General features: G+C 38.7%; 5 protein-coding genes across 5 annotated transcripts; 3 read left to right on the top strand and 2 right to left on the bottom strand.

Moving 5' to 3' along the window:
- Window positions 1-8,187: 8,187 nt before the first annotated feature.
- LOC137191075 (folylpolyglutamate synthase, mitochondrial-like) lies at window positions 8,188-24,374 on the bottom strand. Its single transcript, XM_067600894.1, has 15 exons — window positions 24,167-24,374; window positions 23,922-24,050; window positions 22,372-22,425; window positions 22,226-22,290; window positions 19,045-19,159; window positions 17,476-17,553; window positions 17,297-17,358; window positions 17,102-17,204; window positions 14,539-14,616; window positions 13,887-14,043; window positions 12,385-12,477; window positions 11,901-12,048; window positions 10,973-11,048; window positions 10,789-10,852; window positions 8,188-10,493 (listed from the first exon to the last, which is right to left on the bottom strand). Exons 1-15 carry the CDS (start codon window positions 24,212-24,214, stop codon window positions 10,147-10,149), a joined length of 1,617 nt encoding a protein of 538 aa, XP_067456995.1. The 5' UTR covers window positions 24,215-24,374; the 3' UTR covers window positions 8,188-10,146.
- An 18,475-nt stretch (window positions 24,375-42,849) lies between these two features.
- LOC137191067 (Golgi-associated plant pathogenesis-related protein 1-like) lies at window positions 42,850-45,490 on the top strand. Its single transcript, XM_067600884.1, has 6 exons — window positions 42,850-42,906; window positions 43,126-43,152; window positions 43,341-43,550; window positions 43,970-44,047; window positions 44,441-44,590; window positions 45,278-45,490. Exons 2-6 carry the CDS (start codon window positions 43,146-43,148, stop codon window positions 45,280-45,282), a joined length of 450 nt encoding a protein of 149 aa, XP_067456985.1. The 5' UTR covers window positions 42,850-42,906; window positions 43,126-43,145; the 3' UTR covers window positions 45,283-45,490.
- Window positions 45,491-57,801: 12,311 nt separating this feature from the next.
- glipr2 (GLI pathogenesis-related 2) lies at window positions 57,802-92,882 on the top strand. Its single transcript, XM_067575390.1, has 17 exons — window positions 57,802-57,921; window positions 58,141-58,167; window positions 58,356-58,580; window positions 58,992-59,069; window positions 59,461-59,610; window positions 74,163-74,369; window positions 74,589-74,615; window positions 74,804-75,028; window positions 75,444-75,521; window positions 75,915-76,058; window positions 87,755-87,836; window positions 90,408-90,538; window positions 90,758-90,784; window positions 90,973-91,197; window positions 91,609-91,686; window positions 92,078-92,227; window positions 92,668-92,882. The coding sequence occupies exons 1-17, from the start codon at window positions 57,819-57,821 to the stop codon at window positions 92,670-92,672; spliced, it is 1,962 nt and encodes a 653-aa protein (XP_067431491.1). The 5' UTR covers window positions 57,802-57,818; the 3' UTR covers window positions 92,673-92,882.
- Window positions 92,883-103,572: 10,690 nt separating this feature from the next.
- tubb2b (tubulin, beta 2b) lies at window positions 103,573-106,297 on the top strand. The gene is made up of 4 exons (XM_067600862.1): window positions 103,573-103,730; window positions 104,643-104,751; window positions 104,909-105,019; window positions 105,120-106,297. Exons 1-4 carry the CDS (start codon window positions 103,674-103,676, stop codon window positions 106,178-106,180), a joined length of 1,338 nt encoding a protein of 445 aa, XP_067456963.1. The 5' UTR covers window positions 103,573-103,673; the 3' UTR covers window positions 106,181-106,297.
- bcl2l16 (BCL2 like 16) lies at window positions 105,118-109,505 on the bottom strand. The gene is made up of 3 exons (XM_067600875.1): window positions 109,362-109,505; window positions 108,650-109,261; window positions 105,118-107,112 (listed from the first exon to the last, which is right to left on the bottom strand). Exons 2-3 carry the CDS (start codon window positions 109,130-109,132, stop codon window positions 106,984-106,986), a joined length of 612 nt encoding a protein of 203 aa, XP_067456976.1. The 5' UTR covers window positions 109,133-109,261; window positions 109,362-109,505; the 3' UTR covers window positions 105,118-106,983.
- Between the last annotated feature and the right edge of the window lie 31,572 nt (window positions 109,506-141,077).

Here is a 141,077-nt window from a genome sequence, read left to right as displayed (position 1 = left end):
TTTGCACTGTGGACATTTTCACAGAATATATTGTTTGTCTATGGATCAACCCAGTCTCTTAAAAAAATCGGTTTGTATACCACTAAACAGTTTCACTCACATTTTGCTCCTTGAAAAGTTTTCTTGGATTTAATTTTTCATATTTTTTTCAGTTCTTAGTTTCAAATAATTCTCAGGTCAGACATGGAACGTCTGTATCCATCTTAAGAAGTCCTCCAAATCTAATAAAATAATACATTGTTTATAGCACATACAAGTGTTTCCTGATCTGACGTCCCTGTCAGCAGTTATCAGAGGGATGACATATTTTGACTGTCTTTTCCAAAACCATTACAAAGCTGTATAATATGAAGTGATAACACTATGTTTAAGGGTTGGTTATAGCTTTAGGTACAGGAAAAGATCATGATGTGGATTAAAATAAGCACTTTGTTAAAGTCAGGGGACCTTTATTGTCATGGTTACAATAATAACCGTGTGGTTTAAGTTAGGGAAGGCAGTTGGAGGTCAGTTGCTCCTGATGGACAAGAGTCATAATTCCTACAGCTTAAAAGTAAATATATGTTATTTCTGATTCCATCATTTTTTAAGGGGTCAGTCTAACCCATCTTGGTGGACTGGGAAAACATCAGGAACAACGATGGAAATACTGTAAGTCCAGGACATTTATGTTCTTATCCCTCACAAAGACTAGAAGCCTATCTCCATCAAAAACACTTTAAGATTCCAACACCGTGTGTCTTTTTACATATTGTATTTTGCTTTTGTTAGCATCAAAGAGTTTTCTGAGTTTTCTTCACACAAGTGTGCACACCTTGCAGGCCCACTGTGAGGGCAGGACTTTTGAGATGCTTGTGCTCACTGATGCTCACTGACAAGTTTGCTATGGTGCAGCAGATCCCGCAGGAGCTAAGCCTGAAGTCCAGTCCAGGATTATTATGAGTGTGCGTCTTGGATCAATGGATTGTTGCTCCCCAGTCCCCATCAACACCCACCCCCATCTTTAGAGGCAGGGGTGGAGGGAGCTTATCCAGCACCTATCTGGTTGGTGGAGGCCCCTGTGGCGGCTGGACGAATGCCTCACTCACCCCCACTCCCACACACTCCCACCCCAAACCCCAGGCCCCGAGCCCAGCGTCAGGCTTAAATCCAACCTGCTGCGTTCACTACAACAAAAAAGTTTAATTAAACACTCGGAGAGGGAGGAGGGGAGGCGTTAAGGGGCGACAGACCTCCGCACTTCACCGCCTTCAACAAGTGACATGCAAATGTGTAAAGTAGTGAGTCACAGCAGCTCTACAGCTTCACATTCCTCAGTGACTGGCTGCTGCTTTCATTAAAGCCGCCACACAATAGAGAAATAGATGTCAGGCTGACATGGAGTCTCAGCCAGGTCAGCCACACAAAGAGCAGTCCTGAGGATGCTGTCTGTCTGTGTATGAGGGAATATGGAGGTACAAATGTCTTTAATACACACTGTTGTGTTTTTCTCTGAATCTTAGCTAGACTTATTAGTGTATTTAATTATCAGTCTTACACGACACTACATATAGAGCACATGTTGTAAACAGAGGAGGAGGGTTCCAGGCTTCTAAAATCATCACCCACATGATTTGGGAGACTCTCGTGGGACCACTACAACAGCATAACAAAAGTCACATGACTGACATGGGTAGGTCATTTGTTAGCATTGGCTGTGGATTTAAAGATGTTGTTGAAAGCTTTTTTTAATGTTATAATGGATATATTTAGTAGTAATTGTTATTAATGAATATTTCAAAATGAAGTTGTAGTGTAGAAACATGTCCTCTTCATTATCTGATGTTTTTCCACCATGATAATATAATTATAATTTGTAGAACTTTTCAAAATCTGATGACGTTTGCATAAATGTTCAACGAGAGTATATATTTTGGAGGGAAGTTGGTGTGACAAAAGTCTTCTCTGATAATGTTTGTACTGATTTCATTTCAACCACAGTGATACAAAACTAAATATAAAGAATAAAGAAAAGCTGCAAGCTTTACCGTGTTTCTCCTTTGCTGAGGAGATTTTTTTTCACTGATTAACTTTGTACATCAAAAGTAGACAAGCTAGCACCTCCTGACACCTTCAGCTGTGTTTGTCATGTGACGCTGTCAGTCCCTCAAGAATCTTCCCGATTTGTTCAGTGATTCAAAACGATCTGGTGAAATACCGTACCAGTCAAAAGTATAGTGCTGTAATTGACCAGTTATAGCTGATAGTTTTAAGAATGTGGGGGTCATCTTCCTACTAAACTAGCTAGCTACCCATAGCTACATCCTTGTGCCCTTGTGCACAAAACGCACCTGGCTGTACAGGTTGTTGTTAATCGGCTTACAGATATAACAAACCTTTAAGTGCTGCATTTCTTCCATCACAGTGAAAAGTTATCTGCTCCTAGCTAGTTAGAGCAAAACAAAGCAAAATAACTTCCTTTTACAAACAGAAATCAGCTAATTTGACCACAGTGTTAGACCAAACGAATGAGGTGAAATGAAATAGCAGTTCAGTAGGGTATCACGCTAGAGTAGACTGGGTTTCTTATTGTTTCCCTTCCTCTGCAGTCCACAGTCCTAGCTGGCCCCCACTTTATTGTAAGGTTTATGGAAGTGAAAACTGTCCGAGCCCTCTGTGTGGGCAGAGCTGATTTATTGTGGGGAACCTCACACAGACAACACAGCGCCATGCAGAACTATTTGCTTCTACAGAGACACTGAATACATCTGGCAAAGAAAAAAACTTCACTAAAGAAAAAAGAAACACCTCCTTTAATAGTGTCTCATATGATAGAGAAGGTCATCATTATGACCTTAAGTCCTTTTGGAATAATGTGTGTATCTTTATCAACAACCATACTGATGAACATTTTGTGTTATTTTGCAAACATGTACTGTTTGGAATACTAGAAGATAACTCTAAATTGAATTATCTGCTATATACTACAAATCTTTTAATTTTACTGACTAAATTTCATATTCATAAAAGCAAATTTACAGGTAAAAAGCTGAATTTCTTGGTTTTCACAAAGCAGGTCAATCAGTACACTGATTTGATTCGATTTTCCTCCAATCAAAAGGCAATAAAAACTATTGATACTACATGAACCAGAACTCGTCCTACTGCAGAGTTTCTTTGTTTTTTCACTTTTCTCCTGCAAACCGTAAGATGAATATTTTGTATATGATCATTTTGTGGAAGAAAAAAAACTGATTTTATATTCAGTAAAAGTAATTATGACCTTAAGTCTCATATTCATAATGTAGAATGGCATCAGTTATAGAATTTCATAATTATTACAAACTATGAGAACATTTATGAGACAGTAAGTCATAATCTCATTAGGATTTCTCATACCTGGGAGATATAAGGGACAATTATTAGATGCTAGGCCATAAATATTTGTTTATTCATTTATTTGGATCCCCATTAGCTGCAACTGGACCAGATAAACCAGATAAATCCAGTTTCATCCAGGGCACAGACAAAACATCACAGGGGGGTCGTCATCTCTATAAACAAATACTGTCCAGATTAACAAGACAACAAGACAATCTGTCTCTCTTGCAGCTTACCCGTGGAGCCATACGGAGCAGCGATTGGAGGGATCTGCTGCAAGCTAAATGGTGTGTGGGTAAACAAACATGTTACAATACTCAATACAGTCACAAGTAATTATAAACTTCACACCTGAAAAATTACAGCTACTAACAGGCTGCCAACATTCCCTCCTCCTCTGCAGCAGCGCTGTATGGTGATACAGAATGACTTACAGTGAGTGACACGGGGAAATTTACCACATCAGCAACATTAAAAGCATCTAGAAATATGATCTGTTGCATGTAGACTGTAAAGAAGAACTTTTTCAAAGCTCTTTCAACAATCCACAAAGTAGAATCAACAACAAAATCTTTTTGGTGCTTTTGTCTCAGTGCTACTAATCATTTGCATGACATTAAACCCATGTTTGCATCCCTATGACCTGTTCCTAATGGACTATGAATGGAGCTCTTAAGCTTCTGAGAGTTTGCGTCACAGTTTGATGGTTAAAAGTTAATTTATGGAGACTGTTCGAAGAAAAACAGCTGCATCAGTTGTTTCAGTAAATGCCCAAGAACAACATATGTTTACACTCTAGTTTCTTCAAGTATTAACTGTACATTCAAAGCCTAATATTTCTTATTCCTCAGTGCCATAGACCTTCGTTGTTGCATTGCGTGACATGTTCCTTCATCACCATGAACACATACATTGTAGTTTATTTTGATTCAATCCCACACACACCGTCCTGCTGCCACAAATACTCACTAGAGAACCAAATGTGGATTAATTTGCAGCTGAAAATAGTCCCCGACCAATGTATTATCTCCTCCTGTTTGAGAGATGTTTGCTAAAAACTACAGTGATCAGCTGTATTAGAAAATAAAAATAAAACTATATACTTTTGATCTTCAGTAGGAACCTATGGGTTTGGACCTAAGTGCCAAAAACATGAAGTCAGAAAGTATTGATGTAAGGATTGACACATTGTTGGTTTTGGTCTTTTTGTGGAATTTCTTGACATTAAGAGAATAAATCAGACAGTGATACACAGTTTCAGCAGCCAGTGGTGGGACACAATATACACTATGACAATCTGGGGGAAACTGAAGGTAGAAGTTCCTCAAAAATCATTTACAGGTGTAGATTTACTGGTTTAAAGTGTATTTATCATAAATAATTTTAAACTTAAACTGAGGTATGTTTGAATAATAATAATAAAAATGTTCACATTTTGTTAAGCTGCTGTTGTGCTCCTCCGTCTTCCAGTGATACGAAGCAGTTAAATGGGAAACACTGTTGGTGGTATTTTACAAACTGTGGGAAGAGCAGCAGCTGGCAGCTAATGGGCTGCAAATGCTAATTCTGCTATTGAATGGTAATTGGGGTTTATGACAGTCAATCATTGCCCACTGAGGTGAATCTGTTAACACTCTGACCACAACTGTATACTGAAGTCAGAATGTCAGTGCAGTGCTGGTTTAACAAAGACATTTCAACAATAACAGAGATTTTTCAGGAGAGTGAGAGTTTGATAGAGTCTGAATCTGTGTTGTTTTCAGAAAAAATGCCAGCTACCGTTTCCTTCCTCTGAGAGAGGATAGAAAAGGGAAAAGGGTGTTTATAATTTATGGAGCTCCTTATAAAGTTCCAGAAGGGAGATTTGCTGTGGGTACTCTCTCTCTCACTCTGTCACTCTCTCCCCCGCACACACACACATACATTTCCCTCCCTTCCACATCTTAACATCCATTCCTGTCTGGCCCTCCACAACAATGGCACCTCAAAAGAGCCCCAATTGCCTTGTGACCCTTAACTTCACCCCCCTCACTCCCCCCCCCCCCCCCCCCCCCCCACCAACTAACCTCTTTTTTTAAAACTCTGCCAACAAAGAATGCTGCTAGAGTTCAGATGGGGAGGCATTCAAACTCAACATAACAACTGATCCACCATTACTCCTGTCCATGTTCACATGACCACAACAGCTCAAACTGAATTTGTTTGAGTTTGTTTGGATATATTTAATCCCCTGAGGCCTAAACTGGTGTGAGAAATTGAGGTGGGAAAAGTTGTGCTCACCAGTGAATATAATAAATATAAGCAGGAAAAATGATTTTTTTATTTGTTTTTCTAAATAATTGGCTCAGTGTTTTTCATTGGGACTGTTCTCTGGCACTGGGCAGTCACAACAGTGACAGGAATTGTCATAAAAAGTAGAGAGGCAGAGCAGACTTCGCTGTGGGTTGATGACCATGCAAAACAAGCAGAAAAAATCTAATTTCTTCAATTTTGAAACTCCATACTCCAAATTCCTTGTGTTTGTAAGGTTGCAGCATTTTGGATGAACGCACTGGGTGTTTTTCCATTCAGTTTTACATTTGTCAATGAACCTGTGGGCTGCTGGTGGGTGGGTGAGTTTGATTTGGGTCACTTAGCGTGCTCCATGGGTGGTGCATTATATCAGGGATTCATTAAGTTAAGGAACTGTATATGCAATCATTGTTACAGTGAGATATGACTGCACCCCTCACACCCCCTGATGCTCCGCCAGCGCTTACAGCTTTGGCTGCATAGGGAGGATAAATACAAATGGTCCAGTGGTCAAATCTGCACGTATGAGGCAAGGTGAAAATTTGCTTCTCTCTCAGTCTGAACAAACCTTGATACCAGCAAATACTAGAAATGTTTATTACAGAGTAGCATCGGGTTAAAGGTCATGAAATTAAAGAGGCACTCCGCCGATTCTACACATCTCCACTTGGGCCTAGAGACAGAAAATCATCATCAAATAACCTGTGTTACAAATTGAGGGCATGGAGTTTGAAAAATGTGGAGATTTACCAGGTAGGAGGGTTCTAATGAAAAAACCCTATTGAGTTGCATTATGGGAAATCCAGCATTTTTGGAGATCCATACAAGGAGTTAAAAGTCAGGGTATCTCAGTCTCCGCTGCTTTCTGTTTTTTAATCTGTATATTGTCAGTCCCCAAATTTGATGGAGGGGCAACACAAAACCTCTGGAGAGGTCCTTAAAAAGGTTTTACCGGCTTAGGAATCTGGTCAGAACATTTTTTCTGCCTATTTAAGGTGTTCAGTACATGTATGAATGAGTCTTTAACCACAAAATGATTTGAATCAGCAAAGTGATCCATAATTTGCACCTTGACTGCCTGTTAGATTATCAGATACAGTATGAAATGGAATTGTAATTGTGCCTCAATCCTGAGTGCATGATTGGACATCTTAAGCACATAAAATGTATTTTGTGGTGGAATTGTTGTCACACAAATAATATTTAAATTGGAGTGAACAGAAATCTATTCTGTGCTACATAAATGTTTTTGTATGTTTGCTATACTTCACATATATTCAAACTTGGTAGACCAACAGACATAACCATGCATAACCAAAAAAAAAAAAAAAAGCTGTGACTGCATGTAACCATATGAATGTTGCTTATTAGGGGCATGTTACCCAGCAAGGCCTCCCTCTGCAAATATAGGTTAAATGAAAGCAGGAGCCTGACAGTGGAAGCCATGATGAGAGACTGTGATAACTTACAGCACTACAGTTCACCTCCTCCAAGGGGGAATTAGTGGGGATAGTGGGAGTCCCAGTAAGAGGATTCTGGGCAGTTCAAGCATCTTAAAGAACAGCAGCACAAGATACATGACCAAATCCCTGAGGTTTCTCAATCAGGGAGAAATGTTGTCACCTGACAGTGGCTCACCAAAACAAATCTCTGTTGTGACTTCACTAATTACTCCGGCTGTCTCTAATACCTGATTAGCACAATAAAGTGATTTACAGGCCAACTCGGGCCTTTCTCACTAACTGTTGCTCTACTGTACCTGTCTGTTTGAGGGTCTTTGCTCTACCCAGGCTCTTATTAAGATGTCATCCGTGCTTGACTGGAATCTGAAACATACAGTACAATATACTTTCCAATAAAGCAGGCGGATGTATGGCTAAGTCTCCGAGCTCAACATGAGAATGTCTGCGGTTCAGACAAACAGCTGACCTCTTCTCTAATGATATTTTTTCTGTATGGTATAAAGAGATTGTCAGGCCTCAATCTGTTGTGCCGTCCTCTGGCCTCTCGTCTGGGGTAATCTTGATGAGGGACTAATAAGCCAGAGAGACAGCGGCTCCCAGTAGCAGCCCTCCCAGCGGGCCCCACGACCCTCCAAAAACATCCCCCGTTAACCCTTCATCACCCAAACCTGGCCTCAAGGATGTCTGTTCAAATGCTCAAGTAATGAAAGGGATTTGAACAAAGCTGTGAGGGATCAAAGTGAACTTCCTCCAGTAATATTTGGAAGGTAAATATAATAGTAAAACATTGCATTCCAGTTAACTTTTAAGATTGTGTCTGTCTGTCAGCTTAGCTCTGACATTACTACAGGGAATTCACAGCAGGGGAAGGAGGACAGACCAGACAGAGATGTTTTTCTCTTCTGATGCAGAAATGTTACTGTGTTATGAAGCAGAAGCTCTTCGGTTTGTGGTGGTTGTTATGAGGGAAGTGTAGAGATACACCCCTAGTTGTTATATACAGTATCTTTCATAAACAAATGTTGTGTTTAATTGCAACATAGCATAAACGGGAAATTGCATACATTTACAAATTAAAAGTGTGTAATACTTAACCAAAAGAGGCACTTTACTGATTTTACATGCAATGGTCAATTTATTAGAGAACAGTTGTGTTTTATGTATCAAGTCTGATGTCATCAGTCTGATGATGTCATCAGTCAGTCGGTATATGTGAACCATGCCATGAAGTTTTGTACAGACGAGGATGAATCCTACTTTGGTTAACCCCTGACTTTTCTTCTAGCACCACCATAAGGTTCACATTAGAGGTTTCGAGTGAAATGACTCAACAACTATTGTTGGATTGCCTTGAAATTTGGTGCAGGTATTCATGTTCCCTTCAGGATGAATTATAAATACCTAATACTGACTTTTCATCTAGCACCATCATCAGGTCCCAATTTCAATTTGTCACATGGTTTACAACCTTTTTACAATATTGAGGGTGTAAGGATAGAAGTTGTTGCTTTTGTACAGATTGTAAAGCACCTTGAGGCAAATTTGTGATGTTAGGCTTTATAAATCAAATTTGATTTGACATGAAATTCTCATCAGCCACAACAGTCCTGTGTGTCTGGTGTTGATTTGCAACAGTTAACACACTAAACGAAGATGCTAAGAAGATATAAAGTACCTGCTTAACATCATCATGTTGGCATTGTCATTGTGAGCGGGTTAGAATGCTGATGTTAGCAAATAACAATCCAGTTTGAATATCAGATGAAACAACAAGACTGAGCAACAAACGTTCTGGCTCTTTGTTCGGGGCAGGATTAACCTGGTAGGGGCATTTGTGCAAGAGCTGTGGGCACCTAATGACCTCCAGATTCCTTCCTCTCTCCTCGTTAGTTTAACTCAGCTCAACTTTATTTATGTTTCACTTAACACACAACACAGCTAATCCAAAGTGCTTTAAGGCACAGAGAGAAATCTTAAGTAAGAATCAATAAGCATCAAAAGCATCTGTCAAAAAGCAAGTCCTTTAGTTTCCTCCCAACTGAAGAGTTCAACATACCTTCTAGTAAGAATTTAATTGTTCTGTAAATGTCATTTTTTTATGTATTCAATTTCATCATAACTTGCGTGTAAACAGTCACATAAACAAACAGACACAACTTTATAATAGTGACCATTATTTTTGAAATGGAAATAAAACACACATAAAGATACACAGCTCAGCTGAACGGGAAGAATCTGTTGGAAATGTTTGCAAAGAGATTGCAAAAATTTAAAATCACATGTGTAAAGCTTTTGATTGAAAATATTCAAAAACTGTTATGGTTCATTGATGGAATAGTAATACTACGGTTGACATGGATAATAAACTATACATAGCAAATTCACTATGAGAACCATAAACACACATACTTCAAACACATCTTTGGAATTTCTTGTTATTATTATTACTGGCCACCATACAGCCAATACCCATACATCTGATATCAGATAAAATCTTCCAATAATGTTGGGAGATTTTACTTGATCTTCTACCATATAAAATCAAATAAATGTCAGTGACGTCACTATAAAGTCACTATAGCCTCTATAGGAATATTACATCACAATATAGCAATTACAAAGGCAGTAAGAAGATGAAGTATTACTGTTACTATATTGACTATTACACATAACATAGTATATCTGCATAGAGAGATATTGTAGAAATATTATAATAAAGTAACAGTAGCACAATAAGGACACTACAAAACAACTACTGAGAAGAAACAATAAGATCATCTAAAGTTCCCAGAAATATTGTATTGATGCTACTGACATAAAAAAAACATAATTAAATATTAACCATAAAATGTTAAATGTTTAATCAGTAGTTACCATAAACATGCTTGAATTCACAAGATGAATATTGTTTTAGAGTTTAAAAGTTTTACAAAACCAAACGAGGAAAACTATACTCACTATTAGGCTCATAGTGACTATAAAGTTCTCTGATTAAATAGGAATATAACCATGATCAATCATTTCTGGTCTACTATGAGTCGAGTGAAGGTTCCAGGTGTTTCAGTACTCCTCCCACCAGGTACAGGCTGCCAGTCACCAGCACAGAAATGTGACCTGCCTCTCTCAGCCTGTCATCGGACTGAGAAGGATGGATCCTGCAGGAGCTCTTTGATCCAGCAGGGGCTGACAACACCTCTGTTCCCTGACTGATCCACTGGAGGGCACTCAGGATGCAGAGGAACACCAGGCTGTGACTCCTGCAGTTGGTCAGCAGGTGGCGACGTATTGTTTCTGTTGCATTCAGGCTCTGCCAGCAGCTCTGGTTTGCTCTGCAGCGAGCCAACATGTGCTCCACACTCCCGCAGACACTGTGATGAGCTGCAGAAAGCAGCAGCACATGAAGAACAAGAGCACATGTGAAAGTTATTCCTCACACTGAAGCAGCAGAGCATTTTAAAATAAGCTCACCATGTAAACCTCACAAACTTGTTGAAAAGTCAAAGCAATTGGATTTTGGCCTCCATCACTTACATTGAAAGCACATTTAAAGGGGATCTTTTAATAGTCAGTATGAACAGGAGGAATGATTACAGCGAGGAAAATCTCTTTCACTGTTCATATGAGCTTGAACTTGACAAATTGTTCCTTGATACATCAGGCCACCTCATCTCACCTGTATTGTTGGTAGGTTTTTCAGTGTTGTTGGGGCAGAACAGTGCGTAGTCAAACTGGCAGGGCTGCAAGTCACACAGAGTCACATATATTCTGCTTTAAGGATGTATGTCAAAATAACACACATGAAATTATACTGCTTTTGCTCATTTTTACAAAAGCACTGTTGGGTCTGTTCTACTCACCACCAACAGTCTGAGTAGAGAAGCAGAGTCCCTCTCTCCTGTTGCGTTAAAGAGCAGGATTTTAAGCCCAGGGCCCCTGTAAGACACAAGGAGATCCAATGCAGTTCTCTCTTAAACACATGAATGCCCTAAAATATGTCTCCCTCACAGTTTCATTTTCAAATCTTTTACAATATAAATGCCAGTACTAAACCAATATACACTGATGCTGTTATTTTATCTACTGACTCTGGATACAATGGATGGGTGACAAATTATAAGAAAACCCTGAATAAATGAGTGGAGAAACTGTACAACCAATGCAGCTGCTTCTATACGTGATTCAGCTAAGCAACTGACATGGCTGAGGCTGATGGGAATGTCATTCATTTTTGGTCATTAACCAAATGATTGAAAATTTGATCTGATGACGGCACCGTATGGAAAGTGAAGGGATCGCCATCCTTGGGGGAGAAATGACTGTCTGCATTAAATTTAATGGCGATACATCCAATAGTTGCTCAGACATTTGGCTAAATGTATCATTAGGATGCCATGACGGTCTGTACAGCATTTCATGGAAGTTCATCCAATAGTTGTTGAAATATGTCAGTCTGGGCCAAAGGGGAGGACTTAACCAACAGATAGGCAGGCATGCTACTAGCATGGCTAGAAATGGTTATATGAGCAGGTCCAGTTGAGCTCAACAGCTACATGGGGAGGGATGTTACGCTAGAGTTTATAGTAAATGATCGCTCATCACACTGATGAACGCACATTTCAGAGTTCAGTGTTGCAAGAGCTGTGAGAACTGTTGGTATGGATATAGTGGTAGATGCCAGGGGAAAAAACAGCACCTTATGTTTGGCATCATGTGCTCGTGTGTTTACATAATGTATCTCCATCTTAAGGCTGTTCAAGATGGAGATGGTTATTCGTGCTCTCGTACTGAGTCTGGTCTCTCTGCAGTGTCTCCTGTCTGAACCAGGAGACACAGGCCTGCATGCTGGCTGTGGTGTGCGCCCCATCCAGGTAATATGTGACAGAGCCACGCCTCAGTGACTGGTTTCGTCCTAGCCACTCTGTCTCCCGGAGACCTGGAGGCGAGAAAAAGATTGTCAGCAAAGTAATACTCTTAATAACACTTGACATTTCAAGTGTCGAATTAAGACATCAGTCAGGTTTCAATCACTGTTAAAAGTAATTGTGGATAAAAAAAAAAAAGTTGCACATAGAGAGAGTTGGGCATAAACAATATTCCTGCAAGTATTTCATAAATAATGATAATGATGATGTGGGAGAGCGAATCAACTTAATGATATTATGGTGAGGGAAAAAAAAAACTTTTGATCACACCGCTTTGGAGACACTTTGGGAGTAAAATCAGAGAGCAGCAAATCAACAAATGATGAACATATTGTTCTTTAACTTGCCTTGCAGCATGGCTGTGCTGGGCTGAAAAGTGACTGCCTGGGAGTCTGGTCTGCAGGCCGCTTCAGCTAAACTCTGGCCGTAAGAAGTCACATCTGTAAGGTTTCACCACAGTCCACATTGTCTTTAAGAATACACAGGCAATATCTGCACACCAAAGAATGTAGATGTGAAAGAGAACACAGTGAGGTGTTGGCTCACAATTAGATATCAAAGGAAAGAGGGAGCGGCAGCTCAGTAATAACTTTGTAGAATTTGACCTCAGGCTTTTTCAGTAATGGGTTATGAGTTCAGTTGGAATTGATAAATTGTCATTTATAATTGATATTGTGGGTTCTTTTTTTTATATAACAATCATTCATGCCTTTGTGGTACTTTATTTTAAAATTGTGTGTGTATTTTTTACAGGAACAGTAGGACAGTATTTCTTGTGGACATATTATAGCCATCGGATTATAGTGCATATAAATCAATCCAATTGTTCCTTTTATTCAATTTTCAATGTCAAAATTTAGCAAAGGAGAAAATAACGCACAGATATTTCAGCTATGCCTTCCTCAGTGTGCTCCTTCAGTTTCAAGTCCTTCCAACTAAGTTGTACCTCCTAACCAACAAGTGTCAAACTTATTACCAGCAGGTGAACAAAGTCAGACTTGCCTCTCGGGAAACCTTACACGCACCCTTCCCAACAATAAAATTATTTCATTCATATCAATATCTGTTTGTTTGTATAATTAGTATTTAGCTTTGTGAATGTATAGTTGTGTTTTTGGTTCATGGACTTGGATTTAATGTTGGAAAAGGCCCTGTGGAAACGAAATATAAGGAACAAAAGAACTTTGGTTACACACAAACTAGTTCTGTTTTTGTCTCTTTTTATGTCCTCATTCTTTCTATCTGATTCTCTATAAAATACATTTACTTGAAGCCAGGCTATGTAACTTTTAATGAGTAGTGGCAACAGCAGCCTCTGCTGCCTCAAGTGATAATTAGAGGAGGCTGCTGCTTTCAATTTTGCTGATATTGAGCAGTGAAGGTTAGCACATCCACAGATCCACAGAATTTAAAATTAAAGGACTGTAGTGTAGTCAAGGCTGGGTGATCGTTCAACATTATCGTTTAGCAACCTTAAACTGAATCCTATCTGGATGATATGTACAGGATATATATGGCCTCATCATGTTAGCGTTCTACAAATATCTGTCATCCAAATTGATCATTCTGAACTAGCTTTGACTAAAAGCTGAAACACTGGTGACAAGTCAGTTTCCACCCATTTGACACATCATGATATACTGTTTATCAATATCAGAAAATATCCTTATAATCACAGCTCTCCACTCCTTCCCATGATATGAGACATGATATTTACATTTTCAAACTGACAACTGACAATTATATGTCCAACTTATGTATTTTTTTGTTTGATATGCCCGCCTTATACATTTTGAAGGACATCTTGTTACTTGCATACTGCATTTTAAAAGTGAAACCATACACCTACCTCCTCTCTCTGCAGCCTCATGGTGTTGCAGCCAGCTGTAGCTGAGCTGCAGGGCGAGTGATGCGTTTAACTGCTGGTGTTTCCCTGCCAGTCCCAGACTCACAGGACCAACTGCAGCCTCATACTGATCCAGCTCAGGACAGACCCACAGAGGACACTGACAGGGAATAGAAATTCATGAGTCACAGTCTTTTATTACACAGATCATTCAAAAGAACATCAAATTCATGCTCCAGATAAAGACCCCAGCACAGCTAAGACACAATGGAGATGTTTTTTAGTAATCCAAAGACCAAGCTGGCTGTATTGATGAATGCAATGAATGTTAAAGAATCACTCAGTCCCAGCCTACAGCTACACCAGTACAGCCAAGAAGCCATTAAGGTTTTAGTGGTTGACTTAAAAACTTGAATACTTCTTGGAAACAGAAATACACAAAAACACAACAGAAACATGTCTCTGGTCTTCAGCAGGGGCCTGGTGGTTTTGGTTAATCCAGCCATGCATTCTGTCCCATACTTTTTGGATTGTTTTGTATATTAAAAGATGAAAATGCAGCTTCATGAGATATTTGCATGTCTGCGTTTAATGCTACCAATCAGCTTTGCTTACTTCAGTTACATATTTAGAGTTAGACACTTATCATCCTCACCCCGATCTGTTCAGCTCTGTCCTGCAGGACTCTCAGAGGGCCGGGTTGTTGTCTGACAGTGAACGCTGGGATACCTGGCTGAGGAGGAGAGAGGCAGGCATTAAAGTGTTGTCAAGTTGGTTATGATACTGAAGTGTGGTGTCATTCGAACACGTGTATCTCCAAATTTCTCTCATGACCCCTCATTAATTGTGACCTTCCTCTTGCATCTCTGGACCTAGAAAGTGGCAGTCAGCAGGGCCAAGTGCTGAACTCAGTGATCAAGTGTCTTGAGCTTATGAGGGAAATTGTTGCATGAATATGTATAAAATGATTGTGTGAACTTGTGAAAGATTAAAATGCTTAGTGACAGTCATAGAAATCATGTTTGTGTTTCTAAACATTATGTTCTTGTCTGAAAGAGAAACAAAGAACAAAGAAACACGTCCTGATATGTCTGTTTGGGTATAATCACGCATAGAGTAGTCACAGCAATTCCTAGAGGTTGGTGTGAAACAGATATTGGCCTCACTGTTTGGAGTTCACTCCTCTACAGCAGCTCGTATGTCTGTATGGAGTGTGAATGTGCCATGTTCTGAGCTTTAAAGAAAGTGTGACAATACTAAGAGCCACTCCATATATTCAAACAGAAGCATTAACGACAAAATGTACTTCAATATCAAGTGAAAGCAGTTCTTATGCAGAATGGTTCTTTTAGAGTGTTTATGAGATGTTTTATTAGATGATTACTGATTATTAAATGTAGAGCAGCCTTTTAATATTGTGATTGGCGGAGCTGGAGCTAATATTTCCCTCTGACATGTTGTGGACTCACAATTATAAAGTAGCATAAAATGGAAATACTCAAGTTAAGTTTAAGTACCTCAGATTACTTAATTACTCTTCAGAGCTGACTGTATAAAGTTTCATATTGTCCTTTGAAATACAAACACAGTAGTTTTTTTCTAACAACATTAGAGTCTCAATGGTCAATTCTTTTGCTTCTTTAAAGTCCCCCTGCAGTACAGAATGAGTTATTGTCTACTGTTCCTTCACTTGGTTGTTTGAGCTTCATTGTGCAGAATGATGTTTATTATTAAATCAAGCCAATCATGGTCCACTTACAGTTCATGGAACTTACACAAATGTGATGTGGAAACTTAAAGCCTCCAGTGCACATTCACTAAGAATGGACTTTCCAGTGAAGTAGGAGACATCTTGTGTCCGGCAGTTAAACTTTTGAAATGAACAATATTTGCATATTCGTGGATATAATTATTCACAGCAGTCTTTTTTATAAACAATAAACAATTCTTAAACATGTCTTGAGGGGATAAGAAGTGTAATACCATCTAAATCAGGCTGTGGGCTTCAGTGAGGAGAATGAAAACCTTGGAAGAGATTACACCGAGTCGGAGGAGCTTTAGCCCTGTTGTCTTTGGAGAAACAGCGCCCCCTTTTGTGCTATTATGCATTGTACAGGATTTTCCTCAGCAGTTGCCTCATAATCATACTAGAGAAAGTTCAGGAAGACTATCTTTTGCATGCCAGGTGTCACACTGCTCTGTCATACTCATCTCTCACACCTGCTCACTCTATCTCCTACCTGTCATGCCCGGGGGCGTAGTTTCAGTTTCAGTTGTCACCAGCTGATCACTTCTATCCAATAGCACAGCGACACATATTCATTGTTAGCCTATCATCTAGTTACTGTCTTTTTAAATATCTCTCTCGCTCTCTCTCTCTCTCTCTCTCTCTCTCTCTCTCTATGCATTAGTCTGGCATGCAGCTGTCATGCGTGTCCCTCCACCTCCCCATCTCCGCCCAGTCTCTGCAGGATCATCAGTCCCGTCACTTCATCAGCTATCAGTCTCATCTGAAGTCATCAGCCACCAGTGTCTGCTGGACTCCATGGGAGGCTCTATCTCACGGCTGCTCAGGGATGATGTCCAAAGACTTATGACTTATCATTTTGAGTTGTATAATAAACATCATCTTTTCTCCATTCATTTGTCTCTCCTGATTGAAGTACATTTATTCAAAAACTGTTTCTTCAAGTAAAATTTTACTTGTATTTTACTTGAGTATTTCCATTTGGTGCTACTTTATACTTCCACTCTATTACATTTCAGAGGGAAATATTATACTTTCTACTCCACTACATTTATTTGACAGCTTTAGTTACTTTTCAGATGAAGATTTGACACAATGGATAATATAACAAGCTTTTAAAATACAACACAGGGAACCACTTGACTGAACTAACCAACTGTATATAAAGTAGCTTCACCTCCAGCAGCTACGACCGTAACATGCTGCTCTAACACTGATGCTTCAGTATTAATAGTCTAATATTGTCATATATAATAATATATCAGTCAGAGGGACCAAACCACTACTTTTACTGCAATACTTTAACTACATCAAGCTGATAATACTTATGTACTTTTACTCTAGTAGGATTTTTTTGTGCAGAAGAGAAGATTTCTGTAAGCAGTGGTGGAAACAGAGAGGATGTGTGTCTGTGTAAGGTGAGAAAAGTCATTTTTAATGTTGTTATTTCTCCTAATAAACTGTAACACACCTTGAATATCCCAGCTTTCTGCCAAGCTATCTTCTCCATGGTGTCTCCGAGCAGACTGCAGTGATCAAAACCAAGTGATGTGATCCCGCACACCCATGGCTTCCTGTGGATCCAATATGATGTTATTCTACTGAAGGAAGGATAGAAAACTTTGTGTTTTTTGAAGCCATTTCTACATCACTCAGCTGGTATTACCTGATTATGTTTGTGCAGTCATACTCCCCTCCAATCCCTACTTCAATAACTGCCAAATCCACCTGTGTTCACAAAAGTGCTGCTAAGAACAGTTAAGGCTGGGCGGGTGTGTGGTTGTGTGTGGGTTGGGAGTGAGTTATGTATGGTATGCTGTAGTGGTGTGTTTGTTTGCAGCTCACCCGCTCTCGCAGGAAGACATGAAAGGCCAGCAGAGTCAGGAGCTGGAAATAGAAGGGCATGCTGCCTCCATGGACGTGCTGTGGAATCACGGAAGTCAATTTATTATAATTTTTAAAACTATATTACAATATAAGTGCAGCCGACAGGATTTACATGAGCTTAACAGGACTCAGCATCCTGCCACCTCACCTCTGAATGTTCAGCAAAATCTTTAGCTTGATTAGCAAACATTATCGGAAAAAACGGCTGATTTGAGGAATATAAAAAATGTTCTTGGCATTGAAATTCAAATTTTCAATAATTTTAAATCAAGATAAAATGTATTTACTTTTTACATATTTGAAATGTTGTTGTTTAATGATCAAAATCATCAACAGGTACAGTTAGACCATGATTTAAAACATCCTGTATGTGGCTGATAGGTGTGGATAACAAGATACAAGTAATTGCCTCACCCATCATGTTTTTACATGACACATAATGGAATGCATAGTAAATGATTACATCTTTATCGATAACATTTAGTTCTTGTAAATCAAGAAACAATAAGTTTGTGCTTTATGGGCTTTATCATGAGTAAGGTCTGATCTGGTTCCACTGATATATATATATATATATATGTATATATATGTGTGTGTGTGTGTGTGTGTGTGTGTGTGTTTTCTTTTTTGTCAGAGTTTAGGCCGTCATTGGTATTGGAGTTTGAAGCAGTTTATGATGGAAATTAAGTGAGAGAAATGGCATGCAAACTCAGATGGCACCCCTTAAAAGGAGCGCTCCACCTACAACTCCTCCAACCTAAATGACAATTCATTTCCTCCCAAATGTCCCATAGGAGAATTTTCAGCTCTGCCACATGTGCTTAGGGATTGTAAAATTGAGACAACTAATACTACTTGGTTAATTTTAGGGAAAGATGGTCATCATGGATATAAGAATGTTAACCACCACAGTCTCCTCTACCAGTGGAAGACAGTTTGTATACCTAACCATCCAGCTCAACCTCCTACTTCTCTTTTGCTTCAGTCATCATTCACATGACCACAAGAGTTGTTTGTCTGAAAGATGTGAGACCGTTTAAAGTGTTTGATCAAATTACTGATGCTGTCATTTTTAGCTATGCTAGAGGTATGGCTTTGTGGATGGTAAAGTCAGTCTGTCTGTCAGTCCACTGTGATCCAGACTGTCACAACAGCTACTGAATGGATGGCCATGATGTACAGACATTCATGGTCCCCAGAGGATGAATCCTAAAGACTTTGGTCAATAGTGCAATATTAATTACAGGAGCTTTCTTTTAACTACACTGCAACACCTGGAAATAAGACTTTATCATGAGTTGTCAGGAGTACATAATAACTCAACTCCGAGTGACCACAAATGGATGTATTTGCTCATGTTAAGTAAGCCCAGTATGTCCAAATAAAGTCTGAAATGATGCTCATATTGACTCATATCTTCATGTGTTTTGGTTGACATTAAGACCAGAGAGAAAGACTTTAAACAAATCCATCCTGCTTCCATCTTTTGTTTAAGTTACAGTGACTTGAAACCATGAGTTGATGTACCTTTGTGTCCTCTAACCGCTCATACACCTCCCAAAAGTACTTGGTGAAAAGCTTCTTGCTGATTGGCCATCCATTGATGCGAATTCTCTCTCTGACATGAACCAAGTGTGGAGAACTGAGGGCAGAGAGACTGGGGTTATTTTACCTCTAAAAAAAAAACAGTGTGTGAACTTCCAGGAATGCCAAAAACAGCCTTGACTGTTTTATATTTTATTTTTACATTCATTTTCAAGGTTTTATAAGCACCAAAAGTTGAATGGTCCAATTAAACTCATGTTGAAATAAGATCACCAAGAAAAGTATTTTAAATTTGATGCTAATAAAATTCACTGCGAACCCGTAGAACTGACATCTCCTGAGCCTGATCTAGTCAGTTTAAATACTGATTTTTTGGATAAATTTCTTGATTTGCAAATCATTCAATTTATGTCGATTGAGAATGTAGGTAATTGATCCAAGGAGGGTTGAATTGAGGGCAACTGGACTTGGTTTTAGATACTTGAAGACATTTCACCTCTCATCCAAGAGGTTTCTTCAGGTCTCCCATTGCGGCCAACTTCTACATGGAAGTAGAAAGCAGAGCCCTGAACTCCTTCAGAGGAACAGCACCAAGCCACTGGTTTAGATATGTGGATGACACTGGTCAAAATTAAAACCCAGGAAGTGCAAGCCTTCACAGAACACATTAACTCAGTGGGCAGTAACATCAAATTCACACGAGAGGACATCGGGAACAACAGCTTGGCCTTTTTGGACTGTGCTGTACACACTGAAGAGGACAGGAGCCTCCACTTTGGAGTATACAGGAAACCCACACACACAGACCAATACTTACCATCTCTCACCAGTTATCAGAACCCTGCACCACCAAGCTGATAATGTACCAACAAGTGCCCAGGCCCAAGAGAGGGAGCACAAACACCTGAAGGATGCACTTAAAGCCTGTGGATACTTTAAGTGGACGTTTGTGAAAAACAGACACAAGATCCAGGAGGAACACCAAGACTGCGGGTGGTGAAGAAAAGATTCCATACATGTATGGAGTATCTGAGAAAACTCAGGAGGATTTTCAACATAAACCGCATCCCTGTGTTTTTTAAACCCAGCAACACAAGGCAGAAACTGGTCCACCTGAAAGACTACTCACCCAAACACATGAAAAGCAATCTAGTGTATGCAGTCCAGTGCAGTGAGGAATGCACAGACTTGTATATCGGGAAAACTGAACAACCATTAAACAAATGTATGACTCAACAACTCCTCAGGTCAAGACTCTGCAGTTTACCTGCACCTGAAAGATAAGGGACACTCTTCTGAGGACAACAACGTACATATTTTGGATAGAGAGGACAGAGGGTTTAAAAGAGGAGTGAAGGAGGCCATCTTGGTCAAAGTAGAGAAACCATCTGTCAACAGAGGAGGAGGTCTACAACACCACTTATCCCCCACCTACAATGCTGTCCTTTCATCTCTTCCAAGGAGACTTCACCATTCACATTGGCCTCATGTGACAACTCCAATGACTATCATTTACACGTGGCCTCAGATGACTGTTATTACAAGAGCCAGGAGCACTGCAGACCAAGAGGTATCAATGACTTTGATAACGACCCCAAAGAGGTTAAATACCCTGGACTCCCCACCAGTCAGTTAGAACTGAAGAAGCCCCTTGGATGAGAGGTGAAACACCTTCAAGTATCTACAACCAACTCCATTTGCCCTCTATTCAACCCCGCTTGAATAACCATGACCTGGATGACTGATAATTTTCAGGCATATACAGTGTAGGTAATTGAGTACAACTATCAGAGTCAATCTGTTTGTCAAAGTCGGAAAGACACGTGTAATTAATGACATTAATGATTGCTCGTTTCCATTTAAAGGTCCCATGGAATGCAGCAACCATTAATGTTATTAGTAACACCTGTGCTTGTCCTTCTAGGACATGCCAAAATGTATGTTGTGAAAAAGGTCTTTAAAATGATTCATTTTTAAATTATAAATAACTATCAAAGGTTGTTAAATAATGTTATTTTACTATAATGATGTCTTGTGCATCATTTTATACAGATTTCCCCAAAATTCAATCCAAAATCCGCTGGGATTTATAATAAAGTTCTGTGGGTTTGAACAATGAGGTTAAAGACATACAGCTAATGTGCCACTAAAAAACCCACAGAACAGTAACAGGGTAACAGTCATAAGCATCATTTTCACATCATTTCACACCAATCACAAACTGACTGGTCTTCACCAGTGGTTATCTTGATCATTTAAGGACTTTACAGCAACAGCTCAGCTAACTGTTGCCATAGGACTGTGCAGCAACTCCCTGGACCTGTTTACACGTGTCTCTACTCAAAGCCCCTCCTTAAAGTCGTTAGTCACATTGCTTTTCTCACTTAGAATATATTTTACATATTTTTTATTGTAAATTATTTCTTTCTTATCTTATTTCAGATTACATAATTTTGTGAATATTTTAGGCACCACAACAACAAGGCAAATTCCTTATATGTGATTCTGACAAATGTCATTTTTCCACAGCCAGTTCCTGTCACACACAGGGTCTTTGAAGTTGAAAGACTATGGACATTACTGTTCCTGCCCAAAGCAAACTAGAGATAAACTCTACTATCTCTCAGACGGGTCAAGCTTGTAACAGTATTGTTGGTTAACCATTAATTGGTTGGAGAGCAAAAGTCCAGACTCCAAACTGAAGAGCAAACCTGTCTGCATTTGACTTCCAGTTGCTGTTAGAGGTCATTACCCTCCATCATAAATACATATTATATCATATGATTGTACTGGATTGTAATGTAATCATAAAGGTTTTTATGTACAAAACAAATTTCCCTCTGGAATGATAAAAATATTTTCTATTTCGAGCATTTAATAGACTTCACATTCCAATAACATTCAATGAAGACTTAGGATTAGTGTGAGTTCATGATGATTTCATAATATTTGTTTTGATAATTTTCTATTTTGTATTGCATTGTTATTATATTTCTTGCTAATATTAATATAGATGCTCTTCTGGTATTTGTGAGTCTATACATAAAGAGTATAATTCATGGCATTTCTGCTCAGATACTATAATATTCCTATAACATTTCATTCTTAAAGAATTTCACATTTTTAAAAATCATTGTCAATCACTGTCATTTATTTATAATACCTGTAAAATCCAGTCCGAAAGCCATAATTCCTCAGTATACTCTCAGTGAAAGCACATGTTGATCCCTGGAAAAAACATTTAACATGCATGGTGATGTTTGGATGTTGAACTTTCATACAATAGACGACTTGTTTGACGCTTCATACCTTTCCTTTAGTCCCAGTAACATGGACAATGTTGAGTTTGTTCAGTTCACCCACCTAAAGACATTTAAATAACAGTTAGGAAAGTTACAGGTCCAGTTACAGCAGTGAACATGTTTACACTGAGAAAATGCAAGAAGCATGAGAGGATATTATAAAGCAGTGGTGCAAAGTAACTTTTACAATTACAGTTTACTTGAGGATTTCCATTTCACGCTACTTTATACTTCAATTTCATTACATTTCAGACTGAAATATTGTAACTATTACATTTGCCTATGATCACTTAACTTACTTAACTACCCAGTAGTATATAAAGAGTTCAAATTAGCCCCACCTGGACCAGCTACAACATTCAATTCTGCCTATACAGCCCTGCGTTTATAATGATAACCAAATAATATATTATTTATAATAACATAATACTTTGGAGGGCCATAAAAAAAATAATTACAACAAGAATGTCGACACACTGTTCTCACACAGCTATCGGCTCCTCACAGCTCTGAAAACACCGGAGTAAATTTCCAAACAGGTGTTATTTGGATAAACTAACTACATATTTGAAAATCGAAATGGTTACTTTCTCACCCGAAAAAATACTAAAACTTAATTAAGTGATATATTAACAGTCCTACAGCAAAAATTACAACAGCTTAATCTCCGCCATCACTGCCAGTTGGTGTCTTTGGAACTACTGGTGCGCCAACGTGGGAATGTCAAACCAGACACCAGATTCAAAGACTCTGTATACTGTGAAATACAGAGAGATTTATCGGGCAGTGAAGGGCTTAATCAGTATTGTGTGAATGTTTGGTATCAGACGTTTATTTATATGTGAAAGTCCTGCACTGCAGCACTGTAGCTTTAAGTAAAGGATCTAAATACTTTTTCTAACACTGAATTATCCATCACCTCACTAAGTAAACTGCTTTTGAGTTACTTTTTTTCATTTGTTGATGTCCTATATGAACACACTATTTTCTGCCAGTGTTGCAACAGTTTTGGTTATTTCACATTAAAGATTTTAATGTATTTTTACCCTGAATTTAAGTGGGTGTGGCTCATTTGGCACAAGATGATGTCACAAATTTCTATGCACCAATCAAAGCTTAGCAGCATTTGAATCTAAATGTGAAGAGTTGTCGGGGTTCACAAAGCTCATTGCAGCATTGTCAAACAAATGTGATAAAACCACAAAAGTTTGATTGTTATTTATTTAGTCACAAATATATTATAAAAATTTGAAAATACGTTTTCACGGGCTTTAATGAAAACAAAAGATTGTCTTTTTATTTACATCATTCCTTTCTGATATTCCAAGCGTGCCAGTGAGTGTAATTCCAGACTTAAAATGTGGATTTTATGTTGCACATTGAGGTTTACCTCAATAACAAGATTACCAAGATTCCAACTTTAGAAACCACAGTGATAACAAACACACTGGACATGTGTGTGTCTGTTTTGGTGCAGGAATCAAACTCAATTAGGAAACAATCCCACCCACACTTGGATGATGATGAAACGATTGTTAGTGTGACGTTTGTACATACAGTGATGCCGGTCCGATGGAGGAATCCTTGCATCGCCTGGAGCTGCAGGCCAGGATTGTCTTGACGTTCTTGCAGTCGCTTCAACACTGCAGCATTATTCTGCAGGCTGTTCAGGACACACACAGCTCCCTGAGAACACACAAACACACTGGGTGACACTTTAAGGGACTAAAACGAGTAACAAAAGTAAGCATGAATATACATTAGAAATGCTCAAGTAGCCTCACATGCTTCATAATACTCACTTGAAAAGTTGTAGTCCTTTTCATAACGGCAGTTTGACCCAGTACCATGGTAATAAAGCCTTATCACTAAATAAACAGCCACATTAAACTAGATGGAAGTCAATATAATGAACATTATATGTAATATAGCCAGTAATAAACTCTCTTGGTGGCACTGTGACAGACCGAGCATGAGCGATATCGCTGGTAACTGGTGTGATCAGGTTCCTGCCCTTTTTTTTTCAGCACAGAGCGGTTGTTTGCACAAGATTTCTCCCTCATAAAAGTAAGCTGCCCGGAGCTGTAAAAACATTTCATTGCATATCAACAATGCAATGACACTAAATGCAAGAAAATTCCTGATACAAGCTCACTGGCTTTATAAACTGTCAGAACTGTGTCAATATATTAGCAGATCAGCAGGTTGATCTTTTGAAAAACAACACAGCAGTAGCAATAAGGTGTTAAAATGGATTTCTTGTGTTGTAAAGTATTCAGACATCCTACCTCAAAATCCATCATAAACGACGTTCTGCTGGTCTGCTTATTTAGGTCGAGCTGCCTGGGCACATGTTGCTTTTTAAGTCCTTCTGTCTATTGATTGGTTTACTTACATACAGCTGACTCAGTGCAAATGTATAGAGTTTTGGAGACAATGGCCACCAACATGAACCAAGCTGCATGTCTGTGCACAGATCAGCTTCAATATGTCATAACGAATTGAAGATATTTAATAATTATTTAAATGTAGCACAATATAAAGGGCTTTGTAGTTCAGATTTTAAATGAAAAATTTAATTTAAAAAAACTAAGCATTATTAAAGTAGGTTTTTAATAATTCAATGCCAATTATGGTCTGCTGATTTACAACACTATTAGGATTGTATCTGACGGCAGATATATTTTATCCCATTAGTAAGAGAGTGCTAACAGACTTACAGTTTATTTTAATAGTGATTTGGCTAAAAATGACTCATATGTGAATGGTCTGTGTTGTACTTATCAACACACCATTTCTGTTAGACTGCCACCTGTTTGTGTTTGTGAAGAATTAATCTGTTCTGATCCAACGGGCTAAAGTTGTGGAATTAAAACAGTGTCACATTAAAATGTCATTTCTGGTAGGTTTATTAAACTTAATTGCGGAGGCAGTATGAAATGTAAGGTGATGTTCATGTATTTACACAAGCTATCTACAGTAGATTTTGGGGAAATTATGTAAATGTTTTGATGTAAATTATGAAAGTCACATCATAGAGGGAGGGCCTGCAGTATACACATACAGTATGAGTATCAGCTCCCCCACACCATCTGAAATGCTCAGTATCTTCTGTATTCAAAGTATTGACGTCATCTAATGGTAAAATAGTCAAATGTGAAGAAAACTGGTTGATGATAAAGGGCTGCGAAGATGTGGTCACTCAGCTTCAGCCTCATGTGGACAAAGCTGGCTTTAATAGTTAGTACATTTATTAAATAATAACAATAATCATCATCATAATAATCTCACTAATGCCACATATTGTTTCAGGTTACATACACACAGATGCAGATATTCTTGCAGTAACACAATATATACCTTCATTTTGTTTATTCTACTGTCTGAAGTCCTCATATCATAACATCATAAGATTATTAAACAGTAATTGCATGGCAACTGGAATTAATGGTTTTTCTAAATTGTGTTGAAGTCTTACACCCTAGATAAGATTGTCAGTCAAATACAGTGTGCATATGACTGTACTGGGACAAAATAATGTAAAAACATCTTGGTAAAGGTTTCAACCCTGAAGCAACTTAATCTTTTATTCCCTTCTCCATCATTGTTGCCCAATGCAGCAGCCTATAGCATGAGCTGCTGCTGAACATCTGTTTGGGAGTGGTAAGGATAAAGTTCCTGCTTTACTGTTCATGAAAAACATTTTGGCCCAGTAGCAGCAGAGCCTTTAAAGATGGTAAAGCCTGCCTTTTCAACAGTTTGATATATACCTTAAATACCTTAAATCTTTCATTTTATTCAGTCCCTGTTAGACTTGTTTATGAAAAATGCCAGTATCCACAATATCAATTGTCAGTTTTCATCTGACTGAAAGCAGGATATGAAAAACAGACGCAGCAGTTCCAAATTGAGTTTGAACCAAGCCACTGCCACCTCCTGAAAGAATACAGAGACCTGTGGGATTTCTTGCCGCCTTCATGTACAGTGTGTTCTAGCTATACCATATGTGTCCTTGATGCTATAGAAAAGCTAAAGCACCTCCTAAACATGACAAACAACTACTTAATTATATAGTATATGTAGTAAATAGCAGGGTGTTTTTTACTGGAGTCTGAGAATGCTTTTGAAATTTTAAATGCTTCAGCTGAGAGCTGTGACACTTTAACTGCTAAAAGCTGCACACCAGTAGTTTGTACTAAAGGCATTTTCCTCACTTGTAAATCAGGTGACATCCAAGTCCAACCAGGCATCACCTCCTCCTTTACCTTTTACACCCATTTTTCATGAAAATACTTGGGATTGTAGCCATACTTGATATATGATTTATCAGGTAAGTTATATTTTATGCATCTCAATGGGGAAATTGCATTTGACACATTAAGACAGATGCAAAGTGTCACAATAGAGCACCCAGGAGCAAACTCCAGATTGGGGGCCAGTGCCTTACTCCAGGGCAATGGCAGAGGAATGCCTAATACCCTATTTGCATGTCTGTAGAATGTGGGAGGAAACCAACACTTGAAAAACAAGCCCAGACAGAAATGCATCATGCAAATTTCACACAGAGAGGCCCCAGTCCACGTCCTTCTTGCTATGAAGCAACAATACACTGAGCCACTGTGCTGTTTCAGTTATTTCCTTGCATTAAGTGATGTATAGTTTTAAATAATGGAAGGTATCCAGCCGGTGATCCTATAGCACAAACATGTAACACAGTTTATTTTGATGTACTTGGATTAGCACCTAAAACCTTTGGATCTAATCTATTGCAAGTGCAAAGAGGAGTGGGGAAAGACGGCAAAGACGGCCTGATTATTTCCCAGAGGCATAGACCTCCTGCTGCCTTAAATACTTACTAGAGCCCAACATGTGTATTAATTCATGGCTGAAATTAGTCCCCAACATATAGACCATTTACTCCTGTTTCAATAACCGTTGCTAAAAAAGTGCAGTGCCCAGCAGTTTTAGGAAGTTACTGAGCTTATTATAAAAATAAATTGGGCTTAGGGCTGAGTCCCACAAGCACTGAAAGATGGACTAGCACATTGTTGGTTTGGTCTCATGGTATTTGTGGCAATATAAAAAAAATATAGAATGATTCAGGCTTTATCCTTTAAATAGTGAACTGCTATTTGACAAATACAACAGTCAGTTTGGCTGGATAGAAAAGTATTTGCATAGAAAAAGGTTGCTTTTCACTTTCATTAGTTTGAAGTGTGGTAATTACATCACGTATGTTTGATGATAGCAGCTTCTTTTCTTAACATACAGGCCTTATGATTGCTGCCATCTATAAATCACTACACTATAAATTGGAGCCCCTGGCTGGCAGAAAGGAAAGCTAATGAGCATAATTGCTGAGTGCCTATAAGCTACTTCTGCAATTAAAACATTTATGGGCTACTCATCAACTGTTAGGGTACTCAAAGAATTCTATAAATATGTTTTATATGCTTAATGTATCATTATGTGGCCTTTTCTTCCTGGTTCCTAACGAAATGAAAATAAGGGTCAACCTAACATGTTTTTCATGTAGTTTGAATCTCAACATGTTTACCCGCAGGGGTCCATTCCAGAAACTCTGAGCCTGACCCTGAAACCTGAGTTGATGAACCCTGAGATGGGAAACTGAGTTTTCAACAAACACTGAATATATTCAGAATGAGTTAAGTCCATGGTGAATGAAAAAAGCCATAATCAATGGAGCTGTGATACTATGATTCACCATGGCAACAGATAAATAAAAGGCAGAGCCTCCATTTTAATCCATTGGACGTAGAGATATTAATGCATGTGTGTGCAAGTTAACACAATTAAGTTTTATTCAGTATAGTCCATTTATTCATCATTTACCAGAATTAAATTTCTTTAATGGATGATAGTGGTGGAATCTTACTGTATATTAGGCTATAGCCTACATTACATCTTAAATACTGTATATTTATTCAGATTAAATCTGATGGGTGACAAAACACAGGAGGCGGCAACTGAAGATGAAAAAATTTATTTGAAGATTTAAAATCTGATCCAGTAAAGTGTTTGATGATTTGCACTTGAAGGTGTTAAGGTTAAAATACAGTAAATTTTAAAGTTTTAGACATCTATTTAGATCTTGGCTCAACAGCAGTCAGCAACTACTTCAACAAATGTAGTAAATTTAAATATTGTCACTGAAATACTGTTAAAACACGTTAAGACTATGCACCACGATCCTGCTCACTCAGAAAAATTAACATACAATCTCCAATGTTATAGGAATTATGTTCTATCCAACACGTCCTCGTAATTAAATGTACCATGCACTCCAGAACGACTCATAGGAGCTTTTTCCAATATGCCGCCTCTATCGGCAGTAATCAGCAGGACAACATCATTTGTCTGTGCTTTACAAAACCGTAACAAAATCACTGTTAAAAATAACTATCCTTTGTGGTGTGACAACGCTGTGGTAATTTCTGCCGCTAGAGGTCTCTCAATCAAAACAACAACAAAAGATGGAGTTTGATGTCGCTGGGTCGCTGGGTTCACCCGTTCATTTGTGCTTTGGCGACAGAACATGCGGCAACGATAATCGTGCTTCATCACGAGTGAGCAATACAAACAATAGTTAACAATAGAGTGGCTAGCTAACTAGTTCCTTCCTCACTCTCTGACGTATCATCTGGTTTTTCCCATGTTTCCCTGGAAGGTATAGCAAGTAGAGGGGATAGAGGGGATATGACACCATTGACAGGTGACCAAATTAAATGGACCATTAATTACCTTGACTAAAATTACTGATTTGTCTGGGTTTGAACATTGTTGGAAACATTTGGGATAAAGTAAGTACACAACTCAAAATATGTAACATAGGTTTAGTCATTTTTAGATTTTAATGCAGGAAAGTTACATATGTCTTTAAGGTCTGGTTAGGTTTAGGCACAAAAAACACTTGGTTGGGGTTTGGGTTAAAGTTACTGCTTCCTTAAAATTAGGCAACCTCCATCATCATTGCAACAGTAAACACCACAGTTTTTAAAAAACTGTCCTGACTCATGGTTGGAAACAGGAAGTGAACAGTGGTCTCCTGCAGTTAGGTCCACTTTTTGCCATCTATCTATCTATCTAACCAGCCACCCAAGCCACTGTCACGAGGAGAGCAGAGCAGGTGGACCCAAATGCAAAAGACAGCAGGCAGATGGGATTAAACGCAGAATATTTATTGAAAAAGTCAAAATAAGCTGAGACACAGGAACAAGGCAGACTAAGCAGAACAAATCAAACTGGACTTAAATACAAACTGATAAGATAACTAATCAGACAACAAGGAACAAGTGCCAAGACACAACGGCAGGTTGGGAAGAAGACACAGAAAGCAGGGCAGGGCAAACGAACATGATAAAGGGCAGGTGTGAAGGTGACAGCAAGCTGGAGAAAACATTGAGAGCAGGGCAGGGCTAATGAACTTGAAAAACGGGCTGGGGAGGAGTGCAGGAACACAGACAGACAGGACACTGTCACAGAATTACATAAACTTAAGTACACAACACTACAAGCTAACTAATAATGCGACACAGTCGGAGATACAACTCAAATAACATGAACAACCAAATGGCCAAAAGGACTGGACAACAGAAGTGTAACCTAGAGAACAAAAACACAAGGAGTCCCAACCATGAGTCCATGAGACCTGCCTCCTCTGAATATGGAAATTTGTCACCTTATGTAGATGTCATCTGAACTGCATCACTTGTCTGGGTCATAATTACTAAGGGTGTGTAATGGTATGTGTATTCATCTTGAAATGTCAAGGTTCAGACGTTATGGTATGCAGTCATACAAAGAATACACTCCATAACCCAAACAATCACTGTCAAAATAGTTTGATAATCCACTTAATCTAATGTGCGCAGTAAGTGGACGTGCTAGTTTGAACTACTTTATGTACAGCTAGACCATAAATCAGCATAAAACAGCTGTCAGAAGAAACAGAAAGCTTGTTTTCCTTTTCCACTGCAGCACAACTAAACTGTTTCAGTAATAATTCTGGCCGATGAGCCATTGTTGGATGTTTACATTTCTCAAAATAAAAGTTCAACATGTTATTTTCTTCCTTAATTCATTCTCCTGTGGTACCAAAATCAAGGTTCATACCGAACTGTGAATTTTGTGTACCATTACACCCATAAAAATTACTACAGCCGCTAGATGGCATCTGCCACTCAAACGTAACTATAGGTCATTTTGGTGACTGAATTTACAAGCTATACTGTCATTTTTCTTGAGAGGACTAGTCTGTGTAATCATTGCGACCAATCCCATCATGAGTGACAGAAATAACTATTCATTGATCCTACATGTCTAAAGCTAAGACATGCAGAGGTTTTATTCTGAGCTGAGGGTGAATTCACGCTGTGTAATATTTGAATGGTAACTTTACATAGTCCTTGAGTAATAAAAACTAATATATAACCAGGAGTTTGATTGACACCTTAGCTAATTATTGTGCTTCGATTAGGTTCACAGAGTCAGTTACCACTGTAACTGACTCAGAGTTTAAGTTACCTCTCTTTCTGGAAATGAAAATTTGGAGTTTTCCTCATCTCATGGCTAACAAATTCAGAGTTTTCATTAAACCCATTTTCTGGAATACACCCAAGCCTTTTTAATACACACAAGCCTTTTTAAAATGGAAAGTGGCCTCACACAAGAACATAGACTAGCATACACCTTAAAACATTCAGTCTGGAAATGAGAGTCTTTAATGTGGCAGTAACCTCTGATTTAACTGCATTCTTCATGCTGTACAGGGGCAAACCAAGGCAGTTTGTATTTCTGGACAGTAAAAGGTTTAATTTTGTGAAAGGGGCGTCATTAACTCCAGCGTCTTAGAAGCAAAGTTAGAAGGTGCTAACATACCTACAAAACAAACTCACTACTGTTTTTTTTCTTTGTGCACATGACTTCTTATGCTGGTTATTGGTCAGTTACATTGTATTTAGGACCAAATAGACCATTCACTAGTCTAGAAAATGGTAGACGTGTTGATTTGATTGCAAAGTATTGTATATTTCCAAGGATTGTTGTTAAAACCAAGCAGAATGCAGAATGCAAACCGAGAAGACGTTTACAAAGGCAAGAAATGCAAGCAAAGAGGCTTGGGAGTAATTTTAGTATTATAATATTAGTTATTATAATTTTTTCATGGGCTTAAGTCTGCCACCTCACTGCCCACATTTGGGGGGGGGGGGGGGGGGGGAGGGGGTGTTGAAGTCTACCTATATGTTATAAGTCTACCTATATTTTAAAGTGGTGTCATTTTTTATATGTATACATAACTGGTTTGGACAGGAACTTCTATAAGTTGTTTAATTGATTTACAATGGAAATTGATACATTTTTTAAAAAAAAGTTTGAATGAGCTAACTATACTTCTGACTACAGACTTATAAAGGAAAAGGTTAACACATTTATTGTTTCAGTGGAAAAACATTCATTAATGTTTGTACAAAAAGAAGAAATGCATTTTTGAAGATAAAAAGATTAAAAAAAAAAATTACTTGGCCGTCTGGAAGATCTCCTCCTCTCATCTTGCAACAGCTGGTGGATGATGGCAGCCGTTTCTGCTCCCGACCATTGACTGTAGATAAAGATTTATTATATAGTATATAAATATTTTTATACAGTCAATGATCCCGACAGATGCTGATCGGAAACCATGATGATGAAAAGTTATGACAGTTGCTGTTTCTGCTGGAGAGAGTTAGTCCCGTATTTATACTCTACACATGAAAGAAGGGAACTTCATTCAGCTGTGAGTGTGACTACAAACAGAGTGCACTTGGTGATGAGCCACAACCATAAATGTGTCTGCAGTTTCACTTCTGACAAAGTACATCTACTATCACATTAAAATCATAGGATACACAGTTCAACACCCATACTGTACATAGAGGGGCACAGGGTCAGCAGTGGCACCACACCTAAAGAAGTCATAAAAGCTATGAACTAACTAGTTCTACTCATTTACTGTCACAGAAAGTTTACTAAGCCACATTGAGCTTTGTTTTGGCCACTTGTATTTCAGTCAGTATAAAATTACAGTTCAGCTTGCTCTACAACATCACAAGTCTTGTGCCCTGCATGTGGGAATATGTCTTTTATTTTCTTCAGAGTTGTTTTTCTTGGAAGGGTCTCCATTCCAAGAAAAACAACTCTGTCTCTTTAGAATCAGTTTGCTTTCACTATTGTTCTGCAGCTTTATCTCAAAATCACACTTAACTCTCTGCATAGAGAAATAAGATTAAAAAAATAAACACGTTTCTCTCTTCTTGCACCTGACTTCTTATGCTGGGTATTGTTCACTTACCTGCAGGTGTGTCTCCTGTGGAGGAAAAAATGACATTAGAAATGATTACTATATTATTGTATTAATACTTTGATAATCATTAATCCAGTGTAGAAGTATATTCAACAGATCAATTTTGCCTTTAAAAGAACATGATACACTCTTGACCTTATCTATGAGCTTTTATATGCTGTAACCACATTGTTCTGTTTTAAGTAAGATGTCTTTGTCGAGATGTCTCGCACCTTGTTTGCGTAGATGAAATAAGTGTTAGGAGCATAGACTGTAAAAATTATGTCCGGACATAGTCACTATGACGTCACCCACTGGTTTGTGGACTGCCATTTTGAAGCCTCGAGTTTAGCGATTTGACCGTCGCCATCTTGGGTTTGACCATCACCATCTTTGATTTTTGGAGCCAGAAGTGACCATATTTGGACGAGAGGGTGGAGTTGACCCTAGAGCTAGCTGCTAACTTGGTTAGCATAGAGCATTTACAGTCTATGGTTAACTGTGATAATGCTAATGCCAATTTTCACTTTTGAAAAACAGGCCTAAAACCATTACAACAAAATGTACTTACTGGAAAAACTGATCATCCGACTCCTTAGAGGGTCTTTTATCACAACCAAACACTGAACAAGACTTTTTTAGGCGACCAAAATGTTACAATTAACCTTCATGAACTGAAAACACTGTGAAATAGCAGCAGCTATGCCTATACTCTGTGAATCTGGGGTTATGCATTGGTTACGTTATGTAATCAACATTTTCGCCATGGTAGCGACTTCTCAATCAAAAGTTAGCCGCTTTATCTCTATTTTACTTTAAATGTGGCCATAATTTACAAAATGAACATCATGATGTATTGAAGAAGACTTGAAACTAGCGATTGAACCATAAACTCATTGGCAAAGTGTTTACTGGGGTAATAAATTAAGTGAGAAGCAGGGTCATTTTCTCATAGACTTCCATACGATCAGACATCTGGCCATTAGAGAGAATGCAGGTTTAAGGCACTTCCGAATTGGTTTCACTTTTAAAACCGGGCACTACCATGGATGTATTATAAGAGCGGGATACCGAACCGAAAATGGTGCCAGTTCAGCTCAATAAGAATTGCTCAGCTGGCGCCAAAAAAAGTTTCTAGCTTCCGGTTTTGCTTCCGCATTGTACAGCCCATTAAATATGCGCAGTAGTGTTTCCCCTGCTGGTCTCGCCCACAAGTCCCCGCTCGGCCCGTAGACTTTACATTGTGATGACTTCACAGATTTCTTAAATTGCTTTCTTGGAATTGAATTTTGCCCTTGAACTCCCACAACAACGATGTCCCTGCTGCAGAGTGGAGACCTCGACAATAGTCTCCATTCACTCCCACACAAACCATCAAGAACAGAAAGAAGAGACAAGCAGATCTGTCCAATTAGTAATAAATGTGATTATCTAAGGCTGAAACCACACCAAAGAGCAGCGAAGTGCGTCCTGCAGCGAGCTGCCATGCAATCTCTATGGAAAACCTGCAGCAGCTGTACTTCGCCACGGCCACCACCCTCTGCAACGAAGTGCGGCCAAACTAAGAGTTGGGAATAGTTTAACTTGTTAACTAGTTTAACTCACAGATTTTTAAATCGCTTTTCTCAGCTCGAGGAAAGTTTTACAAATATAAAACCTCCATGGACCAAAAATTCATAATAGAAAGAGTCATAACTGACCTTGTTGCAGTTCGAGGTGTCCTGTCAACAGTTTTACGGACGTCTCTTTTACAATGATGGTCTATGGGGAAAATGCTTTTTGGGTCACAGGGGGATTTTTCACTGCAAAACTGTGAGTGACCACTGGGAAAAATTGGCTGCAAGGCTCAGCGGCGGCGCCCTATCCAGCTCTTATTATACATACATAAGAACTTGGGAAAGAAGAAATATTAAGGTTATCTGAAGTGCATGATACATGGTGACCCCAATTCTAAAGAAGTGATTGTGGGAAAAGGGGAACTAAATGCAAGAACTGAAAGCTGTACGTGACAGGCATAAAACCATATATACAGACAGTGACGTGTGACTGCACAGGAGGTCCTTGTGTTGACGGTTGTGTTGGGAGGAAGCTGAAAGTAAAAGATGTTTGTGCGAACTGTTCAAGGGGAACAGTTGGACTGGGAAAGTTGCCTTTCTCACCTAACTAGAAAAGTTGATATTTCAGCTGCAATGACATTATTATCTGTTTTCATATCTAGAGGCTCCCTGCATGTTCATACTTACGTGGAAGGCACACAAAGATCGGACCACTTGAGTACGTGTCTTTCCTCCACTAATGTGCCTCTGACAGTACAGTTTTATGAGGCTGTAAACTGACAGAAATCTTGTCCAAACAACAGTGAGTACTGAAAAACAACTGGAACCTGACTACCAGTTTCATATAGATATTTCTCCCTCTCAGGCAGTTACTGTATCACAGAGATAGCCCTGTCCAAAAATTGAATTTATCCAGATCAGCAGTTACTCTTGTAAAAAAAACACTTCTGGTACTTTTATTTGCAGTGGATCCATCTGCAAATGTGATACAGTCTGAAGTTTTAATGTTCAATTCTACATTGAATATGAAATTTTCTGGTACAAATACTGCCACATTTTGATACATACAGTATTTTGCATAAAGATAAATATTGGTAAAAAAAAAAATGTCAGCTATGGTCAAAAATATTGGTTTCATTTTATACTGTTCATAATTTATGAGTTTGATTCTAGGGTCCATATGTGACGGACTTCACCATATTTTGTGGTCTGCTGCGGTCACACTATGATCAAACCTTTTTCATAGATAGTATTTTTTTGCTCAACCTCTTTGGTTGTCATCCAACTCAAGGATTCACAAATAGAAATATCTCTTTGTTTGAGGGTTGGGACTGAAATTAGAAACATATGGGTTCAGTGACAAGTCTCAGTTTCCTCTGCAGAAGTTTGAACAAAGCCTAATTGGCACACGACTAGAAAAGACATTTTTTACAGAATGAGGCAAAAGTATTTTTTGGATTCTCTGTGGGGGTGGTGACGACTGGTTGGACACATTTGTTCTCACATGGTGACAGCTGGTGGTCCGCTGGATGGAAACAGATTTTAAGTCTGTATCAGTTGTAAACATAGTGATTATGAATTTTGATCATGTACAGAAGAATATAGAACCTTTGCTGAAAATCTTTTGAAATGTTCAATAAAAAAATGGGCACAAGGTTCAAGTCACACTAAACTTTTTAGGCTCCTTCACTTTCAAATGGACATCCCATTAGTTTTGTCCACTGTACTGTTTTAATGAGTCTCAAAATTTGAACCATCACCCTCTGACTGGAGTAGTGTAACTCTCTGCTATCAGGCCTCAAAAAATTCTACAGCTAATTCAAAACTAAGCAAATAGAATGAAGAAACAAGTTCCCTGGTGACAAAATCTTACTGACTACTTTCACAGCCCTGAGGGATCTTGTAAATGTTGTATGTTACACAACACACTTACACAATACTCCCTCACACCCTCAAATGCTTCTCTAGACACAAAGATGACACTGAGTCTGACTTTTAAGTTAATGCTCCTAGACTTTGGAATGACCTGCCTGAGTAGATTTAGGCAGCAAACTTTGTTCATTAAGTCGTGTTTGTTATGGTTTTATAAGGTGGACCCAAATGAAGACTCAGAGGAAGATGGAGATGATTAAAAGCTTTTATTGCCAGGATGTGGGGAATGGAGGTGGAAGGAGCAGTGGAGAAGCTGGCCAGGGCAGAGGCAGGGGCAGCCTTTATCATTAGGCAAGGTTTCAACTGTCTGGGGCTCCCAACTAAAGGGGCCCCAAACACCTTTAGATTTATTATGATGTTTAGATATGACAAATACTGAATTATGTAACTATTCTAACTCATTGTACCCCAAAATAACTTACAAAAGGCCCCCAAAGCACTTAATAAACTGTATACTTCTACTTCAGAGTAAAACATTGTACCACCACATTTACCTGACAGATAAATGTTACTAGTTATGTTCAAATATAACAAATAATATATGATGCATTATTATTGATTAATCTATCCAGCATTATATTAGAATTAAGAAGTCCACCTTGAATGCAAGTACATTAAAGTACATTGTGCCGATAATGCCTCTCTTTCACTCTTCACTTTTAAGTGAAAATTTGAATGCAGGACTTTTACAATATTTTTACCATGCAGTATTAATAGTTTTACTTTACTAACTTACTTACTGAAAGGTTTTGGTAGTTCTTCTACCATTGCCGATACAAACATTCCCATTTAGAGAGAGGGGACCCCCAAATCACTAAATCCGCCCCTTGGCAGAGGGCTGGAGGATGATGATGAATGAGGGGGAAATGGTGTGGGTTGGCTGCTGGTGGCAGGTGGTAATGGGTTGGACAGCAGGTAGGCAAGTAGGCAGGGTTGTAATCCAGGAGCACTAGAACAAGAGACAGCAATTAATTAAAGTCCAACACCTTGTAACCTTGTCTGAAACGTGTACTACCAGTGTGCCTGAAACAACAATCTGGCGATGAATGGGCAAAGAGGCGGAGTAGATGGGCCTTTTACAAAATAGCCCCTACACCCTCTCCTGACCCACTTCCACTCCATTTACACGTTAATGTGGAGGGTCCACCATATTAAGTGCCAGCCCAAACCAACGTGCAACACCTATTGTGTTCGTCATGGGAGATGCTCCATACAAATGTTAAGTTCCGTGTGACCACCCATACAAACATTTACTCATAAACTGTTCAGACTTACATAGACATTTAATATTGCCACGCAGATGTTAAAAAATGAAAGGTTACATTGCATTTAAGATAAAATATACCGTTCTCTGGTCTAGAAAACAGTAGACATGCTCATTTAATGGCAAAGTATTGTATATTTACAGGGATTGTTGCTAAAACCGCGCAGCTTCAACATAAGAATGCAAAACGAGAAGACATTTACAAAGAAAAGAAATGCAAACCAAGAGGCTTGGGAGTAATTTTAGTATTATAATATTAGTATTTATTTTTTTCCATGGGCTTAGACCTACTGTGGAGTGAATGTAATAAGTCATCACATCTCACTGCCCACACTGGGGGATGTTGAAGTCTACCTATGTTTTAAAGTAGTGTCATTTATATATATATATATATATATATATATATATGCTCAACAGCCCAATTGTTTTGGACAGGAATTTCTATAAGTTGTTTAGATTGTTATCCTTCATATCTCCAGACAAGGATGTTCACAACCTCTGGTTGTTATATCCCAATAAGTGGAATGAGCTAACTATACTTATGACTACAGACTTATAAAGGAAAAGATAAACACATTCATTAATGTTTGTACACAAATGTAATTACCACAGATACATTCTATTAATGCACAACAGGCTTTCAATAATACTTGCAGTGTTACTGTGTATTGTATTGCCATTTGCTTGTGAAATTTGGCAAATGACAATATAACGCAGGGTATTTGATGCACTTGTACAAAAGGATCACTATGCAAGGAGTGTACTGATGTGGTCTATACCTAAGAAATGCATTTTGTGTTTTTGATAATAAAAAGACTAAAAAAAAGTCTTCGCCTTCTGGAAGATGTCCTCTCATCTTGCAACAGCTGGTAGATGATGGCAGCAGTTGCCACCTCAACCATTGACAGTAGATAAAGATTAATTTTAAGTACATAAATATTTATCTACAGTCAACGATCCCGACATATGCTGATCGGAAACTATGGTGAAAAAAAGTTATGGCAGTTGCTGTTTCTCTTGGAATGGAGACTGTACCCGATACACAGTGGTGGAAGAAGTACTCATCCTCCCGAGTCTGGAGGATGGGATGCACCCACAGACGACGGGCAGAGCAGTGCTGTTACCGCCTCAAGTACATCAGGGCAATAGCTAGAGTGATGTTTCTCTCCATGCCGCAAATAATCTCTTATCAAGGAAAAAATATATAATTTTAGCAGGATGACATCTCTTTGGCATCCCATCTCACTTCAGAGAACAGAGCCTATCTGATAGAAAGTCACAAACACACACACACATTGGCCAAAGAGGATGTTTCATTTTTGTGGTTTGCATTTCTGTGGGAAAATTAAAGTGTGTGGATTGATGAATATTAAATGGCATGTGAACCTAGAATGGCTCATTTGCACCAAGTTCAATGCCAAATGTAAATTAGAGAGCTAATGCTCCATTTGACACACTGTCTTTGCCAACAGTAAGACATGCAACAACTTGATGTTGAACTGTCCTTACACAGTACAAGTAATCCAGGAGGTGGAGGCAGTAAAGCCAAAGCAGCCCTGGAGCAGCTCTACTTCAATAAGTATTTTAAGCCATGAAACAGGTGTGTTGAAAGGTCACCCAAATTTAAAAAAAAAACAAAACAAAACATATAGTGTTCTTGTACTTATCTCTATTGGAGTCTAGCCATGCAGTAACGTGCAGTCGATCCAAAACTTCCAAACTGAAACATCACGACAACTATGGAATGATTTCCATGAAATTTTGTACAAACATTAACGGCTCCCAGAGGATCCACCATCTGCTCAAAATTTAAATTTGTCCAATATTTTGGTTTATGACCAAACACCTGCAAAACTAATAACATTCCCATCAGCTTCAGCTCTACATGTGAGTCATAATTAGCAAATGTAAGCATGCTAACACACTAAACTAAGATGATGACCATGGTAAATATTATGATGATGATAATAAACTTTATCTCTATATCCAAATTAATACATAAAATGCAACACAAAGTGTTCAACATTAGAGCAAAGAATCAGTGAAACAAGGATAAATATAATAAAATAAGATCATCTTTATCTGCTTGAGCGTGTGTGAGCATCGTAGCATTCTGACATTAGCATTTAGCTCAAAGTACTGCTATACAGCCTCACAGAGCTGCTAGCATGGCTGTAGACTATCTTGTTTAAATGTAACCATAGTTTTTATTTTAAGTGTCTGCAGGGCTACTACTATTAGAGGTATTGGTGAGAAAATGTGGTTTCTTAATTTCGTTGGAAGTGCTGTGAATTCTGTCAAACTTCAGCAGAAAGTCAGATAGTAACCTGATAGCAACCGGCTTGGTAAACAGAGAGTATCACATTACATTTCCGGGATATTTTCTGTTTGAATGGTTGTGTTATGTAGTCATGCATAAAGCAGATATTCAGAATTAGGCAGACACTGCCATAGACAAAGATCAGCCTCACAGTGTGTGCTGCTCACCAGAGTGTTTAATGCTGATGAACCAGGTTAAAGGCAACGTATGTTAACTCAACCCTGTCTTTGATTTCTCAACTTTATTTCTGAGTGAGTATAGATTTGAAATAATATGCATACCATCATAAAAAAATAGGATTAAAAAAACAGAGACAAATAAGGGAAGGTGGGCTCATGCTAACATGCAAAGGTTTCAAATAATGCTACTGCTTGATCTGCTTGTTTGCTGAATCCTGACACTGAAACCACACCAAAGAGCTGCGAAATAGAGCTCACTGCAAAAATTACATTTTTCTGCGGTTGGGGGGGCGTGTCCTTTCATTTCTGTCATTCTGTGTGCCATAATAATATACTACCTATGTGAACCAAAAAACATTGGCCCTGTTTACACCTGGCGTTAACATGCGCCTCCACATGCATTTGAGTGACCATTTGTGATTGGTTCGCACTTCACCGCTCTATATGCAAATAAACGCAGACATCATTTATGTTTGCAAATACCAAATTCGTTGTTTTTAACCGGCAAGAGGACCGGAGATCCATGTACCCTCCATACAAAGCTGTGTTCAACTTGTGTGTGTATGTGTGTGTGTGTGTGTGAGTTGATGAATGACAGCAAACAACAAATTGTAATCTGCCTTGTCAATTAAGTCAGAAAAGTATTATATAAGTACAGTCAATTTAAGATTTAGAGCTTTACAGACTTGTAGTAATGGCTACAGGGCATGAATTATGAATGATAGACATTAAAGTGGAGAGAGCTTTAATAGACACAAACATGTTGACAGTGAGAGCAGTATTGCGCAATGCCACACACACCACCGGTGGTTCAGACCAATCAGCGTCCTATGAGGATTCTTAGGAATCCAACTGCCTCACAAGATAAGATGGTGATAGACAGTGATAGAGAGTAATTCAGTAATCCAGACGATGACCTCTCAGACGGTTCTGTGTAACAAACCATCTGGTGCGTCAGGTTAAGCCCGAACAATGAACGGCCTGAATAACATCACCATCTACTGCATGAAAGGGCCACGAGGGGATGGTGGGGCCATGTTGGTGAGATGATGAAATGTGATGAAGGGTGACCGGTTTGAATAAGACATCCATGAGTTTTAAGCTCCAAAGAAGAAAGAAGAAACCAACACACTGCACATGGGTTTATAATAATATGAAATAGAGATGTACTGCAGTTACATTTTATCCTCTATGTCAACAGTAGAATTACATAATGCCTTGCAAATCCAAAAAAGACTAAATGTACTTCATTCTCAAGGTTTGATGTTCGTACTTGATCAACGGAAATCTTTGTTTCAACCGAAACTTGTGTGAGAACTGACTTCCTTGTGATCTGAGATAAGTTTGCAAAGTTTCAGTATAAATACTTGGAATGGCAGCCACGCAGCGATAAGACAGTTGTGTGTTGTTGAAATTAGAGACCTGTGATCCACTGAGGAACTTTAAAATTCAATTTGTTGATAATTTTAATATTTGTTCATTTTTTATGTGTTTGTGTGTCTGTAAAATGGACGCTTTATGTGACTGAATTCTTTTTGTAATGTTGTATACACTCACTGTGCACTTTATTAGGAGCATGTGCAATCTAATGCAATCCAATACAACAGCAAGCTTAATACCTCAATAATAAACATAAAGTAGAATTATCACCTTTCTGACAATGACCAAAGCTTCATAAAAGTAGAATTTACAGCAGAGCTGTTGTATTGGATTGCATTAGATAGCACAGGTTTTCTTAATAAAGTCCTCAGTGAGTGTATACAGTATGTCTGTTGTTTTGTAAAGGAGATCTCAATCTTAATGAGACTTCTTGAATAAATAATAACATAACTAAATCATTTCCCAGCAATGTGCACTTGCATATTTGATTTGCCAATGCAGTGTATTGTCGGATGAAGTAAGTAGTGCTGGTCAACTCTGAATTCTTTTCTTTTCTTATTTTATTTTATTATATTCCATAGCGATCTGTGTCAGAGCCCTATTGTGCTAATCCAGAGGTTGCAAATAAATGAATGATGAAGCTCCATTTCCTGATGCAGTGTTACTTCTATTAAAGGGAAGTGTTCCTCACTTGGTGTCAAAACTCCCCTGTAACACAAAACCACAATTATATAACAACTTTACATTTTGTGAGCAAGCTACACCAATGATGTTCTAAACATTCAGAGTGAGAGTTCATTGTAGAGTTGTGGGGTGTGCAACTCATCCTGGTACTATGATTAGTGCAATATTCGTTGGATTTGTGGTAAACATAAGCATGCATTAAGGGCCTTGGAGTGGTTTTGTATAGCCAGCTAATGAGAGTCATGTGCTTTTGAAGTCTTCTGTTTGTCTGTGTTAAATTCAGGCCTCGGCTTGTTAAAGCCACAACCTCTTTTACAATATCTCAACATGCCTTCACTCCTATGTCATCTGTTTATATGTTTTCTTTGGCAAAAGATGTATACATCTATGTAATTGCCTTATTAATCAGTTAAAAGTCACTTAGAGGGTGGTGACCAAGACTGAGCAATACACAATACACCTGGTTATTATCTATGGATTAACACAGTCACGAGCAAATCTTAAATACCAAGAAACCAGAAATACACCTACTAATTATCACCTGCTTGAGTACCTTTCCACTGTCTAAAAACAATATTTTTTATGCACATTCTTTGCTAATGTCTCTGGGGTTTCTGGGGAATCTGTGATAAGAGAGACAAATATGACAAAAAGAATGAAACTGCATTTGCAGAATGTGAGAATATCCTGCAAACAACACTGTGCACTCTGTGAGTTATCTCAAAAAGGATAAGTGGCCAGGTGAAATAATTACAGGCAAGGGCTGGCTGTCTGTCTCCTCCTATATGAAAATGAGGAGGGAGTTAGAGGTCCAACTCATGCATATAAATACAGGCTCCAAGACAGCTAGAGGAATTGTATCTTTGCAGACCTCAGGAAAACACTCAGGTAAGTGCTATCAGATTACTGTAATAACAGGAAGGTATTTGTGTTTACTGCTGGTAGATGGGCCCTCCACATGATGAAATGACTCCTTTCTCACCACTAGACTCTGTCTTGGCACCTGGCTGATACTTTGTGAATTTTTGACTTTTTTGATACTAGATAAAAATCTGTTGGATTGTGTTTTTGTTGATTCTTCTCAACTGTATTCTTACTTCATTTCAGCCTTCATCACCACAAACACAATGGCAGGTTAGTGCACTGTTTATCACACTATAAGAACATAAAGGTATCATCATTATGGTGATTTGTATTATCATATGGCATGATTCATCCTGTCTATATCCACTATCTTTGAATATGCCAGCCTCAGTAATTGCACAGCATATTTCCTCTAAGCACTAAAAGCTCATCCATTGATAATGTCTTTTTCTCTACAGATGCAAGCTTTAAGCAGGAGTTCCTTGAAACCCACAACGCCTACAGGGCAAAGCACGGTGCGCAGCCGTTGACCTATAATAGTGAGCTGAACGCTGCAGCTCAGAAGTGGGCTGATAACCTGCTTCAAATGGGCTCCCTGGGACACAGTAACACGAAGGACGGAGAGAACGTCTATAATATGTGGAGCTCTGCACCCCTTAAACTGACAGGTGGATGATACACACAACCTGACTCTTTTGCATCCTTTCATCAATTCATTCTTTTATTAAACCTCTGCCTAATCACATTCATTCCAAGTTGATTGCTGGTTGATTCATTTGTTCACCTGCTAGCCTTTCAAAATCACAGTGCTTTTTAAAGTGAGACTGTGTAACTTTTGCAAGAATAATATAAATATTCTCCTGATAAAATTGAAAAGTTGAATTACTAAGCAATAAAACACACAACTTCAAATGTCAGCAAACTGGGGGGGTTTGCAGCTACAGCCTAACTTGTTCTGCTATAACCAGTAGCTTATGGTGGCAGCTCTGTTTAAGCTGTAGAACTCAAACTCCCAAGCACCACTTCAAATGTGCATTTTGTGTTCATAATTTGCTATTATGCTTTTTTTCTCTCTTTCACGTTTCAGGAAAAGAAGCTGTTGAGTCATGGTACAATGAGATCAAGGATTACAACTGGGGCAGGCCTGGATTCAGTGGCAGTACTGGTAAAAACCCACCTGATGAGTTTCATATTCATGCCATAAATAGAGACTAAAATATGTAAATGAGTAAAAATGTATCACTTCATATTTATCACTTTAAGAATAAGACATGAGAAAAAGAAAGTTAAGGTACAAATGTGTTGCTCTGCAGTAATTTGTTGGGGACAGATTGATCAAAATCAAAGGTTTATGGTATTAACCTTAATTTTAGAATTACAAAAGTAGCTATACAACATTATGATGGCATGTTTTCCAACAGATGTAAAACATAGGTACAACTCCAAAATGCTTTTGCATTTAAAGCAGAATTAGTAGAAAATGAGTCTTCGTTTGCAAGTTAGAATCACAGCAGCACACTCTGACAATACTGCACTGCTGCTGTGTTTCTTCCTGCAGGTCATTTTACTCAGGTGGTGTGGAAAGAAAGCACTGAACTGGGTGTGGGCCTGGCCACTGATGGCAACAAAGTCTTTGTGGTTGGGCAGTACCGGCCAGCTGGTAACATGAACATGCCGGGATACTTTGAGAAAAACGTCCTCCCACAAGGTAACATATTACCACAGTTTTACATATTTTACTGTCTGTACAGCAGAATAAATGCATGTTTCCAAAGGGAAACAAGAAATACCTGTTTTGTAACTTTGTAAGATGCAGCAAGACCAGTGGTGGAAAGTGACATTTCCTCAAGTACTGTACTTAAGTAGTTTTGAAGTACTTTACTTGATTACTTCCATTTGATGCTACTTTATACTTCTACTCTCCTACATTTATTTGACAGCTTATGGTTACTGGTTACTTTTAATATTAAGATTTTACATACATAACATATGATATATAAAAAATGCTTACATATACAAAATGTCAAATATATTAAATTGTTATAAATGTATAGTTTAAAGAATACTCTCGTCAAATTAAGTATAATTTTAAATGCAGAGGTGCAAAGATGTCTTTTTTATATTATTGTTATGGTTCACTTGAAGTTTTTGTACTGTTCACTGATACTAACCAGTATGAACTAACCAGCTTTGTATACATCTAAATTCATCCTCTGGGTTGCATACAGTGACTTTTCTCTCATGCAGTCGCTTTTCAGTCAGCTGACATATTATTTTATTTTATTAATTGTATTTTATTTTTATCTGGTGCAGGTTTAAGAATATTCACATTTTTCCCGTGCTTCTCATGCTTTTAGCTGTAACATCTCACCTGTATTCACTGAAATTTTTCCAGCATAAAGGTTGTGCAATTTACAGCTGGAAGAGAGGCTGGTGGAGCAGACAACACCTCCAATGAGACAGCTGGAGTGAGCCCAAGAAAAATCTGCACGCTGCTGTAGAAGACCTGGACCATTCCTGCAATCATCAAACCCACATTACTAAATATTCCATGCTGTAAATAAGTTTTTTTTTAAAAACATCAAATAAAATACATTCTATTTCTTAATTGTCCTGATTCCGAATGATTTTAACTGAACTAAGGTGCAACATAAAGCTTGTACATCAACGTGGCATTGGTGTTTCTGTTTCTAAATATTTGAGAAGATCTCAAATTATGCACTACATTTTGTTTATATTTATGCACTAAAGTCCATAAATTCTGTTGAAAAATATAGTAGTTAAAGTTTATGAGCAATCAGTGTTGAGCTACGTTAACATTCACATTTTAATAGACCTACAGACAGATTAAAGGAAAGACCTGAAAACCCAAACTTTACTCATGCATGTATGTCCATTTTATTCTTGTACTCCACTACAATTCAGATGAAGTATTTTACTTTTTACTCCACCACATTCATCTGATAACTTAAATTGCTAGTTACTTTTCAGTTTCAGATGAATAATACAAATGTGATCAACAAATAAATTGAGTTATTATTGTAGTTTAAGATAAAATTGATCCCCAGGAGGAAATTCAGAGTAATTGAAATTAGTCCCACCTTTATAAAGTGCAATATTACAGTGATGTACATATTCATGCATGAATAATTATAATCCAATAAAATAATAATCATTATTCTGAAATGGGCCATTCTGTATAATGAGTAGTTTTATTTGTGGTACTTTAAGTATATTTTGATGTTAATACTTTTGTACTTTTACTCAAGTCAAAATTTAAGTGCACGACTTGTAATATTGCTGTTTTACTGAGATCTGATGTCTTCCAACACAGTCACCAGGGCCAGTATACAACAGTGCATGTATACAGTCACTCAAAGTCAAAAATTAGGTCCTAAACCTGTCAAAATACCTTTGTTCTTATTCTTAGAATTAACAGCAGTCAGTTTACAGTAACCAGCAGGGGCAGCAAATACACACTTTCCATATTTTCCATATTTTTTCAATGTATGATGATCAATCAAATGTTTACATGTTGTAAAGTGTGATTCCACTTGATGTTCACAGTAACTGCATTTAAATGTACCCTAAAAAGTGCAATAATTACTGTATAAATTGCTGAGCTGTGAAATACAAGAATTCGGCTGAGTTTGAAATACAAAGAATAATAAAACATAAAAATTACAAATTAAACAGGTAAATATATAAACTTCTCAGTATAAACTTTTCATGGTTTTCAGGTCAACCCCTGAGTTCTTAAACATGCATCTGATTGACATCTGTCTTTAAATGGTTACTATATCTTCCTTTAATCTTGTATGAATAATATCTCGTATAGCATACACTGATAATGTCAGCATAACTGTTGGGGAAATATCTTTCACAAGCTTCTTGCATGTTTCAGTATATTGAAGCATATGTTGGATACAATGAATAATGGGTACTGTTAATATACGCATACGCATGAAGCTGTGATGCAGCTCTGATAACCTTTGGAGGCTTGCTATTGTCTGATTCAGAGGGAGGTATTGTGGGTAGACATAATTGTAATCCTTATTTAGCAGCACTTAATCAGCACTTAAAATCAACTTTGATCAGAATTAGTTTGGGTTTGGCACGGTGAGATTTTTTGACTCATAAATCAAAGATTAAGACTTATAGCACCATTTCTTTGAAGTTTTATTCATACCAGCCAAAGGTCTGTATTTTTTTTTTTTTTTTTTTTTTTTTTTACCTAAATTTACATTCTGACTCAAATTTCTTTTGATTTAAAGCATTCTTCTTCAGACTACAAAATATTATTCATGAAAAACAATACATCATCTGCAACCAAATGTAGAATTTAGAATACAGCTGTTTAATCTTAATATTTGCAGCTGCTGCTTTCTTGTGAGCTGTTATCCTATCTCACACATTTGCTGGATTGTTACATAAATTTTTCATTCCTCGGGGGCTGCAAACAACAAGAATGAAGCTGGCACTGCTTTTCCTTATAATTACATTCCATTCACCTTCATCATCTGCACTTGACAACATGGTGCAAAATACTCCTCATTATAAGTTTGTTCTGATACTTACTCTATACCAGCAACAGAATTCCCTGTGAAAATGGATAATTTCATACTTCATGTACTGTAAATCATGTAATGTACTGCAGCATCTACATTACCATATTTCAGTGATATACTGTGTGTGTCCACATTAGCGGTCAATGTGAAAGTAATTCCAAAAAGTACAGCCAGGTGGCAGCATAACACAACAGAATGTGCCTCCTCTACACGGTGCATTTTAAAACACAGAGCCTGCACAAAAACTGGATGTCTATGTGTTTGCACAGATTCACTACACAATTAGTTTTTGTTCAATGCTAATTTACCTTTGATGTCTGTAATCTTGCAAGATTTGAAACTGCTTAATTAAAAAAAAATGTGGAAATAACATGAATTGCATAACTTGCTGGAGTAAAGTATGGTGCATAGTAAGGGACTACATTTCCCATCAAGCTTTTTTTTTTTTTTTTTAACGTCACATGAAGATGATCCAAGCAGGTGTACAGTGTGGAGTGACCCAGAAGCTACTTCATTTGCATAAATTTAGTATTCAAAACCATGACATACAATGTAATACACAAAGTAAAGGAAACCAGACGATACGCTTTTTCAGAATATGTTTGATTTCACATTATAGGAACAAATTATGTATTTTATGTTATTAAAGCTAAAACACTGTACTCATATTTAGAATGTGTTTGTAAGCTCTGACATATTACTTACATGCTCACAGTGCATACATGTAATGAAACTGTAGCCCATCATCACTGGAGATGCTGTGCTGGTAATCACACAGGGCAGTGTAGTGAATCAGCAATATGCAAAGCTATCAAAATTATACAGATAAGAATGAATGTATTCTGTGTCTGCCTGGTTTGCCTAATGTTCACTGTCAGGGTATGAGGAACAGGGAGGCATGCTGGGAAAACCTACCCATCACCAAAAGGTCACAGGTTTGATTACGGTAACAGACACATGTTCTGGTAGGATTTAACTGAGGATCATCTCTAGGTATGATCATGCATTGAGAGGACGTTATTCAACCTTGTCATTGGATGATCATATTTGGCTATGATCATCAGTCATCATATTTGCGTGGCCCTTTATTTACTCTGTGTTTGGCTGGTGTACATAGAGCTCCCTCTAGTGGATAGCTTCTCAGAAAAATGGCTTTCATTTCGCAGTTAGCTCCACCTCACTGACATCATTGTCATAAATCCAGACATGGAGGAAACCTGATTGCTTCGTACTTCCTGTATGGTTGATTCTTCCACACTGCAGTTATTTGTAGCTGAATAAAGCCAGAGTTTTTACAATGTGCACAGTTTATAGATAGTTGTTAGTTATTGGATTTTGGATGCATGATCATTTCATCTGCACACACAGTGAAGATTTTATTTCAGTGACATTGGTAAGATATAATAAGCTGTATACATGTGTAAAGGTAGTAAATATACTGTAAGTACTGTAATATTTTACTACAATGACTCAATATTTGAGAAATGAAGCAACATCTACTGTGGCATTGTGTTTAAATTTGGTTTATTTATTAAATTTAAGTCATTTTAAATATATAGCACATTTCATTAGGCATTAAACTGAATGTGCTGTGCATTAAAATGAACACAGCAACAAGTAACATGTACAGAAGAATATAAGTAATAAAATACCAGTAAATGCAACAATAACAAAAGAAAAGAAGGGAGATACAATAGAAAAATATGCGAAAAACCAACCAAAACCCCCCAAGATACTGACAAATCCCACAGAATATTTTTTTCAGTTTTTCATAACCAGCTTCAGATATGAATGCTCTCATTTTTGATGGAAAGTTGCCATAGTTCTGTTTCTGATTTGACTTTCAGAGTCACATCCACATCAGTGATTCCAAGCTTCCTGACTTGATCGCTGTATTTCAGAGACAGACTCAAAGTGTGAATACATTCTGCCTCTGATTTTCTTCTGTTTCTAATTGAGACCACATTTCCCATAAACCCTGTTGCTTCCTGATCCCTCCCCTTTGCTGGCATTTTAATGTGTTTGGGGGAAGTGGTTTCTCAGTCAGCCTCCAGCTGCCAGGATCTCTGCAATGCAGCTCTGTGATCATTAGCGGCTGACTGTCTTTTTGCTGATCACATTTTGGTGATGGATATGATGTGATTTATAGATGCTAACATGCTACATGCAGCAAATTTAAGCTCATCCCTAAAACAGTGTTAAATACAGTCAGTGAGAACCAGAGATGTAGACACAACAGTAGATGCTTAACTAGTCCCCCGCCCCCCACCCCTGGTGCAATGCCCCAACATCATGACACTGGTGTATTTCCTGCAGTTAGGTCCACTTTTTGGCATCTATCTATCTATCTATCTAACCAGCCACCCGACCTGTCAGGTGGACCCAAATGCAAAAGACAGCAGGCAGATGGGATCAAACGCAGAATATTTATTGAAAAAGTCAACAGAAGTTGAGACACAGGAACAAAGCAGACTAAGCAGAACAGATCAAACTGTATTTCAATACAAACTGATAAGATAACAAATCAGACAACAAAGAACAGGTGGCAAGACACAACGGCAGGTTGGAAGAAGACACAGGAAGCAGGGCAGGGCAAACGAACATGATCAAGGGCAGGTGTGAAGGTGACTGTAGTACAAAGTATTTTATGTTTCCAGTGATTGTTGCTAAAACCAATCAGCTTATAAACATAAGAATGCAAACCGAGAAGACGTTTACAAAGAAAAGAAATGCAAGCAAAGAGGCTTGGGAGTAATTTTAGTATTATAATATTGTTTTTTTTCATGGGCTCAAGTCTGCCACCTCACTGCCCACATTGGGGGGGTGTTGAAGTCTACCTATATGTTGTAAGTCTACCTATGTTTTAAAGTGGTGTCATTTTTTATGTGTATACATAATTGGTTTGGACAGGAACTTCTATAAGTTGTTCAATTGATTTACAATGGAAAATTGATACATTTAAAAAAATAAAAAAGTTTAACAGAGACAAGGATGTTCACAACCTCCGGTTGTTATATCCCAATTAGCAGAATGAGCTAACTATACTTATGACTACAGACTTATAACGGAAAAGGTAAACACATTTATTGTTTCAGTGGAAAAACATTCATTACTGTTTGTACAAAAAGAAGAAAGGCATTTTTGATGATAAAAAGATTAAAAAAAAAAAAAAAAAAGAATGACTTGGCCGTCTGGAAGATCTCCTCCTCTCATCTTGCAACAGCTGGTGGATGATGGCAGCCGTTGCTGCTCCCGACCATTGACTGTAGATAAAGAATTATTATGTAGTATATAAATATTTTTATACAGTCAATGATCCCGACAGATGCTGATCAGAAACCATGGTGATGAAAAGTTATGACAGTTGCTGTTTCCGCTGGAGAGAGTGAAGTTCGTCCCGTATTTATACCCTACACATCAAAGAAGGGAACTTCATTCAGCTGTGAGTGTGACTACAAACAGAGTGCACTTGGTGATGAACCACAACCATAACTGTGTCTGCACTTTCACCTCTGACAAAGTACATCTACCATCACAGTAAAATCATAGAATACACAGTTCAACACCCATACTGTACATACAGGGGCACAGGGTCAGCAGTGGCACCACACCTAAAGAAGTCATAAAAGCTATGTCCAAATTTCTCATTTACTGTCACAGAAAGTTTACTAAGCCACATTGAGCTTTGTTTTGGCCACTTGTATTTCAGTCAGTATAAAATTACAGTTCAGCTTGCTCTACAACATCACAAGTCTTGTGCCCTGCATGTGGGAATATGTCTTTTATTTTCTTCAGAGTTGTTTTTCTTGGAAGGGTCTCCATTCCAAGAAAAACAACTCTGTCTCTTTAGAATCAGTTTGCTTTCACTATTGTTCTGCAGCTTTATCTCAAAATCACACTTAACTCTCTGCACTTCATAGAGAAATAAGATTAAAAAAATAAACACGTTTCTCTCTTCTTGCACCTGACTTCTTATGCTGGTTAACTTACCTGCAGGTGTGTCTCCTGTGGAGGAAAAAATGACATTAGAAATGATTACTATATTATTGTATTAATACTTTGATAATCATTAATCCAGTGTAGAAGTATACTCAACAGATCAATTTTGCCTTTAAAAGAACATGATACACTCTTGACCTTATCTATGAGCTTTTATATGCTGTAACCACATTGTTCTGTTTTAAGTAAGATGTCTTTGTCGAGATGTCTCGCACCTTGTTTGTGTAGATGAAATAAGTGTCTGTTAGGAGCGTAGACTGTAAAAATTATGGACATAGTCACCATGACGTCACCCACTGGTTTGTGGACTGCCATTTTGAAGCCTCGAGTTTAGCGATTTGACCGTCGCCATCTTGGGTTTGACCATCACCATCTTTGATTTTTGGAGCCAGAAGTGACCATATTTGGACGAGAGGGTGGAGTTTACCCTAGAGCTAGCTGCTAACTTGGTTAGCACAGAGCATTTACAGTCTATGGTTAACTGTGATAATGCTAATGCCAATTTTCACTTTTGAAAAACAGGCCTAAAACCATTACAACAAAATGTACTTACTGGAAAAACTGAACATCCGACTCCTTGGAGAGTCTTTTATCACAACCAAACACTGAACAAGACTTTTTTAGGCGACCAAAATGTTACAATTAACCTTCATGAACTGAAAACACTGTGAAATAGCAGCAGCTATGCCTATACTCTGTGAATCTGGGGTTATGCATTGGTTACGTTATGTAATCAACATTTTCACCATGGTAGCGACTTCTCAATCAAAGTTAACCACATCTTAAAGCATACACTGCTTTATCTCTATTTTACTTTAAATGTGGCCATAATTTACAAAATGAACATCATGATGTATTGAAGAAGACTTGAAACTAGCAATTGAACCATAAACTCATTAGCAAAGTGTTTACTGGGGTAATAAATTAAGTGAGAAGCAGGGTCATTTTCTCATAGACTTCCATACGATCAGACATCTGGCCATTAGAGAGAATGCAGGTTTAAGGCACTTCCGAATTGGTTTCACTTTTAAAACCAGGCACTACCATGGATGTATTATAAGAGCTGGATACCGAACCGAAAATGGTGCCCGTTCAGCTCAATAAGAATTGCTCGGCTGGCGCCAAAAAAAGTTTCTAGCTTCCGGTTTTGCTTCTGCATTGTACAACAAAAGAATACTGTGTCCCTGGTATTTAGTTGCCTTTCTCACTTAATTAGACAAGTTGATATTTCAGCTGCAATGACATTACTATCTGTTTTCATATCTAGAGGTTCCCTGCACGTTCATACTTACGTGGAAGGCACACAAAGATCGGACCACTTGAGTACGTGTCTTTCCTCCACTAATGTGGAGGAATGTAATCTGTTAACTGACAGAAATCTTGTCCAAATAACAGTGAGTACTGAAAAACAACTGGAACCTGACTATACCAGTTTCATATAGATATTTCTCCCTCTCAGGCAGTTACTGTATCACAGAGATAGCCCTGTGCAAAAATTGAATTTATCCAGATCAGCAGTTACTGTTGTAAAAAAAACACTTCTGGTACTTTTATTTGCAGTGGATCCACAGTACTGCCACATTTTGATATATACAATATTTTGCATATAGATAAATATTGGTAAAATATTGGTTTCATTTTATACTGTTCATAATTTATGAGTTTGATTCTAGGGTCCATATGTGACGGACTTCACCATATTTTGTGGTCTGCTGCGGTCACACTATGATCAAACCTTTTTCATAGATAGTATTTTTTTGCTCAACCTCTTTGGCAAAAACTAGTCATTCAACTCAAGGATTCACAAACAGAAATATCTGTTTGTTTGAGGGCTGGGACTGAAATTAGAAACATATGGGTTCAGTGACAAGTCTCAGTTTCCTCTGCGGAAGTTTGAACAAAGCCTAATTGGCACACGACTAGAAAAGACATTTTTTACAGAATGAGGCAAAAGTATTTTTTGGATTCTCTGTGGGGGTGGTGACGACTGGTTGGACACATTTGTTCTCACATGGTGACAGCAGGTGGTCCGCTGGATGGAAACAGATTTTAAGTCTGTATCAGTTGTAAACATAGTGATTATGAAGTTTGATTATGTACAGAAGAATATAGAACCTTTGCTGAAAATCTTTTGAAATGTTCAATAAAAAAATGGGCTTGTTTTTACTGTGGTTCTATGATCACCCTTTTAAACTTCATTTTGTGTTTTCCTGTTAGTCACATAACCCGATGTCAATAAAAATGCATCCATCATTCCATGATGTATATCAGCCCTTGACCTCCCACAACAACAGTGTCCCTGCTGCACAGTAGAGATTTCGACAGTAGTCTCCATTCACTCTCACACAAACAATCAAGAACAGAAAGACAAGACAAACAGAATTAACACCAACGTCTTAGAAGCAAAGTTAGAAGGTGCTAACACACAGATCTTACAGACCAGATGTTTGTCTGCTATTCAGGTTCATCTTTAAATGTTAATTCCAAACCTATTACAATTCATCACTGTGATTGTGAAGCAACAACAAATATATCGCCTGCAAGATTTAGAGACACCTGGTCCTGTTACTGAATAGGTCACATTCATCTTTTTGAATTCTGTTTTAAATCCAGCACGGTCACATGATCCAGCACCAGATGGGCTGGGGGTTAGTCGGGTTATAGCTTGAATGAAACACATTTTATGTTAGAATATGCTTTATATAAACATAATATTTACAGAAATATTTAAGATGCTAGAACTAAATTTTGAAAAAGGTCCATTCTGCAAGACAGGGCTTCAAAAATAGGTAGAAACCTGGGTGACATGGTAAAGAATGGCCCATTTCAGTTTATATTGTTCTTTTTCACATGTTACCAAAAAAATTGCAATTAATAAAATGACTACAAAGTAGTTGCTGCCTAGTTGGTAATCATTGGTATTCATTATCATCAAGTTCCCTCCGTATTCATTTAATTTCATTCTCACTTAGTGTTTGGTCATGAAGGTACTTGCACAAGGTTCAAGTCACACTTAACTTTTTAGGCCCCTTCACTTTCAAATGGACATCCCATTAGTTTTGTCCACTGTACTGTTTTAATGAGTCTCAAAATTTGAACCATCACCTTCTGACTGGAGTAGTGTAACTCTCTGCTATCAGGCCTCAAAAAATTCTACAGCTAATTCAAAACTGAGCAAATAGAATGAAGAAACAAGTTCCCTGGTAACAAAACAAACAGCTATAGATTTATTATGATGTTTAGATATGACAAATACTGAATAATGTAACTATTCTAACTCATTGTACCCCAAAATAACTTACAAAAGGCCCCCAAAGCACTTAATAAACTGTATACTTCTACTTCAGAGGAAAACATTGTACCACCACATTTACCTGACAGATAAATGTTACTAGTTATGTTCAAATATAACAAATAATATATGATGCATTATTATTGATTAATCTATCCAGCATTATATTAGAATTAAGAAGTCCACCTTGAATGCAAGTACATTTAAGTACATAATGCAGATAATGCCTCTCTTTCACTCTTCACATTTAAGTGAAAATTTGAATGCAGGACTTTTACAATATTTTTACCATGCAGTATTAATAGTTTTACTTTACTAACTTACTTACTGAAAAGTTTTGGTAGTTCTTCTACCATTGCCGATACAAACATTCCCATTTAGAGAGAGGGGACCCCCAGATCACTAAATCCGCCCCTTGGCAGAGGGCTGGAGGATGATGATGAATGAGGGGGAAATGGCGTGGGTTGGCTGCTGGTGGCAGGTGGTAATGGGTTGGACAGCAGGTAGGCAAGTAGGCAGGGTTGTAATCCAGGAGCACTAGAACAAGAGACAGCAATTAATTAAAGTCCAACACCTTGTAACCTTGTCTGAAACGTGTACTACCAGTGTGCCTGAAACAACAATCTGGCGACGAATGAGCAAAGAGGCGGAGTAGATGGGCCTTTTCCAAAGTAGCCCCTACACCCTCTCCCGACCCACCTCCACTCCATTTACACGTTAATGTGGAGGGTCCACCATATTAAGTGCCAGCCCAAACCAACGTGCAACACCTATTGTGTTCGTCACGGGAGACGCTCCGTACAAATGTTAAGTTCTGTACAACCACCCATACAAACATTTACTCATAAACTGCTCAAACTTACATAGACATTTCATATTGCCATGCAGATGTTGAAATGAAAGGTTACATTGCATTTAAGATAAAATATACCATTCTCTGGTCTAGAAAACAGTAGACATGCTCATTTAATGGCAAAGTATTGTATATTTACAGGGATTGTTGCTAAAACCGCGCAGCTTCAACATAAGAATGCAAAACGAGAAGACATTTACAAAGAAAAGAAATGCAAACCAAGAGGCTTGGGAGTAATTTTACTCAACAGCCCAACTGTTTTGGACAGGAATTTCTATAAGTTGTTTAGATTGTTATCCTTCATATCTCCAGACAAGGATGTTCACAACCTCTGGTTGTTATATCCCAATTAGTGGAATGAGCTAACTATACTTATGACTACAGACTTATAAAGGAAAAGATAAACACATTCATTAATGTTTGTACACAAATGTAATTACCACAGATACATTCTATTAATGCACAACAGGCTTTCAATAATACTTGCAGTGTTACTGTGTATTGTATTGCCATTTGCTTGTGAAATTTGGCAAATGACAATATAACGCAGGATATTTGATGCACTTGTACAAAAGGATCACTATGCAAGGAGTGTACTGATGTGGTCTATACCTAAGAAATGCATTTTGTGTTTTTGATAATAAAAAGACTAAAAAAAAATGTCTTCACCTTCTGGAAGATGTCCTCTCATCTTGCAACAGCTGGTAGATGATGGCAGCAGTTGCCACCTCAACCATTGACAGTAGATAAAGATTCATTTTAAGTACATAAATATTTATCTACAGTCAACGATCCCGACATATGCTGATCGGAAACTATGGTGAAAAAAAGTTATGGCAGTTGCTGTTTCTCTTGGAATGGAGACTGTACCCGATACACAGTGGTGGAAGAAGTATTCATCCTCCAGAGTCTGGAGGATGGGATGCACCCACGACGGGCAGAGCAGTGCTGTTACCGCCTCAAGTACATCAGGGCAATAGCTAGAGTGATGTTTCTCTCCATGCCGCAAATAATCTCTTATCAAGGAAAAAAAATATCATTTTAGCAGGATGACATCTCTTTGGCATCCCATCTCACTTCAGAGAACAGAGCCTATCAGATAGAAACTCACAAACACACACACACATTGGCCAAAGAGGATGTTTCATTTTTGTGGTTTGCATTTCTGTGGGAAAATTAAAGTGTGTGGATTGATGAATATTAAATGGCATGTGAACCCAGAATGGCTAATTTGTACCAAGTTCAATGTCAAATGTAAATTAGAGAGCTAATGCTCCATTTGATGAATGACAGCAAACAACAAATTGTAATCTGCCTTGTCAATTAAGTCAGAAAAGTATTATATAAGTACAGTCAATTTAAGATTTAGAGCTTTACAGACTTGTAGTAATGGCTGCAGGGCATGAATTATGAATGATAGACTTTAAAGCAGAGAGAGCTTTAATAGACACAAACATGTTGTCAAATTACTGACAGTGAGAGCAGTATTGCGCAATGCCACACACACCACCGGTGGTTCAGACCAATCAGCGTCCTATGAGGATTCTTAGGAATCCAACTGCCTCACAAGATAAGATGGTGATAGACAGTGATAGAGAGTAATTCAGTAATCCAGACGATGACCTCTCAGACGGTTCTGTGTAACAAACCATCTGGTGCGTCAGGTTAAGCCCGGACAATGAACGGCCTGAATAACATCACCATCTACTGCATGAAAGGGCCACGAGGGGATGGTGGGGCCATGTTGGTGAGATGATGAAATGTGATGAAGGGTGGCTGGTTTGAATAAGACATCCATGAGTTTTAAGCTCCAAAGAAGAAAGAAGAAACCAACACACTGCACATGGGTTTATGATAATATGAAATAGAGATGTACTGCAGTTACATTTTATCCTCTATGTCAACAGTAGAATTACATAATGCCTTGCAAATCCAAAAAAGACTAAATGTACTTCATTCTCAAGGTTTGATGTTCGTACTTGATCAACGGAAATCTTTGTTTCAACCAAAACTTGAGTGAGAACTGACTTTGTTTGTTTGTTGTTGATAATTTTAATATTTGTTCATTTTTAGTGTGTTTGTGTGTCTGTAAAATGGACGCTTTGTGTGTAGAGTGTGAGAATATCCTGCAAACAACACTGTGCACTCTGTGAGTTATCTCAAAAAGGATAAGTGGCCAGGTGAAATAATTACAGGCAAGGGCTGGCTGTCTGTCTCCTCCTATATGAAAATGAGGAGGGAGTTAGAGGTCCAACTCATGCATATAAATACAGGCTCCAAGACAGCTAGAGGAACTGTATCTTTGCAGACCTCAGGAAAACACTCAGGTAAGTGCTATCAGATTACTGTAGTAACAGGAAGGTATTTGTGTTTACTGCTGGTAGATAGGCCCTCCACATGATGAAATGACTCCTTTCTCACCACTAGACTCTGCCTTGGCACCTGGCTGATACTTTGAGAATTTTTGACTTTTTTGATACTAGATAAAAATCTGTTGGATTGTGTTTTTGTTGATTCTTCTCAACTGTATTCTTACTTCATTTCAGCCTTCATCACCACAAACACAATGGCAGGTTAGTGCACTGTTTATCACACTATAAGAACATAAAGGTATCATCATTATGGTGATTTGTATTATCATATGGCATGATTCATCCTGTCTATATCCACTATCTTTGAATATGCCAGCCTCAGTAATTGCACAGCATATTTCCTCTAAGCACTAAAAGCTCATCCATTGATAATGTCTTTTTTTCTACAGATGCAAGCTTTAAGCAGGAGTTCCTGGAAACCCACAACACCTACAGGGCAAAGCACGGTGCGCAGCCGTTGACCTATAATAGTGAGCTGAACGCTGCAGCTCAGAAGTGGGCTGATCACCTGCTTCAAATCGACTCCATGATACACAGCAAGATGGAGGACAGCGAGATGAAGGATGGAGAGAACATCTTTAATATGTCGAGCTCTGCACCCCTTAAACTGACAGGTGGATGATACACACAACCTGACTCTTTTGCATCCTTTCATCAATTCATTCTTTTATTAAACCTCTGCCTAATCACATTCATTCCAAGTTGATTGCTGGTTGATTCATTTGTTCACCTGCTAGCCTTTCAAAATCACAGTGCTTTTTAAAGTGAGACTGTTGCAAGAATAATATAAATATTCTCCTGTTAAAAATGAAAAGTTGAATTACTAAGCAATAAAACACACACCTTTGAATGTCAGCAAACTGGGGGGGTTTGCAGCTACAGCCTAACTTGTTCTGCTATAACCAGTAGCTTATGATGGCAGCTCTGTTTAAGCTGTAGAACTCAAACTCCCAAGCACCACTTCAAATGTGCATTTTGTGTTCATAATTTGATATTATGCTTTTTTTCTCTTTTTCATGTTTCAGGAAAAGAAGCTGTTGAGACATGGTACAATGAGATCAAGGATTACAACTGGAGCAGGCCTGGATTCAGTGGCAGTACTGGTAAAAACCCACCTGATGAGTTTCATATTCATGCCATAAATAGAGATTAAAATATGTAAATGAGTAAAAATGTATCACTTCATATTTATCACTTTAAGAATAAGACATGAGAAAAAGAAAGTTAAGGTACAAATGTGTTGCTCTGCAGTAATTTGTTGGGGACAGATTGATCAAAATCGAAGGTTTATGGTATTAACCTTAATTTTATGAATTACAAAAGTAGCTATACAACATTATGATGGCGTGTTTTCCAACAGATGTAAAACATAGGTACAACTCCAAAATGCCTTTGCATTTAAAGCAGAATTAGTAGAAAATGAGTCTTCATTTGCAAGTTAGAATCACAGCAGCACACTCTGAAAACACTGCACTGCTGTGTTTCTTCCTGCAGGTCATTTTACTCAGGTAGTGTGGAAAGAAAGCACTGAACTGGGTGTGGGCCTGGCCACTGATGGCAAAAAAGTCTTTGTGGTTGGGCAGTACCGGCCGGCTGGTAACATGACCATGCCGGGATACTTTGAGAAAAACGTCCTCCCACAAGGTAACATATTACCACAGTTTTACATATTTTACTGTCTGTACAGCAGAATAAATGCATGTTTCCAAAGGGAAACTATAAATGTATAAAAATAAATGTATAGTTTAAAGAATACTTTCGTCAAATTAAGTACAATTTTAAATGCAGAGATGCAAAGATGTCTTTTTTATATTATTGTTATGGTTCACTTGAAGTTTTTGTACTGTTCACTGATACTAACCAGTATGAACTAACCAGCTTTGTATACATCTAAATTCATCCTCTGGGTTGCATACAGTGACTTTTCTCTCATGCAGTCTCTTTTTAGTCAGCTGACATATTATTTTATTTTATTAATTGTATTTTATTTTTATCTGGTGCAGGTTTAAGAATATTCACATTTTTCCCGTGCTTCTCATGCTTTTAGCTGTAACATCTCACCTGTATTCACTGAAATTTTTCCAGCATAAAGGTTGTGCAATGTACAGCTGGAAGAGAGGCTGGTGGAGCAGACAACACCTCCAATGAGACAGCTGGAGTGAGCCCAAGAAAAATCTGCATGCTGCTGTAGAAGACCTGGACCATTCCTGCAACCATCAAACCAACATTACTAAATATTCCATGCTGTAAATAAGTTTGTTTTTTAAAGAACATCAAATAAAATACATTCTGTTTCTTAATTGTCCTGATTCCAAATGATTTTAACTGAACTAAGGTGCAACATAAAGCTTGTACATCAATGTGGCATTGGTGTTTCTGTTTCTAAATATTTGAGAAAATCTCAAATTATGCACTACATTTTGTTTATATTTATGCACTAAAGTCCATAAATTCTGTTGAAAAATATAGTAGTTAAAGTTTATGAGCAATCAGTGTTGAGCTACGTTAACATTCACATTTTAATAGATCTACAGACAGATTAAAGGAAAGACCTGAAAACCCAAACTTTACTCATGCATGTATGTCCATTTTATTCTTGTACTCCACTACAATTCAGATGAAGTATTTTACTTTTTACTCCACCACATTCATCTGATAACTTAAATTGCTAGTTACTTTTCAGTTTCAGATGAATAATACAAATGTGATCAACAAATAAATTGAGTTATTATTGTAGTTTAAGATAAAATTGATCCCCAGGAGGAAATTCACAGTAATTGAAATTAGCCCCACCTTTATAAGGTGCAATATTAAAGTGATGTACATATTCATGCATGAATAATTATAATCCAATAAAATAATAATCATTATTCTGAAATGGGCCATTCTGTATAATGAGTAGTTTTATTTGTGGTACTTTAAGTATATTTTGATGTTAATACTTTTGTACTTTTACTCAAGTCAAAGTTTAAGTGCACAACTTGTAATATTGCTGTTTTACTGAGATCTGATGTCTTCCAACACAGTCACCAGGGCCAGTATACAACAGTGCATGTATACAGTCACCAAAAGTCAAAAATTAGGTCCTAAACCTGTCAAAATACCTTTGTTCTTATTCTTAGAATTAACAGCAGTTAGTTTACAGTAACCAGCAGGGGCAGCAAATACACACTTTCCATATTTTCCATATTTTTTCAATGTATGATGATCAATCAAATATTGTTGTTAGTGTGATTCCACTTGATGTTCACAGTAACTGCATTTAAATGTACCCTAAAAAGTGCAATAATTACTGTATAAATTGCTGAGCTGTGAAATACAAGAATTCGGCTGAGTTTGAAATACAAAGAATAATAAAACATAAAAATTACAAATTAAACAGGTAAATATATAAACTTCTCAGTATAAACTTTTCATGGTTTTCAGGTCAACCCTTGAGTTCTTAAACATGCATCTGATTGACATCTGTCTTTAAATGGTTACTATATCCTCCTTTAATCTTGTATGAATAATATCTCGTATAGCATACACTGATAATGTCAGCATAACTGTTGGGGAAATATCTTTCACAAGCTTCTTGCATGTTTCAGTATATTGAAGCATATGTGTGATACAATGAATAATGGGTACTGTTAATATACGCATACGCATGAAGCTGTGATGCAGCTCTGATAACCTTTGGAGGCTTGCTATTGTCTGATTCAGAGGGAGGTATTGTGGGTAGACATAATTGTAATCCTTATTTAGCAACACTTAATCAGCACTTACAATCAACTTTGATCAGAATTAGTTTGGGTTTGGCACGGTGAGATTTTTTGACTCATAAATCAAAGATTAAGACAATTCTTATAACACCATTTCCTTGAAGTTTTATTCATACCAGCCAAAGGTCTGTATTTTTTTATATTTATTTTTTTTTACCTTAATTTACATTCTGACTCAAATATTTTTTGATTTAAAGCATTCTTAAATTTTAGAAAGGTCTTTTAAGTTGGTTAGTTTACAGGCTCTTAGATGGCAGAGGTGAGCACACAACTTATATGACATTATTTGGAAAGACTACAAAATATTATTCATGAAGAATAATACATCATCTGCAACCAAATGTAGAATTTAGAATACAGCTGTTTAATCTTAATATTTGCAGCTGCTGCTTTCTTGTGAGCTGTTATCCTATCTCACACATTTGCTGGGTTGTTACATCAATTTTTCATTCCTCGGGGGCTGCAAACAACAAGAATGAAGCTGGCACTGCTTTTCCTTATAATTACATTCCATTCACCTTCATCATCTGCACTTGACAACATGGTACAAAATACTCCTCATTATAAGTTTGTTCTGATACTTACTCTATACCAGCAGCAGAATTTCCTGTGAAAATGGATAATTTAATACTTCATGTACTGTAAACCATGTAATGTGCTGCAGCATCTACATTACCATATTTCAGTGATATACTGTGTGTGTCCACATTAGCTGTCCATGTGAAAATAATTCCAAAAAGTACCGCCAGGTGGCAGCATAACACAACAGAATGTGCCTCCTCTACACTGTGCATTTCAAAACACAGAGCCTGCACAAAAACTGGCTATCTATGTGTTTGCACAGATTCACTAAACAATTTTTATTCAGTGCTAATTTACCTTTGATGTCTATAGTCTTGCAAGATTTGAAACTGCCTAATTAAAAAGTGGAAATAACATGAATTGCATAACTTGTATGGAGTAAAGTATGGTGCATAGTAAGGGACTACATTTCCCATCAAGCTTTTTTTTTTTTTTTTTTTAACGTCACATGAAGATGATCCAAGCAGGTGTACAGTGTGGAGTGACCCAGAAGCTACTTCATTTGCATAAATTTAGTATTCAAAACCATGAAATACAATGTAGATACACTTTTTCAGAATATGTTTGATTTCACATTATAGGAACAAATTATGTGTTTTATGTTATTAAAGCTAAAACACTCTACTCATATTTAGAATGTGTAAGCTCTGACATATTACTTAGATGCTCACAGTGCATACATGTAATGAAACTGTAGCCCATCATCACTGGAGATGCTGTGCTGGTAATCACACAGGGCAGTGTAGTGAATCAGCAATATGCAAAGCTCCCGTGTATCCAAATTATACAGATAAGAATGAATGTATTCTATGTCTGCCTGTTTTGCCTAATGTTCACTGTCAGGGTATGAGGAACAGGGGGGCATGCTGGGAAAACCTACCCATCACCAAAAGGTCACAGGTTTGATTACAGCAACAGACACATGTTCTGGTAGGATTTAACTGAGGATCATCTCTAGGTATGATCATGCATTGAGAGGACGTTATTCAACCTTGTCATTGGATGATCATATCTGCTTATGATCATCAGTCATCATATTTGCATGGCCCTTTATTTACTCTGTGTTTGGCTGGTGTACATAGAGCGCCCTCTAGTGGATAGCTTCTCAGAAAAATGGCTTTCATTTAGCAGTTAGCTCCACCTCACTGACATCATTGTCATAAATCCAGACATGGAGGAAACCTGATTGCTTTGAACTTCCTGTATGGTTGATTCTTCCACACTGCAGTTATTTGTAGCTGAATAAAGCCAGAGTTTTTACAATGTGCACAGTATATAGATAGTTGTTAGTTATTGGATTTTGGATGCATGATCATTTCATCTGCACACACAGTGAAGATTTTATTTCAGTGACATTGGTAAGATATAATAAGCTGTATACATGTGTAAAGGTAGTAAATATACTGTAAGTACTGTAATATTTTACTACAATGAGTCAATATTTGAGAAATGAAGCAACATCTACTGTTGCATTGTGTTTAAATTTGTTTTTTTATTAAATTTAAGTCATTTTAAATATATAGCACATTTCATTAGGCCTTATACTGAAAGTGCTGTGCATTAAAATGAACACAGCAACAAGTAACATGTACAGAAGAATATAAGTAATAAAATACCAGTAAATGCAACAATAACAAAAGAAAAGAAGGGAGATACAATAGAAAAATATGTGAAAAACCAACCAAAACCCTCCAAGATACTGACAAACCCCACAGAATATTTTTTTCAGTTTTTCATAACCAGCTTCAGATATGAATGCTCTCATTTTTGATGGAAAGTTGCCATAGTTCTGTTTCTGATTTGACTTTCAGAGTCACATCCACATCAGTGATTCCAGGCTTCCTGACTAGATCGCTGTATTTCAGAGACAGACTCAAAGTGTGAATACATTCTGCCTCTGATTTTCTTTCTAATTGAGACCACATTTCCCATAAACCCTGTTGCTTCCTGATCCCTCCCCTTTGCTGGCATTTGAAAGTGTTTGGGGGAAGTGGTTTCTCAGTCAGCCTCCAGCTGCCAGGATCTCTGCAATGCAGCTCTGTGATCATTAGCGGCTGACTGTCTTTTTGCTGATCACATTTTGGTGATGGATATGATGTGATTTATAGATGCTAACATGCTACATGCAGCAAATTTAAGCTCATCCCTAAAACACTGTTAAATACAGTCAGTGAGAACCAGAGATGTAGACACAACAGTAGATTCTGAACTAGTCCCCCGCCCCCCACCCCTGGTGCAACGCCCCAACATCATGACACTGGTGTATTTCCTGCAGTTAGGTCCACTTTTTGGCATCTATCTATCTAACCAGCCACCTGACCCACTGTCACAAGGAGAGCGGAGCAGGTGGACCCAAATGCAAAAGACAGCAGGCAGATGGGATCAAACGCAGAATATTTATTGAAAAAGTCAACAGAAGTTGAGACACAGGAACAAAGCAGACTAAGCAGAACAGATCAAACTGTACTTCAATACAAACTGATAAGATAACAAATCAGACAACAAGGAACAGGTGGCAAGACACAACGGCAGGTTGGAAGAAGACACAGGAAGCAGGGCAGGGCAAACGAACATGATCAAGGGCAGGTGTGAAGGTGACTGTAGTACAAAGTATTTTATGTTTCCAGTGATTGTTGCTAAAACCAAGCAGCTTATAAACATAAGAATGCAAACCGAGAAGACGTTTACAAAGAAAAGAAATGCAAGCAAAGAGGCTTGGGAGTAATTTTAGTATTATAATATTGTTTTTTTTCATGGGCTCAAGTCTGCCACCTCACTGCCCACATTGGGGGGGTGTTGAAGTCTACCTATATGTTATAAGTCTACCTATGTTTTAAAGTGGTGTCATTTTTTATATGTATACATAATTGGTTTGGACAGGAACTTCTATAAGTTGTTCAATTGATTTACAATGGAAAATTGATACATTTAAAAAAAAAAAAAAGTTTAACAGAGACAAGGATGTTCACAACCTCCAGTTGTTATATCCCAATTAGCAGAATGAGCTAACTATACTTATGACTACAGACTTATAACGGAAAAGGTAAACACATTTATTGTTTCAGTGGAAAAACATTCATTACTGTTAGTACAAAAAGAAGAAAGGCATTTTTGATGATAAAAGAGTAAAAGAAAAAAAAAAAAAAAGAATGACTTGGCCGTCTGGAAGATCTCCTCCTCTCATCTTGCAACAGCTGGTGGATGATGGCAGCCGTTGCTGCTCCCGACCATTGACTGTAGATAAAGAATTATTATGTAGTATATAAATATTTTTATACAGTCAATGATCCCGACAGATGCTGATCAGAAACCATGGTGATGAAAAGTTATGACAGTTGTTGTTTCCGCTGGAGAGAGTGAAGTTCGTCCCGTATTTATACCCTACACATCAAAGAAGAGAACTTCATTCAGCTGTGAGTGTGACTACAAACAGAGTGCACTTGGTGATGAACCACGACCATAACTGTGTCTGCAGTTTCACCTCTGACAAAGTACATCTACCATCACAGTAAAATCATAGAATACACAGTTCAACACCCATACTGTACATACAGGGGCACAGGGTCAGCAGTGGCACCATACCTAAAGAAGTCATAAAAGCTATGAACTAACTAGTCCAAATTTCTCATTTACTGTCACAGAAAGTTTACTAAGCCACATTGAGCTTTGTTTTGGCCACTTGTATTTCAGTCAGTATAAAATTACAGTTCAGCTTGCTCTACAACATCACAAGTCTTGTGCCCTGCATGTGGGAATATGTCTTTTATTTTCTTCAGAGTTGTTTTTCTTGGAAGGGTCTCCATTCCAAGAAAAACAACTCTGTCTCTTTAGAATCAGTTTGTTTTCACTATTGTTCTGCAGCTTTATCTCAAAATCACACTTAACTCTCTGCACTTCATAGAGAAATAAGATTAAAAAAATAAACACGTCTCTCTCTTCTTGCACCTGACTTCTTATGCTGGTTAACTTACCTGCAGGTGTGTCTCCTGTGGAGGAAAAAATATCATTAGAAATGATTACTATATTATTGTATTAATACTTTGATAATCATTAATCCAGTGTAGAAGTATACTCAACAGATCAATTTTGCCTTTAAAAGAACATGATACACTCTTGACATTATCAATGAGCTTTTATATGCTGTAACCACATGTTCTGTTTTAAGTAAGATGTCTTTGTCGAGATGTCTCGCACCTTGTTTGTGTAGATGAAATAAGTGTCTGTTAGGAGCATAGACTGTAAAAATTATGGACATAGTCACCATGACGTCACCCACTGGTTTGTGGACTGCCATTTTGAAGCCTCGAGTTTAGCGATTTGACCGTCGCCATCTTGGGTTTGACCATCACCATCTTTGATTTTTGGAGCCAGAAGTGACCATATTTGGACGAGAGGGTGGAGTTTACCCTAGAGCTAGCTGCTAACTTGGTTAGCACAGAGCATTTACAGTCTATGGTTAACTGTGATAATGCTAATGCCAATTTTCACTTTTGAAAAACAGGCCTAAAACCATTACAACAAAATGTACTTACTGGAAAAACTGAACATCCGACTCCTTAGAGGGTCTTTTATCACAACCAAACACTGAACAAGACTTTTTTACAATTAACCTTCATGAACTGAAAACACTGTGAAACAGCAGCAGCTATGCCTATACTCTGTGAATCTGGGGTTATGCATTGGTTACATTATGTAATCAACATTGTTGCCATGGTAGCGACTTCTCAATTAAAAGTTAACCACATCTTAAAGCACACACTGCTTTATCTCTATTTTACTTTAAATGTGGCCATAATTTACAAAATGAACATCATGATGTATTGAAGAAGACTTGAAACTAGCGATTGAACCATAAACTCATTGGCAAAGTGTTTACTGGGGTAATAAATTAAGTGAGAAGCAGGGTCATTTTCTCATAGACTTCCATACGATCAGACATCTGGCCATTAGAGAGAATGCAGGTTTAAGGCACTTCCGAATTGGCTTCACTTTTAAAACCAGGCACTACCATGGATGTATTATAAGAGCTGGATACCGAACCGAAAATGGTGCCCGTTCAGCTCAATAAGAATTGCTCGGCTGGCGCCAAAAAAAGTTTCTAGCTTCCGGTTTTGCTTCTGCATTGTACAGCAAAAGACTGCTGTGTCCCTGGTATTTAGTTGCCTTTCTCACCTAACTAGACAAGTTGATATTTCAGCTGCAATGACATTACTATCTGTTTTCATATCTAGAGGTTCCCTGCACGTTCATACTTACGTGGAAGGCACACAAAGATCGGACCACTTGAGTACGTGTCTTTCCTCCACTAATGTGGAGGAATGTAATCTGTTAACTGACAGAAATCTTGTCCAAACAACAGTGAGTACTGAAAAACAACTGGAACCTGACTATACCAGTTTCATATAGATATTTCTCCCTCTCAGGCAGTTACTGTATCACAGAGATAGCCCTGTGCAAAAATTGAATTTATCCAGATCAGCAGTTACTCTTGTAAAAAAACACTTCTGGTACTTTTATTTGCAGTGGATCCACAGTACTGCCACATTTTGATACATACGATATTTTGCATATAGATAAATATTGGTAAAATATTGGTTTCATTTTATACTGTTCATAATTTATGAGTTTGATTCTAGGGTCCATATGTGACGGACTTCACCATATTTTGTGGTCTGCTGCGGTCACACTATGATCAAACCTTTTTGATAGATAGCATTTTTTTGCTCAACCTCTTTGGTTGTCATCCAACTCAAGGATTCACAAACAGAAATATCTGTTTGTTTGAGGGTTGGGACTGAAATTAGAAACATATGGGTTCAGTGACAAGTCTCAGTTTCCTCTGCGGAAGTTTGAACAAAGCCTAATTGGCACACGACTAGAAAAGACATTTTTTACAGAATGAGGCAAAAGTATTTTTTGGATTCTCTGTGGGGGTGGTGACGACTGGTTGGACACATTTGTTCTCACATGGTGACAGCAGGTGGTCCGCTGGATGGAAACAGATTTTAAGTCTGTATCAGTTGTAAACATAGTGATTATGAAGTTTGATTATGTACAGAAGAATATAGAACCTTTGCTGAAAATCTTTTGAAATGTTCAATAAAAAAATGGGCTTGTTTTTACTGTGGTTCTATGATCACCCTTTTAAACTTCATTTTGTGTTTTCCTGTTAGTCACATAACCCGATGTCAATAAAAATGCATCCATCATTCCATGATGTATATCAGCCCTTGACCTCCCACAACAACAGTGTCCCTGCTGCACAGTAGAGATTTCGATAGTAGTCTCCATTCACTCTCACACAAACAATCAAGAACAGAAAGACGAGACAAACAGAATTAACACCAACGTCTTAGAAGCAAAGTTAGAAGGTGCTAACACACAGATCTTACAGACCAGATGTTTGTCTGCTATTCAGGTTCATCTTTAAATGTTAATTCCAAACCTATTACAATTCATCACTGTGATTGTGAAGCAACAACAAATATATCGCCTGCAAGATTTAGAGACACCTGGTCCTGTTACTGAATAGGTCACATTCATCTTTTTGAATTCTGTTTTAATCCCAGCACGGTCACATGATCCAGCACCAGATGGGCTGGGGGTTTGTCGGGTTATAGTTTGAATTAAACACATTTTATGTTAGAATATGCTTTATATAAACATAATATTTACAGAAATATTTAAGATGCTAGAACTAGATTTTGAAAAAGGTCCCTTCTGCAAGACAGGGCTTCAAAAACAGGTAGAAACCTGGGTGACATGGTAAAGAATGGCCCATTTCAGTTTATATTGTTCTTTATCACATGTTACCAAATAATTGCAATTAATAAAATGACTACAAAGTTGTTGCTGCCTAGTTGGTAATCATTGGTATTCATTATCATCAAGTTCCCTCCATATTCATTTAATTTCATTCTCACTTAGTGTTTGGTCATGAAGGTACTTGCACAAGGTTCAAGTCACACTAAACTTTTTAGGCCCCTTCACTTTCAAATGGACATCCCATTAGTTTTGTCCACTGTACTGTTTTAATGAGTCTCAAAATTTGAACCATCACCCTCTGACTGGAGTAGTGTAACTCTCTGCTATCAGGCCTCAAAAAATTCTACAGCTAATTCAAAACTGAGCAAATAGAATGAAGAAACAGGTTCCCTGGTGACAAAATCTTACTGACTACTTTCACAGCCCTGAGGGATCTTGTAAATGTTGTATGTTACACAACACACTTACACAATACTCCCTCACATCCTCAAATGCTTCTCTAGACACAAAGATGACTCTGAGTCTGACTTTTAAGTTAAAGCTCCTAGACTTTGGAATGACCTGCCTGAGTAGATTTAGGCAGCAAACTTTGTTCATTAAGTCGTGTTTGTTATGGTTTTATAAGGTGGACCCAAATGAAGACTCAGAGGAAGATGGAGATGATTAAAAGCTTTTATTGCCAGGATGTGGGGAATGGAGGTGGAAGGAGCAGTGGAGAAGCTGGCCAGGGCAGAGGCAGGGGCAGCCTTTATCATTAGGCAAGGTTTCAACTGTCTGGGGCTCCCAACTAAAGGGGCCTCAAACAGCTATAGATTTATTATGATGTTTAGATATGACAAATACTGAATTATGTAACTATTCTAACTCATTGTACCCCAAAATAACTTACAAAAGGCCCCCAAAGCATTTCATAAACTGTATACTTCTACTTCAGAGGAAAACATTGTACCACCACATTTACCTGACAGATAAATGTTACTAGTTATGTTCAAATATAACAAATAATATATGATGCATTATTATTGATTAATCTATCCAGCATTAACCTGAATTAAGAAGTCCACCTTGAATGCAAGTACATTTAAGTACATTGTGCGGATAATGCCTCTCTTTCACTCTTCACTTTTAAGTGAAAATTTGAATGCAGGACTTTTACAATATTTTTACCATGCAGTATTAATAGTTTTACTTTACTAACTTACTTACTGAAAGGTTTTGGTAGTTCTTCTACCATTGCCAATACAAACATTCCCATTTAGAGAGAGGGGACCCCCAAATCACTAAATCCGCCCCTGGGCAGAGGGCTGGAGGATGATGATGAATGAGGGGGAAATGGCGTGGGTTGGCTGCTGGTGGCAGGTGGTAATGGGTTGGACAGCAGGTATGCAAGTAGGCAGGGTTGTAATCCAGGAGCACTAGAACAAGAGACAGCAATTAATTAAAGTCCAACACCTTGTAACCTTGCCTGAAACGTGTACTATCAGTGTGCCTGAAACAACAATCTGGCGATGAATGGGCAAAGAGGCGGAGTAGATGGGCCTTTTCCAAAGTAGCCCCTACACCCTCTCCCGACCCACCTCCACTCCATTTACACGTTAATGTGGAGGGTCCACCATATTAAGTGCCAGCCCAAACCAACGTGCAACACCTATTGTGTTCGTCATGGGAGACGCTCCGTACAAATGTTAAGTTCCATGCGACCACCCATACAAACATTTACTCATAAACTGCTCAGACTTACATAGACATTTAATATTGCCACGCAGATGTTAAAAAATGAAAGGTTATATTGCATTTAAGATAAAATATACCGTTCTCTGGTCTAGAAAACAGTAGACATGCTCATTTAATGGCAAAGTATTGTATATTTACAGGGATTGTTGCTAAAACCGCGCAGCTTCAACATAAGAATGCAAAACGAGAAGACATTTACAAAGAAAAGAAATGCAAACCAAGAGGCTTATATATATATATATGCTCAACAGCCCAATTGTTTTGGACAGGAATTTCTATAAGTTGTTTAGATTGTTATCCTTCATATCTCCAGACAAGGATGTTCACAACCTCTGGTTGTTATATCCCAATTAGTGGAATGAGCTAACTATACTTATGACTACAGACTTATAAAGGAAAAGGTAAACACATTCATTAATGTTTGTACACAAATGTAATTACCACAGATGCATTCTATTAATGCACAATAGGCTTTCAATAATACTTGCAGTGTTACTGTGCATTGTATTGCCATTTGCTTGTGAAATTTGACAAATGACAATATAACGCAGGATATTTGATGCACTTGTACAAAAGGATCACTATGCAAGGAGTGTACTGATGTGGTCTATACCTAAGAAATGCATTTTGTGTTTTTGATAATAAAAACACTAAAAAAAAATGTCTTTGCCTTCTGGAAGATGTCCTCTCATCTTGCAACAGCTGGATGATGATGGCAGCAGTTGCCACCCCAACCATTGACAGTAGATAAAGATTAATTTTAAGTACATAAATATTTATCTACAGTCAACGATCCCGACATATGCTGATCGGAAACTATGGTGAAAAAAAGTTATGGCAGTTGCTGTTTCTCTTGGAATGGAGACTGTACCCGATACACAGTGGTGGAAGAAGTACTCATCCTCCCAGATCTGGAGGATGGGATGCACCCACGACAGGCAGAGCAGTGCTGTTACCACCTCAAGTACATCAGGGCAATAGCTAGAGTGATGTTTCTCTCCATGCCGCAAATAATCTCTTATCAAGGAAAAAAATTATCATTTTAGCAAGATGACATCTCTTTGGCATCCCATCTCACTTCAGAGAACAGCTATCTGATAGAAACTCACATTGGCCAAACAGGATGTTTCATTTTTGTGGTTTGCATTTCTGTGGGAAAATTAAAGTGTGTGGATTGATGAATATTAAATGGCATGTGAACCCAGAATGGCTAATTTGCACCAAGTTCAATGTCAAATGTAAATTAGAGAGCTAATGCTCCATTTGATGAATGACAGCAAACAACAAATTGTAATCTGCCTTGTCAATTAAGTCAGAAAAGTATTATATAAGTACAGTCAATTTAAGATTTAGAGCTTTACAGACTTGTAGTAATGGCTACAGGGCATGAATTATGAATGATAGACATTAAAGTGGAAAGAGCTTTAATAAACACAAACATGTTGTCAAATTACTGACAGTGAGAGCAGTATTGCGCAATGCCACACACACCACCGGTGGTTCAGACCAATCAGCGTCCTATGAGGATTCTTAGGAATCCAACTGCCTCACAAGATAAGATGGTGATAGACAGTGATAGAGAGCCCAATCACCTGCCAAGTATTTTTTGAAAGTGCCTGCCCTTTTCCAAACAGTTTCCAAGGATGACCTCTCAGACGGTTCTGTGTAACAAATCATCTGGTGCGTCAGGTTAAGCCCGAACAATGAACGGCCTGAATAACATCACCATCTACTGCATGAAAGGGCCACGAGGGGATGGTGGGGCCGTGTTGGTGAGATGATGAAATGTGATGAAGGGTGGCCGGTTTCAATAAGACATCCATGAGTTTTAAGCTCCAAAGAATAAAAAGAAACCAACACACTGCACATGGGTTTATAATAATATGAAATAGAGATGTACTGCAGTTACATTTTATCCTCTATGTCAACAGTAGAATTACATAATGCCTTGCAAATCCAAAAAAGACTAAATGTACTTCATTCTCAAGGTTTGATGTTCGTACTTGATCAACGGAAATCTTTGTTTCAACCAAAACTTGAGTGAGAACTGACTTTGTTTGTTTGTTGTTGATAATTTTAATATTTGTTCATTTTTAGTGTGTTTGTGTGTCTGTAAAATGGACGCTTTGTGTGACTGAATTCTTTTTGTAATGTTGTATACACTCACTGTACACTTTATTAGGAGCATGTGCAATCTAATGCAATCCAATACAACAGCAAGCTTAATACCTCAATAATAAACATAAAGTAGAATTATCACCTTTCTGACAATGACCAAAGTTTCATAAAAGTAGAATTTACAGCAGAGCTGTTGTATTGGATTGCATTAGATAGCACAGGTGTTCCTAATAAAGTCTTCAGTGAGTGTATACAGTATGTCTGTTGTTTTTCAGTCTCTTTTGTAAAGGAGATCTCAATCTTAATGAGACTTATCAAATATATAAACATAACTACATCATTTCCCAGCAATGTGCACTTGCATATTTGATTTGCCAATGCAGTGTATTGTCGGATGAAGTAAGTGGTGCTGGTCAACTCTGAATTCTTTTCTTTTCTTATTTTATTTTATTATATTCCATAGCGATCTGTGTCAGAGCCCTATTGTGCTAATCCAGAGGTTGCAAATAAATGAACGATGAAGCTCCATTTCCTGATGCAGTGTTACTTCTATTAAAGGGAAGTGTTCCTCACTTGGTGTCAAAACTCCCCTGTAACACAAAACCACAATTATATAACAACTTTACATTTTGTGAGCAAGCTACACCAATGATGTTCTAAACATTCAGAGTGAGAGTTCATTGTAGAGTTGTGGGGTGTGCAACTCATCCTGGTACTATGATTAGTGCAATATTCGTTGGATTTGTGGTAAACATAAGCATGCATTAAGGGCCTTGGAGTGGTTTTGTATAGCCAGCTAATGAGAGTCATGTGCTTTTGTCTGTGTTAAATTCAGGCCTCAGTTTGTTAAAGCCACAACCTCTTTTACAATATCTCAACATGCCTTCACTCCTATGTCGTCTATTTACGTGTTTTCTTTGGCAAAAGATGTATACAGCTATGTAATTGCCTTATTAATCAGTTAAAAGTCACTTAGAGGGTGGTGACCAAGACTGAGCAATACACAATACACCTGGTTATTATCTATGGATTAACACAGTCACAAGCAAATCTTAAATACCAAGAAACCAGAAATACACCTACTAATTATCACCTGCTTGAGTACCTTTCCACTGTCTAAAAACAATATTTTTTATGCACATTCTTTGCTAATGTCTCTGGGCTTTCTGGGGAATCTGTGATAAGAGAGACAAATATGACAAAAAGAATGAACCTGCATTTGCAGAATGTGAGAATATCCTGCAAACAACACTGTGCACTCTGTGAGTTATCTCAAAAAGGATAAGTGGCCAGGTGAAATAATTACAGGCAAGGGCTGGCTGTCTGTCTCCTCCTATATGAAAATGAGGAGGGAGTTAGAGGTCCAACTCATGCATATAAATACAGGCTCCAAGACAGCTAGAGGAACTGTATCTTTGCAGACCTCAGGAAAACACTCAGGTAAGTGCTATCAGATTACTGTAGTAACAGGAAGGTATTTGTGTTTACTGCTGGTAGATGGGCCCTCCACATGATGAAATGACTCCTTTCTCACCACTAGACTCTGTCTTGGCACCTGGCTGATACTTTGACAATTTTTGACTTTTTTGATACTAGATAAAAATCTGTTGGATTGTGTTTTTGTTGATTCTTCTCAACTGTATTCTTACTTCATTTCAGCCTTCATCACCACAAACACAATGGCAGGTTAGTGCACTGTTTATCACACTATAAGAACATAAAGGTATCATCATTATGGTGATTTGTATTATCATATGGCATGATTCATCCTGTCTATATCCACTATCTTTGAATATGCCAGCCTCAGTAATTGCACAGCATATTTCCTCTAAGCACTAAAAGCTCATCCATTGATAATGTCTTTTTTTCTACAGATGCAAGCTTTAAGCAGGAGTTCCTGGAAACCCACAACGCCTACAGGGCAAAGCACGGTGCGCAGCCGTTGACCTATAATAGTGAGCTGAACGCTGCAGCTCAGAAGTGGGCTGATCACCTGCTTCAAATCGGCTCCATGAAACACAGCAAGACGGAGGACAGCGAGATGAAGGACGGAGAGAACATCTCTCAAATGTCGAGCTCTGCACCCCTTAAACTGACAGGTGGATGATACACACAACCTGACTCTTTTGCATCCTTTCATCAATTCATTCTTTTATTAAACCTCTGCCTAATCACATTCATTCCAAGTTGATTGCTGGTTGATTCATTTGTTCACCTGCTAGCCTTTCAAAATCACAGCGCTTTTTAAAGTGAGACTGTTGCAAGAATAATATAGAATAAATATTCTCCTGTTAAAAATGAAAAGTTGAATTACTAAGCAATAAAACACACACCTTCGAATGTCAGCAAACTGGGGGGGTTTGCAGCTACAGCCTAACTTGTTCTGCTATAACCAGTAGCTTATGGTGGCAGCTCTGTTTAAGCTGTAGAAATCAAACTCCCAAGCATCACTTCAAATGTGCATTTTGTGTTCATAATTTGCTATTATGCTTTTTTCTCTCTTTCATGTTTCAGGAAAAGAAGCTGTTGAGTCATGGTACAATGAGATCAAGGATTACAACTGGAGCAGGCCTGGATACAGTGGCAGTACTGGTAAAAACCCACCTGATGAGTTTCATATTCATGCCATAAATAGAGATTAAAATATGTAAATGAGTAAAAATGTATCACTTCATATTTATCACTTTAAGAATAAGACATGAGAAAAAGAAAGTTAAGGTACAAATGTGTTGCTCTGCAGTAATTTGTTGGGGACAGATTGATCAAAATCAAAGGTTTATGGTATTAACCTTAATTTTATGAATTACAAAAGTAGCTATACAACATTATGATGGCGTGTTTTCCAACAGATGTAAAACATAGGTACAACTCCAAAATGCCTTTGCATTTAAAGCAGAATTAGTAGAAAATGAGTCTTCATTTGCAAGTTAGAATCACAGCAGCACACTCTGACAACACTGCACTGCACTGTGTTTCTTCCTGCAGGTCATTTTACTCAGGTGGTGTGGAAAGAAAGCACTGAACTGGGTGTGGGCCTGGCCACTGATGGCAAAAAAGTCTTTGTGGTTGGGCAGTACCGGCCAGCTGGTAACATGAGGGGATGCTTTGAGAAAAACGTCCTCCCACAAGGTAACATATTACCACAATTTTACATATTTTACTGTCTGTACAGCAGAATAAATGCATGTTTCCAAAGGGAAACTATAAATGTATAAAATAAATGTATAGTTTAAAGAATACTTTCGTCAAATTAAGTACAATTTTAAATGCAGAGATGCAAAGATGTCTTTTTTATATTATTGTTATGGTTCACTTGAAGTTTTTGTACTGTTCACTGATACTAACCAGTATGAACTAACCAGCTTTGTATACATCTAAATTCATCCTCTGGGTTGCATACAGTGACTTTTCTCTCATGCAGTCTCTTTTCAGTCAGCTGACATATTGTTTTATTTTATTAATTGTATTTTATTTTTATCTGGTGCAGGTTTAAGAATATTCACATTTTTCCCGTGCTTCTCATGCTTTTAGCTGTAACATCTCACCTGTATTCACTGAAATTTTTCCAGCATAAAGGTTGTGCAATGTACAGCTGGAAGAGAGGCTGGTGGAGCAGACAACACCTCCAATGAGACAGCTGGAGTGAGCCCAAGAAAAATCTGCACGCTGCTGTAGAAGACCTGGACCATTCCTGCAACCATCAGACCCACATTACTAAATATTCCATGCTGTAAATAAGTTTTTTTTAAAAAGAACATCAAATAAAATACATTCTGTTTCTTAATTGTCCTGATTCCAAATGATTTTAACTGAACTAAGGTGCAACATAAAGTTTGTACATCAATGTGGCATTGGTGTTTCTGTTTCTAAATATTTGAGAAAATCTCAAATTATGCACTACATTTTGTTTATATTTATGCACTAAAGTCCGTAAATTCTGTTGAAAAATATAGTAGTTAAAGTTTATGAGCAATCGGTGTTGAGTTACGTTAACATTCACATTTTAATAGATCTACAGACAGATTAAAGGAAAGACCTGAAAACCCAAACTTTACTCATGCATGTATGTCCATTTTATTCTTGTACTCCACTACAATTCAGATGAAGTATTTTACTTTTTACTCCACTACATTCATCTGATAACTTAAATTGCTAGTTACTTTTCAGTTTCAGATGAATAATACAAATGTGATCAACAAATAAATTGAGTTATTATTGTAGTTTAAGATAAAATTGATCCCCAGGAGGAAATTCACAGTAATTGAAATTAGCCCCACCTTTATAAGGTGCAATATTAAAGTGATGTACATATTCATGCATGAATAATTATAATCCAATAAAATAAAAATCATTATTCTGAAATGGGCCATTCTGTATAATGAGTAGTTTTATTTGTGGTACTTTAAGTATATTTTGATGTTAATACTTTTGTACTTTTACTCAAGTCAAAATTTAAGTGCACAACTTGTAATATTGCTTTTTTACTGAGATCTGATGTCTTCCAACACAGTCACCAGGGCCAGTATACAACAGTGCATGTATACAGTCACCAAAAGTTAAAAATTAGGTCCTAAACCTGTCAAAATTCTAATATCTTTGTTCTTATTCTTAGAATTAACAGCAGTTAGTTTACAGTAACCAGCAGGGGCAGCAAATACACACTCTCCATATTTTCCATATTTTTTCAATGTATGATGATCAATTAAATGTTTACATGTTAGTGTGATTCCTCTTGATGTTCACAGTAACCGCATTTAAATGTACCCTAAAAAGTGCAATAATTACTATATAAACTGCTGAGCTGTGAAATACAAGAATTCAGCTGAGTTTGAAATACAAAGAATAATAAAACATAAAAATTACAAATTAAACAGGTAAATATATAAACTTCTCAGTATAAACTTTTCATGGTTTTCAGGTCAACCCCTGAGTTCTTAAACATACATCTGATTGACATCTGTCTTTAAATGGTTACTATATCCTCCTTTAATCTTGTATGAATAATATCTCGTATAGCATACACTGATAATGTCAGCATAACTGTTGGGGAAATATCTTTCACAAGCTTCTTGCATGTTTCAGTATATTGAAGCATATGTTGGATACAATGAATAATGGGTAGTGTTAATATACGCATACGCATGAAGCTGTGATGCAGCTCTGATAACCTTTGGAGGCTTGCTATTGTCTGATTCAGAGGGAGGTGTTGTGGGTAGACATAATTGTAGTCCTTATTTAGCAGCACTTAATCAGCACTTAAAATCAACTTTGATCAGAATTAGTTTGGGTTTGGCACTGTGAGATTTTTTGACTCATAAATCAAAGATTAAGACAATTCTTATAACACCATTTCCTTGAAGTTTTATTCATACCAGCCAAAGGTCTGTTTTTACCTAAATTTACATTCTGACTCAAATTTCTTTTGATTTAAAGCATTCTTCTTCAGACTACAAAATATTATTCATGAAGAATAATACATCATCTGCAACCAAATGTAGAATTTAGAATACATCTGTTTAATCTTAATATTTGCAGCTGCTGCTTTCTTGTGAGCTGTTATCCTATCTCACACATTTGCTGGGTTGTTACATCAATTTTTCATTCCTCAGGGGCTGCAAACAACAAGAATGAAGCTGGCACTGCTTTTCCTTATAATTACATTCCATTCACCTTCATCATCTGCACTTGACAACATGGTACAAAATACTCCTCATTATAAGTTTGTTCTGATACTTACTCTATACCAGCAGCAGAATTTCCTGTGAAAATGGATAATTTAATACTTCATGTACTGTAAACCATGTAATGTGCTGCAGCATCTACATTACCATATTTCAGTGATATACTGTGTGTGTCCACATTAGCTGTCCATGTGAAAATAATTCCAAAAAGTACCGCCAGGTGGCAGCATAACACAACAGAATGTGCCTCCTCTACACTGTGCATTTCAAAACACAGAGCCTGCACAAAAACTGGCTATCTATGTGTTTGCACAGATTCACTAAACAATTTTTATTCAGTGCTAATTTACCTTTGATGTCTATAGTCTTGCAAGATTTGAAACTGCCTAATTAAAAAGTGGAAATAACATGAATTGCATAACTTGTATGGAGTAAAGTATGGTGCATAGTAAGGGACTACATTTCCCATCAATCTTTTTTTTTCTTAACGTCACATGAAGATGATCCAAGCAGGTGTACAGTGTGGAGTGACCCAGAAGCTACTTCATTTGCATAAATTTAGTATTCAAAACCATGAAATACAATGTAATACACAAAGTAAAGGAAACCAGACGATACACTTTTTCAGAATATGCTTGATTTCACATTATAAGAACAAATTTGTAAGCTCTGACATATTACGTACATGCTCATAGTGCATACATGTAATGAAACTGTAGCCCATCATCACTGGAGATGCTGTGCTGGTAATCACACAGGGCAGTGTAGTGAGTCAGCAATATGCAAAGCTCCCATGTATCAAAATTATACAGATAAGAATGAATGTATTCTGTGTCTGCCTGGTTTGCCTAATGTTCACTGTCAGGGTATGAGGAACAGGGGGCATGCTGGGAAAACCTACCCATCACCAAAAGGTCACAGGTTTGATTACAGCAACAGACACATGTTCTGGTAGGATTTAACTGAGGATCATCTCTAGGTATGATCATGCATTGAGAGGACGTTATTCAACCTTGTCATTGGATGATCATGTCTGGCTATGATCATCAGTCATCATATTTGCGTGGCCCTTTATTTACTCTGTGTTTGGCTGGTGTACATAGAGCTCCCTCTAGTGGATAGCTTCTCAGAAAAATGGCTTTCATTTCGCAGTTAGCTCCACCTCACTGACATCATTGTCATAAATCCAGACATGGAGGAAACCTGATTGCTTCGTACTTCCTGTATGGTTGATTCTTCCACACTGCAGTTATTTGTAGCTGAATAAAGCCAGAGTTTTTACAATGTGCACAGTATATAGATAGTTGTTAGGTATTGGATTTTGGATGCATGATCATTTCATCTGCACACACAGTGAAGATTTTATTTCAGTGACATTGGTAAGATATAATAAGCTGTATACATGCGTAAAGGTAGTAAATATACTGTAAGTACTGTAATATTTTACTACAATGAGTCAATATTTGAGAAATGAAGCAACATCTACTGTTGCATTGTGTTTAAATTTGGTTTATTTATTAAATTTAAGTCATTTTAAATATATAGCACATTTCATTAGGCCTTATACTGAATGTGCTGTGCATTAAAATGAACACAGCAACAAGTAACATGTACAGAAGAATATAAGTAATAAAATACCAGTAAATGCAACAATAACAAAAGAAAAGAAGGGAGATACAATAGAAAAATATGTGAAAAACCAACCAACCCCTCCCAAGATACTGACAAACCCCACAGAATATTCTTTTCAGTTTTTCATAACCAGCTTCAGATATGAATACTCTCATTTTTGATGGAAAGTTGCCATAGTTCTGTGATCATTAGAGGCGGACAGTCTTTTTGCTGATCACATTTTGGTGCTGGATATGATGTGATTTATATATGCTAACATGCTACATGCAGCAAATTTAAGCTCATCCCTAAAACAGTGTTAAATACAGTCAGTGAGAGCCAGAGATGTAGACACAACAGTAGATGCTTAACTAGCAACGCCCCAACATCATGACACTGGTGTATTTCCTGCAGTTAGGTCCACTTTTTGGCATCTATCTATCTATCTAACCAGCCACCCGACCCACTGTCACAAGGAGAGCGGAGCAGGTGGACCCAAATGCAAAAGACAGCAGGCAGATGGGATCAAACGCAGAATATTTATTGAAAAAGTCAACAGAAGTTGAGACACAGGAACAAAGCAGACTAAGCAGAACAAATCAAACTGTACTTAAATACAAACTGATAAGATAACTAATCAGACAACAAAGAACAGGTGGCAAGACACAATGGCAGGTTGGGAAGAAGACTCAGGAAGCAGGGCAGGGCAAACAAACATGATCAAGGGCAGGTGTGAAGGTGACTGTAGTGCAAAGTATTTTATATTTCCAGGGATTGTTGCTAAAACCAAGCAGCTTATAAACATAAGAATGCAAACCGAGAAGACGTTTACAAAGAAAAGAAATGCAAGCAAAGAGGCTTGGGAGTAATTTTAGTATTATAATATTGTTTTTTTTCATGGGCTCAAGTCTGCCACCTCACTGCCCACATTGGGGGGGTGTTGAAGTCTACCTATATGTTGTAAGTCTACCTATGTTTTAAAGTGGTGTCATTTTTTATATGTATACATAATTGGTTTGGACAGGAACTTCTATAAGTTGTTTAATTGATTCACAATGGAAAATTGATACATTTAAAAAAAAAAAAAAAGTTTGACAGAGACAAGGATGTTCACAACCTCCAGTTGTTATATCCCAATTAGTGGAATGAGCTAACTACTTATGACTACCGACTTATAAAGGAAAAGGTAAACACATTTATTGTTTCAGTGGAAAAACATTCATTACTGTTAGTACAAAAAGAAGAAAGGCATTGTTGATGATAAAAACATTAAAAAAAAAAAAAAAAGAATGACTTGGTTGTCTGGAAGATCTCCTCCTCTCATCTTGCAACAGCTGGTGGATGATGGCAGCCGTTGCTGCTCCCGACCATTGACTGTAGATAAAGAATTATTATGTAGTATATAAATATTTTTATACAGTCAATGATCCCGACAGATGCTGATCAGAAACCATGGTGATGAAAAGTTATGACAGTTGTTGTTTCCGCTGGAGAGAGTGAAGTTCGTCCCGTATTTATACCCTACACATCAAAGAAGAGAACTTCATTCAGCTGTGAGTGTGACTACAAACAAAGTGCACTTGGTGATGAACCACAACCATAACTGTGTCTGCAGTTTCACCTCTGACAAAGTACATCTACCATCACAGTAAAATCATAGAATACACAGTTCAACACCCATACTGTACATAGAGGGGCACAGGGTCAGCAGTGGCACCACACCTAAAGAAGTCATAAAAGCTATGAACTAACTAGTCTAAATTTCTCATTTACTGTCACAGAAAGTTTACTAAGCCACATTGAGCTTTGTTTTGGCCACTTGTATTTCAGTCAGTATAAAATTACAGTTCAGCTTGCTCTACAACATCACAAGTCTTGTGCCCTGCATGTGGGAATATGTCTTTTATTTTCTTCAGAGTTGTTTTTCTTGGAAGGGTCTCCATTCCAAGAAAAACAACTCTGTCTCTTTAGAATCAGTTTGCTTTCACTATTGTTCTGCAGCTTTATCTCAAAATCACACTTAACTCTCTGCACTTCATAGAGAAATAAGATTTAAAAAATAAACACGTCTCTCTCTTCTTGCACCTGACTTCTTATGCTGGTTCACTTACCTGCAGGTGTGTCTCCTGTGGAGGAAAAAATGACATTAGAAATGATTACTATATTATTGTATTAATACTTTGATAATCATTAATCCAGTGTAGAAGTATATTCAACAGATCAATTTTGCCTTTAAAAGAACATGATACACTCTTGACATTATCAATGAGCTTTTATATGCTGTAACCACATTGTTCTGTTTTAAGTAAGATGTCTTTGTCGAGATGTCTCGCACCTTGTTTGTGTAGATGAAATAAGTGTCTGTTAGGAGCGTAGACTGTAAAAATTATGGACGTAGTCACTATGACATCACCCACTGGTTTGTGGACTGCCATTTTGAAGCCTCGAGTTTAGCGATTTGACCGTCGCCATCTTGGGTTTGACCATCACCATCTTTGATTTTTGGAGCCAGAAGTGACCATATTTGGACGAGAGGGTGGAGTTGACCCTAGAGCTAGCTGCTAACTTGGTTAGCACAAAGCATTTACAGTCTATGGTTAACTGTGATAATGCTAATGCCAATTTTCACTTTTGAAAAACAGGCCTAAAACCATTACAACAAAATGTACTTACTGGAAAAACTGAACATCCGACTCCTTAGAGGGTCTTTTATCACAACCAAACACTGAACAAGACTTTTTTAGGCGACCAAAATGTTACAATTAACCTTCATGAACTGAAAACACTGTGAAATAGCAGCAGGCTATGCCTATACTCTGTGAATCTGGGGTTATGCATTGGTTACGTTATGTAATCAACATTTTCACCATTTTCACCATGGTAGCGACTTCTCAATCAAAAGTTATCCACATCCAAAAGCATACACTGCTTTATCTCTATTTTACTTTAAATGTGGCCATAATTTACAAAATGAACATCATGATGTATTGAAGAAGACTTGAAACTAGCGATTGAACCATAAACTCATTGGCAAAGTGTTTACTGGGGTAATAAATTAAGTGAGAAGCAGGGTCATTTTCTCATAGACTTCCATATGATCAGACATCTGGCCATTAGAGAGAATGCAGGTTTAAGGCACTTCCGAATTGGCTTCACTTTTAAAACCAGGCACTACCATGGATGTATTATAAGAGCTGGATACCGAACCGAAAATGGTGCCCGTTCAGCTCAATAATAATTGCTCGGCTGGCACCAAAAAAAGTTTCTAGCTTCCGATTTTGCTTCCGCATTGTACAGCAAAAGAATACTGTGTCCCTGGTATTTAGATGCCTTTCTCACTTAATTAGACAAGTTGATATTTCAGCTGCAATGACATTACTATCTGTTTTCATATCTAGAGGTTCCCTGCACGTTCATACTTACGTGGAAGGCACACAAAGATCGGACCGCTTGAGTACATGTCTTTCCTCCACTAATGTAGAGGAATGTAATCTGTTAACTGACAGAAACCTTGTCCAAATAACAGTGAGTACTGAAAAACAACTGGAACCTGACTATACCAGTTTCATATAGATATTTCTCCCTCTCAGGCAGTTACTGTATCACAGAGATAGCCCTGTGCAAAAATTGAATTTATCCAGATCAGCAGTTACTCTTGTAAAAAAACACTTCTGGTACTTTTCTTTGCAGTGGATCCACAGTACTGCCACATTTTGATACATACGATATTTTGCATATAGATAAATATTGGTAAAATATTGGTTTCATTTTATACTGTTCATAATTTATGAGTTTGATTCTAGGGTCCATATGTGACGGACTTCACCATATTTTGTGGTCTGCTGCGGTCACACTATGATCAAACCTTTTTCATAGATAGTATTTTTTTGCTCAACCTCTTTGGCAAAAACTAGTCATTCAACTCAAGGATTCACAAACAGAAATATCTGTTTGTTTGAGGGCTGGGACTGTAATTAGAAACATATGGGTTCAGTGACAAGTCTCAGTTTCCTCTGCGGAAGTTTTAACAAAGCCTAATTGGCACACGACTAGAAAAGACATTTTTTACAGAATGAGGCAAAAGTATTTTTTGGATTCTCTGTGGGGGTGGTGACGACTGGTTGGACACATTTGTTCTCACATGGTGACAGTGGGTGGTCCGCTGGATGGAAACAGATTTTAAGTCTGTATCAGTTGTAAACATAGTGATTATGAAGTTTGATTATGTACAGAAGAATATAGAACCTTTGCTGAAAATCTTTTGAAATGTTCAATAAAAAAATGGGCTTGTTTTTACTGTGGTTCTATGATCACCCTTTTAAACTTCATTTTGTGTTTTCCTGTTAGTCACAAAACCCGATGTCAATAAAAATGCATCCATCATTCCATGATGTATATCAGCCCTTGACCTCCCACAACAACAGTGTCCCTGCTGCACAGTAGAGATTTCGACAGTAGTCTCCATTCACTCTCACACAAACAATCAAGAACAGAAAGACGAGACAAACAGAATTAACACCAACATCTTAGAAGCAAAGTTAAAAGGTGCTAACACACAGATCTTACAGACCAGATGTTCTTCTGCTATTCAGGTTCATCTTTAAATGTTAATTCCAAACCTATTACAATTCATCACTGTTATTTTGAAGCAACAACAAATATATCGCCTGCAAGATTTAGAGACACCTGGTCCTGTTACTGAATAGGTCACATTCATCTTTTTGAATTCTGTTTTAATCCCAGCACAGTCACATGATCCAGCACCAGATGGGCTGGGGGTTAGTCGGGTTATAGTTTGAATTAAACACATTTTATGTTAGAATATGCTTTATATAAACATAATGTTTACAGATTTATTTAAGATGCTAGAACTAGATTTTGAAAAAGGTCCATTCTGCAAGACAGGGCTTCAAAAATAGGTAGAAACCTGGGTGACATGGTAAAGAATGGCCCATTTCAGTTTATATTGTTCTTTATCACATGTTACCAAAAAAATTGCAATTAATAAAATGACTACAAAGTTGTTGCTGCCTAGTTGGTAATCATTGGTATTCATTATCATCAAGTTCCCTCCATATTCATTTAATTTCATTCTCACTTAGTGTTTGATCATGAAGGTACTTGCACAAGGTTCAAGTCACACTAAACTTTTTAGGCCCCTTCACTTTCAAATGGACATCCCATTAGTTTTGTCCACTGTACTGTTTTAATGAGTCTCAAAATTTGAACCATCACCCTCTGACTGGAGTAGTGTAACTCTCTGCTATCAGGCCTCAAAAAATTCTACAGCTAATTCAAAACTGAGCAAATAGAATGAAGAAACAGGTTCCCTGGTGACAAAATCTTACTGACTACTTTCACAGCCCTGAGGGATCTTGTAAATGTTGTATGTTACACAACACACTTACACAATACTCCCTCACATCCTCAAATGCTTCTCTAGACACAAAGATGACTCTGAGTCTGACTTTTAAGTTAAAGCTCCTAGACTTTGGAATGACCTGCCTGAGTAGATTTAGGCAGCAAACTTTGTTCATTAAGTCGTGTTTGTTATGGTTTTATAAGGTGGACCCAAATGAAGACTCAGAGGAAGATGGAGATGATTAAAAGCTTTTATTGCCAGGATGTGGGGAATGGAGGTGGAAGGAGCAGTGGAGAAGCTGGCCAGGGCAGAGGCAGGGGCAGCCTTTATCATTAGGCAAGGTTTCAACTGTCTGGGGCTCCCAACTAAAGGGGCCTCAAACAGCTATAGATTTATTATGATGTTTAGATATGACAAATACTGAATTATGTAACTATTCTAACTCATTGTACCCCAAAATAACTTACAAAAGGCCCCCAAAGCATTTCATAAACTGTATACTTCTACTTCAGAGGAAAACATTGTACCACCACATTTACCTGACAGATAAATGTTACTAGTTATGTTCAAATATAACAAATAATATATGATGCATTATTATTGATTAATCTATCCAGCATTATATTAGAATTAAGAAGTCCACCTTGAATGCAAGTACAATGCCTCTCTTTCACTCTTCACTTTTAAGTGAAAATTTGAATGCAGGACTTTTACAATATTTTTACCATGCAGTATTAATAGTTTTACTTTACTAAGTTACTTACTGAAAAGTTTTGGTAGTTCTTCTACCATTGCCGATACAAACATTCCCATTTAGAGAGAGGGGACCCCCAAATCACTAAATCTGCCCCTGGGCAGAGGGCTGGAGGATGATGATGAATGAGGGGGAAATGGCGTGGGTTGGCTGCTGGTGGCAGGTGGTAATGGGTTGGACAGCAGGTATGCAAGTAGGCAGGGTTGTAATCCAGGAGCACTAGAACAAGAGACAGCAAATAATTAAAGTCCAACACCTTGTAACCTTGCCTGAAACGTGTACTATCAGTGTGCCTGAAACAACAATCTGGCGATGAATGGGCAAAGAGGCGGAGTAGATGGGCCTTTTCCAAAGTAGCCCCTACACCCTCTCCCGACCCACCTCCACTCCATTTACACGTTAATGTGGAGGGTCCACCATATTAAGTGCCAGCCCAAACCAACGTGCAACACCTATTGTGTTCGTCATGGGAGACGTTCCGTACAAATGTTAAGTTCCATGCGACCACCCATACAAACATTTACTCATAAACTGCTCAGACTTACATAGACATTTAATATTGCCACGCAGATGTTAAAAAATGAAAGGTTATATTGCATTTAAGATAAAATATACCGTTCTCTGGTCTAGAAAACAGTAGACATGCTCATTTAATGGCAAAGTATTGTATATTTACAGGGATTGTTGCTAAAACCGCGCAGCTTCAACATAAGAATGCAAAACGAGAAGACATTTACAAAGAAAAGAAATGCAAACCAAGAGGCTTGGGAGTAATTTTACTCAACAGCCCAACTGTTTTGGACAGGAATTTCTATAAGTTGTTTAGATTGTTATCCTTCATATCTCCAGACAAGGGTATTCACAACCTCTGGTTGTTATATCCCAATTAGTGGAATGAGCTAACTATACTTATGACTACAGACTTATAAAGGAAAAGATAAACACATTCATTAATGTTTGTACACAAATGTAATTACCACAGATACATTCTATTAATGCACAACAGGCTTTCAATAATACTTGCAGTGTTACTGTGTATTGTATTGCCATTTGCTTGTGAAATTTGGCAAATGACAATATAACGCAGGATATTTGATGCACTTGTACAAAAGGATCACTATGCAAGGAGTGTACTGATGTGGTCTATACCTAAGAAATGCATTTTGTGTTTTTGATAATAAAAACACTAAAAAAAATGTCTTTGCCTTCTGGAAGATGTCCTCTCATCTTGCAACAGCTGGATGATGATGGCAGCAGTTGCCACCCCAACCATTGACAGTAGATAAAGATTAATTTTAAGTACATAAATATTTATCTACAGTCAACGATCCCGACATATGCTGATCGGAAACTATGGTGAAAAAAAGTTATGGCAGTTGCTGTTTCTCTTGGAATGGAGACTGTACCCGATACACAGTGGTGGAAGAAGTACTCATCCTCCAGAGTCTGGAGGATGGGATACACCCACAACAGGCAGAGCAGTGCTGTTACCGCCTCAAGTACATCAGGGCAATAGCTAGAGTGATGTTTCTCTCCATGCCACAAATAATCTCTTATCAAGGAAAAAAATTATCATTTTAGCAGGATGACATCTCTTTGGCATCCCATCTCACTTCAGAGAACAGCTATCTGATAGAAACTCACAAACACACACACACATTGGCCAAACAGGATGTTTCATTTTTGTGGTTTGCATTTCTGTGGGAAAATTAAAGTGTGTGGATTGATGAATATTAAATGGCATGTGAACCCAGAATGGCTAATTTGTACCAAGTTCAATGTCAAATGTAAATTAGAGAGCTAATGCTCCATTTGATGAATGATAGCAAACAACAAATTGTAATCTGCCTTGTCAATTAAGTCAGAAAAGTATTATATAAGTACAGTCAATTTAAGATTTAGAGCTTTACAGACTTGTAGTAATGGCTACAGGGCATGAATTATGAATGATAGACTTTAAAGCAGAGAGAGCTTTAATAGACACAAACATGTTGTCAAATTACTGACAGTGAGAGCAGTATTGCGCAATGCCACACACACCACCGGTGGTTCAGACCAATCAGCGTCCTATGAGGATTCTTAGGAATCCAACTGCCTCACAAGATAAGATGGTGATAGACGGTGATAGAGAGCCCAATCACCTGCCAAGTATTTTTGAAAGTGCCTGTCCTTTTCCAAACAGTTTCCAAGGATGACCTCTCAGACGGTTCTGTGTAACAAACCATCTGGTGCGTCAGGTTAAGCCCGAACAATGAACAGCATGAATAACATCACCATCTACTGCATGAAAGGGCCACGAGGGGATGGTGGGGCCGTGTTGGTGAGATGATGAAATGTGATGAAGGGTGGCCGGTTTGAATAAGACATCCATGAGTTTTAAGCTCCAAAGAAGAAAGAAGAAACCAACACACTGCACATGGGTTTATGATAATATGAAATAGAGATGTACTGCAGTTACATTTTATCCTCTATGTCAACAGTAGAATTACATAATGCCTTGCAAATCCAAAAAAGACTAAATGTACTTTATTCTCCAGGTTTGATGTTCGTACTTGATCAACGGAAATCTTTGTTTCAACCAAAACTTGAGTGAGAACTGACTTCCTTGTGATCTGAGATAAGTTTGCAAAGTTTCAGTATAAATACTTGGAATGGCAGCCACGCAGCGATAAGACCGTTGTGTGTTGTTGAAATTAGAGACCTGTGATCCACTGACGAACTTTAAAAATCAAAGTTGTTGATCATTTTAACATTTGTTCATTTTTAGTGTGTTTGTGTGTCTGTAAAATGGACGCTTTGTGTGACTGAATTCTTTTTGTAATGTTGTATACACTCACTGTGCACTTTATTAGGAGCATGTGCAATCTAATGCAATCCAATACAACAGCAAGCTTAATACCTCAATAATAAACATAAAGTAGAATTATCACCTTTCTGACAATGACCAAAGCTTCATAAAAGTAGAATTTACAGCAGAGCTGTTGTATTGGATTGCATTAGATAGCACAGGTGTTCTTAATAAAGTCCTCAGTGAGTGTATACAGTATGTCTGTTGTTTTTCAGTCTCTTTTGTAAAGGAGATCTCAATCTTAATGAGACTTCTCAAATATATAAACATAACTACATCATTTCCCAGCAATGTGCACTTGCATATTTGATTTGCCAATGCAGTGTATTGTCGGATGAAGTAAGTGGTGCTGGTCAACTCTGAATTCTTTTCTTTTCTTATTTTATTTTATTATATTCCATAGCGATCTGTGTCAGAGCCCTATTGTGCTAATCCAGAGGTTGCAAATAAATGAATGATGAAGCTCCATTTCCTGATGCAGTGTTACTTCTATTAAAGGGAAGTGTTCCTAACTTGGTGTCAAAACTCCCCTGTAACACAAAACCACAATTATATAACAACTTTACATTTTGTGAGCAAGCTACACCAATGATGTTCTAAACATTCAGAGTGAGAGTTCATTGTAGAGTTGTTGGGTGTGCAACTCATCCTGGTACTATGATTAGTGCAATATTCGTTGGATTTGTGGTAAACATAAGCATGCATTAAGGGCCTTGGAGTGGTTTTGTATAGCCAGCTAATGACAGTCATGTGCTTTTGTCTGTGTTAAATTCAGGCCTCAGTTTGTTAAAGCCACAACCTCTTTTACAATATCTCAACATGCCTTCACTCCTATGTCGTCTATTTGCGTGTTTTCTTTGGCAAAAGATGTATACAGCTATGTAATTGCCTTATTAATCAGTTAAAAGTCACTTAGAGGGTGATAACCGAGACTGAGCAATACACAATACACCTGGTTATTATCTATGGATTAACACAGTCACGAGCAAATCTTAAATACCAAGAAACCAGAAATACACCTACTAATTATCACCTGCTTGAGTACCTTTCCACTGTCTAAAAACAATATTTTTTATGCACATTCTTTGCTAATGTCTCTGGGGACAAATATGACAAAAAGAATGAAACTGCATTTGCAGAATGTGAGAATATCCTGCAAACAACACTGTGCACTCTGTGAGTTATCTCAAAAAGGATAAGTGGCCAGGTGAAATAATTACAGGCAGGGCTGGCTGTCTGTCTCCTCCTATATGAAAATGAGGAGGGAGTTAGAGGTCCAACTCATGCATATAAATACAGGCTCCAAGACAGCTAGAGGAACTGTATCTTTGCAGACCTCAGGAAAACACTCAGGTAAGTGCTATCAGATTACTGTAGTAACAGGAAGGTATTTGTGTTTACTGCTGGTAGATGGGCCCTCCACATGATGAAATGACTCCTTTCTCACCACTAGACTCTGTCTTGGCACCTGGCTGATACTTTGTGAATTTTTGACTTTTTTGATACTAGATAAAAATCTGTTGGATTGTGTTTTTGTTGATTCTTCTCAACTGTATTCTTACTCCATTTCAGCCTTCATCACCACAAACACAATGGCAGGTTAGTGCACTGTTTATCACACTATAAGAACATAAAGGTATCATCATTATGGTGATTTGTATTATCATATGGCATGATTCATCCTGTCTATATCCACTATCTTTGAATATGCCAGCCTCAGTAATTGCACAGCATATTTCCTCTAAGCACTAAAAGCTCATCCATTGATAATGTCTTTTTTTCTACAGATGCAAGCTTTAAGCAGGAGTTCCTGGAAACCCACAACACCTACAGGGCAAAGCACGGTGCGCAGCCGTTGACCTATAATAGTGAGCTGAACGCTGCAGCTCAGAAGTGGGCTGATCACCTGCTTCAAATCGGCTCCATGAAACACAGAAAGACGGAGGACAGCAAGATGAAGGACGGAGAGAACATCTCTCAAATGTCGAGCTCTGCACCCCTTAAACTGACAGGTGGATGATACACACAACCTGACTCTTTTGCATCCTTTCATCAATTCATTCTTTTATTAAATCTCTGCCTAATCACATTCATTCCAAGTTGATTGCTGGTTGATTCATTTGTTCACCTGCTAGCCTTTCAAAATCACAGTGCTTTTTAAAGTGAGACTGTTGCAAGAATAATATAAATATTCTCCTGTTAAAAATGAAAAGTTGAATTACTAAGCAAAAAAACACACACCTTCGAATGTCAGCAAACTGGGGGGGTTTGCAGCTACAGCCTAACTTGTTCTGCTATAACCAGTAGCTTATGGTGGCAGCTCTGTTTAAGCTGTAGAACTCAAACTCCCAAGCACCACTTCAAATGTGCATTTTGTGTTCATAATTTGCTATTATGCTTTTTTTCTCTCTTTCACGTTTCAGGAAAAGAAGCTGTTGAGTCATGGTACAATGAGATCAAGGATTACAACTGGAGCAGGCCTGGATACAGTGACAGTACTGGTAAAAACCCACCTGATGAGTTTCATATTCATGCCATAAATAGAGACTAAAATATGTAAATGAGTAAAAATGTATCACTTCATATTTATCACTTTAAGAATAAGACATGAGAAAAAGAAAGTTAAGGTACAAATGTGTTGCTCTGCAGTAATTTGTTGTGGACAAATTGATCAAAATCAAAGGTTTATGGTATTAACCTTAATTTTATGAATTACAAAAGTAGCCATACAACATTATGATGGCGTGTTTTCCAACAGATGTAAAACATAGGTACAACTCCAAAATGCCTTTGCATTTAAAGCAGAATTAGTAGAAAATGAGTCTTCATTTGCAAGTTAGAATCACAGCAGCACACTCTGACAACACTGCACTGCTGTGTTTCTTCCCGCAGGTCATTTTACTCAGGTGGTGTGGAAAGAAAGCACTGAACTGGGTGTGGGCCTGGCCACTGATGGCAAAAAAGTCTTTGTGGTTGGGCAGTACCGGCCGGCTGGTAACATGACCATGCCGGGATACTTTGAGAAAAACGTCCTCCCACAAGGTAACATATTACCACAATTTTACATATTTTACTGTCTGTACAGCAGAATAAATGCATGTTTCCAAAGGGAAACTATAAATGTATAAAATAAATGTATAGTTTAAAGAATACTTTCGTCAAATTAAGTACAATTTTAAATGCAGAGATGCAAAGATGTCTTTTTTATATTATTGTTATGGTTCACTTGAAGTTTTTGTACTGTTCACTGATACTAACCAGTATGAACTAACCAGCTTTGTATACATCTAAATTCATCCTCTGGGTTGCATACAGTGACTTTTCTCTCATACAGTCGCTTTTCAGTCAGCTGACATATTGTTTTATTTTATTAATTGTATTTTATTTTTATCTGGTGCAGGTTTAAGAATATTCACATTTTTCCCGTGCTTCTCATGCTTTTAGCTGTAACATCTCACCTGTATTCACTGAAATTTTTCCAGCATAAAGGTTGTGCAATGTACAGCTGGAAGAGAGGCTGGTGGAGCAGACAACACCTCCAATGAGACAGCTGGAGTGAGCCCAAGAAAAATCTGCACGCTGCTGTAGAAGACCTGGACCATTCCTGCAACCATCAAACCCACATTACTAAATATTCCATGCTGTAAATAAGTTTTTTTTAAACAGAACATCAAATAAAATACATTCTGTTTCTTAATTGTCCTGTCTCCGAATGATTTTAACTGAACTAAGGTGCAACATAAAGCTTGTACATCGATGTGGCATTGGTGTTTCTGTTTCTAAATATTTGAGAAGATCTCAAATTATGCACTACATTTTGTTTATATTTATGCACTAAAGTCTATAAATTCTGTTGAAAAATATAGTAGTTAAAGTTTATGAGCGATCAGTGTTGAGTTACGTTAACATTCACATTTTAATAGATCTACAGACAGATTAAAGGAAAGACCTGAAAACCCAAACTTTACTCATGCATGTATGTCCATTTTATTCTTGTACTCCACTACAATTCAGATGAAGTATTTTACTTTTTACTCCACCACATTCATCTGATAACTTAAATTGCTAGTTACTTTTCAGTTTCAGATGAATAATACGAATGTGATCAACAAATAAATTGATGTATTATTGTAGTTTAAGATAAAATTGATCCCCAGGAGGAAATTCACAGTAATTGAAATTAGCCCCACCTTTATAAGGTGCAATATTAAAGTGATGTATATATTCATGCATGAATAATTATAATCCAATAAAATAAAAATCATTATTCTGAAATGGGCCATTCTGTATAATGAGTAGTTTTATTTGTTGTACTTTAAGTATATTTTGATGTTAATACTTTTGTACTTTCACTCAAGTCAAAGTTTAAGTGCACAACTTGTAATATTGCTGTTTTACTGAGATCTGATGTCTTCCAACACAGTCACCAGGGCCAGTATACAACAGTGCATGTATACAGTCACCAAAAGTCAAAAATTAGGTCCTAAACCTGTCAAAATACCTTTGTTCTTATTCTTAGAATTAACAGCAGTTAGTTTACAGTAACCAGCAGGGGCAGCAAATACACACTTTCCATATTTTCCATATTTTTTCAATGTATGATGATCAATCAAATGTTTACATGTTAGTGTGATTCCTCTTGATGTTCACAGTAACCGCATTTAAATGTACCCTAAAAAGTGCAATAATTACTATATAAATTGCTGAGCTGTGAAATACAAGAATTCAGCTGAGTTTGAAATACAAAGAATAATAAAACATAAAAATTACAAATTAAACAGGTAAATATATAAACTTCTCAGTATAAACTTTTCATGGTTTTCAGGTCAACCCCTGAGTTCTTAAACATACATCTGATTGACATCTGTCTTTAAATGGTTACTATATCCTCCTTTAATCTTGTATGAATAATATCTCGTATAGCATACACTGATAATGTCAGCATAACTGTTGGGGAAATATCTTTCACAAGCTTCTTGCATGTTTCAGTATATTGAAGCATATGTTGGATACAATGAATAATGGGTAGTGTTAATATACGCATACGCATGAAGCTGTGATGCAGCTCTGATAACCTTTGGAGGCTTGCTATTGTCTGATTCAGAGGGAGGTATTGTGGGTAGACATAATTGTAGTACTTATTTAGCAACACTTAATCAGCACTTAAAATCAACTTTGATCAGAATTAGTTTGGGTTTGGCACTGTGAGATTTTTTGACTCATAAATCAAAGATTAAGACAATTCTTATAACACCATTTCTTTGAAGTTTTATTCATACCAGCCAAAGATCTGTTTTTTTTTTTTACCTAAATTTACATTCTGACTCAAATTTCTTTTGATTTAAAGCATTCTTCTTCAGACTACAAAATATTATTCATGAAGAATAATACATCATCTGCAACCAAATGTAGAATTTAGAATACAGCTGTTTAATCTTAATATTTGCAGCTGCTGCTTTCATGTGAGCTGTTATCCTATCTCACACATCTGATAGGATGTTACATCAATTTTTCATTCCTCGGGGGCTGCAAACAACAAGAATGAAGCTGGCACTGCTTTTCCTCATAATTACATTCCATTCACCTTCATCATCTGCACTTGACAACATGGTACAAAATACTCCTCATTATAAGTTTGTTCTGATACTTACTCTATACCAGCAGCAGAATTTCCTGTGAAAATGGATAATTTCATACTTCATGTACTGTAAACCATGTAATGTACTGCAGCATCTACATTACCATATTTCAGTGATATACTGTGTGTGTCCACATTAACTGTCCATGTGAAAGTAATTCCAAAAAGTACAGCCAGGTGGCAGCATAACACAACAGAATGTGCCTCCTCTACATGGTGCATTTTAAAACACAGAGCCTGCACAAAAACTGGATATCTATGTGTTTGCACAGATTCACTACACAATTAGTTTTTGTTCAGTGCTAATTTACCTTTGATGTCTGTAATCTTGCAAGATTTGAAACTGCTTAATTTAAAAAAAAAAATGTGGAAATAACATGAATTGCATAACTTGTATGGAGTAAAGTATGGTGCATAGTAAGGGACTACATTTCCCATCAATCTTTTTTTTTCTTAACGTCACATGAAGATGATCCAAGCAGGTGTACAGTGTGGAGTGACCCAGAAGCTACTTCATTTGCATAAATTTAGTATTCAAAACCATGAAATACAATGTAATACACAAAGTAAAGGAAACCAGACGATACACTTTTTCAGAATATGTTTGATTTCACATTATAGGAACAAATTATGTGTTTTATGTTATTAGAGCTAAAACACTGTACTCATATTTAGAATGTGTTTGTAAGCTCTGACATATTACTTACATGCTCATAGTGCATACATGTAATGAAACTGTAGCCCATCATCACTGGAGATGCTGTGCTGGTAATCACACAGGGCAGTGTAGTGAATCAGCAATATGCAAAGCTCCCATGTATCAAAATTATACAGATAAGAATGAATGTATTCTGTGTCTGCCTGTTTTGCCTAATGTTCACTGTCAGGGTATGAGGAACAGGGGGGCATGCTGGGAAAACCTACCCATCACCAAAAGGTCACAGGTTTGATTACAGCAACAGACAAATGTTCTGGTAGGATTTAACTGAGGATCATCTCTAGGTATGATCATGCATCGAGAGGACATTATTCAACCTTGTCATTGGATGATCATATCTGCTTATGATCATCAGTCATCATATTTGCGTGGCCCTTTATTTACTCTGTGTTTGGCTGGTGTACATAGAGCTCCCTCTAGTGGATAGCTTCTCAGAAAAAATGGCTTTCATTTAGCAGTTAGCTCCACCTCACTGACATCATTGTCATAAATCCAGATATGGAGGAAACCTGATTGCTTTGAACTTCCTGTATGGTTTATTCTTCCACACTGCAGTTATTTGTAGCTGAATAAAGCCAGAGTTTTTACAATGTGCACAGTTTATAGATAGTTGTTAGTTATTGGATTTTGGATGCATGATCATTTCATCTGCACACACAGTGAAGATTTTATTTCAGTGACATTGGTAAGATATAATAAGCTGTATACATGTGTAAAGGTAGTAAATATACTGTAAGTACTGTAATATTTTACTACAATGAGTCAATATTTGAGAAATGAAGCAACATCTACTGTTGCATTGTGTTTAAATTTGTTTTTTTATTAAATTTAAGTCATTTTAAATATATAGCACATTTCATTAGGCATTAAACTGAATGTGCTGTGCATTAAAATGAACACAGCAACAAGTAACATGTACAGAAGAATATAAGTAATAAAATACCAGTAAATGCAACAATAACAAAAGAAAAGAAGGGAGATACAATAGAAAAATATGTGAAAAACCAACCAAAACCCTCCAAGATACTGACAAACCCCACAGAATATTCTTTTCAGTTTTTCATAACCAGCTTCAGATATGAATGCTCTCATTTTTGATTGAAAGTTGCCATAGTTCTGTTTCTGATTTGACTTTCAGAGTCACATCCACATCAGTGATTCCAAGCTTCCTGACTTGATCGCTGTATTTCAGAGACAGACTCAAAGTGTGAATACATTCTGCCTCTGATTTTCTTCTGTTTCTAATTGAGACCACATTTCCCATAAACCCTGTTGCTTCCTGATCCCTCCCCTTTGCTGGCATTTTAATGTGTTGGGGGAAGTGGTTTCTCAGTCAGCCTCCAGCTGCCAGGATCTCTGCAATGCAGCCCTGTGATCATTAGAGGCGGACAGTCTTTTTGCTGATCACATTTTGGTGATGGATATGATGTGATTTATATATGCTAACATGCTACATGCAGCAAATTTAAGCTCATCCCTGAAACAGTGTTAAATACAGTCAGTGAGAGCCAGAGATGTAGACACAACAGTAGATGCTTAACTAGTCCCCCGCCCCCCACCCCTGGTGCAACGCCCCAACATCATGACACTGGTGTATTTCTGTAACATAATATCCTGTGCTTGCAGGGTGGGCGGATGCATCGTGGACTTCCCCCGGATCAGGCTTATGGACCATCATGCTCAGTAACTGTGGGGCTGTGGCTGTGCATAGCCTGCTGGTGACTGTCTGGCTGTATTAGCTTCCTGACTCAACTCTCTGGAGAGCAGCCAGAGAGATACAGCACTCTTAAAGACACATTACACATAGTGAGTTATTGGGAAAAATCAATGGAAGGAAGGAAGCATCTCTAGATCAGGACTGATAGAAACATTTACTAACATTTCTCATAGACAAATATGTATTTATCTTCTTTGGCCAAATATGGTATATTATCTTCCGGGAATGTGAGCAGGAAATACAGTATGTTCTTTCAGCTCTCTTTTCCATTTTAGCTCATGTTTTAAAGAAATTTAACTGTATTTTGATTATTTATGTCTGCCCATCTACTATTCAGATGTATAATGAATCAATATGATAAATGAATCTACAATTTAACACATTTAAAGATGTGGCTTAACCACCAAATTGTATGATTTCCACAGAAGCAGTTATGGATACCCTGCTAAGCTAGTTAGCTTTAGCAGTAGTTTAGCTGTAGCTTAACTATGCTTCATTTAGTTTAAACAAATTACAAAAACATTTTTTATTTACAGATGAAAAACTGCTAGCGAAAAATCAGCCTTTGCTAAGGCTAGCTGTGGCTATCTCTTGCTAGGGCTAGCCATAGCTAGCTTTACTCACTAGCTCTTTTACTTCATCTTCAGCTGTCACTATGTGAAGACAGAGCAGGATGTGTGATTCTGAGCGTCTAGAGCCCACTAATTACCGAACCAGGGCGCAGTTTAGTTTTTAGCTCCATTTTGTGGTTACTGCAAATACTGTGAAGCACAAAGATTATAAATCTCATTATTATGCATCTCTATGGCATAATACTTGGTCAAAAAGTCAGATTACTGGTTATTGTACTTGACTTTGTAGGGCAGCTTTGGTTACAATGGAGTTTTTAAGTATCCATGTACCTCTAAACACTGTTAATGAGCTATCAGTGCCCTAAATCCAAAATATCAGTATCAAGCTTCAAACATACATCTCTGTAAAATGTCTATTCATTCTGCTTCTTTCCCACCTGAGCCATTGTATTTTCCATCCTCATTTACAATGCTAGCTCTGGGTGTAACCTGCATTCAAATGGACACAGTATGTCGTGACACACTGATTGTGTATAATGTGTGTCTGCAGACTGAAAGGACTGTGGTTCGCAGCAGAATGTGAGCTTGGCTGAATGGTGCTGCATTGGGGAGTCAGTAACCTGATATGAGAGTGAATCAGCACACATACTGTACATGAGTCCAGCTGTTCCTGTCTAACACCTGTCCATCCTGATAACCCGTTACCCACAATATCTACTGTATGTAACAGTGCCAGTCCCCAGGCTGGTACAAATCAATGCTCTGTTGTTCTCAATATTCATTTAGGTGTTTTTCTGTGAGTTCCTGTGTGTGCATAACTATTCTTCACAAGCTGAAGTAACAATATTGCATTTAAAATGTTGAAAAACAATTGACAGCAATATTATAACATAATATGGGGCTTCATGTCCACTACTGTATTTTCACTCTCTGATCTCTGATCTGTATTTAACTCTGTTTTGTATTTACTTCTGACCTGAGGCGTCGTTTTACACTACATACCAGCGCATTGTTCACACCCAGTGTTTCCCAGCCTCCAGGGCGTGCACACCATGAGGGGAGGAGACATTGCAGGGGAAGCACACATGACCAGGGGGGGAGAAATGTGGAACACAACAAAACTTGATTTATTTGGGAATAGAAACCAGCTTGATTTACTCAAAAAGCAAAACAACAATAACAGCGCAAGATGGGTTTTGACAAAGAAGAAAAGAAAAATTAGTGATGTTTATCAAGCAAACACATCAGTCCAATCCAAAATATGAAAAAGCCTCGTGTTTATTGTCCAAAAATATGGTATTTATGAGCAAAATTTTGGTGCAGTTTGGATTTACACAACAGACACAAAGAAAAAAATTAGTGAAAAGAAACATGTTCATGTTCTTTATGATTGTTCAGTCAAATTCAACTTGGCTTCTTTGGTTACTAGCTGATGAGAATTCAATTGATTTCTACGTTGGAGGGGTGGTGGGGTGGGGGCCTTAAAGTCCCCCTCCTCTACAAAATGTGTTTTGCTTATTGTTACTTCACTTTAATGTTTAAGCTTTAATGTATAATAAAAAATAATATCATTCATTAATCTTTACCTATCTGCACTTCCTACTTTGTCGTACTGAAGTGATGTGGAGGTAAATTCCATTAGCTGGCTTTTTCACTTCTACAAAATATAGCAAATGTTGTATTCAGAACAACAATGAACACCTATAATGTAACGTGTTTAGACTCTTCATCATAATCCTGTGTTGTGTAAATATTCTGGAGCTGTGAGATACTGCTGGTTTATGTAATAACTTTATGGTCTGTCTGTATTAGCATATTCTAAGCAATGTACATAAAATGAGGATGTTGAAAGTCCAATACCAATTTTGATCACTGAAAATATTAAAATGACATCTGAACACTATGTTCTCTCTCAGATCTCCTTCCTGTTAGACAGTGACAGTGTTTGTAATGCTTTCTGTGGACATATTGTATGATCAAATTACATCACTGACTTCACAGGTAATTTTGTTAAAGCATTACAACATTTGAGCAGGATTGATGTGGGGCGTGTCTCTCCCGGCAGCATCTGCTTCCTTTATGTAATATTGATCTGGCTGCTGGAGGCTGAGTGCTGAATGCTGCAGTGTCCTGACAGAAGCTGAGTCAGGGGGAGCAGCACTGGTTCAACAGGGCTTCACAGAGACACACTGCGTGTAAGCACACTGTGGAAAGTGCTTCATCATGAGGTACTGGATTCATAAAACGCATCAAATGGCAAAATCTCCTCCCAGTGCACTGAAATGGTTTTCATGCATTAAGCTCTAGCTCACCTACTCAAGCTGTCACCACAAACCACTCAATGTGCACACATCATCCTCCCAAAGAACAGGTTCAATGAATAATTGATCAGTTATGGCACAAAGGCAACAGACTGCAGAGGAACAAAACTGAGCGAGATCAAAGAAAATATCTACCAACTCTAGAGACTCTGTCTACAACAAACACATAACTGTCTGGCTCAGTGCTATTACTGGAATATGTTTTATTGTTTGTCTTATAAAAATAGAACAGGTCAGATCTTTTATCTTCATAAAAAAAAGACAAGGAGGCAGTTTTATAAAGCAACCACATTTCATACTCTAAATGTCTACATACTTTTGTTCATGGTTTGGGCCCCTTAGTTCCAGTGAAGGGAAATCTTAATGCTACAGCATACAATAGTATTTTATACACCAGTGTGCTACCAACTTTGTGGGAACAGATTATGTTTGTTTGTTTCCTATTTTAACATGACAATGCCCTGAGCACATGGATTAATGAAGAAATGGTTTTCCCATTTTGGTGTGGAAGATTTTGACTGATCTGAGACAACTTTCATTTTTGGGATGAACCAGAATACTGATCATAAGCAGCATATTAATGACCTTAGCAGTAATCATATATGGGTGTAATGTTCAGGCATCTGCATACTTTATTGACCATGTGTAACTCATGAGCAGAAAATTCATTCTAAATTAAAACTAAATTAATTCTAAATTCAATTAGAAGGTGAATTAATAAGATTATATGACAAAATTATCATTTGACATTGTTACAACATGAGAAGAGCTCAGGTGACAGAGTAGGTCTGAATCAAAGGCTTCAGCAGCTGCACATCAGGAAAACCAGTAAACTCATTTGGTCAGATATTTAAAAATGTGACAGTTTGAACCAGCTAAGAACATACTGTAACACATGCTTGGATTATATGACGTAGCCAACTGCTAACAGCTAACATCATTGGTGATGCCTTTAATGGATATTCCCTTCAATCCAATGTTGTAGCCTTTGGTTTAGGCCTTCATGGCTAAATTGGCTAACTACTCTTTTGTTACAGTACCTACAGATAATTTTAGAGTATATTTCCTTTTAAATGTTGACTTGAGGACAGTGTATTTCCAGTATGTTTTGTTCCCTCATGTCAAATATGGCTGATGTTTAACAATTACATTATACTGAAGATTTCTGAAAACTGTTTAGGGAAAGATCATTGTGTTGGTTAAATATATTATGTATATGTTAAATGGTTTTGTAGAAATTGGTTTGTGCTGTGTGAATAAAGCACATCCTTTCTCTGGCCCCAGGGACAGAGGAGAACCCCTGCAGCTGGTGGCAGATTCAGTGACTGCAGCAGTGATGGGCTGTGAATCTTGGTCCTTAGCTAAGAGGTGCTCTCCAGACCTACTATACCTCCCAGCGACATCCAATAATTACACATCAGCTGTTGCAGGATTATAATTCATCAGCTTCCGTCGCAGGATAGTTTTGCCAAATCCTAATGGATAAAATCACTGACTACAGTGCAAGATAGCAAAGCTGAACACTATGGGTCTGTATAACCAAATGTCTGCATGTCAACTTTTGCCATACAATGTCGGCAATACAGTGACACACCTGAAAACATAAAACTACAAATCATAAGGCCTAGATTATAGACAAGGGAGCAGCACTAAAAGCTAGATGATCATGCTTGCATCAAGACTCATCCTCTCTGTGACATATCTGTCATGGAGCACACAGAGGAGGTCTTTGTGTGTCATATTACAATGCACACACAGTAGAGACTATGAGAGTGACCTACATACAGTATAATATGATAAGCATAGCAGTGGTGTTCCTGTAAAAAACACAAAGGCCCAGGCTGATGAATTTATAATGACACTACTTAGATTTAATGAGAAGCACTCAGTGAATCACTATTCATTTATCCCCAGAAAGCCTTCACTAGTCTGCAAAAGAGCTAATCTACATAAAAACTCATGGCATGCATCGATACTGCTCTAAGGGCTGGGTAGGTCCATGGAAAGCTTATTTAAAGCCCTGTACTAATGCACAGAAGTCTGCAACACCCAGTGGGAAAGCCTAATCATCATGGCGACAACCACCTGGGAGTGATGTTTCCCCCCGCAGTCCTTAGAGACACAGCCGTGGCAACTGCACCATGCAGGAGAGCTGGCGTCGCAGCCACATTCTTGCCTGGCATTCAGATTAACTATTAATAAGCTCATCTGCCCTCATTCCACAACTCTGCTTTACAGCAGTCAGTGCAGTCCACACCTATCTACAGCCTTTTTCTTTCCTCCAGACATCCGGTGTCTGAGTCAGCCCCTGTACAATGTAATGTTTGATCTTCACAGAGGTTGAATTCTTATATTGCATTTCACATATTATAATCAGAATTGAGCAAGAATCTGCAAAATGTTCTGTCTGAGATGGAGTCTGACAGGTTAAGGGCTCATATTTAGACTGGACAAAATACGGACTATTGGTAGTATGTTCATCTTGTATAGAAGTGATCCCCATGCTATTAGTTTTAGAGTGACCTGGCTCTTGATTTTGATCATCAAATCTGTCTTAATCTACTGCAACCACATATGATGATTACCATTATGTGTCATATTTATCAGGGAATTGCGGGTCTCTTTTTGTTGGCTCCCTTGTTGATAATCCTATAGGCCTACTGTTCACTGTGATATAAGCTCAGTGCCTAAAATGTATACATTCCTCAAATGCTTATTTTTATCTTTACTTTGCCATAACACCATACAATTCTATATTCATTGAGATTTACAGTACATATATGTCATTGCTTGTGGTTTCTGTTATACACCATCAATGCTGACAATTTAGCTTTACATTCCAAACATGTACCCAAGCTCATTACTGACCCATGAAAAAGGGGACCTAATCTGTGAATTGAGCTGCTGCTGTGTTTAGCTGGAATGAAAAGCTGCAAAATCTCTGAGGCACATGACTGAAAATCAGTGCTGTAGCCATGCACACTGATGGCCAGTTCTGGTGGGGCAGTTTCCGCTAGCGAAACTTCTGCTAAACTGGACCATTGTACTCAATTAGTCAGCCACGTGGACTGTGGATAACTAGCAGACAACGAGGGTTACTCCCTTATAACTGATCAAAACGAAATATTTTCAAATGATCGACGAGATAAAATGTTTCGCTGTCTATACCACAGTCTATAGCGCGGATGTGACATGCAGAATAAAATCTGTTGTCAGTGTCGCATTTTCATTCCGCCATCATGAGGGAAGTAGGCCAACGTCTCTACATTATATATTAGTCACACGTTTGAGATGAAAGTGATTGACAGTCGAATTTGGCCAATGGTGAATAAGTCTTTAAAATCCGATTGGTCTAAAATTATGTCTGCAAAGGATCCTTGCGAGTATCAGCCAATAGATATTCGAGCTGAGGAGCAAAGGGCGGGCCTGGATCTGATATAAAATAGAGAGCTGAGGTACTGAGCGCGCACATAAAGAAATCCGAAGTCATTCGTTGAAGGGTCCATCCTACCTCCAGACAAAATGAGGGAAATTGTGCATCTTCAAGCCGGCCAGTGCGGAAACCAGATTGGTGCCAAGGTAAGCAAACCTATTTGTGTATTATGAGTACTAAATTTAGTTATTTTATCCCGAAACACCGTGTTTTCTGCTCGAGGAGCCGGTGCTTTGTGCCAGTTGGCGTCCCAGAAACCACACCCTATGAATATGAATGTGCCCTATTTATGAAAACTGCCATCTAACGTTAAATCTAAACATAATGTGTTTTGGAGATGCATTTAAGATACTAATACGTCGAGATATAGCCGAATTAAAAACAATTTAAGCATTTTTTTGGCATCTTCTAAAACGTATCTGTTGAATTCAGTTAGCCAGCCCATCTGTATTAAACACTCGTAGTTAACCGTTAACGTTACTGGCAGGATTAACGGTAACGTTAACTGAAATGGCTTAACGTCACCATTGTTCATTCGACAAACGTTGCTGCAATGCGAAAAAAGGAAGTGGGGATTGCAGATTGGAGGGAGGGAGGGGGGTGGGGGGGGCGTAATAAGCTTTGTTGTCGGATGAAATAACGTCATGAGAAATACAACTATGTGTGAAACAATTTTTCGACGGTAAATTCAGCTGCTTTTGTAACATTGTTCCCGGCTGGCTGAGGCCTACTTGGCGTTGCTTTTTGAACAGCGCCCGGCTTTTGCCGGGAGTGGGCGGTGTTGGCGGTTAGTGACGTAGCAAGGAATTTTCAAACTCATAACCCATGGGTCACAGCCAATAGGGGGTCAGGCCGCGCGCGCCCAAAGCGGCACGGCGGGAAATTTAAGTTTGAGCTAGTAAACATTAATCTTTACATATGCATTAAACCATACTCTAAAAAAAAAAAAAAATAAATAACGCAGTAAATAAACCAGACTTGATTATGGAAAAAATGTTTGTTTCTGATATCTTAATTACTCGGAGCTAATAAGTTTACATATCTGATTTCTAATACAGTTTTGGGAGGTGATCAGTGATGAGCACGGCATTGACCCAACTGGTACATACCATGGTGACAGTGACCTGCAGCTGGACAGGATCAATGTCTACTACAATGAAGCCTCAGGTATGTTGACATCAGCTGATTTTTTTTTTTTTTTTTTTTTGTTTTTTTTTGTAGTTTTGTTTTTTTTTTTTTTTAAATTGCATAGACAATACAGATGTGGTTTTGTTTTGTTTTTTTGTTTTTTCTATCTTCCCTCACCTCTTCTTTGCATTTGTAGGTGGTAAATATGTGCCCCGTGCCGTGCTGGTCGATCTGGAGCCAGGCACCATGGACTCTGTGAGGTCTGGACCTTTCGGCCAGGTCTTCAGGCCAGACAACTTTGTTTTCGGTAAGTTTTTCTCTTGTGTACATTAGTTCAGAAACTTTCAGCCATTACCCATGAGGCCCCCAGAGTGCTGCAAAGCTTAATCTTGATTCTTCTCTTACAGGCCAGAGTGGTGCTGGCAACAACTGGGCCAAGGGTCACTACACAGAGGGTGCAGAGCTGGTGGACTCTGTCCTGGATGTGGTGAGGAAGGAGGCAGAGAGCTGTGACTGCCTGCAGGGCTTCCAGCTCACACACTCCCTGGGTGGTGGTACTGGCTCCGGTATGGGCACCCTGCTCATCAGTAAAATCCGTGAAGAGTACCCCGACCGCATCATGAACACCTTCAGTGTGGTGCCTTCCCCAAAAGTGTCAGACACAGTCGTTGAGCCCTACAACGCCACACTATCAGTCCACCAGCTTGTAGAAAACACAGATGAGACCTACTGCATCGACAATGAGGCCCTATACGACATCTGTTTCCGCACCCTCAAACTCACAACCCCCTCATACGGTGACCTCAACCACTTGGTCTCTGCAACCATGAGCGGTGTTACTACCTGCCTCAGGTTCCCCGGACAGCTCAACGCTGACCTGCGTAAGCTGGCTGTAAACATGGTGCCATTCCCCCGTCTGCACTTCTTCATGCCAGGCTTCGCTCCCCTCACAAGCCGAGGCAGCCAACAGTACAGATCACTCACTGTCCCAGAGCTCACCCAGCAGATGTTCGACGCCAAGAACATGATGGCTGCCTGCGACCCACGTCACGGCCGCTACCTGACTGTGGCTGCTATCTTCCGTGGCCGCATGTCCATGAAGGAGGTGGATGAGCAGATGCTGAACGTGCAGAACAAGAACAGCAGCTACTTCGTTGAATGGATCCCCAACAACGTCAAGACCGCAGTGTGTGACATTCCTCCCCGTGGCCTCAAGATGGCCGCCACCTTCATCGGCAACAGCACAGCCATCCAGGAGCTGTTCAAGCGCATCTCCGAGCAGTTCACAGCCATGTTCAGGCGCAAAGCTTTCCTCCACTGGTACACTGGCGAGGGTATGGATGAGATGGAGTTCACCGAGGCAGAGAGCAACATGAACGACCTGGTGTCTGAGTACCAGCAGTACCAGGACGCCACCGCTGAGGAGGAGGGAGAGTTTGAGGAGGAGGGTGAGGAGGAGCTGGCCTAAATGTATCATTTTTACAAAGTTCTGCTAAATCTTTGCAGTGAAATGTAACGTTCCAAGTCTTTCCAGTTTTCAGTGTTCTGTCTGCTGTTCATGTTAATAAAAGTCCTGCATATTTGAGGTTTGTCTCTGTGGTTTTAATTGATATATTGCAACTCTCTTCATGACTTAGCATTTCTATCTGGTGAAAGGTTTATTTTACCAAATGATCTACACTGTACATAAAGTGTAGGTGCATTACTGATTTATTTACAGAAATGCTACAAATTTCCTGCTATTAGTTCTAACTGTAGATGAGAAAACAATTAGCTTCAAGTAGGCTTGAACTCCAGCATACTTGGGTCTTACTTGATACTTTAATTTACTTCCTGATTAGTCTGAAGAAAACATACTTGGCCTAATGGCAATCATACTTGAGGATTTCAGCCTGGTGACACCGCAGCACTAATCCTGAGTACATGGTAGACTTTGTACACAGCTGACATGGAGCTCAGAACAGATTTAATTTATAATACCAGATCAAAGTACATATACTGCTGCACAAACATTGTTAGCTCACCTCTCTTCAGCATGTGATTGATTGAATGGCTTGGTACAACATTAGCTACATGCTACAAACTATATTTACAGCAGGGTATGGGGTGTTGACTGATATATTGTGTTTTTGTATATATATATATATATTGGAATACATCCATGGTTTATACAGATTTTAATGATACAGCAGGCCTATAAAACCTCAGACACTGATATCAGAGCAGCTGTTTGGAGAGTTTCTGGTTCTGGCCACTAGATGGCAGTGTTGGCTAAGCCATTCTTTTCCACAGGCAGTAGGTGAGGATGCTTATGGCCAATGCTACCAGTGTCCAACAGCACACTTTCTTCACCTGGCCCTCCAGGTTCTGCTTCTCTCCAAAGCGTGACACAAAACCACCCTGCCAGAGACAAGAAATAGATTTGAGTGTCAAGTAGTATGAAATATTGCATATTTTTTACTAAATACTGAGAGAATATGGCGTTAACATTTTTTGGAGTGGAGTTCCATTCTTAATGCATAAAGAGGTCATTCACATATCAGTAAAGACAAGAGTGTAATCTGATGGAGAGAAAACTCTGTGATCGATTGTTTTGAATTGTTACTTTAAATTGTTGTAACAGAATGAGGAAACCAATAATGATTCTTTTGTTTGTTTTTTCAGAAATTTTTGTATCTGTATTTTTAAATCAGTGTATGTTTTTGACATGGAAATTTGTCCAAAGAGGTCAATTTTTCACACAGCTGGCTTCATTTAAAAGTCACCACAGACCAGCATTTTTAATGGCATCTTGTTTCTAAACTGAATGTATTTCAGTGTATCTATTTTAAACAGGTTGCTGATGTACAACAACGCTGGACTTGGCACAGCACAAAAATTCTGGGCCCCAGGTTTCAATGTGTGACAGTTTGTTGTAATTTCATTCATTGTAAGTTTGTTTGGAACTATAAACTGAAACTGAAATAATAGGGGCCTTTCGTTTTAACAGACGGGGTCACAAAACTACAGTCAGGTTACCAAATGAACAGTGAAACCTGTTTTTCTTGCTGTAATCATTCCTCCTGTTCATACTGACCATTAGAAGATCCCTTCATAATGCATTTACAATGGAAGTGATGGGGGACAAAATCCACAGTCCTCCTTCTGTGCAAAAATGTATTTCAAGGTTTATCTGAAGCTAATATGAAACTTCAGCGTCCAAATGAGTCAAATCAAGTAGATATCTTTCAACGTTACAGTCTTTTTAGTGTCAAAGTCCCTCTTTTTGTTACTATACTTCCACCTGCAGCTCAACAGGGAAACACAGAGAGGGAATCTGATGCTAAAAAGACTGTAACTGTGTCAAATATCCACTTGATATGACTAACTCAGACTGCTGAAGCCTCATATAAGCTTCACATCAACTTTTAAATGACTGTGTGGACACACTGTGGATTTTGGCCTCCATCACTTACATTGAAAGCACATTTGAAGGATCTTTTAATATCCAGTATGAACAGGAGGAATGATTACAGCGAGGAAAACCTCTTTCACTGACATAAAAATTGTGAACCTGTCCTTAAAGTAATTTTGATGCACTGTCTTGAGGCCCTATGTCATAATCTACTTTTAAAACCTTCATTAATTCAGCTGACATTGTGCTTACATGGTGTATATGTATACATTTGTGAATGTTTAATCAAATTGCCACAGACTAATTGACACACAGCAAACCTGGAGCAGGATGGTACTCCGCAATAGTAGTCCCAGTTGGTTTCTGGGGGTTTGGGCACAAAGGGTTTAAGTAGGTTTGACATGGTAGAGCAGGGCTGTAAGGCTGTGGATGGATGAATTGTTCCAGTCTGTGTTGTATAAAGGTCATCTGGTTGCTTATAGGTTTATACATGTGTGCTGTATAAAGGAGAATCAGCTCACATTTTCACACATGAACTCTTACCCATCCTCCCTTGTCTTGTATCTCAGGGCAGATGACCCTCTCCACATATGCCCCCACACACTCCTTCAACCGGGGCAGGACTGCAACCATGCCCCTCTCATGGCAGTGCAGGGCCATCTGGCCAGCCAGGACATACACTGACAGCACGGCACTCCAGGCCAGGTCCCTGCGCCGCCCCCCTGTGATGGGGGGGAAGAAGTGTTCATCCAGGAGGCTCATGAGCATGGGGCACGCTGTGTTCTCCGTCACATCCTGGAAGACACGAGGCCAGCGCCTGAAGAAGATGGGGAAGCGAATGAGGAGTTCGTCGCCTGCGTGGCGCAGGGCTGCAGTGCAGGCTGTAGGGGCTGGACCCATGGTGCCATCTGCCCCCCCTGTGGTTACATAGTCTATGTAGTCATGAGCCATCAGGAAAGCCTCTCTCACCAGTGGGTCAGGACTGTTCAGGCCAAGCCTGGCCTCTGGCACTTCAGACTGACACATGGCCACCTCTGACAGCCACTTCACTAATCACCAAGCTGTATTCTCAGTAGGCCGCAGATGACAGCTGCATTGCCAAGCAGCAAAACCATTCTCTAAGTCACATCAAGCTGTCACAGTGGCTCCGGGATGCTGTTAATATTACATTTTTAAAAATCACATTAGTATAGAGAGCAGGTAATTCATACTGCAGTGTCATCTCAAATGAGGAAATAAAGTATTCACCACTCACCTCCTCTTCATTGAGAAACACAGGTGGTAAACATATACACTGAAAGAAAATACACAGCCAGCAGGTGAAGTAGCGTCGGGGTCCAGAGGAGTGTGTGTGTGTGTTGCGGCAAGACTGGGTCACCCAGTCCCCTCAGCGGCTAAATATAGAGCCCTTGTTGGAAACTGACACTGATCTCCAACCTCATATGCACAATCATAGCCGTCCTGTCACACATCCCCATTCCAACACAAGCAGCAGGGCTAAATACAGACCCTGCAGACAGAGGAGAAACAGGTTAGCTTTACAAGAACAAACAATCAAAGGCAACGTACGCTGCTGATGGGTTACAGCTGGCGGTGAGGCAATAAAATTATGCACATAATCAGGGATATGAAAACTATGAAACTTTTCTCATGTGAGTTTTCTGTGTTTAAAAGCTTCTTTTTGGTTTTTAGTATTAAGCTCATATTGGAAGTGTGCACTTCCACAGTGAATAAATGAATAATGGATTTTACACATTTTACTTCTTTTATCCTGCTTAAAAATTAAAATGATATTTTTTTGTCATACTACCAGATGAGCTTGTACTCCTGAATATTTGGAATAATTTGGAGAATGTTTGTATCATGCAAGGGGTCTGAAGTTTTGAAGGGTCTGTTCACCTAGATAATAACTTAGATCTAGTAGCATAGTCATGCAGATAGTTTTGTGTTTTTCTCTACCTCAATACAACGGAGGTGAACACATTGAATATGTGGTGCTACTTTTTACATGTAATTTTTCAGTCAACCGGAACGTGTCTGCCCCAAAACTCTAGATGTCGCTGTGAACATTTTCATCGGAACTACTATCTGACAAAGAAATAGTCCCTGTGTTGACAGCATGTTTAAAGGAACTATTACTTCAGTTGAAAACTGTTCACAGTAGGTGACTGGACAGGATAAAACACTACTTCACTATATTAAAGGTCAGTCGTTAAAATGAACGCCACTTTGAACTCGCCTCTTACCTGTAACTACGGGTGGGACATTATTAGCCGGGCTATTTGACAACACAACCTGTCTGTATTTTATATACATACATTCAGCCTGTTTATAGTCCATGGATTGGTAGTGCAAGTCTTTTTTCTGCTTACATTCTGTGTTGTAGTACTGTGTTGACCAGACCAAAGCCATCCTATTAATTTAGATCCCTTAAAGAATACATTCACTATTTTTCAAGTGTGTCTTAAAACAACAGTCAGGTGTCCATATGAACAGTGAAAGAGGTTTTCCTCGCTGTAATCATCAAATCCACAGTGTGTCCACACAGTCGTTTTGCACAAAAATGCATTTAAAAGTTGATGTGAAGCTTATATGAGGCTTCAGCAGTCTGAGTTAGTCATATCAAGTGGATATCTGACACATTTACTGTCTTTTTAGCATCTGATTCAGACAGTGTTTCCCTGATAAGCTGCGATGGAAGTATAGTAACAACTTTTAAATACATTTTTGCACAGGAGGAGGACTGTGGATTTTGTCCTCCATCACTTCCATTGTAAGGTCATTATGGTCAGTATGAACAGGAGGAATGATTACAGCAAGAAAAACAGGTTTCAATGTTCATTTGGGTCCCAGACTGTTGTTTTAAGACAGACTTGAATTATTTTGAATCTTTTAATGCTACAGAACTGAATTTTCACTTAACATGAATCCATAGTCCAGAGAAAATAGTCTTTTTAGTCAACAGTTTTCTTAGAGTAGATCTTTTCTTTGGTAGAAAGTAGCTCCAATCAGAGCTGCTGACTGTAACACAGAGACAGTGATTCTAGAGAGATTATTTTATTTTCAATGCTGTTTGCACCTTAAATTGAAATTCCACTCACGTCCAACGTATTGGGGTGAGACAAAAATGTAGAGTGCATTATAAAACCAAAACTATCTGTGTGGATCAATATCAGTAGAGGGAGCTGAGAAAATATGTAGTTCTTATTTGGGTGAAGTGACCCTTTAAAGTGCAGCCAGACTTAAATTTCACCACATGGGAGCAGTGGTGTATCACTGGAGACACACTGCTATGTATGTGTGTGTGTGTGCGTGTGTGTGTGTGTGTGTGTGTGCGTGTGTGTGTGCGTGTGTGTGGGTGTGTGGAATCTGATAGGTCTCCCTTGGATTTGAGCACACAACCACTTGTTTACAACTTTTTTTAAAAAACAGCTGTTTTAGCATTGAGTCATACATGCATGGATATTAGTAATCTTAACTCTCCATAAACTAAAAATATATGTAAAGCCATTCTAATGAGATTCAGGTAAATGTATTTGAAATGTAGATAACTATGCATGTGAGATCTCTCCTGTGGACTAACACTCAGGCACGCATGGCTAAACCTACATTGTCCTTTAAGTGTTTCCTCTCCTTTTATGAAATGGCTTTATGCGTCACATGGGGATCTATCAAACGCTCCGTGTATGGCATTTATGTTCGTTGTTAATATACTGATTTATAGACCAGCAAAGACATGATCAAGTGGTACCATTAGCGGCTCTGTGTTCTCTGGCCATCTGGCGCAGCATACATTGTGAATGTGCATGGGAGGGAAGATAAGGCTAACCATCCAGAAAGAACCCTAACCCCACCCCCTGCACACACACGCACACACACACACACACACATGCACACACATTTATAGTACACACTACTTTAGATGGACTATCAGAGTGAGTGTGTAAAATGGCTACCTAGTTGTTCCTCATTGCTGAGCCAGGGAACAGGGGAAGTGACATGGTTGATAGAGACTCCTATCAGGCCTCTCATATGTTCATGTTGCAACATGTGCGAGTGGTGGGGGGGGGGCTTCCTGTCTCCAGTAGAGAGGTTTTTGATGTGTAGACGGTTGCACTGGAAAGGAAGGTGCAAGATTAAGAGGAAACATGCGCTAACACACTGTTGCCACTGACTCCTCAGAGTATATCTCCTGCTAAAACTTGCTTAGGAATCATTTGCCAGACATCACAGCCAGATTAACCTGCTAGGGGGGGGCCTCAGAGCAAAGACTTGTTGTTGTAACCCTACTGACCCCCCCACTGTTCATGGCAGCTTCATTGTTTCCCCCAGAATCCAACCTGAAACGATTGGTCGATTAATCTATTAATTTGCAAATGTTGTTTGTAAATGAGGCTTTGTTTAAGTCATTTACCTGCTACTTTCTGTTCTCTTATGGCTGTATTGTGTTTACACTCTATACTCTGTAGTCATCGTCTGGAGTCAATGAATAAATCTAAATCTACTTTACTGAAAATTAATCAGCAACAATTTTGATAACTGATTAATGATCGTTTAAGTCATTTTTTAAAAGCAAAAATGCTCCAAAAAAAGAAAAAAAATCTGTTATCTTGGGCATTGGGGAATTTTTACTTTTTTCACTGACATTTAATACACTAAATAATTGATAACTAATCAATAATGAACATAATCATTAACTGCTGCCCCACAGTACTACTATGCTGGAATAATAGCTTGTCCCAGCAAATTCCTAAACAAATTTACAATTGATCAAATTACAATCAATTGATATGGAGTGAACTTGGGGCTTTGGGAGCTCCTGGTGGTCTGGGGGTCTGGGGGACTGGAGCAGGAGTCTGGTTGGTGAACCAGCCTCACTTAACACGTGTCCTTAGTTGATTTATATATGTGCATGTTGTATTTTCAGTTTGTAGTCCTCTCCTCCTGGTGAATTTTATATATTTTCTTCCCATGGTTAATTCAAATTTACCAGAGGAAAAAGAATCAATTAGAAAGTATTATCAACGATAAAACAGCAGCATAGCTTTAACCTTGAGTCAGAGGATAAGAGTTTCACCCAACAAAGAATGAGTTGATAAGGGCCAAAAAGGGCCTGTATGGGTGGATACTATTATAATGGTGCAGACCCCCCTCCTCCTGTTGAACACAATGCTTCCATTTCTGTCATTTTCATCCCTGCTGAGGTGTTTCTGTCAGTGTGTATATGCTTCAGGACACCACACACACAAAGTACCTGCTATAATTTAATCCAAAGCGTTACGAAATGTACCCTCTCTGCTAATAGAGGAACACAATGCAAATGGCAGAGTTGCAGAGGAGTTTTTAACTGAACACTGATCAGTGAGATGAAGCGTGCATTGCCACCAAGCAAATGTAACCGCTTTGCAAAGTAGAAATGGAACAATGCAGCGTGTGTGTGTGTTTTTGCCTGTTATCTGTCAGCAGCATAAGAGTATCTCTCGCTCTCAGGAAGTAGCTTATCAACATCTACACAGAAGTTGAAATGCACTTTGAAGTTCCTACCCATTGAAAAAAAAAGAAAGCTCCAATAAAAGCTGCAAGGTGACAGAGAAAGGTTGAACAAGGCAGACGGATGAAAACCGACCTCCTCCTGCTCCTCCCCACCAACCCGCAGTCAAACAATCGCGATCTCCACGCCTCTTTGTTCAGGACTCCCATCAGCCTCGCAGTGGGAGGTGTGGTCAGAAAGAGGAGGAAATTGCCCTGAATTTGCAGGTAATTGAAAACACCTATATCCCCCTGTGTCTCCATCTCTACCTGCTTTAAAAACCTCCACACCCCGTTTTCCTCCCTGGCGCCCACCGTAATGCACTGCTAATGGCACCCCTTCCCCATCCTGTCCTCCATCTCCCACTGGACTGAATTGATGCAAACGATCGCGCGCCCAATTGCTGTCTGGAGGAGAGGTGACCCACTTGTGTGGTTTTGCTCGCTGTCTCCTGCTCCACCTTCTCCCAATTGCAGGTATTGATGCCCCACCATTGTTTCCCCCTGCCCAGGGGGTGGAGTGGTTTGTGGGAAAATTGGGGGACCCCTCAGGTGTTTGATGGCTTTTATCGATTCGCACCAGACTCTCCAGCTCCCATTTACCCTCTGCTACAAGCTTTTTTAGAAAGCGGCTGTATCTGCAGAGGTGGCTATTGTTAAGCGGTATTATTCTGTTCTACTGATGCATAAGCACACGTTTTTTTTTTTCTCATGTGTGGCTGATCAATGCAGACAGAAGGAAATGCTGTGGCGTTTCTGCATCTCAAATTAAACCTGCTCTACTTTCAAATGTCTCTCATTAATTGCAAGCGTCTGTTCTCTGTGTCTTTTCCAGGTTCTTCAAACAACATCCAGTAGTAAAAGGTATATTTTAAGAACACCAAAGTCTTGACCTTTTCACTTTAATTTTGGTTGTGTACAATGCAATGTGGTAAATTAAAGTTTAAGCTGCTGTGGCATTGCATTTAATTATGCCTGGAAAAGAGAGTCATCTAGTAAATGCATAAAATGTAAAATGTAAAAAATGATTGTTTGAATTTTGGTATAAAGACAGTCGTTTAAAACTAAAACGTTTGGAATAAGAAAACACTGATAATTGACCAACCCAAAGATGCAGCGGTCCTAAAATTCAAAGTTCAGTCACTAATATTTTGCTGACTCTTAATGCAATTTTACCATAATATACTGTATATATCGGCAGGGGCTCACAGATGTTTCTTCTCTTTTACCTTATTGGCTGATGAGATATCAAGCTTTCTCAAAGCCCTCCACACAATGCACAAAAACAGCACTTTGTTGCACGTCACACACACTGTACAATATCACTGTTGAGGCACGTTAGATTGTGTAATGAATGCCTGATGATCATACAATATTTAAGAGTAACTTAACAGCTGGCTTAAAAGCAGTGTTTCTCTGTTTTCTCTGGTTGAAAGTCTGTTTCATCTCTGACCACGGCCCGCAGTGATTTGTTGTACCTGTAATCACACCCAACCGTGATGTCATAGGCTCCTGGAGTACACCTGTACATCACTGCAGCAAGGTGAGAAGAAGAAGATGAATCACTGAAGGTCAGCAAAGTTATTCTCTAATACAAAAAATATATATAAGCAGAGACAAGTATCATCCATCTGTGCTGTTCTCATGTTTTGTAAGTGAAGCAGCTACTTCAGTGTCCTAAAAGTAGAAAATTCATAACTGTTCCCTGTGCAACAACAGACATTATACCATCTTTGCATTCAAAAATGTACTATATATTTGAAATTTTTTACCACAATAACAGATTAAAGGATATGTGATGCTGCAAGTTAAAGGTGGTGGTACTATCAGTGGAGCTTCAATTAATAGGGGATGATAAGCTTGATATAAAAAAAAACCTGCCGTGTAGCATTTACAGAGCATTTTTCTATTAAGCTCTCAATGTCCATAGACAATGTTTTAGTTCTAGTTTGGTCTGTCATCATAGATGCAAATATGAGTATCGTGTTGATTTGGTGTGTCTAATTTGATGCAAATTAACCTAAGATGGGCATCTATTTGAGTCCTTATAGCTATCATATAATGTAGTCAGCTTTGTTAAACATTAATTAAACAATAATCTCAACGTAGCTTTTGGTCATCACATGACCTGAGATGTGGTTGAAAGCTCAGAAAGGACCTTTGAGATTATTTTGCCACACAAACTGTTGGCAAGAATGAACTTCCACGCTCAAATCTCACTTTGGGGCACTCCACCGATTAAGTATAACACTGTCAGACTCACGGTGTTAAAAAAGGCTCAAAATCAGTGCAGCATATCCTAAGATATTGTCTTGTTTTATTCCACACTTTCTTCTTCCTTGTCAATACCTGACACCTACATTACTCACGATGCAACTCGACTTGATTCGCTCGAATGTACAGATTCAGGTGCGTTAAGGTCGTAGCGGCTAATGTAGCCTGGAGCTGCTAGCCTCCAGCAGAGATGAGGAGTTACAGAGGTCTGCTAACCTCACTTCTCTCTAACTCCACACCACAGATTTTTTTTTTTTTACTTTTCAAACTTGTAGTCTTCAGACCCAACCAACGCTGACTCAGGTGACATCGCTTGAGGCAATTTATCAGATTTCACATAGCTCCCTCTGGAGACACAAAAGGCTTTATACTGCTTTCTTTCACACACGCAGTAGTACTCCTCAACACCTGGAAACACACACTGATGTGTAAAATTGGTGGAGTTCCCCTTTAAAAATTCCTTAATTGATAAAAAGACAACGTTTCTCCATCATACATCAGGTGCTTGTCTTCTTTTTTTATTACATTTTTCTGGGTGGACTGTGTCTCTGTATCTAGAAATATTGCCTTGTCTTCACTACTTGGAATTCTGACTTGCTGCTCCTTCACACTTTTCCTCATAGGCAGTCAGACTTTGCAACTTTGACATGTCTGAAACATGAGCAGCAATAGCCACGCAGCTGAAGACACGAAAGCGTGCCACTTACAGAGACTCAAACTTCAAAATCCATAGAAAAAAAGATGTCGGAGTACCAGACACACTGATTGATCTTTGGGACGTGCAGAGCAAAACTGCAGTAATGAGCGCTTAGCACCAAACATGGAGACAAAGGAAAAAAGGAAAAATAACAAGGAGCTTGCAGATTACCACTTTAACAGCCTATTGAGATGTAGAACAATCAGCAGCAGCGTGATACAATTGGAGCATACAGAAATAGAGTTTTAGAGGCTGTTGTGTTCATTGTTGTGAAGGAGAGGCGAGGTGAGAATTGACTCTCCGGTGCAGAGAGCAGGCTCTCCATGCCAATAACCACCTCTTCATCTGCACCCCTTTGACACCAGCGTTCACCCACTGGAATATATATCACTTTCAAAAGCATGCCGCCTGCTCTCCAAATATTTAATTTTCAACTTGAGGTGTACCTCTTGTTTATATAACAAAAGCCTCCTCTCAATTAGAGCACCCGGGGGTGGGAGGAAGCGAGGGTGCATATCTGTACACCCATCCCACCCAACCCCCTCCCGCTCTCTCCCTCCCTTCTTTCTCTTCTCTCGCTCTCAAACACACTCATTTATGAACAGTCACACACACACACACAAGCACGGAGCACATGCACGGACACACACACAATCTCTCGCTCTGTTTCTCACTAACTCTTCCTCTTTCTCTCTCTTCCTACATAGCTGTTTTGGAGATAATGAGATTAAAAATCTATTTTTGTCAGTCAGTTACCTGCAAGTGATGTGTTAGTGGAAACATTCTGCAACACCATGGCTATTACCAAAATGAATGGGAATGAAATTGCTTTTCCCTTTTCCGCACTTTAATGCCTGTCAGACTTACACAGTTGTTAGCAGTGGCTTAAGCCGGGCTCAGACTACAGGAGCTTGGACCAATTTATCCCCCATTCACCCCTTCGGACAATCGGAGGAGAAATCTGGTCTGGGACCTTGGTCGGTACTGATGTTCAGCCCAGATTATCTGGTAAAGGAAGCAGCATGTGAAGCTGGGGAAGCAAGTCTCTGACTCACTGACCATCAGCACCCGTTCCCCTCAAGGCTGCGTCCTCTCTCCACCTCTCTTCTCCCTGTACAGCAACAGCTGCACCTCCAGTCATCAGTCCATCAAGCTCCTGAAGCTGGCGGATGACACCACCCTCACTGGACTCATCTGTGGTGGAGATGAGACCACCTACAGGGGGGAGATTGATCATCTGGTGACTTGGTGTGGACAAAACAACTTGGAGCTAAGTGCTTTAGTGTGGAGATGGTTGTGGACTTCAGAAGGAACACAGCCTCAACCACCCCCATCGTTCTGTGTGAGTCCCCAGTCGACACCGTGGAGTCCTTCCACTTCGTGGGAACCATCATCACCCGGGACGTCAAGTGGGAGCAGAACATCAGCGGCCTCACCAAAAAGGTTCAGCAGAGGATGTACTTTCTGCACCAGCTGAAGAAGTTCAACCTCCCAAAGTCAATGATGGTGCACTTCTACACTGCCATCACTGAATCCATCCTCACCTCCTCCATCACCATCCGGTATGCTGCTGCTACTGTCAAGGACAAAAGCAGACTGCAGCGTATTATGCACTGTGCCGAAAAGGAGATCTGGTGCAATCTGCCATCCCTCCGGGACCTGCATCCCTCCAGGACACTGAGGAGAGCAGGAAAGATCATGGCCGACCCCTCCCACCCTGCTCCCCTTCGGCAAGAGGCTGAGGTCTGTCGAGACCAAAACCTTACACCACAAGAGGAGTTTCTTCCCGTCTGCAGCAGGCCTCATCAACAAGGCCTGGGACCTCCCATGGACCTTATTTATGTAACACACCACAATCCTACATGGTGCGTTACATTAATGCAACTGTATTACTTATTGTACATTATGCATAATTAATACACTATTTACTCCTGGTCAATACTTTGTCCCTTGTTCCCATTCTCTGCTATTTAAAATTTTAAATTTTAATCTGTAGCTGCTCCTCTCACCAGAATATATTTGATATTTTTATTTTATATTTTATATCCTATATTTTTCTTCTATTGTTCTTTTTATATTATTTAGGAACTCTTATTTTTGTGTATATTTTGACTGTATATTTTTGACCGCTCAATTCAATTCCGTTACACACCAGAACAACACCAAATCAAATTCCTCGTATGTAATCTGATTACCTACTAGGCAATAAAGCTGATCCTGGTTCTGATTCTAATGTGAGGAGTTAACAAATCCAATCTTAAACCTCCAGATTTGCTGTGTTCTTGCCACATATCTGGCGAGAACAAAAGAACAAAGCTTCTTAAATATAACATTACATTGCAAACAAAGAACTTTGTCTTCTCTCACATGTTCTATGAATAAAATCTGCCACAAAAAAGGCTCCCTTCCTGAAATACAAGTCTTTTATAATCATCCAACCCAACAATAGTCAGAAATTAAGGACATTTTACAAAAGGTGTATCCTTTCTTCATGTAATGAGCAGCAAAACATAAAATAGACTTCTTCAATCTCAACAAAATCACATTCATTAAGAAAAGTCTGTTCTTTTTAGGGAAAGGATTAAACCTGGCTGATGGTAGTTTACCTGAATGTAACTGTGCACATGGGTTAAACTCACAAAAGACTCTACACACTGTTGTTGTTGTTGTTTTTTGTCCATAATTTAGATTTGTACTAAATATCAACAGACCATTCTCCTTGTACATGAGGAACAATGTGCACTGACCATCATGAATATTACACTGTAATCAGGTCACAGTAGAGATACAGAGAGGAACTGGTTAGGCAGAGAGAGCAAGGTACGACACGCAACAAAGGTCACCAGGTGGAATCAAATCAGGGCCGGAACCATCACAGTATGTGGTATACATCTTAAACACTAGGCCACAAAACATCCTATAGGCTACACTTTCACCTTTTTTGAAAGATAAAAAATGAAAGAATCATATAAATTGAAACCATCCAACCAATCATCACAAATAGCTTCATAAAATGTGCTTTTTACAATATATTGTATGTATGTTTTTCTGAACTGTTACTGAAGTTGTCGCGCTACTGTTTGCCTCTTGTCACTTTTTTTCCAGCCATAACTAGCTCTTCCAATTCTGGGATGTTATTGTAGTACAAAAGTATCCATCAGCACCACATTCAAAAATCAAGTGATTTTTAGATGCATCTTGGTACTACACAGGTACACAAGCATACTTCAGATTGTCACCTTTGAAGTATGAGCTCTCCCAGCACATGCTGAGAATTACTGTACAGTCACTGAGGAGGACACACAGTATGTATTAGCAACCATGCTAAAGTCAGAGAGATCCAGCAGACAGCATTATATAATGTGCAACACAGACTTTGTTTCTTTGTTTGTTTGTATTTGGTTTGAACAACTAACAAAGCGGCCTATTGTAACTGCTGGTTGTTGCTAAAATCAGACATCGGTGAGTCAGTGTCGTCTACCTCTGATAGGATGAAGGTAAACACACGGCTACAGCCAGTGAATATGTTTTATTCATATTAAGCATACATTTCATCCCAGTGTGGTGTGGGAGGATTTACTCAACAGTTTGAAAGACTTTCAGCATTGCTTATAATATAATTATTCATTAAAAGTATCATACAGTTACATTATTAAACACCAGCGTTGGACAAGTTACTTGAAAATCTTTGTTACTGATCACTCACTGAAAAAGCGGCCATGTGTAAGATTTAGTGGCATGGACTTGGCAGGAATGGAATATTCATAAGTATGTTTTAATTAGTGCATAATCACCTGATAATAAGTATTGTTGTGCTTTATTACCTTAGAATGAGCCCTTTATATCTACATAGAAAGCATTTCCTCTTCCACGGAGGCCACCATGTTGCACTCACAGACTGTAAAAAAATAATGGACATAGCCACCATGATGTTACCCATTGGTCTCTCATTTTGAAGCCTACATACAAACTACATACTACTACTAAACTACATACTACATATTCATACATTCAAATAAGATCACACTAACCCCAGTTGTCAGTCTGTCCCCTTGGACAGATGATTCCATTCAAGGCCATAGAAAAGATTATAGAAAGGCTGTGTGTAGATGTTCACTACCCTCACATGAAGGAGCTATTAACCATGCTCAATCAACTCATCAAGGATGCAAGAGTGGTATATTTCTCTGGCCTGATTAACAATAATAAGCATAATCCTAGGTTTTTGTTTAATTCTATCACCCAGCTTCTGGATGCTGCCCATTCTGGATTTCCTGCCATCTCCTCTGATGACTGTGATCAGTGATCAGATTTGAACCTTGCAGTTTTTCACTCTGTTCCAGTTACCTGCCTTGTTCTGCTGTCTGAATTCAACCCTATTTCCATGCAAGATCTCTTGGATATAGTTTCTCATATGTGTGCATTGTCCTGCCCTGCTGATATAATTCCAATTAAATTTCTTAAAGAAGTCCCGCCAGTCATTGCCCCCTGCCTTCTTTCTATTGTCAATCGATCTCTCTCCTCCGACTGCATACCTGACTATTTCAAGGCAGCTAGTGTCTTCCCTCTCCTCAAAAAACCTTCCCTTGATACCATTGATTTAGTTAACTAAGGGCCTATTTCTAAACTTCCCTTCATTTCTAAAATTCTTGAAAAAGTTGTCGCTCACCAGCTTCTCCGACTGGTTGAGGGACACAATATCTCAGATAAATTTCAACCTGGCTTCCATTGAAAACATAGCACTGCTTAAAGTAACCAACGACATTCTTATACGTGCAGATAAAGGTGAATATCCATTTTACTTATCTACTGCCTTTGACACCATTGATCATGCTGTTTTATGACAGACTACTGGACTGGGTTGGTATCTCTATTACTACACTCAAATGGACACTTCGATGTTCACATTAACATGTTTTTCTCCGCTCCTCTCTTATGTGGAGTCCAACAAGGGTCAACCCTTGGACTTATTCTGTTTTAATTATATATGCTACCTCTGGGCCATCTGCTTAACTCCTCTGGTGGTGTCTCTTACCATTGCTATGCCGATGACATGCAGCTTTACTTCTTAGTTAAATCTAATAACCTCCATAACCTTACTACCCTTCGTGACTTGTGGTTCTTGTTACCAGCCCCAATTGTTTTACTAAGGAGGTCAGTCATTATATTGGCCCCCTCGCTAGCAACATCAAGACTGCCTGTAAGAATCTTGGTGTCCTTTTTGACCGATATTTGAACTGAACCTCATATTACTAAGCTCATTCAGTCTTTCTTTCAGTTGAGAAATATTGCAAAAATCAAATCTATACTATCAGCCAAAAACATGGAACTTCTAGTGCATTCCTTAATCTTTTCTCACTTTGCCTCCTTTCAATGGCTTCCAGTAAAACACAGAATTGACTTTAAAGTTTTACTCACCCCTTCATATATGGCAGAGTTGTTGAGTCCCTATTCTAGCTGTCGGCAACTCTGATCATCTTATCAAAGCCTTTTTATCTCTTCCCTGTTCCTATTTTAAATCCTAAGGTGACCATGCTTTTGTGGTTGTTGCTCCTAAACTTTGGAACAGCCTTCCCCCGTTCCATCAGATCTGCTGAATCTTTGGTTTGTTTTAAGCAGCTGCTGTGAAGCACTTTGTAACTGTGTGTTTTAAAAAGTGCTATATAAATAAAATTATTATTATGTATTTATATTTATAAATATTATATTCTTATCTTCCCATCAACAAAACCAGATGATTCCTGAATGTAAACTTACTGGTCGTTGGCTAGCTGCTAGAAGGTACAACATCTAAATAAAACAACTCTGGAGCTACTGATGGAAGGTGTATTCCTTTACTTTCAACAGAGGCTATCCATCTCCCTCCAGTTCTAGCCCCTTATAACTTCTCCTGTAACTTCTCCCCGTATAATTGCAGCCTTGGTCCATGTACAGATTACAACTGGGAAAATAAGCAGGCAGCTGCCTTTAGGTCCCAAACCTAAGGGAGTCCTTAAAGCACCAGGCTTACTGTGTCAACGGGTGTGTGCTAATTAGGGGTGCGACAATTAGTTCATTAATCAATTAGTTGATCAACAGAAAATTAATCTATTTTCTATCTATTTTAATAATTGAACAGTTGTTTAAGCTTCTCCAATGGGAGAACTGACTGCTTTTCCTTATGTTACATTCTAGTAAATTAAATATTTTGGGGTTTTTGACAGCTGCTTAGAGAAAACAAGACGGCTCTTTCCTAATGTTTTATAGACCAAATGACTAATCTAAAAAATAATGAATCAATTAATTGATAATAAAAGTAATCATTAGTTGCAGCCCTAGTGCTAATTTAATATAAATCTGCACCACTAAAGTAAAACTGACACAATAAGGGCCTTAAGGTGGGTCCTGTTTTATTACCTGATCTGAAGGCCCAGTCTTGTTCTTACACGTTTATTTATAAATTTGTGCTATTCAAAAAAACCACACAGCAAACCTCGGTCCAGGTAGTATTACAGCATGCTAAAGACTGGGAGGAAAAGGAGGTTAACAGGAGCTCAGCTCATTTTTGCCTCAAGGCCCCTTGCAGGTCAGTCCATCCATGCTCTGGATCAGTGTTGGATGAATCAACAGATTTATATCCACACAACCAAAATAAATCTTTGGAGTGCTGATAATGTAATGATATCAGAAATACTACTACACTATAAGTGTCCAGCGTTGACCACCCAGTGAGTTCACAGATCAAAGAGCTCACTTACTGATCCAGACAGTACTGAGCATCACACAGCCGGCAGGTTCACCTATGTGATGATCCAGCTGCACCCGCTTCACATTATGACAGGTTGTGATAGTTTGTTCTGCTTTGAGGTAATGTATTGTATTAGTATGAGTGTTGGGCAGCAAGCTGTGCAAACAGAGTCAGCAGGATGTGCTGGGATTGATCTGAGGCTAAAGGTGGGGTAGTGGTGCCAACAGGTCTGGACCCCACAGAGTGGAACCAGTCAAATTTGCCATTATTTGAGTTTAAACTGAGCAAAGGTTAATGGAGTTTGTGACTTTGGGAATGTAACTTTACTGTTGTTATGTTAGATGGTAAAGCAAGACCTCATTTGTGGAGAGATGAAGTTTAAAACACGTTGCTACTTTCTGCCTGTATTGTAGCTGTTTTAAGCTAATAACTGTCTATTTTTCAAGGTTTTATTGTCATTTCAACACATTATACGTGGAAAGCAACTAAATTCACATTACTCTGGTCTTTGTATAATAAGATAGATAATAATAAAAGAGATAAACAATAACACAACACGTAAAAAACAGCACACATTAAAATCACATAAAATATGAGAACTTTATTACCTTCTCTATTGCATTCTCCCAACACATTGTTATAATCCCACATAACACATGGAGGTTTGCTGTCAGGTATATACCATCCTCATTTATCATTCACATATCTAAACTAAGTGAGTCTATCTGCACCCATTTTTAAATATTATCTGTCAGTGTATCACATATGCATACTACAAAAATAGTAATGATGCCATTTTTCAGATGAGGAGTCTGGCTTAAAAAGACTTTGAGACAACACATCTATGCACAGGTGCATTAAATGCTAAATGTTTTATTCATCTTTAGTTCTACGATGTGTCTGATGTGTCCCTCATTATCTCATTCACTACTCACATATAATAGACAGTCAAAAGTTTTGTCATGTAATAAACAGTCAATTAAATCATCATCCTTTTGCATCATTACTGACAGCTGTAGTGTCACATGACTGTAGTTTTCACATCTATCAAACTGTGTGAGCATTGTGGGATTGTACATTTTGGTAACACTATGGTAAGGGTACATGAATTACCATGAATTAATGCATAACTAACTTCATGCATGAAAAAGCATGACTTCATTAATGTAATACCTCATGAACTATCAGGAATAAGAATCAACAGTATCTCATGCATGTCTTAATGCAAGAACAATATGTTCATTTCATGCAACAGCTACAGTATTTCTATCATAATAAACTATATGTATGGCTGGATATATCACTGTCTGTAACTAGTAGTTGCAACACTGCAACAACTTGTACAAGTCTCTGACTCAGCCAACACCCCATCACCCCAAACACACAGCTCACACTTCTCAGCTAAATATCAGAACTAGGAAAAGCAGCTGGTAAGTATTTTTATTCAACAACATCATTGGCTTCCTTCTATCATTTTTGCTCTGTCCTTCCTGACTACTACTTTCAATTTCTTTAGACTCTGTCTGAAGTTTCACTTCACTATTTCATTTTCCTAATCTTAGGTATGAATGTTGCATACAGCTTCTCAAATGAAGGCCTCAGCCAAAGGGTTTATTTATAATGCAGCCATTAAGGGAAGGCTTAGGCATAAGCCGCGCCTACAGTTTTTTTACGCGTTGGTGTAGAGGTGTAGTTTAGGTTTCATGTTATGAGTTCAGCTTAGGTGGTCTCGGTGTTAGTGGGGCCGTGGGCTGAGCAGGCAGCTTGGGGAGCTTAGCTGGGAAGGAGCTGCTATCCCGCTGCCTCACCAAACAGCAAATCAAACCAGATGGGCTCATTTATGGCCAATTAGCAGTGTGCTGTGAACGGAGCGCCATTGACTCACCTAGCATTGCTATTATTACAGCTTTTATCTGAGCTCAAGAGAAACCTGGCGGCTACTAAGTTGGGGTTTTGATGCTTGTATGACCCCAGATGCATGAGGAAATTGGAGACCTGGTCCTGAGAATTGGAACAGAGGCGGGAAGGTGATGAATAGCTCCAGGAATGCAGAGAGTTATCTGTGCTGCGCTGAGTTGTAGCTCAGATTTGGAAAAGAGGTTAAAAATGACACACACTAGTAGCAGATGTGAATGCTCTGTGTTACCAGTGAACAGGAAAACACAAAAGAAAAGGTAGCAGGGCTGCTTCTAACTGGCTCTGCACTTTTCTCATGTGACGCTCTCCCTGCAGAGACATGAGTGTCCTGTTACTGAAAGGGGGGATCGAGTCCTACACAGGAATGTTGCTCTTGCCTCCCCCCTCTTTCATCCCCCTCTCACTCTCCTCTAATCGTTCCCTCCATCACTTACTTGGCCTTTGCTTGACTCCCTCTGTGATGGTCCACTTCACTTAGCTCATAAACAATGCCCCCAGCCCCATCCACACCTTCATATTTCTGTCTGCCTACGAGCTCCAGCCTCTCACTGCCTGCCTACCTCCAAGTTATATCAGACCTTTCAACAGTAATTAGTTGAGGGGCTGCAGCACAGCGAGATATTTCCCTAATTCATCCCCATCTCTGGGAGAAGGAGAAAGGTAAGGTAAAGCTGTGTTGGTTGCAGCCTGCTGAGATAATGACAGGCTCATCATACACATCCAAACAAAGCCAAGACTTGGTGGGGAAGAAGGCTATTTGTTGTGTTTATTGTGTGCAACTGGCCTCACAACAGAACTACATGAAAAGGAACAGAAAGAATAAAACCAGCTGCAGCTCGCATCTATTGTCTGAGTGCATACTGAGGTTGAACACTGTTCAGATCAATGCAATTACAACTATGAAAAAGACTAGTTCTTTGGAAAGGTTGTTGCTGCACCCAAACACTGCACTTTACCTCTGAGCAGGGGTGTTCTCTGAGTGAGGAGGAGGGAGTCATGTTCAGTGCAATGGTATGTCCCGAGGGGTATCAGCCACCAATGACAGCACAGCGTCGTTTGAAAGCCTCTCAATGAAAACTCCTACCTCTAATTGTCCCTGCAATGCTTATCAACGCTGCCAATCCCAACTAGAGCGGAAAGACAGAGCAATTTTCCCATTACAGCGGGAGCAGAAAATGGAGGAGAGACGAGGAGGCGAGGGAGCCCGGTGTCTCCAGAGAGCAGTGCAGATGGCTTCATCTCCAAGTTCAAAAACACAGACAGGAGGGATGGGGGCAAGGGACGCAGCACACGCACACTCACAGGCACTTGATGATTATGTCCTTGTGCACAGATACGCATGTTCACGCGCACAGGCGGAGACACGATTCATGCACTCTGACAACATGCAATCAATTAGCTTTTAACCTCCTTTCTGCAGCCAGTCTCTTTCAAGGCCACAGTTGCACAGAACTCGGCCATGGAGGATTCATTTCAACGAGCACTGAGATCATAGCTGTTTTAAGCTTACTGACCCCCTGCCACAGCGGTTAGATAAGCCAGCTTCAACACTGTCTGTCCTGTGCTTTGATCTCCCACAACCAGAGCAGAGGCTCTGCAGGCATCCACGTGTTTAGATTTCCTCTCCCAATATGGAGATTTACATTAAACTTGAAGGAAGAGCTGAATTTCCTCCTCAGTCTGCAGTTGTCAGGGTGCAAGAATGCAGCGCCACCGTGCTCGGATGCTTATGACAACAAATGGCGTCCTGATAACATCGCACAGACCAGGATTCAACCTGAGCTTTACCCGTCATCCAAGCAGTGATGAGATTAATCTGTTTACCTGCTTTCTTGAAGGAATGTTTATTCAGACACATGCAACTGTGTATACAGTTCACCGTAGGAGCGCAGACCCTCAAGCACTAGTTAAATATGATACAGTAAGTGTTTCGTGTGTGTGTGTATGTTTGGAGGGGAGGTTGCCTATACCAAACTCTCCCTTTATTATCAATGCAGACATCTTTAAGTGTCTGCCGTCTGGCTCCACTAGGCTTATCAGTTCCTCATTGGCTTACGCAATTATAGAAAACACACACAAAAGTGTGTAGCTGCGCATACACTCGAAGCCATGCTTGTGTGCACACATACACACACATTCAAAGAGGCATTTAGCAGCCCACTTAAATCCAAAATAGATCAACTTAACCTCTTCGAGGCAGCAGAGTGGTTGCACAGACCATCACAGCACAAGTCTCACAGGCCTAACAGACAGCGACAACAAAGTGTTTCTTTTTATAACAAAAATCCCTCATTGCATTCACCTCCAAGCACAGAAATGGTGCTCTGTTTCAGCTCCCTCCTACTTCTGAGGTCACGACCAGCAGAGTAAGCAAACAGAGCAAAAGATGGGGCCAGAGATTGGTGGGGGGCTGTTGGCCCAATCTCTTATCTAGCAACACCTTTGCTCACCTCCAGTGCAAATAGAAAGTTCAGTTCAACAGCAGATACAGTCAGAGACACACTGACTCGACAAACCTCAAACTGTCAGGACTGAGACATGCTCCTTCACACATTCATGAGTTCAACAAACCAGGACTGGGCCACTGGTCTACCAGTTGTCTGTCTGTCTGTTTGCCTCCCCCCACAACTACCGCCACGCAGAAACACCTCTATGGCCTCCTATTGTGGTGGCTGTGCAGGTGTACGGGTGCTGATAAGAAGCATAGGTGCCCCATGGTTCATCAATGTGAAGCCACGTTGTGCAAGCTCTGCCCTCGGCCCTACACTGGCATTTCGAACTGGGGGAGGTTCTGCCGTGGAGGGCAGAAGCAGCAACGCTTATCAAGCCAGGGACTGAGGACCAGGCACCCAGTAGAGCCACGGGGACTTGAACCCCTAGCCTGCATCCCAGCATGTCACCTAATATTGTCTGGCAGCAGGGCCTCGCTCAAGTCAGGAAAACCACAGTCCACCATTCTCAGGGTGAGACTGAACAGCCCCCACCCTCTCTTAAATCAGCGCTCTACACCTCTCACCCTGCTCTGCAATGATATCTCTTTCTGAAATGCCAAACCTCATACACACACACACACGTACACAAACCACACGCTGACATTTCAGCTTCACTTCTTCTGATACTCCTCTGCTTGCACTTAGCTCTTCAGAATAATATAGATGGTTGAGTGGTTGTAGGTTGTAGGTGGAGTGTTAAGTTATCCTTGCATCAAATGTGTAATGAAAAAAAATTGGATTGTACTCGTCAACAAAAGGACAGTTTTACGTGATATTTATTTTATAAAAGGCGCTCCAGTCTTTATCAGTATTTGTGGATAAGTGGTCCACTTCTGTCTTGTATAAGGTATGTGTTGATTGTAGATTGTAGTGTAAAAGTGTGCTCAGGTTAAATATGAACCTGGATGCAAAATGGACACGGATTCTCTCCAAGTGGCATGAACTGAGGTAAAGATGCGTTGTTGTGAGTTCAAAATGTTTTGATTCCAGTGAAAATTTTCAATTATAGCGATGCTATAGGGAGAGTAGGGAGAAAAAGGAGAGAACCTCGCGGAAAATAACGGAACGAAATTGAGCATAGCATTAGTTCAGGCAGAGCACTGAAGTAGTGCTTGCATTAGCTGATTGGCATCAGCTGTTTCATTCATGCTTGCAATCACTGGCTCATTGTGGCTATCAGCTGACAAGTAATGTCCAATCACATTCATAATCTGACACTTTTCACAATTACGCTGCTGATAAAACTCATAACCCTCTCCTCTGTATGTGCTGTATTTTGGTGTTGTTAACTTAAAATATGTATGTTTATTAAGGGGGTTAGTTCTCCAGCAGAATTTAGGCCTGAGTTACCAGCGTCTACACTGTTGGGACAATAGGCTGGTGTGGCAAATAAACCTGTAGTGTACAAACAGTTCTGAGGTCAAATTTGCAAGAATAAAGCGAGGAGAAATTTTGTGTTGAATCTAAATGCTCCTTAATAGTTGGTCCTTCAGCTGCCCTTCAAAATGAATCATAAAGAGTTGTTGAACCAGGTCCCTCCATGGTTTTCTGGAAGTTACTCACTGCTTCTTCCGTTTTTCCCACCAAAACAAAATTTCCCGCTGCTGTAATTGAGGCAAACAGAGAGATTGCATGAGTGCTCAACTGGTGGTTAAGAAAATGTGCATTGATTAACGATTGAATACCAGAATGTTAATGCAAAATGTCTTGACTGACACACTGACTGTATGCGTCCAAATTGGCAAACCTGCAGTGAAGAGCCCACTTACACTATGTTAGCATTAGGCTATCACTGCTGCTCAACACTGTCCGCTGATTCTCCTCATCACGCTTCTATTTTCAGCCCAAACACTATCACACTGATTTGTTATATAATGAAACACATTTCCAAATGTGATTTCCTGCTTGGCAATCATAAAACACTAGTGGGTGTCAGCTTACTAACTGGTCCCCAGTTGATGAAATGGTGTTAAGTTATGAAATTCACTGTGAACTTCAAAGCTGCTAGGGTTACGCCTTCATTCACATGCTTGTCGTCTGAGAACTCACAGCCAGATATCAAAATGACTGAGTAAACATAACAAGGAAGTCATTTTCCGGCAGCAAGCAGTGTTAAAATTGCTATAATATTTTCAGCTTGACAAGGATGTCTGGGATATTAAGGCCCATTCGGATGATTGTTTTAAATGACTTCTTTTGGAATGTATTTGCTTGAACACTGATTGACTGGTCTAAAAAAGCTAATTCCATTGATGCCTGTTGACTGGTTTTAAAGTTTCTAATAATTATGCATTATTTTTCCATCCTGATGATGACTTTGGAGCTCAGTTAGGGTTAGCTCAGAGGGTGTTTGCAGCCCCATGCTGAGCCTAAACACAACGTGGCAGTCCGAACCCCACCTGCTCCCCCAGTTCAGAGGCCTCAATTAGGGAACAAGGCTGGGATGTTGTGAGTTAACTTTAATGGGCAATAAGGGGATAGTGGCTTTAAAGCCTGGCCCTCTGGTAGAAAGCAGTTGGGGTTGGAAAACTCACGTGGCGGGGAATTTTAGACAAAACAACCTACTAGTTTAGAAAACAGATGTGTTTAGAGAAGGTTTATGTCTGTAACAGTGTGGGTACGAAATTTGCCTTATATTAGTACTGATTTCCATGTTCCAGATGCAAACTGCTGTAAGCTGAGAAAACTGTCCAGCGTGAAATGTTCTGTTGGATAACCTCTGAAATGCAAATAATCATTTTGTTTGCCTCTTAAAGTTAGCATTTGGTAATTGACACTGGACAAAGAAAATAACTGAGTGTAACTAATGAGATGTCATCACTGTAGTAAGTGTAGTTCTCTGTCTCAACGCTGTCTGGCAACCTCATTATGACGAGACTGTGGCAAGCTGCACATTTTTACTGTAAAAGGCTGTTGTTCACCAAGAAATACTTGCAGCACGTAACTAAGCTACTAAATGTCCTTTTTACATTTTTGTTTGTGGATTAAAGAAACCACTTTCATGTTAATTATACACAGGCTTTACAGGCATCGGTAGGTTAGACATGACATCATTCTTTTCTTTTCTTTTTTTTTTTTGATATGTCAAAATAAATCAAGATATCTCACTCTTGAAAACAAAATGCATAACATTTCCCAAAATGTAGTAATTACAATTATTACTTGGCTTTTACGTATGAAATGTATTGGATTCATTGGCTTGGACAGAAACAAAATGTTCTAAGCATGAATTTTTCCAGAATTTCAGAGTCACTTTACACTCAGGCTTAAAGGGGCTGCTGATATTAAGTGGTAACAGGAACAGCAATATGTCCATCAGCATTTTTTTTTTGTTTCCTTCAGCAAGATGCTGAACTCCCTCCCATCTGCTTTGGTTGTTAATGATAAAAAAGTTCAGTCTCTCATACTAGTAAAAATCTCAACCCAGATCCACAGACAGGGCATTTTTCTGGCTCCTGCAGTTCACTTGCATCCACTTCCTCTGAGATAAAAATAGTCTGACATAAGGGGAATGATATATGATCTCAGTCATTCATCTAAATTGGACAAATGAGGCCCACACGTCTGAGCTGCGAAAGACCCCCCCGATAGGACTGAGTGAATGGGCCAAAGAGTGGGAGGGGGTGCATGTGGGAGTACATGCACACACATTCAGTATGTATTTTCATGTGTTTGTCTGTCTGCATGAATGTCTGCCAGTATGTGTATGTGTATGTATGAATATACACATTAACATTGCTTTCATAACTTTCCATAGCATTAGCAGGAGTGTCTGTGTATTTTCAGAATGTGTGTGTGTCTCAGCCTTTATGCACAGCTCTTTGTGTGTAAGTGTGTGTGTGTGTGAGAGAGAGAGAGAGAGAGAGAGAGAGAGAGTGAAAGGTGGCATTGTTGCATCTGCTCCTCATTAAAGGGCGCTAATGAACGCACGTGTGTTCCACCTGGTTTGGTGGAGTGGGGGGTTGATGAGGGCCTGGCCTTTCCCAGCTCTCCTATCGTAAAAGCGGTCTCAAGACAAACAGCGGAGCTCCATCCCCAGACGCTCATCTGACAACAGTTTGGCGGTTCCTCCTCTAATGATGAAGGTGATGCTCAGCGGCGGCCCTGCTGAGCAAGACTGTGTCTCTACCTGGAAAAAATAAGATTCCCATTATAGAGGAGGACCTGAAAGGAACCAGGGAAATGTCTGTTTGTCTCAGGGGTATGAGATTTTGAACACTGATACTAATGTTTTTTAACCAATAACATGGCATCATATGTGTCAGAGTAGGAAATTTGCTGAAGACAGACATTATATCAAGTAAGCTGTACAATAAATGTTTGACAATTTTGTCCTTTGCTTACACAACAACATGCCATAGCCTACGCTGAACAAAGTCACTCACAGGGCTTTCATTGCTTTTAGGATTTGTGAAGGATCAGTTCCAGCAAATCACAAAAATCACATGCAGGTAGTTTTGTTTTTATTTTTCCAGACATCATCATTGTGCGTCATCACTCACAGGTGTAGAGGTGGTGTAGAGACGCACAACAGTAATTTTCACTTCTATAAAATGAGGCACACTACAACGTGGGATTGTTAGCAGAAGTAGTGTACATGCCATGAACACTACTTGTTTTGTTCCACTGAGGATTTTTTGAGCGCACTATACAGTAGATACATTTGCACACTCAGAATTCAGACACAAGTAAAATAGCACAGGGTAAATCTAGTGCACTATACTGTATAGTAAGAAGGGAATGATTTCGGACACAGCCCTGATGTCTGTGGATTATCCAGAGTAATTGAGACACTGTTTCTGGGAAGAAATTGGTTGTTAAATTGAAGACTGTTGAATTGTGAGCCATTCTAGCTCTTTGGTAGATTGCCATGAAATTTTGTTCAAACATCAATGGTCCCCAAAAGATGAATCCTTTTTTTTAAAAAAAGATTATTTATTTGGCATTTTTGCCTTCATCAGACAGTTGACAGTGAGGTGACAGACAGGAAACAAAGGGAGAGAGATGACATGCAGCAAAGCTCCCTGGCTAGAATCGAACCAGGGACATTGTGCTTATGTGGCATGTGCAGTAGCCATTCAGCTGCAGGGATGCTCCTAGAAGATGAATCCAAATGACTTTTGTGGTTCCCTGACTTTTCCCGTAGTGCCACCAGCAGGTCAAATTGTTCACTTATTCGGTGAGATACCCCTATCACAGCATCTACTGGACAGATTAGCACAACAGAGAATGTATCCTAATGACTTCCTCTAGCTTCCTCGTCTAGTCTAGCACCACCATGATCTTGACATTTGTGGTTCTCAGTGATATATGTCTCGACAACTATTGGATGGATTGCCAATTTTCACATCCAGCACCCTCATCAGGTCAACATTTTAATGTGTCCAATATATTTATGAGCAAACAGCTGGAAAGTGAGTGACACTCATCAGCCTCGGCATTATACCTCCTAAATATCAGCATGTTAGCATTGTCGCTGTCAGCGTACCAACGTTAGTATTTAGCTTAAAGTATCAGTGTTACAAAGTGCAGCCTCATCTGCTAGGGTGGCTGTAGACTCTCAAGGTGCTTTCAGACAGAAAGCAAGGTGAAGTTTTGCCTGGCGTCATTTGTGCAAATGAGTCTTGATTCTCCACAAATAGACAATAGTCGTGTTTCCATTAGATTCACAAGAATTTCAAGCGAACCTTTGAAATGTTGTAAAAAGGAAAATGTGAATTAGGTGTGTTTCCATCAACTGGTTTGAAGCAAATAAACTAAGTTGCCAACCTGAAACAAAACAAATAGTTATATTGCTTTGATGAGAGAAAAATGGAGAGAAGTCTTCAGGAATTTGATTCAATTGGGCAAGTTGTCATTGTTCTTTCATGTCAGCTAGTATTGGCAATATTTCATGCTATCTGGAGAGGCCGGAAGACGCTGAGAGCGGAAACAGCTGATCAGTCACGTGAGTTAAACGTTCATTACATCATTTTTTATTTGACAAATGCGTTTCCATTTTGCGCATAAATTCATTTTCAACATTTCCAAAATCCACCTTAAGCGAGCATAAAAATTTTTTTGCAAAATTGCGGTTTTTTGAATTTTGGCGTTTTCATTAAGCTTTTCTAATGCGATACTTGAATACTAAAATGCACATAAAAATAATTTAATGGAAACATGGCTTATGTACCAACTGTATTAACATTAGCTTTAAGCTAGCTGGCCACATACACGCCGTGGACTGTAAAAAAAAAATGGACGTAGCTACCATGATGTCACCCATTGGTTTGTGGACTCCCATTTTGAAGCCTCGAGTATGGCATTTTGACCATCGCCATCTTGGTTTTTTGGAGCCAGAAGTGATAAGAAGTGACCATATTTGGACGCGAGTATGGAGTTGGGGAGGAGCTCCCCAGGGTCCAACTACAGCACCTTACGCGCTGCCATGGTAGTTACCCTAAATCATACCATGCTTTATCGTCTATTTTACTCTAAACGGGGCCATAATTTACAAAATGAACATTATGATGTATTGAAGGAGACTTGAAACTAGTGATTGAGACAATAAACTCATTAGGAAAGTGTTAACTGAGGTAATAAATCAAGTAATTTTCCTAGACTTCTGTACAATTGGACCTCATTTCGGAGCCAGTGGACTCGCCCCCTGCTGGCCATTAGAGAGAATACAGGTTTAGCGCACTTTCACATTGGCTTCACTTTTCACAGTTTTTTGCATTACTGTTCACCAGTCTCTGCTTTTCTCTTGTCTCTGTACGTTTCTGAGGCAGATTCATAAAGCTGATGGATAAGCTCAAATTTTTCACTCAAGATGATACATTTCCAATCCACGCAGGTGTGTCCTCACATCAATTTGCACCGTCCCAGGCAAATTTGCACATTGTGTCTTTGCATTGACTTTGTGTGCAATCACACTGCCTAAATTTTGCTTTGCTTCCTGTCTGAACACTGTTAGTCTTTTTGATCTTCTGTGTGTATGAAATTATTTCCTCACGCTTCATTTAGGATCTATCCACTCTGAGGACTGCTTTAAAAAAGCTGTTTTCAGTTTTAGTGTGGACACACTCTTGGTTGAAACTGTTGTTCGAGATTGGAAGACTTGAGAGGCAGTGACCCAAAGTACTACCCCATGTTCTCTGATTGGTTTACACCTGCCACTCTCAGCTGAATGTCAATGAATGTTTCCCAGACTTAAATCCAAAAGCAAGTTTAGGACATGTATTCTGGCTTTGTCAAGGCTCAGTATCAGTCCAGTATTTGGCAGTATTATCAGTCTACTTCCTGTCTCTGACCTCTTGAAGAATGGATTCCTGCATTAAACTTGGACTAAAGGCTGATTGGATTTCTTTATTACATCAATTCAGCTCATCGAGATAGAAATGTGTTTTCTTTAAGAGAGATATGAGAATAAATAACTTTCATTACAGCAACAAATATAGTTCCAACCATGCAGTACAGTACAGTAGAAATATATTCTCTAGATTCACATAATTCCACTTGTTTTCCAGCACATTACCCTGAAAAATAACTTTATTTATGAAGCACTTTATGGAGACAAAGTTATAAAGTGCCATACAAGGAAAACAATAAACCAAAATGAAAAAGTGATAAAACTGCAATGATAAAATGAACAGATTATAAATCACCATGAGCAGTAATAAAATGAACACATAATAACATGACAATCAGAAAGATGATGGTAATCAATCAAACACAAAAACAAAGTAAAAGCCAGATTTTAAAAGTTTCTGGAGTGATTTGCAGGAAGTGGCAGCTTCTCACACAGCTGGTGCCCTGCTGAGGAGGCCCACGCCATTAACCCAGTTGTTTCAAGGTTTTGTTTCTAATTAAGTGACATGGTATGCTTTCATAATTATTTATAATAAATTCAATATTTATTTGCTATTCATTCGGGGAAAATTTCTCAAAACAGGTGAAACCACAACAGAAACAATGACCATTTTTCACAAGATAAACTTTCTTTTCAAGATGCAAGATGTGAAGTTTACATTAATCAATCAAACCCAAGACACTGCTCAGTATCACTGCTGTAGAATCACAGGAGAGGACAAAGCAAACTACTATCATCTCTACTATCATCATGCTTTGCTGTCTGGATATTGAGCTGATGCTGTGTTTTTTATCAGCAGAACACTTCGGGGAGAAGGCATGTAAACCGGTGCTTCAATCACTTTGCAAACAGCCCGATGCTGTTGCTCTGCAGCTGTCTGTGAGTCTCTGTGGTGAGAAGCCTTCCCTCGAGTTTCTTCCACAGCCTGCTAAGGGTGGTATTGATACAACACCCTTGTGTGCTCACTTTACACCGGGCACAAGTGGGAACATAGTCATCACAATCACACAGAGCTGAGGTGCAACCTTTTAAATATGCCTTGATCGTGGACTCATGATGACAGACACCAATAAAGATATATATTTTGATATTATTGATAGCTGATAATTGGTGCCAATATTCCATAGGTTTAAAGTGGTAATCATGGAGAATGGTGCTATGTGGTCATTACTGTTATTTCCTTGGAAAGATGAGTCACAGACCTCAGCCCTCATTGTTTTCAGTGTCAATTTCAGTGTCTGAAAAGGTTTTGCCATACCAGTATGATTGCATGTTTTAGCTCTATATATTACATTTTTGCTACCTTTTTTTTAAATGCAAGCTATACAGTTTTACTGTTGTTGCTTGTCATACTAAACATAAATGACTAGAAATCAATGGAGAAAGAAATACAAGAAATACATTCAGATTTCCAAAACACAGCAGCAGTGTTTGCAAAATGGTGAACTGTGATGTGAAGTATATGTGATTTGTAGCAAATTAGCTAAAATACGCAAAACCACTGGTATGGTCCTTTAAACTTCCAGTGAAAGGACATTTAGAGTGACTTGCTCCTGTCATGTGACATAATTCTAAGTGCATTAGAATATGTTGATGGGGTATAATAAAGAGTTACTTGATCAAATAGTTTAGGGATTTGATATCATCGCTTAAGGGATAAGGAAGGCGGTTTTTTACACTTTTCCTATTGTCAACAAATCTCATGTGCAGAGCCAAACCAACGATGAACTCATCCTACTTACGAGTATTGTGTGTGTATCCAAAGCCTGATATTTCATATTCCCCTGTGCCGTAGACCTCCTTTGTTGTCCAAAAACTATTAAAAACACGCCAATAAGCCACACCGCTGCACTGAGTGACATGTTCCTTCGTTCCTGAAGACGGCGGTTGCCGTAGCTTGTTTAGAAATGGTAAAAGCTAAAACTTTTAAAAGTTTGTGTGACTTAGCGAGAACAGCGAGGCTGCCAGGATCTACTTTACAGCACAATTAGACATCAACCACTCTCTTGAAAATGTAAACAAAGTTTTTGCCAACTGACATCCAAACTCTGACTCTCTGACTCATGATATGATGGTTATGATATGATGTCAGCTAGTTGCTCCAAATTCCATCTCATTGGATAAATTTATATATATGTATACACACCCAGGGATATATAAAGACACAAACATGCTTTGTTGTTGTGGCCAACTGGTCATGCAGGGATGTTTCTTAACCCTTAATAACCCTTTACTAATGAAACTTGTGGTGCTGGTTTACAGTGTGTGGTTCTATTTATTGAGACAGATTACTTGCTTGAGGCAGTCACATTTAATTTCTTCAGCTTATGAACATTCAAAATTGTCTTTGTAGAATAGGGCTCAGGTGTTTAGAAGAGCAAACATCAAAGCGACCTAGTTATGGACTGAATCATTGACAGGATGGTTTATTTATGTCAGGATATTGTTACTACTGTACTGTGATGACTGTACTGCTGCTACTAATTGAAGGGGAGAGCCTTTCCATAGACAACCAGTTTAGCACTAATCGATTCTACGATAATCAAACACCATCATAGATGAATGAAAAAACAGCCTTATGATCATCATAACCATGCATCATTCTAACCACAGTTGGGACAGTAGAGGTGGAAGAGGCGATACATTTGTTGACTCCATCACATTTATCTGTCTGTGTGTGTCTCTCTATCTCTAAACACACCATTCCTCAACCGTGTCCAATGGTGACAGCCGTGGGTAATGACAGTCGTATGCTCACTCGTTCCTCATTTACTCTGAGCTGGCAGTGTAACTGTTCGCTCAGAACTCTTAAGTGCTTGTTAATTTAATATGCAAATAAGTTTCTTGTCAATCTGAATGCATTTTAATGAAAAAGCTCCTGCCTCCACGGGGCAGGGTGGGGGGGGGTGGGGGGGCTCTGCAGGTTCACTGTGGCTGTGTGTGTGCAGGGGAAAGAAAGAAAAAGGCCTGGTTGAAGGTTGAACAGGAAAGCACAGGAGAGGTGTGGCTGAAGGATAACACTGATACATGTATCAGGGACAGAGAACATGTAATGTATTGAACACGCATGATGGCTGGTTGCAGCCTGAACATGTGTAACACATGGAGATGATGCCGCTGTCACCTCCGCTTCGCCCTCCTGTGATCTGTGTCAGCCAGTGTTCCCAGCAGATAGAGCTTCAAAACACAATCAGGGGTTATGAAAGGGAGCAAACACAAGCATCAGCCTGCACAAACATGATAGAGTGAAACACACACACACACACACACACACACACACACACACACACACACACACAATCCGCTACCCACATCCCTCTGTTAATGACAGACCTTAGCTCAACCTTTGCCTACATGGGTGGCACAGTGTGCTGAGAGTAAGGTGAGCGTGTTATTGGGAAGGTGGGGGGTGGATTGCAGGCAGTGTTAAGTCAAGCAGGAACCCTCAATGTTGCTAATTTATTTACAGATTTAATTAGATGGATAGAGCCCTCACAGATATAAGAAAGAGAGGAGAGATGTTGCCAGCGTTACAGCACTTTAATTATGGTAGCAGGCTCCTGATCCCTGCGCTCTGCTGTCTGGGGAGCCAGTTAATTAAAATCCTCATTATTTTACTTTTAATTAGTTCCCCCCTCTTTTGTTTCCTTTCACCATATGGCCGTGTTCCGTGGTCAAATTAACGTAATTGAGCTAATTAAGCCGATCACTTTAATTATTCAAAGCGTTCCGATTGGCCAGGAGAACTTTTCTCCCTCTCCCCTCCCTGACATTCCTGTATGAAGCTCAGAGTTGTAAAGTCTCTCTTTGTCATTATGCTCCTCTACTCCCATGCTGAAGGCAGTGAGTTATGTTCCAGCAGTGTCTCATGTTTCACTCCTGTACAATGCGGGGTATGCAGCGAAGCACTGGAGACCTCAGCGAGTTCAAAGAGGACTCAGAAATCGTCAACATTTAACACACTCTATGGTTATGACAAATTATGTGCGTGTTGGTAGTTGTAGTAGCTGCTTCTCAACAGTCATCTGGTGCTCAGGGATTGGAAGCTACCAGAAATAGCTTTGGCAGCCCAGGCAGCTTTCACAAGGATTGTGAAGCACAGCTAAATGCCATAGACATCTTTCAACACACAACCATTGCATTAACATGCTCGGTTTTTGAAAATGGTGACAACCAGATGGCGGTTTTACAGCAAACATACTTACATTGAGCTCCATGCCTGAGGGTGGGCAAGACCTGTCTATCAACATTCATAACTCCACACATACTGTACCTCTCTGGCATCCTTCATTCTCAGCTCATCAGGCTGTTTTTTTCCAGTAATGTATAATCATTTACATCTTTAACCTATTTAAACACTTGGAACCTTGTGCTAAAACTGTTGGATCTATCTTACAGGGCATTTTATATTCTTTATTGTTGATGGATGTAAAAATGCAAAGTATGCAGGTCAAAAAAACATTGACGTTGCTGTTCTATCCACCCAGTATAAGCCTTTTCTGGGAAAATCCTCAGACAGGAAGCAATGTATTTCACATTTCTAGTTTGTTTGGAATATATCGAGCATGAGTAATGACAGGCATCAGAGCTGAAAAGACAGAAAGTCAAACTTCATCAACAAGATACAGAATCAAGATGAATTCCAGTCCTTATAGATGATGGTGCGAGCCACCAATCTCTCCACAAAGCCTAAATGAACTCATGAGAACTACACATATTACTCTATGATTAAAGAGCAAGATCTGTTGTGTCAAATGGCACTTAGAGGATCAGTTCACCCAAATTCCAAAGAAACATCTTTTCTCACTTAACCGTAACAATAATAATAATTTGGGTGAACCTACTCCATACAATCTACCACAGAATTAAAAGGCATCACATACCCTTTGCAACTCGCCCTCATCAAAGTAATACTCGTGAGAAATGTTGCTGCTTCTAACCATTCAAATACTTCCTTATGTGCTCTAATTTATTCATTCACCAAAACATGCTGGAAAAAATAAGAACATGTAGGATTTGGAGAGGCTAGAAGCAGTTACATGCCTCATAATTCTGTGGTAGTTTGTGGTGGCAGTGAGCAGTTTTAAGTTTGAAATGTGAGCTGCAGATGGTTTAGTGAGTCCCACATTATGAAGACGGGAGAATAACTACTCGAGTACAGTTTAGTATGAGTATTGATGAATTATTAGCGTAGCATTTGTACAAGCTAAGATTTAGCTGTGCTAACAGCAGCTAACAAGTACTTTTGTGGAAGTGCAGCTCAAAAACATCAAAGGGTCTAAGTAAAAGTAAAAACAAAATGAGAGTCTAACAGTTGTGAACCAAAGAAAGAACTGAACCTGCAGTTAACATCTGGCAGGACAAAGCAGACCAGACTGTCACAGAGATGTGTCCACTAATGCCAGCACATTGTCTAATTAAAAACGCTCAGTCTGGCCTCCACACACAGAGAAGTCTGGTTGTTAGAAAGAGCTGCTGGCTGACGGACCAGCAGATCAGCATCAGAAGGAAACTGGGCTAAAGGATGGCAGCCATCTTGGATCTATATCACAGGAGTGTCTGGGCAAGAAGGAGGCTTCGCCAATCCTCTTCCTCTTCATCATGAGCATGTAAAAATATCCTGGCATCATCTTGTGTCTTCACACAGTGTGAGGTGGAGGAGCTCAGGCAATTACACTCATCTGCATGTGTTAATATGATTAATTAGCGGGAATAAACACTTTCCTATGACACAGGCTACATGGTGAGCCACACACCTGCAGAAGCTCTGATAAAAGACAACGCCTCATGGCAAAGAGCCTTTTCATGAGACCTGCTAATTGGCATCTGAAAACGTTCTGGCTAATTAGGAAAAGGCAGATGAGGCTTGATTAGTTTGAATGCAAAGTGTAACTTGTGGTGCGGTGGGACTCAGGAATGTGCCGAGGTTTTATTTCTTCACCATCACGATACAAAGATAATTGTAATTGTGATCATTTGCATAC

This window comes from Thunnus thynnus, chromosome 2 (genome assembly GCF_963924715.1).
Source record: "Thunnus thynnus chromosome 2, fThuThy2.1, whole genome shotgun sequence".
NCBI lineage: Eukaryota > Metazoa > Chordata > Actinopteri > Scombriformes > Scombridae > Thunnus > Thunnus thynnus.
Note: the sequence above shows the minus strand (reverse complement) of the source record. Positions and strands in the feature narration are given on the sequence as shown.

Coding starts and splice junctions, on each gene's coding strand:
- LOC137191075 (XM_067600894.1), bottom strand. CDS start 24,214: ATGGTACTGGGTCAAACTGCCGTTATGAAAAGGACTACAACTTTTCAA. Junction 24,051..24,166: donor AAAGGACTACAACTTTTCAA/GTGAGTATTATG, acceptor GTGTGTTCTCAG/GGAGCTGTGTGTGTCCTGAA. Junction 14,617..17,101: donor AGAAAGCTGGGATATTCAAG/GTGTGTTACAGT, acceptor TCTCCTCCTCAG/CCAGGTATCCCAGCGTTCAC.
- LOC137191067 (XM_067600884.1), top strand. Junction 43,551..43,969: donor TGCACCCCTTAAACTGACAG/GTGGATGATACA, acceptor TTCACGTTTCAG/GAAAAGAAGCTGTTGAGTCA. Junction 44,048..44,440: donor TGGATTCAGTGGCAGTACTG/GTAAAAACCCAC, acceptor TTCTTCCTGCAG/GTCATTTTACTCAGGTGGTG.
- glipr2 (XM_067575390.1), top strand. CDS start 57,819: ATGAAAATGAGGAGGGAGTTAGAGGTCCAACTCATGCATATAAATACA. Junction 58,581..58,991: donor TGCACCCCTTAAACTGACAG/GTGGATGATACA, acceptor TTCATGTTTCAG/GAAAAGAAGCTGTTGAGACA. Junction 91,198..91,608: donor TGCACCCCTTAAACTGACAG/GTGGATGATACA, acceptor TTCACGTTTCAG/GAAAAGAAGCTGTTGAGTCA.
- tubb2b (XM_067600862.1), top strand. CDS start 103,674: ATGAGGGAAATTGTGCATCTTCAAGCCGGCCAGTGCGGAAACCAGATT. Junction 103,731..104,642: donor GAAACCAGATTGGTGCCAAG/GTAAGCAAACCT, acceptor TTTCTAATACAG/TTTTGGGAGGTGATCAGTGA. Junction 105,020..105,119: donor GCCAGACAACTTTGTTTTCG/GTAAGTTTTTCT, acceptor CTTCTCTTACAG/GCCAGAGTGGTGCTGGCAAC.
- bcl2l16 (XM_067600875.1), bottom strand. CDS start 109,132: ATGTGTCAGTCTGAAGTGCCAGAGGCCAGGCTTGGCCTGAACAGTCCT. Junction 107,113..108,649: donor TACAAGACAAGGGAGGATGG/GTAAGAGTTCAT, acceptor TGTCTCTGGCAG/GGTGGTTTTGTGTCACGCTT.